We start from the raw sequence: 121,896 nt of genomic DNA, 5'->3' as shown, positions 1-121,896 counted from the left end.
CGACAACGAGGCGAACCAGAAACAACGGAGTTCGCCCACGAGAATGCCGACACCCCCACTCGGACCCCACGGGGTAGCCGCCACCAGCCACCACCATTCCGGGCAACAACGACGCATGTCAGCCTGGGCCGTGCGCCCCTGTGACATTCAACCACCACGCCGCCGCCACCGTAGGCGAAAGACACTACCTTCGCGTGGCGGAATCACCGAGTTAGCTAGGGGTGGAGTCAGAAACTATACTCCAGGCAGCGCCCCTAAGGTAGAGACGATCTATGGTCGCTCTAATAGTGTCAAGGTAGAGACGATCTATGGTCGCTCTAATAGTGTCAAGGTAGAGACGATCTATGGTCGCTCTAATAGTGTCAAGGTAGAGACGATCTATGGTCGCTCTAATAGTGTCAAGGTAGAGACGATCTATGGTCGCTCTAATAGTGTCAAGGTAGAGACGATCTATGGTCGCTCCCATCAAAATCAGGTAGAGACGATCAATGGTCGCTCCCTGAAAGCTCAGGTAGAGACGATCGACGGTCGCTCCCTCAGCACTCCGGTAGAGACGATCAATGGTCGCTCCCATAAAAAAAGATAGAGACGATCTATGGTTGCTCGCATAAAAATCAGGAAGAGACAATCAATGGTCGCTCCCTGAAAGCTCAGGTAGAGACGATCCACGGTCGCTCCCTCAGCACTCCGGTAGAGACGATCGATGGTCGCTCCCAGGTATAGTAAGGAGGAAAGACCTCCCTGTTTCCCCCGGCCTCTGTTCCCTGCACGAGGCCCTTGAGAAACCCACCTGTCGGGCCCCCGTGACAGCCGCTGCCGCAGTCCTCCCCTGTCGGCGCCCCTGCTCATAGGAGACCGCAGTCCGTCGCCTCTTCCGGCCCGCCCTAGGACACCCGGGCGAGACCTCACCACGCCCCCGCGACGCCGGGACCTGACCCAGAGGTTCCTAGCCCTCTTCGGCCCCAGTCCCAAGGGCCTTACACCGGAGCCCAGTCCGGAAACCCCCGGACATGAGAGGACGCCCTAGCAAGTCGCCCTGTGCCCTCCCGGCTCGCCCTACCCTGACGACGCCCTCAGTCTGACCGGATCATCACTGAGGTAACCGTGTTTCTCTCCACGAGAAATACGAGTGATCCTGTAATAATCATGAAGTAGGTTAAGTGTGACTCCTTCCCCCTTAGAATAAGACTAGTGCAGTAATTTCATGTAATTTCCATTGGGGTAAACCAGGACATAATACTCCGTTAAAGGGCGAGAATGTGGGTAGAGACCTCAAGTGAAAATACGTGCGAGTGTCATCCCAAAGTTTTCTAAGGACTTCTCCCTAACACATTATTGGAGTGCTATTGGCTAAGCTCTGAGTAATATAGTGGAATAGAATTTACGAGGGTTCCGACTTTGTTACGCGTTGGGAAGTACGAGTCTACATAACATACCGGGGAGATGTGTAATATAAAAGTTGTGCCGACAGAAACCTAGTGTCACCAAAACAACGAGGACAGCGAGTAATAACTATATTCCCCTGCTCCACACGCTATCCCTAAAAACTCTCTCCATTCCTCACCCCCGCTCTTAAAGTCCAAATAAGAACCAGAGTTAATTGTCAAAGAATTCTTGCCAACAGAAAACACCTAAACTCCCTTGCTAATATCGGGCCTCATTAAATATTACCATAACTTCCCCCTCGCCGTTCTAAGTCACTCTCCGTGTCTCCCTACTTTCCCCCCCCCTCCTGGTAGATCACAACCCCCCCCCCTTCTCCCCTCACGCGCTCCGCGCGCACGGGTATTTACTGTACTCCTAGTACTAAGATTTGTTGTATTGTCATTAATATCTAGGAAGCTAGTATCCTGCAAGATACACAATATTTTAGATAAGGTTTTGTATTGCTCTATATTGTGATGTAATGTCTACTGAAATGTCTTGTGTCTGACTGAAATAATACACGTGTATGGTGTTGCCGAAGGTTTTTATGTCCTGCCTCTCTTCATTGCACTAGCTCCGGTCTCGAAAGAGGACCCCGCTCCGTGTTGAGTTGATTTGGGACGAGAAGTCGAGCCAAATTCTACTCAGCATTACAATAAGTTTACTGTTCTTTCATTTATTATAATACACACGTTAACATTGTGTTCATATGTTCATTCATTCATTGCCAGACGCCATGTATCCCAAACGGGGTGGCCAATGGCTTAGAGTTAATTGTTTTACAGGGAGGGGCACTAATCCTCCACCAACCCCACTTCATACGCCAACAGCATCTGGTGTTCCCAGGCGGTCATCCATCCAAGTACTAACCAGACCCAACGTTGCTTAACTTCGCTGATCGAACGGGAAGCGGTGTACTCAACGTGGTCATTCCCGGTCCAGCAGCGGTTGCAGCAAGATCTCCTGTCCAGCCATGCCTACCTCTGTTACCTCGGCCTACAACCCGTCGAGGGGACAGTCGAGTTCCACCTCCACCAGACGCCGAAGCGTCCTGTTGCCAGGGACGTCACCGGGCCCGGGGGTGCAGCTGTGCAAGGCTCTGCCTATGCACAGCGGCGCCCCACGTCCCGGAGGCGCCGGAAACTGGATCCTTCTCGTTCTGGTGACATGGAAACGATTGTAAATATGTGCATCGCGACGGCGAAGGCTTTCTGTGGCGGTGACAAGGAAGCGCTGCTTGTTCTTCTCCCCCTTATCTTCGAGAAGAACGGGCTGCCGCACCTTGTCATCCCACAGAGTTTCGCTCGTGGTGCACATTCCGCCCTTCGTCAGGAGCGTCGCGCCCATACGCTGCAGCCTCTTCATCCCTGCCGAACACCGCGAAAAAGGCTGCAGCTTAGTGCTCCTCTAAACAGAACTGCCTCCTCTGCCACCGCGCCTACTCCACTCACGGATCAAGTAAATGAGCAAACAACCACCAATACTCACCACCTACCATCGGCAGCTGAGAAGGAGAGGGCCCCCTCTCCCGTCCCTTCCATTCAGGACGTGGAAGTCCCTCCCTCTCAGCCTCCTATGCCTCCTGCTGATGTTTTATCGACCGCCGAAGATGACATCCCATCAGAGTCCAAACAAAAGAAGAAGAGGAAGGGGAAGAAACGACGATCTTCACCTGTCGCCATGGAGACTGAACACCCCACGTCTCCACCCCCCGCCTCTTCCTCCTCCACGATCCCTCAGAGTGTCTTCGACCAGCTTCCTCCTCTGTCTGGCAGCGTTCGTGCTTACCTTGAGTCGCTGTCGCATGACGAGTTGCTCCAACAACAGGACCGCTACATGGAGGACAACTTCGCGGATGTTGTCGACTCAGTCTTCCGGATTCACGCTGGGATATTCCGAGACGAACATCGAGATTGTCTCCTCCAAACCAGCCAGACACACCCTGACGACGTAGCTGCTATAGCCTTCATTGTGACGGCGTTAATGAAGGGTACTGCCTCGCGCTAGTTCCCCTTACACCCCTTTATTCAGCAGCTGCCCTACGATCTTTTTCCTGCCCTCACCGCTCTCCTCGTCCGCCATTGTCGCCCGTGTTTTTCTCTCATTAGGGAGCTTAGTTTTCCTGCCTATTTCTCTGATGGGCTCTCATGTTTGCCCGTGACCCCACCTCCGTTGTGGGGCAAATATTTACAAACAAACAAAATCAACGTGGTATGTGTTTATCGTATTTGAAATGCCTTTTACATATATGACAGCCGTTTCACATCGCGGGTTTGGGAAACAGCACCACTGTACAGAGGGTCGTGCCCCACCCTAGCCGCAAGTTTAGATTTGTCCTACCATAATCCTTCTGATTACACTGTTAACCTTTCCTCTCCGTTGGGCTCTTCCGACCACAACCTTATCACCTTAACCTGTCCTATTGCTCTGGTAGGCCTGTGGACCCTCCAAAGAAACGTCGGTTGTGGCACTTCGGAGCTGCTGATTGGGAGGCTTTCAGGCAGTACTTCTCTGATTTATCCCTGCTTCCATGGCAGGGGGCCATCTGAGTGTGCCATGCTGCCATGCGCATTACGGAGGTTATTCTCTCGGGCATGGAAGCATACATGCATTTCTCATATCCTCTGACAAATGCAAGAAGCCTTGGTTTAATCACTGTTGTTCTAATGCTGTCCACAATAAGGAGGCCTACAAAAGGTATCGGAGCCTACCTACCCCCGAATCTCATCTTTTTTTATGTTTCTGCCCGGAATCGCGCTAAAATCTCTTCTTCGCTGAGCTAAAAACAAGTTCATCCGTATTGAATACTCTGAACTCTCCAACTCGAATTCTTCCCGCTCCTTCTGGCACCTTGCCAAAAACTCTGTCTGACAATTTTCCCTTTTCAGCCTTCCCTCCTCTTTTCCAGTCTGATAGCTCTGTAGCTATTTCTTCTACTGATAAAGCAAATCTCTTCATTCAAACTTTCTCCTCCAGTTCCACCTTAGATGCTTCCGGTGCTGTTCGTCCATCATTTCCCCCTCCGACTTCCTCATGGCTGACATTAAAATTTCTTCAACCGATGTAGTTTCTGCCATCATTGGCCTCAATACCAACAAGGCATATGCCCCTGATCAAGTGCTGCCTATTGGTCTGTTGGGGTCCTTTCTGTTGTTCTCAAGAGCTGTGCTTCTGTGATACACCCTGCCCAGGTAAACTCATTCCTCTTTGTCTATCAACTTGTACCTTCCTTCTAGCTGGAAGTTCGCTCTCTTACAGCCTGTCCTAAAGATGGGTGACCATTCCCAACCCTCCAACTATCTCCCAGTTGCCTTAAATAACGTCCTGTGTCTCAAAAGTTTTCGAGTCTATTCTTAACAAAAGAAATTTAAAACATCTTTCCTATCACAACCTTCTTTCTGATCGTCAGTATGGGTTCCGTAATGAACGCTCCACTGGCGATATTCTAACCTGTCTTTCAGACTCATGGTCATCCTCCTTCCGGGACTCTGGCAAGAACTTTGCCAGTGCACTTAACATTTCAATGGCTTTCGATTGAATTTGGCATAAAACTTTAATTTCCAAACTGCCCTCTTACGGTTTCTATCCTTCTACCTGTGCCTCCATCTCTAGCTCCCTTTCCAGTCATTCTATAGCTGCTGTTGTCGATGGCCACCGTTCTCCTATATCAATCAATAATGATGTTCCTTGGGGCTCTGTCCTATCACTAACTCTCTTTCTTTTATTCATCAGTGACCTTCTAAGCTGTACATCTAACCCTATCCCTTTCATACGTTAATGATTCCCTTCACGTTTCCATTTGCTTCCCGCAGCGTCCATCTCCGGAGTTACTTCAATAAACAAAGGATAAGGTCATGGCACACCTAAAGTTTGACTTGGCTTGTATCTCTGAATAGGGTAAAAGCAATCTTGTTTTTAATGCGCCAGAAACTCTGTTCTTACACCTATCAACCCGTCAATATCTTCCACTGGAGTACCCATTAGTATTTAATAATATCCAGCTCAATCCTGCATCATTTGTAAACATACTTGGGGTTTCATTCTCTCGGGATTTATCTTGGAAATATAATATTACATTTCTTATAAAATTTGCTTCCAAGAGATTGGGTGTGATGAGCAGGCTCCGTATCTTTACCCCTGCACAATTGTTGAATTTGTACACGGGTTTTATTCGCCCCTGTGTAGTACAGCTCTTATGTGTAGGGAGGCTCCCCATATGCAGCTTTTCTCAAGAAGGTGGAGTCAAAGGCTTTTTGTCTTATTAGCTCTCCTCCTCTTGCTGGCTTCCTTCAACGTCTGTCTCTTCGTCGCATTGTTGCATCTTTATCTTCTCTATCGCTAATTCAATGGTCACTGCTCCACTGAATTATCTGCTTGCGCCCCTCCACCCCTACAGCAGGCGCGTAGCACCCGTCTATCAACAAACCCTCATCCCTTTTCTGTCCAACTCAGTACAAACCTTTTCTGTCCAACTCTCTATACAAACCGTTACTCCCAGTCCTTCATTTATGCAACAGGTCAACTCTGGAACTGTGTCCCTCTGTCTGTATATACTTCTTATGATCTCCAGTCTTTCAAATGCAGTGTGTTCAGGCATCTCGAAATGCATGGATCTTGAATTTGGTTCTCTATTGTATTGATTTTTTCTTGGAAGGAACGGTTTGCGGGCTCCTGGCCTTTGGTTCCTTCTTCCTTACATTAAAAACAAAAAAAAAAAAAGCCACACCACCCACCCACACACAACGCCTACCCACGTACACCACCTACCCACCTACACTGCCTGTCCACTTTCACTGCCTATCCACCTACACTCTTACCTCCTATACCACCTACCCTGCTTCACCACCCACTCCATTATCTCTTCTCGAGTTAGTGATCTTCATATTTCGGAGAGAGGAGATGGACACAGGTGCATCCTCCCCTGACCAAAACGGTTGGGGTTGAGGTCTACTGCAGTGCAAAATTTCTTTTCCCTATATGAAGAAAGTAGTAGATAGAGCACACACACACACACACACACGTGCAGTGGTAACGCTCTCGCTTGCCAACGGATGGACGGGAGTTCGCGCCTCGCTCAGGTTGAGAAAAGTTTCACTGACGAAGTGGGTGGTTACTGTCCTCCTGGAGCAAGGGGACGGGTGTGTGCGTGTGTGAAGGTCATAGCCTTGCCCTTAGATCGGACTATATGAGCTCTCAGCTCCCTTCCGGGAGGGTAAAAGCTGACGATCACGACCATCAAGTGATCCTGACCGACCCGGTGAATTACACACACACACACGTCACTTTATGTATTAGATTTACCAATTTGATAATTCAGTTACTGTATTTGTCAGTCCTGCGAAGCAGAATGATATTTTCGGATACTCATCCTGTTCGTTGTGCGAGATTCATCCTGTCTGTCTCGTGTGTGTTCTTACCTAATTGTTCTTACCTAATTTTATCTTTACAGGAATGAGTCAAGCTCGTACTGTCCCGTGTCTTAAACCATATTTATCGTACATATCCTTAAATTTGTGAATTGTTTTGGCACACACTATTTCATTCGGTAGTGCATTCCATTGGTCAATTGCTTTGTTTGGGAAACTGAATTTCCTTACATCTTTATCACCTCTCTTCTTATGCAGTTTTTTGCAGTGTCCTCTTGCTGATGCTTCTCCATATGTTAAGTAATCATTTATGTCTATTTCCTCCTTTCCTGATATGCACTTATATAGCATTATCATGTCACCTCTTTTCCTTCTCTCCTGTAGTGTTGGTAGATTCAGTTTATTTAGTCTTTCTTCGTAGCTTAGGTCCCTTAAGCTTGGTATCCATCTTGTAGCGGACCTTTGAACTTTTTCAGTCTTGTCTATATGCTTTTTGAGATGAGGACTCCAGACTACTGATGCATATTCCAGGGTTGGTCTAATGAATGATGTTATTATCCTTCTTAGCATGTCTTCATTTATGTATGTGAATGCTATTCTCATATTTGCAAGCAGTGTATACATGTTCCGTACCTTCTCGCTGATGTGGTCAGCCGGAGATAGTCTGTTGATAATCACACGTAGGTCTTTCTCTCTTTCTGATGTGTATAGGGTTTTATTTCCTAACTTATAATCCCAATCAGGTCTTTTTCCACTTTTACCAAACTTGATTACATGACACTTGTCCACATTGAATTCCATTTGCCATGTACTACTCCATTCATGAAGTTTATTTAATTCTTCTTGTAGCTCCCTACAAGAGTCTGTGCTAGTAATTCTCCTTTGTATTTTTGCATCATCTGCAAACATATTCAGATAGCTCTCATTTCCAGTGTTACTATTTATATCATTTATGTACACTAAAAACATGATTGGTGCCAGCACCGAACCCTGTGGTACTCCACTAGTCACTTCTTTCCATGATGAGTAGTTTCTTCTTAGTACTGTCCTCATTTCTCTTTTTATGAGAAAGTCTTGCATCCAACAAAACAGTTTGCCTCGAAGTCCTCCTTGATGGTACAGTTTCCATAAAAGTCTTTGGTGTGGTACTGTGTCAGAACCTTTTTGAAATCTAAATAGATACTGTCCACCCATCCTTCCCTTTCCTGTATTGTGTTTGTTACTCTGTCATAGTAGCTCAACAGATTAGTAAACATGATTTTCCTTTTCTGAAACCAAACTGTCTTTCTGTAATCATACTGTGTTCTTCTAGATGATTTACCCAAGCTTTTCTTATAAGTTTTTCTAATACCTTGCTTACAACACTGGTCAGTGATACTGGTCGGTAGTTGAGAGGATTTTGTCTATTTCCTTTCTTGAAAAAGGGGACTATATTTGCTTTTTTCCAAATATCAGGTAGTTTCCCTTGACTCAAGGATTTCTTGAAAATTAAAAATAATGATTTACTTAACTCCTTTGCACATTCTCGTAATACCCAACATGAAATTTCATCAGGACCACTTGCTTTTCCTCTGTCTAATCTACTTAACTCCTCCTGTATTACTTTTTCTGCTATTTGTATATCTGGTAGTATGTGTGGACATGCGTGTTCCACATAGTCCCTCTCAAAATTTTTTTCTTCTGTAAAAACTAATTGGAAATTCTTATTTAGTGCTTCGCAAATATCTTTCTCTTGTGTATAAGTGATTCCCTCGTCCGTAATGGATTGTATTATATCTTTTACTTTGGTTTTGCTTCTGATATAGCTGTAAAACAGCTTTGGTTGATCACTACTTTTATTTATTACATCCTCCTCAAACTGTTTTTGGGCTTCCCTCCTTATTCTTGTATAGTCGTTTCTTGCCTGTTTGTAATTATTATACGCCCTTTCACTAGTGTGTGTGTGTGTGTGTGTTGATCTTAACCTTTGGAGAGCAGTGGTATCTCTCAGTTGAAGAAAATCTTGTAGCGGTAGCAAGAACAAATTTAAAAACCTAAGTCAAGCCTTACTCTTCAAATACTTAGATATCATACATGAAGTAACATCCAATAGATTATTCGTGTCTAATGTAATTCACATAGGCCTATGTAGATGTAATATTTAGATACATAAGACACAATAATATGATGGTGTAATATCCGAAAGTAACAAAAAAAAATCGTCCTCATAGCCCAATTCGCACTAAATAATTGGGTGAACAGGTTATTAAAAGCTGGGGCATATATAAGCAGTAGAACGGAGTATTCAGTCGTGAACCACACTATCATTTTCACCGTTAATTCTTTCAAGTTTTGACTCTACGTGTCTATTTTATATATATATATATATATATATATATATATATATATATATATATATATATATATATATATATTGTTACATCCCCGTCCCAAATTGTCACAGACTTCAACAGCAGTAGTTCAGTCCCTTGTTCTTGCGCCAAAATTAATCAAGGGAGTTTAACTATATGTTTGTCCATATACAGCCGTAGTCATAAGCCTGTAAGATAACCAGTCATAAATACCCAAAGGTTAATCAGTATAATGAATAACTTTGCTGTGTCGGATTACTCACTTTCGTATTCACTCGTTTCGTTATGAAATGTTTGGTAATTGTGTGAGAGAACGTAAAACCATAAACCGACCACCACCGCATATACAACTTCTGCTCAAGAAATTTTATGAATACGGCCCTTGGGTGAACAAGGAGAGTGTACAAGCTTCCCATGTCTGTTATTCTTTCTACAAAACAAATCATCTAGTTACGGAGCAAAATTATCACGAACTATTTTTTTTTTTTCCCTGCAGGAAGGAAAGGAAAACTGCAGAAACTACTCATGCCATTAAACTACTTTCTGTAACTCTGAATTTGTCTTGAAAGAACAAATTTTGTTCTTTCAAGTCAAAATCAGAGTTACAGAAAGTAGATTTTTTTTTCTCGTTTTAAAATCGCCTATTATGACTATTACATACTCCCTCCCGCAGCCTTGGTTCGGCTGTGCATATGTTTCCGGCGGTGAGAGTTGCCGTAACCGAACTGGTATATGGTTGGCGAGTGCGGTTAAGTGGCCATATTGGAAGGTTCTGTGCGGTTGGCTCTCTCCCTCTCTGTAGATAGATACCAGTAGATAGATCTATAGAAGAAGGTTTACTAAATAAACAAATATATATATATATATATATATATATATATATATATATATATATATATATATATATATATATATATATATATTCCCTTCCACCCACCTCTCTCTCTCTCTCTCTCTCTCTCTCTCTCTCTCTCTCTCACTATACCTGTCTGTCTATATTTTTCACTTTGCTTTCCTATATCCCTCTCTCTCTCTCTCTCTCCCTGTCTGTCTATATTTTTCACTTTGCTTTCATATATCCCCCCCTCTCTCTCTCTCTCTCTCTCTCTCTCTCTCTCTCTCTCTCTCTCTCTCTCTCTCTCTCTATATATATATATATATATATATATATATATATATATAATATATATATATATATATATATATATATATATATATATATATATATATATATGTTTACCTATCTGTCTAGCCATCTATCGGTCTCTGTAACCCTCAGAGCCTCTAATCACTGCAATTATATTCACCAGACCTGGGTAATTAAAATCAACTACCGTCTCAAAATAGCGTAACTGATTCTTCTCTAATGTGTGCTAAGAAAAATAATAAATCATTCGACAAATTCATTTGCTTACTAAAATATCCATGATGCATAATTATAGCCTACTTATATACGAAAATAATGGTAATTCTCTCTCTCTCTCTCTCTCTCTCTCTCTCTCTCTCTCTCTCTCTCGACCTAATCTTACTCCATCGTTAGGTAGGAAAAGAGGTCTGGCTGATGGTTATAATGACCATCAGACATTTTTATGAAGGATTTCATTAAACTCTGCACTGGAAGGCGTTCATTAAATCTGTCTAGCCCTTCTAGTTCGAAGAGTCTTCCCTCACTTCAGTAATATCGTCCGGAGTTAACAATATAATATTGGGGAAAGACGACTTCATTCTGCAGTTCACCGGGTTCATATTCATATAGCCTGGAGCCACAACAACAGTAACTACTACTATTACTACTACTGGGGGCAAGGTGGCTTAGTGGTAGAGAGCCTGACTCGAGACCAAAGAGTCGAAAGTTCGTGCTCCGCCCGGGTAGTTGCCCTGCTAGGAGAGGTAGCGCTTTCCTGTCACTTAGCGGGCCTATAATGATCTATCAACGTCTAGCTCGGGGAATTCATTTCCCCATATAAAAAATTCCCCCCCAAATTCTACTACTATGGTACTAAATACAATCCGATAACATTACCTTCGACAACGAAGTCGGAGGAGAATATGTATTCACTTGTGTCAGCTTGTATGTTTGTGCACGTTACCTATAAAAAGAAAGTTATTGAATTTCAAGAAACTCGGGTGGATAGGTGGGCACTTGATCAAGGAAGAATTTACTAGATTTTCGGGTGGATCCGGATCCAGATGCAGGAATAAATGATAAATTTTACTGGCGCCGCCGGACGTTATGCCTTCTCTGAATTTGTGCACCAGAGCAGACTAACACGGTAGAATGAATGAATTCTGCCAACGACGCTGCACGGAGATTGGTTTACAAATTAATCATAAATCATATTGACGTTGGCGGAGGTATGCACCCTCTGGTTGCTTTCTAGTTTTTTGGTTTATTCTTGTTATCTCGTGACAATATTATGCAACTTAGAGGGGGATTTTTGGAAGTGGAAGGGCAAGATAAAACCTTTATTAGTTCCGCCTGTACTCAGGTTGAAGAAAACTGCAAAACAACATTGTCTAGTGGTAGCATGAATAAAATTAACGGTGCGTGATCGCAGTGAAGTGGCTGAGTGCTAGGAATTCCGCCAACTGACCATACTCTATTCACTTTATTCTGGAGTAAAACTGTCATCTCTTCAATGTTGAGATACAACAAGGAGATAAACGCTATAATATGATGCTAGACACCAAGAATAACTAGAGAGGATGTAGGTACAGAATAATGTCATCCTCCACAACTAACGAATGAAATAGACTGCAAATGAAGGAAAATCGCAAAAATGAAATGAATAAACTACAAACTGCTTGGGCCTTAACAAACTACTTTGGTGCAGTCATAGGCAGGAGATAGTCAATGGATATTACGCTGAACCTTCTAAATATTGGGGTTTATACTCCCCATCTCTCTCTCTCTCTCTTTCCTTTTCCCCTCTCTGTTCTTTCCATTCCCCCTATCTATTCCTTCCTATTCCTCTCACCGTCACCCCATCACATCCTTTATCTCTACCTATTCCCTCCACATTAACACCATCCCCCCCTCCTCTTTCCATCCTTTTCTCCCCACTTCTCTATCCCTTCCGTTCCCCCCTCTATCCCTCCTCCTTCCCCTCTCTTCATCCCATTCCATCTCCCTCTCTTCATTCCACTCCATCCCCCTCTCTTCATCCCTTCTTCCTCCCCTCACCCTCTCTCCACTCCTTCCTGTACCTCTTCTCTCTGTCTCCTACCCTTCCCCTTCCCTTCTTTCCACCTCTTTCCCTCCCCTTCTACGCAGCCCTTCCCCGCCAAGGTCCTGTGTGGAGATATAAAAAGGGAGGAGTTCCCTCACCCCACACAGTCTGCCCGCCTAAACCTTCCAGAGATGAAGTGCCTGGTAAGTGGCTGCTAAGTGGTATGATCTGTCTTTTCACAACTTCATTAGGTCACTATTTGAAACTCTTTTCATAGCCTCATATTTTTTGGTTAACTGTTCATAACTTCTTATATTTCAGTGGCCATCTAGAAACGGTGGAAAAATAGGGACTAATTTGGAGAGCATACCTGATTGAGATGAAAGGGGGAGACCGAGGATAATGGTGGGATTTGGTGGAGACGGTATATGTGGCAGGAAGATATGAGTTGGAGAGAGGGCTGAGCCATGGCTGAGGGCAGCCTCTTGGTAGTGGACAGTGTGACAGGGACGCATTTCGTTTGTGGTCATCACTTACGGAATAAAGGCATGTGGCGATAGACAGGCATAGATAGAAACACTCTTTTCATTCTCATGTATTTCCTAGTTGTCTTTTCATTACTTCAGTTGTTGAAGTTTTAATCATAACTTCAGGTGCTGAACGTGGAAAAAATATTAGAACCATTTCCCTCCCTGCCTCTCCCCCCCCCCCAGAAAAAAAAAACGGTGTTACTACACAACCATATGTAATTTTGTGTATTTTGACCATTAACCCCTTAAGACCAATTATTTCAGGCGGGTACCCCCCCCAGCAGTAATTAGGGGGGGTTTTGGCGACTTTCACCAAGGGCAAATTGATTGTTCTGGCTAAAGAGGAAGAATTTACACACCTGACAACACAATCCGCACCCCCGAAGGCCTAATGGTTACCGCAGAATCACGCGTCAAAGTTCAAAAAGTTTATAATAGTTACCCCTCGAAAACAATCTAAAACGTGAAATTTTTGAAAACTATTCTTTCTTCTTATTGAAACAGGCCATTTCAAAGTGTTTTTTCACACCAACCATGAAAACAGGTGCATATAGGTGTGGGGAGATTACTAGGGTGTGGGGAGATAAAGTAGACTGTGGGGAGCAGGCCTATACGTACAAGGGATGGAAAAATAACCAACTTTTCGCATGAAAATAAAACACTTCAGTGTGTTCTGTAACATCTTGGCAGCCTGACACCTCTCGGGGGTCTGTAGGGGATGGGAGATTAGTGAGGGACAAGGAGGGAGGGATGGGGTGGGGTTGGGGGGGGACACAAGGCTAGCAAGGTGGGAAAAGGGGCGAGTCAGTGGTGGTGGTAGGAGAGATGCCGGTGCGTGGAGGGGTGGGGGGGAGGTAATGGGGGACAAGGAGGGAGTGAGGGAGTTTGGTAGAGGGTGACACGGAGGGGGGCCAGAGGGGGGCTGCCCCCCCACCGCCCGGGTTGGTCCGATCCCCCCCTCACACCACTTCAGAGGTGAGTTCTCATTGTCCTGAAGCCATCGCGGGAGGAAGCGCTCCACAGTTTTTTACAGACCCTTCTCAATTGATGGGATTAGGCAATATGGCATAAAACTCGCATTGCATCAATTGATGTGATTAGTTACGAATCCGTTGCTGAAAGACCGTTGTGACAGACTTGTTGAAGCATGTCCACTGCCGACATCTTACAGGTGTATAAAACGGTGTGTAGGGAAGCGTATGGGCGTCATGACAGCGTGAAATTATGAGTTTCCTTCGTGATGTTCTTCATAAAGAATATTTATGCCAATGTATGTATACAAAGACGCGGTACTGAAAATAGTTTTTTTTTTTTTTTTTTTTTTTAATAAATGCCGTCACATACCTCAGCTTTAAATCACCTCAGTTGAGTAACTATAATACTGATCGTCTTTTGTTGTCAAATTACCCATTACCTTCTAAAACCCCTCTGTGAATACAGGGACCAGTCACAAGACGTGATTCAACAAATGTCGGCCAATATGTCACGTACTCTTGGGAGTCATCTATACAAAGAATATCAGTACATTAGCAAGAAAGAAAAAATTGTGTCTCGAACTTTCGGGGCAAGATACTTTTTAGTTCTTTTCATAACTTCATATTTTTTTATATATAATTTCAAGACCACAATTTTAGGTATTTTTCCATCATTTTAAAGCTCGAAGAAAACATTTTTTTTTTTTTTTTCCAATGTGGGCTATTTATTTATTTATTCATTCAATATTAGTACTGCAGTCACTGCCACTGGGACTGGGACAAGGATAAACTTTCACTTAATAGACGGTAATCGGTCAGGCCAACTCACCCTGGATCTAAACCCGAGCCAGGTATTGGCCAGAATATAACGATAAGTGGAGAGAGAGAGAGAGAAAGAGAGAGAGAGAGAATGTCCCCACTTTTACATATCAGACGGAAAGGCCGACACTGTCAAATGCACTGTAACTTTATGCCATCCCTAATGTGTTTTATCCCCTCAGCTGGTGGTTGCGCTCGCCTGCTACGTCTGCGCGTCTCAGTTGGAGAAGCGAGAGGCGAACCCGAGCTACGCATACCCCAGATACCACTATCCATCTCACCCTAAATACTATCCTAACCACTATCCACATTACCCAGCCCACTATCCGCACTACCCTATCCATCATCCTCACAAGCGATCAGCCAGTCCCGAGCCAGAACCTTCGAAGTACCATCCATCTGCCTATCATCCCTACTACTACCACTACCCTAGCCACTATCCACACTATCCTAGCCACTACTCTATCCACCACCCTCACAAGCGATCAGCAAGTCCCGAACCAGGGCCAGCCAAGTACCATCACTACCTTTACCACCCTGTCGCCTACCACACCTACTACAAGCGATCCGCTGAGCCTGAACCGGAACCGGCGCCTGCACACAGCTATGCCTACCACCACAGATCCTACCACCATCCCTTCCACTATCCCTACCACCACTATGGCTACGGCTACCACATCTATCACTGAACTTCACATGCACACCAGGCCTAGCACCACTAAAGCACACACACACACACACACACACACACACACACACACACACACACACACCTCGTCTCCTGTTGGCCTAGATAATTTAATGTTACTACACATGATGAAGTGTCATCGTTCGAAGGATAAAAGTTCATAGTTTGTAACTCCCACACTACATACCTTCCTTTTGCTAAATGCAGCTGTACTGGCAGCAAGAATAATATAAAGGCCATCATGGCGAAGCGGTTAAAATGTCTGTTTACTGTCTGGTAGTCTAGTGTTAAAAAACGCCAGTTCAGACAAATATCAGATGTTCATCATTCCGATCCCAAAGATCTCTCTCACTCTCTCTCAACCCAATTCCCTACCTTATGTGTTCTAGACTACCGGAGCCTGGTCTCGGGCTCCCATACCTCGGAGATGATAATGTGATTGGCTGTTGCTGTTTGTATTATTTAAAGCTTTTGAGAATAAAGATAAGATTTAAAAATTTCTCTTATTCCACGACAGAACTAATGACCGACCTAAGAAACCTACTGTACTTTTTAGTATCTCCCAGGGAGAATGATTACGTTACTTCAGCCATGAGTTTTGCGGCCATCTGTTGGCCTCCGCCACCCTGGGCTGGCCCTTTCGGATATCCTGTGAGCATTATCAACCTCAGAGAAACGTGCCATGTACCTATGTAAATGGGGCTGGCATTACAGACAATTCAAGCTTTTATAAAATTACATGAAAAATCAAGAAATAATTATAAAAGTGATAAAAAATAAAGTAAAATTAAGTACCGTATTGTTAAAATCCGCAATAAATACATGACCTGCATCTTTCCTCATGCCTTTGGACCCCAGTACGAGTAAAATGGCAAGCCAGAATTTCCAGGTCTTCGCCATGGATATCCACTGTACAATCACTCTTCAATAAGTTTTGCATAATTATTTTCTAAATACAATCCAGTCTTAAAGTATGGGATATATATATCTAACTGATGAATTCAAGGAACTCTATCCTTTTGTATACTCTAGCCTGTGTAAGGGTAGTTAGGTGCTTTAGAAAAAACTGCAATTGGAAGCAGTAATATGGCTACTTGCATAGATAAGGACCCCACAAATTCTTTTTAAAACATTATTATGTGCTATATTTTATTATGTGCTATATTTAAAGCCTTAAAAAAAGGTCTGAAAGTTGCTTCAGTGTTCCATAGATATAACCCACAATCAGGAGAACAAAATGAATTAAATACTTCTAATTAAAAATTTAAAAAATCTAAAAGCTGCGTTAAAAGAAGCATAAAAATGTTTAAGTCTAGTAGTAGTAGCAACCCAAGTCTGTCTGGATGAGCAGACTCATCAGCTGCAGGCTAGAAACTGCCCCTGCAGAGTCATCCCATGAAATGAACAGATGTTTCCTCGCAGCTGACAGCACCTTGCTGCAGGAACGAGCAAGGAAGAGCATACAAGATGTTTCCTGGACAGATGTCGCATTTGAATCTCTCCACCCAGTTAACAGGGGCACCATAGACTCCACCTCATTATATGATTACCATTCAGCACTGTAAACGGTTTCTTGGGTTACAGGAGACCATTAGGCTTGTCACTGCCTGTAAAAAGAATAATACAGTAAAGAGAAAAATACAGACAGCAAACAAAACAAGCCCCATTAGGGGGAAGGCACTACATACACCATTCTTGTTATTGTTTCACTGTAATAAAAAATATATATCTTTCTCAGTTCAGTATTGGATCCTCCCCAGAAATTGGGTATTACTGTATTAGCTTAAAGGCTGGGTTATCTTAGTTGCAAATTGTTGTGCCCATGCAACACATGTGGAAAGTCTCACACACTGATCCATCTGGGTACACATACCCTATCTACATGAGACACACATGAATAGGTTTGCACACAGGATTCCCTGAGCTTACAGTCATGCACAGATGAGTCCACATTCCAGAATTTTCAGGTGCAAATTGCATGGCTGCCACCACATAATGTTGTCAATACCCTAGGCTTCCCAGTCTGTCCCTGACAGAATCTGGCCTCTCTCCATCATGTGGAGTCTCTCACATCCCCTTCTAATCCTAGCAGTTTCTTGCCTCCCTCCTCCTCTCCTTTCCACAGCCCAGCCTTGGCAGCCCTACCCTATCACATTCTACCTTTCCTGTTCCCACTAACCTTTCTAGTTCCTTCACCAAGCTCACTTCCTCTGGTCAAATTCCCCACTCACTTCCAGCCAGAACCAATGCAGATGGAGAACACACCGAGGACCACAACAGCCATTGCAGGGCCTGTGGCAGTTCCTACCAGTGAAAACCAGATCATATTACCACTCACTTTAGCTTACTCCAAGGACTGTGAAAACAAAACCGTATGAATAACTGGTTGACCATGTGCAGGTATAGGGCTTCTCTTTCCCCCCAGTAACCTGAGGATGGCCATTAAAATAACAGAGGCTATGTCATAGCAGGCAAATGGCATAAGAATGATACCTACTGATAGGAGATACTGGGGCCATAGAGTTCTGTTTACTAGTACAGTATTAGATTTAATAAAATACCCTGCATCACCAATGCCACTTTCATGTCTGTATCTACCCATCAGATATGAACTTTACGTGGAGACTCTAAGCATGACAGAAAAGAGAGTTGAACTGAGCAGCGAGAATAACACCGCTTCAGGTTCTGAGAAAAGTTCAGTAGACCCTCCATTGGTGTGGGACTAATACCTCATTATAACTTAAGGTGATGTGTTGAGTGTATTTGCTGTGGTAAGTACAGTACAATGTTCGATGAGAATTTAAAAAAAAAAAAAAATGATCGTGATATAACTTCCTTCTTGGCATTATTGGGAAGAATAAAAAAGAAAATTTGTACTTTAGTATTTAATTTTTATATATTTTTGTATTTTTTTCTAGTTTGTGGATCTACATACGTGTTCTAGTGTTTAGCCTCCCTCCCCATGCACTTTGTTGGTTAGATTTTACGGCAATATTTTAACAAGCTTGGTGTTCATAGATGGATGGTAGTGTTGAGTGGTATGAGAGGCTGTAATAATGCTTTGCAGAGTAATGTTTACATGGATCATCTGCTGCTTGGAACCACTCATGGAAAACATGCCAAAAGGACATGTTGCTGTGTCCCTAATGGTGCTCGGGTGGCGTGTAGCAGAGGAAATGTGTTATTTTACATCACTGTGCTTATGAAGTACTTGTTGGGGATTTTTTTTTATTTTATATACGGTATATATATATATATATATATATAGTGGTAGGTGGTGGTGACCATCATCCACTCACTTGATGTGCTACCTACTTCATCCTTAGCCTTTATCATTCTTTTTCTATCCCTGCCCTCCTCTCATGCTATTTCTCCCATCTTTCCTGTCGCTTCTTATTGCTTTTCTTTCCTTTACAGGTGGCTTTACATTGGGTGACAAGCCAAATGGTTTCCTGTAAGCCGAGAAACCATTTACAACACTGGGTGGTAACCATATAACCAAACCATACGTGCTCCCTATGTGTCAGCAAGTGGGTTGGTGGAGGGTTAGTGCCCCTTCCCGTAAAACAAATAACTCAAAGTCAAATGGCCACCCCTTACGAGATTTTGGCGTCTGGCAACAGATAGATAGATAGATGATTTAAGTTTCCACTGAGGTAAACCTATAAAAGTACACAGCTAGGGTGCTGTATGACTATGAGGGTGCTAAGGCTGCATTGCGTGTGGATGGTGAACTGAGTGAATTTTTCTATTTGAAGGAGAGATTGAAACAAGGATGTCTCATGTCTCCGTGGTTGTGCAATCTGTATATGGATGGGGTTATAAAAGAGATACAAAGTAGGGCAGTGGATGCTGGAGCGGCCCTAGTGAGAGAAGGCAGTGTTTGGAAACTTCCTGTACTGTTGTTAGCAGATGATACTGTGTTGTTGAGTGAAGACGAAGGGGAGTTACAAGGCTTGGTGGATGTGTTTGGGAGAGTAAGAAACGGAATCTAAAGGTGAATGTACAGTAGGGAAGAGTAAAGTTATGGTCTTCGAGAGAAGTGAAGTATATGACTGAACAGTGATGCTGGACAAAGAGGAAATTGAAAATGTGAGTGCGTTTAAGTGTACTTGGGTATAGTGTGATGAGTAAGGATGGAAGTCTAGAGGGTGAAGTGCTTGAAAGGGTACAACAAGGAGGAAAGGTTGCTAGTTTCTTAAAAGCAGTGATAACAAAAAGGGAAGTGAACATGGAAGTGCAAAAGTTACTACATGACAGTATTGTGATACCAGCTCTAACGTATGGAAGTGAAGCTTGAACCTTGTTGGAGGGACAGAAATAAAGAGTGAGAGCAGCAGAAATGAGCCATTTGAGAGGAGCATGTGGAGTTACATGGAGAGACAGACTGACAAGTGAGGAAGTGAAGGAGCGTTGTGGAGTGGATGTGGATGTGATAGGAAGCGTTAGAAGAAACACACTGAGCTTTGGCCATGTGGAGAGGATGGAGAGTGAGAGACTGTCGAGGAGGGTGTATGTGAGTGAGGTGAAGGGGGGAGAGGGAGGGGGAGGCCAAGGATGAGATGGAGGGATGGAGTGGAGAGGTATATGAGAGAGGGGGGTGTGAGCTGGGAGCAGGGCAATGAAATGGCGGGAGACAGGGCGATATGGAAGCGATTTTTTGGCGGTCACCCCTTACGGGATTAAGGCGTCTGACAATAGATAGATAGATAGTTTCCCTTATGCAGTCAGGAGCACCATTCACATGGCACCAGAGACAAAAAAAATAAATTTCGACATTCAAAACGACTTCACAGTGACATGGCACCGAATGTAGGACGTTTCGGCCACGGATGTTTGGGCTTTGGGTAACCAACCTAGGACGATTTGAAGTGTGAAATGTTGTGAACCTAACCTAACCTATGCCCAAAACGTCCTAGGTGGTCGAAACATCCGAGCACGCATGGCACCTGTTTCATACGTGGTAGCTAGATAGGAACAGTTTGCCATACAAACATATTCTTCCGAGCCCAAGTGAACCATAATTATCCTCAATATTGGTTGTTCATTAGAATTTGCAAAGATTTTTTATATTTTTTGAGGATTATAAAATCAACGAGTGTTCCCATTAGCTGACAGCTGGGCAGAAGACCACCACAGGAGAGTATTACTCCAAGTCAAAATGTACCATAATTATCATGAAAATCTCGGTACAAATCAAATCAATAACAAATACTGCACTTTCTGAGCTCTTTAGTGGAAAAATTTAGTGATATGTGTGAATATGTGTAAACAGTCATTTAGTCAATGAGTGCTCCCAACAGCTGATCTCTGCTTTAATGATTACTCATAGCCCACCATTTGTCCTCCTGTGCCACTTAATACCACTTGATTTTGACTATTTATGATCAGTATGTATCCATGCAGCTTATTACCAGCAGATTATGCCTTTTGTTGATCAGAGGAGAGTATGTAGAGGCTCTCAGGTGTGACAGGATTGATCTTGCTGGCGAGTCTCGAGTGTGTGGAAGTTTTGTTACATGTGAGACACTTTATGTGCTGGAGGTGGCTCTTTGGCTACAGTGAGTAGTGATTGGAAGTTCAGGGAACTGTTGCCTCTCCTGACAATGAGAGGACCTTCCTTCCGTGCTAAGAGATCTTTGTATGCACCATGTGTTGGGAGTGTAATGCTGTATGGTAGTGAAGGAAGTAGACATTCATAGGCTCAATCGTTCAGAAATGGCAATGTTTAGGGGGATGTGCAATGCGTCCTTGAATGCATGTCCTGGGGGGACTAGGTTTACAATGGAAGACTTAAAAATATGGACAGGACTGTGAGAGGAGAGGTAGATTGAGATGGTTTGGGCATGTGGAGAGGATGGGGATAACAAATGAGTGCAGAAAGTGAGAAGTGTGAACGTTGGGGATAGGGCTGCAAAAGCCAGTCTCCTAAAAAAAAAAAAAAAAATCATAGAGTGTGACCTCAATGACAAGGGACTGAATAAAGAGGCTGCCAGAGAAGTTGGAACGAGCAGCTTGGAGAGCTGCCATTAAGCAGTTGGAGCCTTTATAAACAAAACAGTCCTGTATTGTACTTCTGATTATCATATATGTAGCTGCTGTACTGGAGGGGGGATTATTGAGAGCTGCACTGGAACTTTAAGAAAATTGTAGAGTATTCTTTTCTCTTCCCCTGTAAGTAAATAACAGTGGTTCTTATGGAAGAGTCTGGTAATTCTCTTTGCATGGTACTACTTTTTATACATTAGCTGTGCAAATGGAGGGCCTACTTACACATATCACTTTGCCTGATTCTAGATGCAGTAAAACAGGACATTTTTTTTACTTCCAAAGAACGGCTTAGAAGGTCTTGGAAATTACTGAGTTTTAGGTATATGGATAATGTAAGTTAATGATAAACTTGAATGATACAGGACAGTATTTTTCCTGACCTTGGTATCCTGTACAGCCTAAGTAGCTCTCAACAACAATTTTCTTCACAGTCTTCAGTTGAATTAGTTTGTCATATGATGAGTTAATAACTACTGTTTCAGTATAGTGATTTCACAACCAATATCATATGTACTTTAATGCTGTTAACTTAAAAGTACAAAGAGGATAATAATAACCAAGATTAGTATGTTACATTCCCTTTACTGTGCTGTGACTTGTGCACAAAATATCCACACAGTAATCACTGTAATACCAGCATAAAAATTGTTTAATATAATGCCCATACAACATACTACTTTATTACTTCTGCCATACAGTTCTGTATGATAAACAGCAAGATGAATAATTATGTAATCAAGAAGAAAATATATGGTAATATATGGGAGTATTTCTGTCTTTTCAATTTGCATTCACCCTTACAGATGGTAGTACGAACTATGTCAGGGTGTGATGATATGATAAACAATGAAATCAAGCACTGCTCTGAAGTAATGTGTCTGGTGGGAGATTATGTCAATTATCAGTAATGCTAAATGGTGGCCAAAAATTAGATAATTTGCAAAAGGTTTGCTTTTCTCTCATTACATTATTTAATACTCATGTTCACAACTGTACTTTCTAAAGACTATAAACAATGAACTTATTCTTGTTCACTGTTTATATTCAGGCTCATCCAGATGGACCGTAAACACCTCACCACTTCAGCAAGTACTGTATTAGTGATTTTCTGTTGATGCCATGTTGTGAGAGGGCACAGAAAAAGGAAAGTGTGGTGTGATGTGAAGGGAGCATTCCAGTAATGGCACAGTAGACTGTAAGTTGTAAACTGTGTTAGTACTGAGGCACTGGATACAGAAATGGAAAACAATAACATACCACCAACAAAGGCATGATACATATCTGCTCATAATCAGTGTTGAATGATATTACCAAAAGTTATTTAATAAAGTAAAGCAAGTACAAGCCTAAATAAAGTGCAAATGGTACTGTATTTTTCCACCATTCTTCTGACTTGCCTTCTGCATCAGAAATACATAACCCTTTTACCATGATTTTATTTTAAAATTATTTTATTTTTTTTTTTTTTGCAATCACCTCTCAGTGAGGAGACAAACATGATCCTAAAGTAAATTTGTAGAGTACATTCATTTAAAAGTAAAATATTCCACAACCACTTTCAATTTGTAAGAAAAAAATGACTATAAAACATGAACTATTCATTAAAAATGTTACATACTTACATCTGGATATCCTTTCAAGTCTTACTAATTCTGTAATGGACTAAGAAAATTGTCAAAAAATTTCTCTTAATTTTTTGTCAGGCTATGGAATATCTGTACTGTACATCTAAATATGGCACTGTGCAGGTACATACACCTACCTATTCATATACAGTACCAATTTATTTCACTTTATTTGTCCTGTGTATCCCTGAACCTATTCAGCTCTCCATCTACCTTTTCAGCTTTGCATAATATCTTTCTACCAGTCTACCACAACTTTCACCTGGGATAATATTAGCAAAAATGACAGCAAAAATTCCCATCACCATAATCATCTAGTAATCCCTATTTTTCACTAATATATGGGTATGATCCAAGAACAAAAGTAAGAATGCAAGAAAGTCTTTCCATACATACATACTGCCTAAGTGGAGGGACAGAGAGACAAGCTTTATCATTAAATTGTAACAAAGGCTAATGATTTACATTCAAACAACTAACACTGCTGAGAAAATCTGAAAGCCACTAGTGTATTTGTACACTAAATATTACAACCTGACACTTTTTCTTTTCAAAGTTTATTTTTAAAAACTTGTCCTGCAAGAAAAGGCTTACAGTCTGAGTTTGAGAAGGCTTGAAGATACAACTCAAACTGGCAGTGCTGGGCAATTGCACACCAAGTGGGAGGTCTGCACCCGCACTTCCGCACACCTCTTAAGTTTTTGCACTTCCGCACAACCGCACCCTATATAATATGTGTGTGTGTGTGTATGTATATATATATATATATATATATATATATATATATATATATATATATATATATATAAGTTTTATTGCAGGGAAATATAAAAGTTTTTATTATATTAATCATCAACATCATCATCATCATCATATGATACTAATACTGTACTTTTATAAAATTCTAAAGCACTGTGAGCTACCGCGGTAACCAAACCAGACATTACCTTTCTTCCACCAATCAGTACATCTTACCCTAACCTTTCTTCCACCAATCAGTACATCTTACCCTAACCAGACGGGGGCTCCGTGCCCGATCCCCTGTTTCACCTATCAGGTAACATATGCTAATATAATATATTGCCAGGTGGGTCACCAAACTTTGTCTATTCGGCTGTCTTAGCTGATACAGTGATCTGGGCCCAAAGGAAAGTACGTGGCTGGGACTCCTCATGCCTGCGAAATCACTGATTCCAGTGACTAGTACTGTATTTAATATTTAATACTACAGTATTTATCATCTATGATCAATTTGTCATGCAAATACTGCATGATCAGTATCTCTTTACATTTATTTTATTTATTTATTTTTTTTCGTGTGCAGACCAATCAACACTTCTACACCTTTTTACCGAGGTGACCACACACTGCACCTCCACACACCATTTCGCACTTCTGCACAGTGGGAATGTGCGGAAGGTGCGCGGAACTTGCCCAGCACTGCAAACTGGAATACAGTGCAGTATGTAACTTACACATGGGTAGCTCGCTTCTAAATAAAGCAATAGATACAAATTCTGATCAAAAGATGCAAATCCAATTTGCATAAAAATTTTGTATAACGGTTCAATCCCTACTGGTACTAATCCTTAATTCCAATATACCACAGAGAATCCTCAAGTGACTTGTTACATTCCAAGTATGGTAATACCGCAGCAGCTCACTCAATAATATAAATGTTGCAGGGCTAGTGAACACTGAAACAAACTACAGACTTACAGTTTAGATCCATTTATACTGTAAATGAGAAAAAGAATATGTATTTCATATAGTACTGTTAACCTTGAGAAATTCATCACTGTGATAAAATCAGCTCCATCCAAAGTCAAATACTGTACACTTACTGTACTTCAAGTTATTATGTATTATTTATTCATATATACAGTATATATATATATATATATATATATATATATATATATATATTTTAATCAACACCAGTCAATCTGGGCATGCAGACCCACCAAACGTAAGCAAGCAACTGCCTCTGTAGGGCCATCCAGTGCAGCAAACCAACGTTCCCATGCAGCTGACAGCGCATCTCGACAATGAGGCACAGCATGAAGGGTGGAGGTTTGGTTCCTGGATGGACACTTTGTCATTCTATCCTGTTAAAGTAGGCTCCACATCACCCCATTATCTGGTTATATGGTTAACAGTCAGTGCTGTACATATTTTCCTGCGTTACAAGAAATCATTAGGGTTTTCACTCTGTGAAGAACTGCCTGAAATGGAAAGAGGAGTAAGGAAAAGTGCTAAGAATGAAAGACAGAAAGAGGAAGAGGGGAGGAGAGAGAGAAATAGGCTAGAATGATAAAGGTGAAGGAAGAAGCTCACAGGACTACATCAGAGGAGTGAATGATGGTTGTCACCATTTACCAGCACTTATTTCAAATAAGATGAACAAAAATTTTATAGGGATGCTGTATAACAAAATTATGTAATTTTTCTCTTTGCAACTTTATCTGACAGCAAAGGTATACTATAAGTTCACTTTTACAAATACAGGCAAAAACTCAACTGATTTTCTGGAAACATAATATACTAAAATAAACAAAACATATCAAAAAGGCTGCTGAATGTCCTACAAACTCCCCCAAAAAGAAAGAAAAAAATTAAATGCTATGCTTTTCCTTTTTCCACAAAACCACACTCCCCTGAGAGATGTTTATATTTTTTTTGGACAAAAGCTTACTCTAACTACAAATACATTTAATGGTGGTAGGTATGGATGCCAATCATCCACTCACCTGGTGTAGTGTTGCCTACTTATTCATTCATGTCCATCACACTTTCTATGTTTGTTCTCCTCTCTTTCTATCTCTTCCATCCTTCCTGTCACCATATATTAGTATTATTTCCATTTCAGGTGACTCAAAGCTCAGTGATAAGCTAATTTCCCGTAACTCAGGAATCCATCAACAATGCTGAATGTTAACCATATAGCCAAGTAACGGGATGACGATAAATCTACTATGGTGCCCCTGTTTACTGGGTGGAGATACAAATGTCATGTCACCCAAGAACCAAGCCTCCATACTAATCCCCGTGCCTTGCTGTGGTGAAGTGCTGTGAGCTGCATGGAAACATTAGTTTACTGTATGAGAGCACGGGATGGCATTGCAGGGGGTGTTTACTTGCTGCGTTTGATGGGTCTGCTTGATCACACAGACTGGGGCAGCACAACAACAACAAATACACGGTATACAATAAGCAAACGTAATCTTACTTTATTAGATGAAAACAACATGGTAATGCAGTTGTTAGGGTTTCCTGCAGATGCACCAAACAAAACAACCTGAATTAACAGAGATCAACAACTTCAACATTGGGGGAAGTATTCTTGTGGACTTAGTAAAATGTACAGTACCTATTCCTTACTATTACATTTTTTCTCACAGCAAGTTAATATCCTTTTGCATACCAATATATTTCAACATGTAATTAACATAATATGATATATACTGTATTCACACAAAGCAGTGTCCAGTGACACCACAACATAATGAACGCTGAATATAACAGACCCCTCCTTTAACTTATATTTTTTGCATTTCAAAAAGATGTCTCATATTTTACACTATACGCTGTTTAGCACTGAATTGCCTCTATTTATAAGCAGCCTTCACTCAAGGCTGGACTAATGCATGCCTGGCCTGCCCATTCTATCCTGAATCCCTGACTTGTAAGCAGTTACCATTTTGTAATTTTTCTGACTTCTGTGTTATTTATTTTTCCAAATATTACATTTTTAAATACCATCTATGGGTTCTACTTCCACAACATTCAGGAAAAATAAGAATTAAGAATTCATCTTCAAAAGTATGTGGCAGAAATGCTGTATATGAACCACATAGAACAAAGTATGGTTATAACTGACTTTCAATTACAGTAAAACCTCTACAATTCGTCATCCTTCAAGTCGGAAACCTCTACAACTCGGGACGGCTCCAAAATACTCATTTAAAAAGTCAAAATTCAAAAATTCCCAAAAATGCACACGTGAGAGGAAGAGTCAGCAAAAATTCCCCCAACTCGGTAAGATGCTGAGTTGTACAGTAATGTTTATGTGTTTAGTGTTTAGTTCCCCAGTACTGTATAGTACAAGTGATAAATTCATTACAGTAATGGCCTTTATAGTGTTAACTGTGCTTTACATAGTGTACAGTGTCAAGTACAGTACAGTAAAGGTGTGCCCAAAAGTGATCTTGAGCCCCCCTAACACCTCCAAAAACTACCAAAAGTCCTCCTCCATGTCTGGAATACACCCTACAACTGCATGGGATCATGGTAAGGCAGCTTTTACTGTCTGTTGTAAAAACTTTTATTTTTTTTCCATTTTTTCCTTTTTTGTGTGTGTGTGCTGGGGGGGAACTTAAAGTTCATCCCTACAACTCTGCAAATAGGCTAACTTGGCAAGGCTTGCACATGTATTATGCCGAGTTGTAGAGGTTTTACTGTACAATGAATTTGACTTCCATCTAATTACTCCATTACAAATGGGGTTCACTGTATGTTAATATTAAAAAGAATAAAAAAATGATGTAATTTGCAAAATAATATCACTAACATGAGACATAAGGGCCCACACTAATCCAATGAGGATACTGTCCTAAAACATAAAGAGGTTATTTCCCAGAGGCAAAAATATCATTAGCCTATTTCCCACTAAAATATGGGTTGGTCAGTATCCACAAATTAGTAAGGAAAACCATAAAAGTAGGAGCAAAGAATTATTTAGGAGTTACTTCCCAGAGATTTATGTGCTCTTGAAGGAAAATCTACTGTAACCTCTCTCTCTCTCTTACACACACACACACACACACACAAATGAAAACACAAGAACACACATAAATACCCCTGGGGAAGAGGCGAAAGAATACTTCCCCCACATCCCTGCTTGTCATAAGAGGTATGTGTAACATAAGGGACTTTTTTTTGTCTCCCAACTTTCTTTCCTTATTGACCTCTTCTCTTCTGTCCTACCTCTCTTCTTTATACTTCCACTTCTTCCAGCTTTTATTTTCCTTCTACTCCTATGAGGTTAGACATTTGGCTTCAAAGCAGGAATAGTTTAAGGACCTTCTGATGTTGACCCTTCCTCCCTTTCAACCAGCTGAACAATCAAGCCACTTCAATGCCAAGCCAATTCAGCACTAACCTACTTTGCTGTCAGGTTACTTCAATGCCAAAACCATTTCACACTAAGAATCCATTATTTAGTTCAGTTCAACACACACACACGAACGCAGGCACACATGCACGCACGCAGGCACACACACTCACACACGTGCACACACACATACATACACACACACACACACACACACACACACACACACACACACACACACACACACACACATGCACAAATGTATGCACATGCACTCTCCGTTGACTAATCCTCCATGTTAATCATCCACTCTGACCCTGGCCTCATGACCTTTAAGGTAAGAGCTTCACAGGAGCATGGAAAACCAGTCAACACACCTATTACTATTTACTGCCCTATTACAGCATACCATATTAAACCAATGAATGCAATGAGGTCTTTCTTTCCTGCTACTGCCAGATAACTTTTACTGTTTAGGGATGGTTACAGATCACCCATCCAGTTTCATAATCTCTCAAACTTAATGAAATATTCTAGCAGTGGCTATATTATAATATAAAGATCACACTCAATGGAAGAGGTAAAAGTGTTTTTATATACAGTATCAAGAAGTTCAAAATTCTACAAAGTATTTTTTAATATCTTATTGAAGTTTCTACAATTTCAAAATCCACAGCATACTAAAATCATTTCAAAACTGTCTTATATAAAACACTTGAATTTTGTTATAAAGTCCAGTAGTAGAGAGAATATAATAAAAAGATCGCGCTGTGGAATGGATAAGTGTTTTTACATCTCAAGACATCCAAAGTTCTACAAAGTATTTTCTAATACATTGTAGAAGCTTCTACAGTTTCAAAACCCAGAGTTTAATAAATAACTTCAAAATTATTAGACATAAAACACTAAAATGTTGTTATACTAAATAAACAATTCAAACCAAAATGGTCATCATAATATGCACAACATGAGCTCTTCCTGCTACTGCAATAACAAAGAATTTGTTAAACTATATTACAGGACTATGAGTTAGAACATACATCAGTATGGACTCCCGGTATTATTATTTCCAAACTTACTGTAGAGTAAAATACTGTTTTAAGTTTTTGCAGTATGCTATAACAGGAAACATTTAGCCATCCAATATTTGTAAAAACAGCAACAAAACTGTCAGCACCCAGGAGATGCACTCTTGGCCACACCTGCAGCCCAAGTCACCTGGTAGGTGGTGCTGACTCTCTCTCTAGCCTCATCCACTCCCATCTTTGGCCAGCATATCTGACATGCGCTTGAAGCCACCCTGCCCCGTCAGAGGTCGTGCCTGGGCATGCTGGGATCTCCGCATCTCCTGGTCATGCCGATGCTCTGCACGGATCCTCTCTGCTATAGCTTTACGCTCAGCCTGGCAGAGAAGATTTTAATTCCTTCAATACAATGACATAATTATCCTCACCCCTTTTCACACATAAGGATGATGCAGTGAAGAATCTAGAAAAAATTTTTATGAGGCATCAAGCAAATATATCACATTTCATTATATGGCATGCTGTTTTGATTTCCACGAATGATGGAGAAACTACTACTCATACCCATAATATTCTATGGTATCAATTTTATATATCGTTCTCTTCTGTCTTTCCTTCATTCTTTCCTCATCCCTCTACCTACGGGTGACTTTACACTCCCTTTTCTGTCTTTCTTTCATTCATTCTTTCCTCTTCCTTCTGCCTGTGGGTGACTCTATACTGATTGACAAACCAAATGGTTTCCTGTACACCAGGAAACCATTTACTATGCTGGGTGGTAACCATGTAACCAAATTTTGGCGCCTGGTGGTTTAGTGGGTAATTACGGTGCTCCAGTTGGATTGAGTCGGTGCAGGTTTATATCCAAGGAGTGGTTGGGGTGTAATGCTCACGTAATGCCACTCAGGGATGAATGAGGCCTGTCACTTTTATCTTAAATGTCAGGACCAACTTGCCTAGCCCCGGGCTCCTATGCTCCTTATGGGGCAATGTAGGATTGGATGATGAATGAATGAATGAATATATAAAACAGTTATTATCAATATTTTTGCCTTAGATGTCTGCTGCAGTGTGATTACACAGGATCTCGATGACTCCATACATCAGTGCACCCTAACCTGACATAACCAAGATGTTTTACCCCCAAAGACCCAACATGATATTAAACAACTACGACTGCCACAACCTTGAACACCCCCAATGCCAAACAGGCAAAAATTTCTAATAATCAGCATGTGAAAAATCATCTCCCAGTATCATGAATATTTCGCCATGAAATACTGTACTTCCAGTGCTGTTTTGCTGAAAATTACTTTTGCCACATTTGGTCATAACTGTATCTATCTGTCTATCTATCTATATACTGTACTGTATATATATATATATATATATATATATATATATATATATATATATATATATATATATACAGTATATGCATGGAGTGAAACTATTTCTGAAAGTATCATTAGTAATCAACAATAAAGAAAAAACAATACTATGAAACCATCACCAGGAGTGACTGTACAACTTCTATGGTAAACATGAATGCAGTAATCCTGAATGATAAACAAGCCAGCCAAGCAGTATAATTTGTATGACAGTATAATTCACACGAACTGAACTCACATAATTAACTTATCTAACTTATTAAGTCAACACAGAGACTCTTCGCATACTATAAATGCCAAATATTCTAACCCCAAGTCCGTCAATTCATGACAAAATCGGTCACAAAACTCTTTCCACACTCTTTGAACTAATCATGAAAACATGAATTTAGCTGTTCCCTCATCATTAACCTCTTTAGTTTTTTATCACTCTCCAGCAAAGAGCCTGTCCACATTGTAAACACACCCAACTAATTTTATCTAATTGTCTGAATGTTACTCTCGTTCACATTAAGCTCCCACACCATACGCCACTTTATTCAATACTTTTACTCTTTCCTTGAGAGTAGCTGAGTTTCTTGCGTTCTTAGCATTTTCAATGTGCTTATGGTTTGTAACTAAGGTTGGAACCATGTGCTCTGAGTTCTTGGATAAAATGAGTGTGAAAGAAAAAAAAGACTGCTTGGTGCAACAATCAACAACACAACAATAAGGCTGATGAAGGCAGGTATCAGAATGAGTGAAAGCAAAGAATATGCTTCTAGACACAATGACAGTCAACACAACAATGAAGCTGATGCAGCCAGGTATCAGACATGGGTTGGCTTGGGTGATGGAACCCCAGCAGCGATCCAACAAAAGTGCAATGCACGAGTTGTAAACAAATGTAGCCATCTGGAAATTTAATGTCTTAATGCACCCATTTTGTTTCTCCTGCACAACTGAGTGATATCATCATGTTATTGAATAATAAAGGGTGAAATTCGGTGCTCGTGTTACTGTACAATCATTACATCCCTTTGTTTTAAACTGCAACTCTATTGTACTCATTTATTTTCTATCATGTGTTTGAAATCCCAACTCGGGGGGGATCATAAGATATAACAGACTAATGGCTTAATTGGATCAAGCTTCCCCCCAAATTAGTCCGCAATAGCGAGGGCCTACTGTACAGCAAAAATTTGGGGAGCATGTGCCCAAGTGCCCCCTCCTCCCCATATCTGCCACTGATATTAGGTGAGGCAGGATCCAAACAACCATGGTGGGAGAAAGTATGAGAGTACAAAAATTATCAAGTGCATGGCCCATCAAATTAGCCAGACACTCATTCACACATCATTTAAGCCCACAGAATCCTGGTTCTGCCTCATGTTTAATTATTTCTTCAGTATAACACTTTTTTTTAAATTCCAGCTATTACCAGATATCCTTGTTCAGCATATGAAAGATTTCAAACTAATGGGGTGAGCTACAGTTTGAGGCAAATAAAACTGGCAGTAAAAAAGGCAGAGTATAAGAGAGACGTGGAGGAACGATTGGGCAAATATGAATTGGAGCAGATGGGAGACGTGGAAGGTGTGTGTAGAATATTTACAGAAGAAATATGTGCAGCATGTGATGTGGTGTGTGGAAGGAAGAGAAGACGGAGGGGGGTGCAAGGAACAGCGTGGTGGACTGAAGAGGTGAAACAGGCTGTGGCACAAAAGAAAAAAGCATACAATGAATGGATGAGAAATAGGGGCGTGGAAGAGGTTGAGAGGCAGAAGAGAGAGTCATATGTAGAAAGAAAGAAAGAGGTGAAAAGATTAGTAAGAGAGCATAAGAAGAGAGTGGATGAGGAATTTGGAAGGAATTTGAGTGTAAAGTGGAGGGACTGTAAGAAAATGTTCTGGAAAGAGGTGAAAAGAGTAAGACAGGGTGGAAGTGAAGTTAGCAGGGGAGTGAAAGATAAAAATGGTAGATTACTAGTGGAGAAGGGAGAAAAAGTGAGCAGATGGAGAGAACACTTTAAGGAATTGTTGAACGTAGAGGATGGAAGTAATGCGAGTATAAGTGGCTGGGGAATGGCTGGGAGAAGGAGGGAGGTGAGAAGACAGGAAGAAATCAGTAGGATAGAAGTTGTGGAAGCAATGAAGAAAGTTAAATCAGGGAAAGCCCCAGGAATTGATGGAGTGTGTGGTGAAATGCTGAAGCATGGGGGAGAGATAGTAGTAGAATGGATGTGGAAGATGTGCAGATTGGCCTGGGAGGAAGGTAGAGTCCCAGAGGATTGGAAGTCAGGTATAATTATTCCCTTGTACTGTACAAAGGAAAAGGGGAAAAAGAAGTGTGTGGTAATCATAGGGTCATTTGTCTTCTTAGTATAATAGGAAAAGTGTATGGTAGGATACTTATTGACAGAGTTAGAGAAAGAACAGAGAAATTAGTTGGAGAAGAACAGGGAGGCTTTAGGAAGGGAAGAGGTTGTGTAGATCAGATATTCATTCTCAGATCTTTAGTGGAAAAGTTTCTAGAGAAGGGAAAGAAGTTGTATGCAGCTTTCATGGACTTGGAGAAAGCATATGACAGGGTGGATAGACAAAGATTGTGGAAAGTGTTAAGAATATATGGAGTAGATGGGAAGTTGTTGAATGCTGTGAAGAGTATGTACGATGGTGCGAAGGCTGCAGTGCGTGTGGATGGTGAACTAAGTGAATTTTTCTCTTTGAAAGTTGGGTTGAAACAGGGATGTGTCATGTCTCCATGGTTGTTCAATCTGTACATGGATGGGGTAATAAAAGAGGTACAAGGTAGGGTAGTGGATATTGGAGTGGCCCTGGTGAGAGAGGATAGTGTTTGGAAACTCCCTGTACTGTTGTTTGCAGTTGATACTGTGTTGTTGAGTGAAGATGAAGGGGAGCTGCAAGGCTTGGTGGATGAGTTTGAGAGAGTGTGTAAGAAACGGAATCTAAAGGTGAATGTAGGGAAGAGTAAAGTGATGGTCTTTGAGAGAGGTGAAGTCAGTGAATGTACAGCGAGGTTGGATGGTGAGGAATTGGAAAATGTGAGTACGTTTAAGTACTTGGGTAGCGTGATGAGTAGGGATGGAGGTTTGGAGGGTGAAGTGCTTGAAAGGGTACAGCAGGGAAGAAAGGTTGCTGGTTCTTTGAAAGCAGTGATAAGAAACAGGGAAGTAAGCATGGAAGTGAAAAAGTTACTACATGACAGTATTGTGATACCAACTCTAACGTACGGAAGTGAAGCTTGGACGTTGTTGGAAGGACACAAGTCAAGAGTGAGAGCAGTGGAAATGAGTTATTTAAGAGGAGCCTGTGGAGTCACATGGAGAGACAGGCTGACGAATGAGGATATAAAGGAGCGTTGTGGTGTGGATGTGGATGTGATAGGAAGCGTTATGAGGAACACACTGAGGTGGTTTGGCCATGTGGAGAGGATGGAGGGTGAAAGACTGACGAAGAGAGTGTATGTGAGTGAGGTGGAGGGGGAAAGAGGGAGGGGGAGGCCGAGGATGAGATGGAGGGATGGGGTGGATAAGTATATGAGAGAGGGGGGTGTGAGTTGGGAGCAGGGGAGTGAAATGGCGGGGGACAGGGCGACTTGGAGGCGATTTGTTTGTGGCCATCCCAAACGGGATTGAGGCATCTGGCAATAGATAGATAGAATAGAAAAAGAAATGAACATGGTATCAATTATGTTACATTGTGGCAGGTGGTGGCAACCACCCGCATGACAAACCTGATGGTTTCCTGTACCCCAAGAAACCATTTACAATGCTTGGTGGTAACCATATAACCAAATAACAGGGTGATGTGGAGCCTATTATGATGCCCCTGTCAACTAGGTGGAGACACAAATCCAGTGTTCATCCAGAAATCAACCTCTAAACTCTTCTCTGTGCTGTCCGCTGCAAGGGAACACCAGTTCACTGCAGGGGATGGTCCAACAGGGGCAACTGCTTGCTTGCAGTTGATGGGTCTGCTCAGCCAGACTGACTAGGATTGATCAACAACATCATGATACATAAACAGCTGGTAGCTGCTTTTGTATTCTCTGTCTGACTCTGGACACAGACATGATAACCTGTTCCCTGAGTCCCAGCAGTCCTCATATGTGCCACACATCTTCATGTGCAACCACTTTGGTAATAATACCCATCAACCATACTGGATACATACTTGGTCTGAAGTGGAATATGGTGGTGACCATATCCACTCACCTGATGTACTGCAACCTACTTCTTCCTTCACCTTTATCATTTTATTTCTGTTTCTACCCTCCTCTCTTCCTCCTCCACCGTTTCCTTCCTGTATCTTTTTATTACTTTTCTTTCCACTTCAAGTAGCCCTATGCTAAGCAACAAGCCTAAAGGATTCCTGTAACGTAACCCAGGAAACCATTTATAACACTGGGTGGTAATCTTATAACCAGAAAATGGGGTGATGTGGACTGTATTATGGTGCCCCTGTTACTTGGGTGGAGATGCAAATGCTACATCAACCCAGGAACCATACCCCCCAGCATTTCCCCATAACTTGCTGTGCCAAGGTGCTGTGAATCACGAGGAAATATCAGTTCACTGCACTGGACAGCCCTGTTGGAGCAGGTGCTTCTATGTACAGTAGTTGATTAGTCTTCTCAGCCAGACAGACAGGTTGATCAACAATAACAACTTGGATTGCCTTACTCAAGACTGGTGAGATGATGTTAGCAGGGTCGGTTTTTATGACATGTCGATGGGTTCTGCGGTAATCACTAAAGTCTATTTAGACAACTATCCAAATTATGCAATCATTGCATCATTTCAAACAGGAAAAAAAAAACAATCTAACCACTTGATCCCAACTAGGGTGAAAGCTGGGTACTATAAACACACTAAATTCTTAAGCCCTTCAACCTGATGGCATTACTCCACCTTTTTGATGCTACTTACAGATGATTCTATTTAATGTTAGGAGAGATTTTAAAATGGAAGGTATTGCCTCCACTGTTGTTTTCACAACAGGATCACTGCCATACTAAATAAAATTGCCTGGAGGTAGCAAAAATAAAATTAACCCCTAACAGGTGGGTGATCTTACGTAACGTCCATGCGTGAGGAGGCGGGCGTCGTTACGTAACGTCTGGCTATTTTCTGTCCTAATTTATTGGTGAAATTTGGAGATATGGCTTCCTTGTCACCTACTGTCCTGCCTTTTACCCAACCAAGCCTTGAAACAAAATAAAATATACGTACATAAGTTGTAGTGTTATAAGTGTTCAAGGAAAATAGAATATACTGTACTTACATAAATTGTAGCGTTATAAGTGTTCAAGTAAAATAGAATATATGTACATAAGTTTTATTATTATAAGTGTTCAAGTAAAACAGAAAACACATACATATGATTTTGAAGACATTGAACAGTGTAAGGAATGCATAAATGATAAATTTAGTGTTCAGTGGTGAAGAAAAAGAAAATGAGTGAAGAGTTCACTAGCCTCGCCCCAGACGTGCCTGGTGATGAGCTGCCTGCCTACACTCCTCCCTTGCTCCTTCCCTCCTCCTCCTACAGCCAGCAGGGACGTATTACCACATAAGTAACACCTCTTACCTTCGTTTTTCATCCATTTTCATCGATTTATGCATGTTTAGGCTTATTCCTTGATGCTTCATTTTTCCGAAAATATGCCATCCCACATGGTCGTATAACTGATGTCACCCACCCACGAGGGGTTAATAATGGAAAACATCAGGGTTACGAGGAGAGGTAGATTGAGATGGTTCGGGCGTGCTGTGAGGATGGAGGATGACAAATGGATGCAGGAGGCAAGGGGTATGAAGGTGAAGGGAAGGGTTACGTGATTCAGACCAAAAACGACCTGGGAAAAGGTCATATAATGTGACCTCAGGGATAAGGCACTGAAATGGTAGGCTGCCAGAGACAGTGTGGAGAGTAATCATTAGGTGACTAAGGCTGACTCAGGCAAGCATGAAACAAAACAAACAGACCCAACTCCACAAGTATCAGATTTCACCTGTAATGAAGCACCATATGCACATCATATACATGTATATACCTTACTTTTAAGTTACGTTACACTGCACTGAAGACGAGTAAAGAACAATACAAAATTTTGATTACAATGCATATGGTATCTCAAATGTTCATACAGCTCTCACACCACGTGGGACTGCCCTCCAGGGCCATTTGCTTGCCCACAGTTGATGGGTCAGCTTGACCAGACAAACTGGAGATACTTGACAACACCACCACCACCACCACCAACTTCAACCAAAGTCAGTGATCTTACCACTACTAACTGGTATGACAGCTGTGGAAAGTCAGTACAGCAGTTCCCATCAGCATCCATACTGATAATGAGATTCACACTGTTAACATCAATTAGCTTTGTCCACCATTAACAATACTGGAAAGAACACAGTGTTTAAAATATGGTTTCACATTAATGGATGAGAATAGGCCAATTCTGATATAATAGTGACTAATAGTGAATCTTACTACTCCAATTACGATACCAATATTAACTGGCCTTTTCTTACTGAATTACAGCACAAGCCTAAATGATAAAATAGGCGATATATCACTCTAGCGATTTGGGTTGGACAAAGCACTGACTGCATTCCATTTTATATACATAAAGCAAATAAGCAACAAAATATAACTGTTAAACTTCTTTTACGGTTTGTCATGTTTTTCAATAATGTCATCAAGACATGAGTGCTTACATTTAGCTTTATCCCTTCAGCCAAGGGATGTCATATTAATTGAGCCAGGTAGACAAAGTCGATGGTCATTATTTTTGTACAAAATGTATCTATGTCTGTCTGTCGAAAACTCAAATCTCAGAAAGTATTGATTGTAGAGGGAAAAATTTTTGATGACAGTTGTTCACAGTCACAACTTAAGTTCACATGTCACTCAACCAGCACTGGGAGTTATCCAGGATGGATGCATAATAGTAAAGGCTTCATCTAACAGTATTATTACAGTCTACCTGGCTAACAGATGATAGGTAATCTTGTTTTATTGTTCATCATTCATTCATCATCCAATCCTACATTGCCCCATGAGGAGCACAGGAGCCCTGGGCAAGGCAAGTTGGTCCTGACATGTGAGATGAGAGTGACCATCCTCACTCATCCCTGAGTGGAATTATCCATCCATCCATCATCCAATCCAACGTTGCCCCATGAAGAGCGTAGGAGCCCGGGGCTAGACTAGTTGGTCCTGGTATTTAAGATGAGATTGACCAGCCTCACTCATTCCTGAGTGGCATTACGTGAGCAATAAACCCCAACCACCCCTTGGATATAAACATTCATCGGCTCAATCCGATTGGAGCACCGTTATTACCCACTAAACCACCTGGCGCCAAAATTTGGTTACATGGTTACCACCCGGCATAGTAAATGGTTCCCTGGTGTACAAGAAACCATTTGGCTTGTCACAGTGTAGAGTCACCCACATGCAGAAGGAAGAGGAAAGAATGAAGGAAAGAAAGACAGAAGAGTGAGTGTAAAGTCACCCGTACGCAGAAGGACAAGGAAAGGATGAAGGAAAGAAAAAGAGAAGAGAATGGAAGGAAAGAAGGATGGAGGACAGGAAAGGGCAGACATCCGGAAGCAGCACTACATCGAGTAATTGGATGGTGAGTGCCCCACTACTACCAAATTAGTTTATTCAATTTAGAAGAGCACCAAGGTAGTGAATGGGTTTATGGAGCCTGTGTTTAACCCTTCCATTTCAAGAACTTTCTCCACAGATAAACAAAATCTTCTGGAGACAGCAAGCATTAAATGAAAAGTATGTCATCAGATTTAACGAGTAAATAATACACTGATAAAATATACCATTTCCTTCTTCAGTGCAGCCATCTGCTTCTCCTTGTCCTCAAGAGCCTTGCGCCTCAGCTCCTCCTCCTTAGCCTGGCTAGAGTTGGCCACCACAATCTTTGTTTCTTCCACCCATGCTGCCTCATCTGGTTTCACCTCTCTGGGGGAGGAGACAGCTTAGATTTCATGCCTATCAAGAGACATGGGTCAATGAGGCAAACAGTCAATTTTTCCTAGATGATAGTTTCATATCATATCACTTCATTCTGTTTATCGTTTTGTTTATAAAGACCCCAACATGCTCGCATGCATCGGCCTTAGTCACCTAATGGTTGCTCTCCACATTGATCAATCACTGGCAGCCTCCCTATTCAGTTCCTTATCTGTGAGTTCACACTCTATGACCTCGTCCCAGGTCTTTTCTTTGGTCTACCTCTCGCAACCCTACCTCTGATGTTCATGCCTCACCATCTACCCCTAACTGCCATCCTCCATCCTCTCAACATGCCCAAACCATCTCAATCTATCCCTCCTCATCACAACACTACACACATTCACGGCCCATCCTTCCTCTCAACCCTTCAATCACAATCCTTGCCCTACAGGGTTTTGCATTCAAGGATGCACAACACATCCATCTTGTCATTTCTGTATGTCTGAGCCTACAAATATACTCTTCCTTTACTGCCCAGGACTTGCTATCATAAAGCATTACACTTATAATACATGCTGCATACAAAGACTCCAAAGCAATGAGGGATAGCCCTCCCAATGTTGCGAGAGGAAACAGCTCCCCAAACTTCTTCCAACCACTCCTTAACCTAGCCACAGAACTAGCTCCAACTCAACCTCCAGCAAACAACATGTTCCCCAAATAACAAAGCTCTTCCTCACCCTCAAGAGACCCCCCCCTCCACAGGACAAATACTTTCACACCTGACAATCTCTACGTGCTTTCCCCAACACACTGTACACACAAAATGAGCATTACATTGAAGCCTACCTCTAATATCACAACACCTCTTATGCACCTAATTTTCTCAAACACTGCAAAAGATTGAGATACTTCCCACACCCATGTGGCAAGCTGCACATAGCCAAACTCCCTCAGTTGTGACAGTACTGCCACCAGCCCTAGATAGCATCACTTTTGTTTTAACTGCATTTACTCTCAACCCCTGGCGTGCTGTGCTATCTCTCCATTTCCTACCTCCTTCCTTAGCCTCCCTTACATTCTCTGCAATCAACACTAAGTCGTCAACATACAACATCTCCCATGAGAGTCCATTTCTGAAGTCACATGAAAGACCTTCAAGCACAATGACAAACAATAAGGGGCTCAAGACTGACTCCTGATGCACAACAACATTCATGGAAAACTCATCTCTCATATTTCCATTCACTCTCACCTGAACATGAGCACACACATACACAGCCATACCACACTAGCCAGCCACTCTTCAACCCCAAGCTTTATCACTGCCCACTTCACCACCTCCCTAGGAACTCTGTCAAAGGCCTTCTCCAAATCAACAAAAACAAAGTACAGCTCCTCTTTCTTTCCTATATACTTTGAAGCTGTCAGACAACGAATATGGCATCAGTGGTCCATTAGCCTGGCATATACCCATACTGCTACTCATCAATATTCACTCCATCCCTTTTCATACCTTCTAGAACTCTCTCCATTACCTTCATTATCCGGTCCAAAAGTTTTAAGCCTCTATAATTTCCTCTTTTCAAGGGATCACCCCCTCTTATACACATTTACAATGGCACTCTTCAGCCAGCCATCTGATGCAACACACTCACTTATAATCAAGTTCATCAAATCTGGAACTAAACTCACTCTTATATCCTACAGTCTTCAACATTTCATCAATCAACCCAGACACACCCACTGCCTTCCCTTACTGCATCCTGCTTATTGCCTAGCTCATAATGGCACCATCAATCAGGGGCAAACACTAGATCCAATGACTCCAAACCCTCCCTGTTCCAGTCAAACTCCTCATTCAGCAGCTGGTTATAATGATCCCTCCAAGTGTCTTTAAAATCCTCGCTGTCCACCATTACCTTTCTTTCATCATTCTTCACACACTGCTCACCTATGATATCTCCATTTCTCCTCTTCACCTTAAATGTCAGATTCTTCTTTTCATCACTATTTAAGTTATGTGCCAAAAGCCTCGGAGATTCATTTTGCCCTGTATACCTCCTTTCTAGCCCTATGCTTGGCATCCATGTATTCCTCTCTGTTACCACCCCTTTTCCATACCCAGAAGTTTTCTTTTCACCTTAACTGCAGCTTCTACACTCTCATCCCACCATCATGTTATGTCTTGGAGGGCCCCTTGTCCATCAACACACTAAATCAGTAACTCTCTAAGAGATTGTTTTTGAGAGCTCTGTACTGCTCATTAACACCTATGTCAACATCTCCCTGTTTAGCCACCATTCTACTCATCTCACTATAGATGGCATCCCATACTGTTTGGTTTTTAAACTTCCATATTTTCCTCCTGGGTGTATAAGTTCTCCAAATCACCACCTGCTCCTTCAGCACCATGTCACATGTCAGTAATCTGTGTTGCTGCACACCCTCTTCACTCCCTATAGCATCCTTCACCAAGCTCCTATCAGCCCTTCTGACCAGGAAACAATCTGGCTACTATACTATTATCCCCAGATTCATATGTAAGGTAATCAGCCTACTCTTGTTTATCCTAAAACGTGTGTTGCACACAATCATGTTCACTGCTTCCTCAAATTCAAGTATCCTTCCCCCTTCCACAATCCTTGTACTATATGTGCATTCCCCATGTACCCCTTCGTATCACTGAGCTGCGTCATCCATATGATCACTTAAATTCTCAAATCAATAAAAGAAATGATAATGAATATCATTATTTTAACCCTCCTATGATGTTGGGAAGAAAAAAAAAAAAGAGGGCCTGACTGCAGAAAATTTTTACAAGAAAAATTGTTTTGGTAATGAAAAGAAGGTGCCATGTTTTGTTCTAGTTGTATATAACTGCTCTTCAATGGTACTGTACTTGCTTATTAATTCTGCAGATACTATCAAGCATCAAATTTATACATGGCACAATGATATGGAAGAAGTGATAGTTGTACAAGAGGATACAGTAGAAAAATTCTAAACTGAATAACAAAGGTTTCTATGCACCCTATTATTAATTAAAACACTAAATATCCCAAAGAAGATTCACAGATTCCTTGCTTTGACTCATGTTATTATGTCATTTTCTTAAATTGTATATAAATTTTCAGATGACTGATGGCCTAGTGAGCTAAAGTGCTGCAACCATCAATAACCCATACAGAGGGGTGATTAAGGGTTTACTGCTTACAAGATGATGCTAAGGGGAAAGTAACTGGTCATTCTCACCTTAAATGTCTGGACTGAACAGCTTGGCTCCAAGCTTCTATACTCCTGATGGAGCAATATATTACTGGATTGGATGATGGATAGATGGACATAATTAGTTTTGCAATATTACTGCACTGGTATAGTGGTAGGTGGTGGCAACCATCATCCACTCACTTGATGTAGTGCTACCTACTTCCTCCTTCACCTTCATCATTATTTTTCTGTGTCTGCCCTCCTCTCTTCCTATTTCTCCCATCTTCCCTGTCAATTTTATTATTATTCTTTCATTTGCAAGAGGCTTTACATTGAGTGACAAGCCTAATGGTTTCCTGTAAGCCAGGAAACCATTTACAACACTGGGTGGTAACTACATAACCAACCTATACGTGTTTCCCACATGTCTACAAGTGGGCTGGTGGAGGGTTAGTGCCCCTCCCCATAAACTACTAACTCAAAGACAAACAGCCACCCCTTAGGGGATTATGGCATCTGGCTACAGATAGATAAACAGAGAGATCGCACTGACTGGACAATGAACACAATTTCTTTCTGTAGTTTGTTTTTCCCACATATGCATACAATGAATGAACACAGTCCACCTAAAAACACCAAAAGGCTTATGACTGGATGTGGTTACCACGTCCAAATTCTCATCCCAGCTGAAGATATAAGCTCCATATTACTTAATCTCTGATACAGTCTACTGACATGAGTACTATTTAACCCAAAGGTATAATCCTGGATTGAGTAATCCTCAATTCTAGGTCTGAACTAGCCTCTAATCCCAGGTTTAAACCATTATTCTGAATCTAGACCTAAATATCAGAACTGGATGGCCTTATTCCACACCCTTACTCTCCCCACCTTTGACAAAAGGTATAAAGGCCTACAGTAAATGATGCCCATCCTGACATCTCAAGTGTTCTCAATGTCTGCAAAATGGACAAAAGTCTGGTACTGTACTAGTGTTAGGAGTCAGGGACGGATCCTGGAATAATTTAAGGGTGTTGCCCTACAACATGTCAAAATAATTCATGGGTGTTGCCCTACATCATGTCAAAATAATTCATGGCTGTTGCCCTACATCATGTCAAAATAATTCATGGCTGTTGCCCTACATCATGTCATGATAAAAGATATACATATGGACAAAGAAAAGCTAAATACGCAGCGTATTGTACATCTACCTGTCTATCTATTGCCAGATGCCTTAATCCCATAAGGGGTGGCCACAAACAAATCGCCTCCATGTCGCCCTGTCCCCCACTACAATATTTCACTGCCCTGGTCCCAGCTCACACTACTCTCTCTCATATACCTCTCCACTCCATTCCTCTATCTCATCCTTGGCCTCCCCCTTGCTTTCCCACCCTCCACCTTACTCACATACACACTCCTCATCAGTCTCTCATTCTCCATCCTCTCCATATGGCCCAACTACCTCAATGTATTTCTCCTAACACTTTCTATCACATCCACATCCACACCACAATGCTCTTTCACTTCCCCATTTGTCAGTCAGTCTCTCCATGTGATCCCACATGCTCCTCTCAAATAACTCATTTCCACTGTTCTCACTCTTGACTTCTGTCCCTCCAACCATACTAGGGCATACAGTATTTGTGTCCAGCTTGCGCATGTCGTCACAGTGTGGATACACCTGAGAGGAGGCTGCCAGGCAGTGATGAACAATGATAAACTGTTTCATTTTATGTTCTGTAATAGCATTATTGTGCATTGCTGTGCATGTATATATTAGTGGGGTATAACATTTAAATATAATGAATAATCACTCAGCCATACATTCATTTAGCAAAATTTGACATAAAAGAATAACTGGTCAAGTGAGTTTCTAATGTTCATATTTTTCCACAGTAATAATTGTTTCATCTCTCACCTATGTCAAGGCAATTTTAAATGATAAGCTTAGCTATCACCTTTACTCTTCAACCTGATGTGCATTCTAGCAGGTATTTGCATACAGTAGGATTAAATTGATTTGGAGTGTTCTGTATTCTGGAAGTGTTTGGCAACTATTGCCCTCACTTTTCCTTCCTCTATCCCCTTTCTCTCCCATCTCTCCCCTTTTCTCTCAGGTCTCTGTTTAATGAGGCAAATTATATACCCTAACTTAAGCTTCCATGCTCCAGTTAATTATATTAAACATGGAATACATGATTGTTCAAGGAACTGAATGAGATGAAAGTATGGTGGGAGCATTATAAAGAGCTACATTAACTCATCATCACCATTACATCATTCTCATTATATAATTAGCTAACTCCAGTTCCCATTTCACTCAGTTTCTTTCTAATCTGGGTAAATTCATCTGATGATAACTAGAACAAAATAATAAGAGCCGACACGGTACTGAACAAAAAAAAAAAAAAAAAAAAAAACTTGGAGTCATGGTATGTCTGCCTCTACCTCTCACTCCCATAGCTGTCACAAGAGCAGCTCCCCTCACTCACCCCCCAGCAGAGGCTGGGGAGTGGAGGGAAAAATGGGAGGAGACAGTCCTCCACACCGTGACATCACCACACACACGAACAGCCGGAGAGAGAGGTCGTCCCAGGCATCGCTCCTAACCTTGAGTAGTTTCAGGAATTTTGTCTGTCCTGTCTCCTAGGGTCTTTCTTTAAATTTAAAATAATGAAAGTTGGTAGACTACCAAAAATGTAAAGATTTGTTGGCAATAGTATACATGAATGTTTGTGGCTTATTCGGTAACAGCTGTTTAGGTACTTTACCGGTACGTTAAAGATGGCCGAAAATGTAAACAATGAGGGAATGGAATTTCAAGGATTTGATGCTAATACTAATGTCATGGACCTGGTGAAAACATTAATTATGAGGATTAGTGAACTCGAAAAAAAAGTAGAGAATCTAGTGATAAAGGATGTGTCAGGAAATACGGAAACCACCATACAGAGTCTAATCCAGTCCAACGAAACAGCCAATGAAGAGATTAAGAATTTGAAGAGGGAAAATGTTGAACTGAGGAGGAAACTTGAAGAGAGTACTAATAAAACGGAGAAGGTGAGTAATGTACTAGAAGAACACAAGGCAAAGTGGGCACACGTAGAAGAAGAACAGAAAGAAGTGGTCAGCTTAAGAGAGATCATCCAGGAAGAAAGGGAAATGAACAAGAAAGAAATGGAAGAAAATGTAGTGAAAATGCTGAAGAAAAAAGAGAAAATAGTGAGAGAAACTGTAGAAAGGAACAGATGCGTGGTAGTATTTGGAAACAGGGAAGAGGAAGAAAAGGTTAGGTTCGCAAGACTCGAGAGAGACACGAACATGGTGAGAGGAATATTAGGCAAGACTGACCCCGAAGGAGACAAGTGGGTAAAAGAAATTGAGGAAGTAAGGAGGATAGGGCCTTATAAGAAAGGGGAAACAAAACCAATGAGAGTCAAGTTTACATCAGAAAGTGTAATAAATGAGATACTTAAAGTGACCTGGAAATTAAGCAAAGAGGCGGGGATGGAAAATATTATAATAAGAAAAGATCTGAATGAAGAAGAAAGAGAAGTTTTAAAATCATTAAAGGAAGAAGTAAAGGAAAAAAATGATAAGAGGACAGAGGAAGAACGTAATACTTTTTTTTGGAGAGTATTGGATATGAAAGTAAGGAAATGGTATTTAAGGAAATAGAAGTGAAGGAAACTAGGGGGGATGGTTGTGAAAGATCAGAAGTTGAGGAAGTGGTACTGACAGAGAGTAGGAGAGAAGAGGGTATTAATAATGTCAAAAATAATTTGAAGGTGATATATACTAATGTTGATGGTTTCATATCGACAAGGATCGAAATTAATGATTTCTTGAGAGAACATGAACCTGATGTCATGTGCTTTGTAGAGACCAAATTAAGAGAAGATATTGATGTTCATTTGGGAGATGGTAAATACAAACTGTGGAGAAAAGACAGAAAAGAAAAAAAGGGAGGAGGAGTGATGATAGCAGTGAAGAACAACATAAATGTAGATACTGTGGAAATGGGAGAAGGCAGGGCTGAAGTGATATATATGAAATTAGAAACTGGAGAGAATGTTAAGAGAGATATGGCGGTAGTGTATGTTCCCCCAAAGACGAGAGCATGGAAAGATGACGAATACCATGAGATGTTGTCAGATATGGCTAGCTACTTGCAAAAAATAATTGAGAAAAGCAATAATACAATTTTGGTGGGTGACTTTAATTGTAAAGAGGTGAACTGGGAGGAATGGTACTCGGGAGGCGGCGAGGATTCGTGGGGTACTATGTTATTAAATATAATAATGAATAATGTGATGACACAGTGGGTCAAAGAAGAGACACGGTTTCGAGGTGAGGACACACCAGCAAGGTTAGACATACTGTTCACCAAAGAACCCGATGTAATAGAATCATTGGAATATCTCTGTCCTTTGGGAAAAAGTGATCACGTGGTCATTGAGTTCCAGATGTTAATAGGAAACGTCGAGCCAAGAGACGAGCTTCATAGACAGGGAAGATACAACTTTGGGAAAGCAAATTTTACAGGATTGAGAAACTTTTTTGAAAATGCGGATTGGAGAAAATTCAGAGAAACAAGAGAGATACAGAGGAAGTGGGATATCTTTCTAGACCTCTATAATTTGGGAGTGGAAAAATTTGTACGAAGAGTAAGAGGGAAAGAAAACAGGAAAAAGGAGTGGTTTAATAGAAGGTGTATGATAGCCAAAAAAAAGAGAGATAAGGCATGGAACAATTGGAGAAAGAGAGGTAACGACAGAACAAAGGAAGAATATAAAAGAACAAGAAATGAATACACAAGAATACGTAGGGAAGAAGAAAGGAATTTTGAAAAAGGTATAATTGACAAATGCAAGGATGAACCCAAACTGTTTTATAGATTTGTTAATGGCAAACTGAAACAAAAGGAAGGAATCACCAAGCTGAAAGTAGATGGAGAGGTCTTTAAGGATGCGGCAATGCAAGCAGAAATAATGAACAAACGTTTCCAGTCAGTTTTCACTAAAGAAAAGGAGCTTGTGGAAGGGGAGGGAGTGATTAGAAATGTTCCGGTGATGAAAGATATAAAAGTGGAGGTGCAGGAAGTGTATAAATTACTGGAAACTCAAGATGTAAGGAAAGCCCCAGGACCTGATGGAATTTCTAATTGGGTACTGAAGGAATGCAGAGCACAACTGGCGGATAAAATTCACAGCTTAATTGTATGCTCACTGGAAGAGGGGAAAGTGCCAAAAGAATGGAAGAGGGCAAATGTGGTACCAATTTACAAAGGAGGAAACAGGGAAGAACCCCTGAATTATAGACCAGTGTCTCTAACCAGCATGGTCGCAAAATTGTGTGAGAGAATCCTGAAAGACAGATGGATAAAATATCTGGAAGAGATGAATATTTTGGCTGAATGTCAGTTTGGATTCAGAAGTGGAAGGTCATGTGTTTCAAACTTGTTGAGCTTTTACTCAAGAGCGATTGATGTGGTACAGGAGAGAGATGGTTGGGTGGATTGTGTGTACTTAGACTTAGAGAAGGCCTTTGACAAGGTACCTCATAAGAGACTAATGTGGAAACTAGAATATATAGGAGGACTAAAGGGGAAACTTCTGGAATGGATGAGAGACTTTTTGAGAGACAGACAAATGAGGACAGTAATAAAGGAAAAGATGTCTGGATGGAGGGAAGTAACAAGTGGAGTCCCTCAAGGCTCAGTGTTGGCGCCAGTAATGTTCCTGATTTACGTAAATGATATGGTAGATGGAGTGAACAGTTATGCGAGTCTGTTTGCTGATGATGTAAAGATCTTGAGGAAGATAGAGGTTGAGGAGGATTGTAAAATACTGCAGGAGGATTTGGATAGGATACACAATTGGAGCCGGACGTGGGAAATGAAATTTAATGTAAAGAAATGTAAAATATTGGAAATGGGTAAAAGTACCAGGAGACCATCACTGAATTATTTTTTGGGTAATGAATTAATCACAAAAAGGAGAGAAGAGAAAGATTTGGGAGTGCTGGTCCAAGATAGTTTGTCACCAGAAAAGCACATTAACAAGATAGTTGGAGAGACTTATAAGCTCTTGACTAACATAAGAGTAGCATTTCATTATATGGATGAGGAAATGATGAAAAAATTGATAGTGGCCATGATCCGCCCCAGGTTAGAATATGCAGCGGTAGTGTGGTCCCCACACAAAAAGAAAGATATAAACAAGATTGAGAGAATACAAAGAACAGCAACCAAGATGGTCCCCAGTCTGACAGACCTGTCATACAGAGAGAGGCTGGAAAAACTGGATTTGCCTTCGTTAGAGGAAAGGAGAAAGAGGGGAGACATGATTGTGGTGTTCAGGACCATGGTGGGAGTAGATAAAATTGACAAAGAAGATCTGTTTGTATGGGATAAGAGAGCAACAAGAGGACATGGAATGAAATTGAAAAAGTCAAGCTGCTTGAAGGATATCAAGAAATATAGCTTTCCTTACAGAAGTATAGACTTATGGAATAGCCTGGACAAAGAGATCGTCCAGTCTAAAAACTTAAACGAGTTTAAAGTTAAATTCGACTTATTGAGAAACAGCGACGGAAACCCACGAGCATAGTACATTCCGTGTATATCACAATTAGGTATATTCTTAAATATTTGGAACGACTTAGACAAAGAGGTGGTGCATGAGAAAAACATTCATGTGTGTAAAGGTAGACTTGATAAATGTGGATATGGAGACAGGACAACACGAGCATTGCTCAATTCCTGTATACTACAAATAGGTAAATACAAATAGGTAAATACATCTGCATAGTACCACTGGGTGAAGAGACCTGGTAGTCTTATTGGCCCTACCTCCAACAAGGTCCAAGCTACACTTCCATACATTAGAGTTGGTATCACAATACTGTCATGCAGCGACTTTTTTACTTTCATGCTCACCTCCCTGTTTCTTACCAATGCTTTCAAGAACTAGCAACCTTTCTTCCCTGTTGTATCCTTTCAAGCACTTCACCCTCTAAATTTCCATCCTTACTGATCACACTACCCAAGTACTTAAACGTACAGTGAGTTTCCACACACTGCCCTCTCTCATTACAGCCATTCCAACATCCACTGTCCTACCTTGTATCTCTTTTAAAACCCCATCCAGATACAGATTGAACAACCATGGGGACATGACACATCCCTGTTTCAATCCAACATTCAGACAGAAAAATTCACTCAGTTCACTTTCCACACGCACTGCAATTTTAGCATCCTCATACAAACTATTCACAGCTTTCAGCAACTCCCCATTTACTCCATAAATTCTTAAAACTTTCCACATTCCTTGTCTATCCACTCTGTCATATGCTTTCTCCAAATCCATGAAGGCCACATACAACTTCTTTCCCTTCTCTAGAAACTTTTCCATTAAAGACCTAAGAATGAATATCTGATCTACACACCATCTTCCCTTCCCGAAACCTCCCTATTCTTCTCCAACTAATTCCTCTGTTATTTCCCTACCTCTGTCAATAAGTATCCTACCATATACCATTCTTATTACACTAAGCGAACAAAAACAAAATAGCAGAGTACAGTTAAAGCATTTTTAACTCCTATTTCACCACTGCACCTACAGATAACTGTAAGGAAGAATGCAGTGTTACCAGCTATCTTTGATCACTGAAGGGAATTTTGATATAGAGGTATTTAACTTTTGTTTTGAAACAAGAGGCACCCTACTGCACTGTGATAATGGAAGTAAATTGAGTTTTTAAAAAAAAATTCTGTTCCAGAGACTTAAACAAAGAGTGACAATGCATAATAATCATTCTGCTAAATGTGTTTTGACCAACTTTAGTTCTCAGAGAATATTCATTCTCTCTCTCTCCCAGAAACTACCCCTGAGCCTATGACATTTGTTTTTCCATTCATGCGGGTGTTGCCCTGGCAACTATGTCAGCATCCCTGGATTCATCCATGAGTATCATACTGTATGACAGTGAAACATGCAGGGTAAAAAAGGAAGATACAGTACAAAAAAAAAAAATCTGATGGATATGCAGAGGACATAATGCTGGGTGACAGGATATCCAAAGAAGATATGAGATGACAGCTGAGAGTAGTAAGTATCAAGAAGGATGCAGAAAGGAAGATACTGAGGTGCTCTGATGGATATGTAGAAGACATAAAGCTGGCTGACAGGATATCCACAGAAGAACCAAGATGACAGCTGGCAGTAGAAAGTATCAAGAAGGATGCACAAAGGAAGAGACTGAGGTGATCTGGACATATTAAGAGGACAGACCTGGGGAGCTGGGTGAGTATGTGTAGAAATACCTGTACAGGAATACTCAAGTCAACAAAGAGGTATACTGAGAAAGCCATCATATGAAGTGGTGTGTGATGACCTTATATTTTAGGGTATTACTACAGAGAAGGTGAGGGAGCACTATCAGGCAAACCCATCTGACCCATGCTAAAAGGAAAACATGCACAAAACTGAAACTGGAGATGACTGGAACAGATGGATGGAGTCTGATGATGAGAGAAGACATGACAGGAGATGAATGGATATGGTACTATAAATGAAGCAGGGAAGTTAATGACTCTTGGCATGGGTCTGGAAATCCCCTTTTTAATCTGGCTGTTGATGGACTGAGTGTATCTGACACCTGTATGTGAAGTGCATAAAAAAAAAAAAAAAAGTGTAGATACTTCAGCTGCTGAGATAAAGCCACGGCTTTGGGGCTTGAAAACAAAGGCCTGGATGATGATGATAATGATGATGAACTTCTTCCTACATTTCTCAATTAAAACAGAAAGCCATGTCATGGAGGTTCTGTTGTACACAGTGCAATCTTCTATATGGTACATGAAATTATTATCACTGCCATAATCTAACATTACATGTGCTATACCAGAGTAACTTTGCCCCAGGCCACAGTACCTCTGGGAGATTGGATACTACTGTCTTTAAAAACTGTTATTCTGATCACCCTTACCTCTTATTCCAAATACAGTACTTGCAACACACCACATTGGAGCTACAGTTTTTAGTGTACCAGAAATTATAGTATGCTTCTTGGGCAACGTGGAATTTCTCGTTACATTAAAGATGAATATAACATAAAACTACTGACATATAAAACAATTAAAACTGCATCAATAGCATTTTACTTATGGTATGGGTACAATGGACAGACAGACAAACAGACAGACAGATACAGACAGACAGACAGACAGAGAGGGGGGGGATGGCTATGCCAAAGTATTCATGCAGGTAACTTACCTATTAGCCAGAAGTAACTGAAGTGGTGTGTCTAGGTTGATGTGTGGTGGAAGGTGTACTGCATCATCCCTCACCTGCCAACCAGCAGCCTCCATTACAGCACGGCCCCCAACATGCCTCCACACACCTGCTTGGAAGGTTTTGTTGCTTGTCTTCAATGTCCTGCAACAAAAGTGCATCTGCATTATACTGTATAGTCTTGTTGAAGCCATTGTGGCCCCATGCTCATCTGTATGCGATCCTGGTGAACTGCATGAAACCTGGAGCTCCTAGAGATTTTCTGCTGTTATTATGAAGGACTCTCACTGCTGCATGAGTGAAAAGCATGATATAATATCACAACAGTCTTACTGGGAAGCAGGTCTGCATTTACCAATGATCTTAGAAGTATTCTGGATAATCAGTAATCCATATCAGGTTACTGTTATCTGAAACAGTTTTGAGGGTTTGCAATTTCTCACTTTAATATCAACCGTGGTTTGGCTGTGAAGTGCATGGCAGCAGTGTAAATAAAGACAAAAGTAAAAACACGTACTGGGTACAGTATTCTTAAATGGTAGACAACTTTAAGCTCAAGAAAGTTCATATACATGGAAACCAGGATTATTATGGAAAAAGAGATGGTGGTCTGGATGTGCTGTAGCTGAGGATATAAGACAACACTGAAGGAACTAGTGATGAAATGACTGGTAATTTTTCCCATTTTGGAACTATAGAAGAGACCAGGGTTGTTATGATTTAACTCGCCTCATCCCGAAGTTTTCTGGGCAGTGGTACGCCCCAGTCCCGACATTTTTGGACCTTTTTTTTTTTGGCTCAAACATCCGCTTTCGGTGAGAAACATCGAAAATTCATAGAGAAATCGCTCGATCTAGGTACGAGTACCTCCTTACCTGACTGGGTTTTCTAACAGGCTGGCACCAAAGAAAACGAGTTCTATGGGAGGGTAACTATTTTATCCACTCATAAACAGTATTTATTTATTTACTTGGTATGAATTTATATGTAGTACAAGAGTATATTGGTTTTCAAACAGTAATATAGGCATTATAAGCATTGTTTCACTCACTAACTCATCACCATTCATGACCTTTTTTTCCAACATTACGTGATCATCATTTCTGACTTTCTTCCTCTAATGCTATGTAAACTTTGTCTTCCACACTGTCATCGATTGGGGAATCACTCTGGCCCTGAATGTCTTTATTGGCCAGGTCACTGGTAACAGGTGAATTGCCGAGACAATGGCGTGCAGGGGGGGGGGGAGAGGTTATGCGGTGTAAGGCATTGTCCCTGCTTGGCATCTTGTAGAGGAATAGAGGAGGGTGTCCCGTATATACGTGCCAAAAATCACTCACGAAATCACTCGCGAAAATTGAAAATTGTGCAAATTACGGACCTTGCAATGTTGCCGTGTTAATTCATGTCTCTGGGATATGAGTGCACATCATGTGAGGACGTGAATTCACGTCTCCGGGACGCGGCGGGTTAAATAAAATGATTTAAATCATGTTTGGAAACTCCCTGTACTGTTGTTTGCAGATGATACTGTGTTGTTAAGTGAAGATGAAGGGGAGCTCCAAGGCTTGGTGGATAAGTCTGGGAGAGTGTGTAAGAAATGGAATCTAAAGGTGATTGTAGGGAAGAGTAAAGTTATGGTCTTCGAGAGAGGTGAAGTCAGTGAATGTACAGCGAGGTTGGATGAAGAGGAAATAGAACATGTGAGTACATTTAAGTGCTTGGGTAGTGTGATGAGTAAGCATGGAAGTTTGGAGGGTGAAGTGCTTGAAAGGGTACAGCAAGGAAGAAAGGTTGCTGGTTCCTTGAAGGAAGTGATAAGAAACAGGGAAGTGAGCATGGGAGTGAAAAATTTATTACATGACAGTATTGTGATACCAACTCTAACGTATGGAAGTGAAGCTTGGACGTTGTTGGAGGGACACAAGTCAAGAGTGAGAGGAGTGGAAATGAGTTATTTGAGAGGAGCCTGTGGAGTCACATGGAGAGACAGGCTGACAAATGAGGATGTGAAGGAGCGTTGTGGTGTGATAGGAGGCATTAGGAGAAACACTCTGAGGTGGTTTAGCCATGTGGAGAGGACAGAGAGTGAGAGACTGACAAAGAGAGTGTACGTGAGTGAGGTGGTAGGGGAGAGAGTGAGGGGAAGGGCAAGGATGAGATGGAGGGATGCAGTGGAGAGGTATATGAGAGAGGGGGGTGTGAATTGGGAGCAAGGGAGTGAAATGGCAGGGGACAGGGTGACGTGGAGGTGATTTGTTTGTGGCCACCCTGTATGGGATAGATAGATAGACAGATTGAAATAGATTTAAAACAGTGAAAAAATCATGATTTAAATAAAAATGGATTTTTTAAAAATATAAATACAGTAAAACTTAAGAAGACAGAGAATGTGATGGATGTGTATTGTACAGATGCATCAACTCTGCTTGGTCTGTACTCTTCCTGTACTAATCTTGATCAAGTCAGACACCAATGATTGCCTTTTGTTACAAGGTAAATATTAAAAAACAGAGGAAAGAAGGCTTTTTGATAATAACAATAAATGTGATTATACTCAGTGTTAACATATGCACTAAACTCTTCTTTAAATACACAGTAATATAATTCAATCTAATTATTATGATCCTAACTTGACAAAATATAAAAGACATGTTGGCAACTTTCTTCAGTATCTGACAGTATGAGTAACCTCCCCCATGCCAAGAAGCGCAAGCCTGTGATGCACTGCCTTACTCCCACTTCCCATTCACATTATTATTTTCAATTTTGTAAGTCCTTTTATTTGAACAGTGATATATAATCATGCCTAATGAATGCATTGCAGCAAGTGGAAGGAAAAAAGACTCAGTATGGTACTCTTTTGACAAATTCCCAAAGGCACAAACAGAGTTGGAAAAAAAAAAAATCATTTTTAAAAGTTTTTTAAATTAAAAAATCCAATTTAAATCCAAAAAAATCCATTTTTTTTAAATTAAAAAGAAGAATCTGTGATTTTTTTTCCAACCCTGGGAGAGACAGAGAAAATACAGCACAGATTTACTAAACCCTGACGAATTGGATATTCAACATGTCCAGTACATTAGAATCTTATTAATTTGGTATGGCAAGTGCTCAAGCTTTCCTAACAAACTGGTTCTTCCTTCATCTTTATCAATCTTTTTTTGTTCCCCTCCTTTATTCCTATGTCTCTCATCCTTCCTGTAACTATTTAATTCTATTCTTTCCACTTCAGGTGGCCCTACACTGAGTGACAAGCCTAACAGAGCACTGGGTGGTAACCATATAACCAAATAATGAGATGATATGGAGCCTACTAAGATGCCCCTGTTAACTGGGTGGAAAAACAAATACAGCATACATCTGGGAACCAATCCTCCACACTCTTCCCCACATCTCACTGTGGTGGGGTGCTGTTTACTGCATGGGAACACTGGCTCACTGCACAACATAGCCCTAAAGAAACATTCCTCACCTGCAGTTGATAAGTCTACTCAGCCAGACAGACCAGGGTAATTCAACAACAATAACAACATACTGTATTTGGTTTGCCAAATTATCTGATATGCATCATCCCATATGCTAACTTCTTTACCAAATAGGCAAGGTATATATGCAAAAATCACTAACACACTTACCTTGTCCTGCATTTCAGCAACAATGGCTCCTGTGGTATTACAATGCAATATATGATGATTTACTACCAATCAGCTTTGTACAAGTACTTAGCATGCTATTCTCTTTTACTTCTGCAATATCACTAAATCTCTCTCTCTCGGAAAAACATTCACCACTGCACTCTCTCTCTCTCTCTCTTTCTTGGAAAAACATTCAGCACTGCACTTTCTTTCTCTCTCTCTCTTTTTCTAACTGATTTTCCTTTTTTTGACACTGTCAATTTTGGCATCAGGTTTTGGTAATCTATCTATCTGTCTATTGCCAGATGCCTCAATCCCATACAGGGTGGCCACAAACAAATCGCCTCCATGTCGCCCTGTCCTCCCCCATTTCACTGCCCTGCTCCCAACTCACACTCCCCTCTCTCATATGCCTCTCCACCCAATCCCTCCATCTCATCCTCAGCCTCCCCCTCCCTCTCCCCCCCTCCACCTCACTCACATACACTCTCCTCATCAGTCTCTCATCCTCCATCCTCTCCACATGGCCAAACCACCTCCATGTGTTCCCCCTAATGCTTCCTATCACATCCACATCCACACCACAATGCTCCTTTATATCCTCATTTGTCAGCCTGTCTCTCCATGTGACTCCACAGGCTCCTCTTAAATAACTCATTTCCACTGCTGATGCAAAAACTCTTCATTATATACTGCATTTTGTTTATGAAAAAAAAAAAAAAAAAAAAAAAAAAAAAAAAAGGCAGACTCAGAAGACAATCCAAAATACTGGATGCTGATTAATGAGCCTGAGCTGCAGTTATTACAGTCAGTCTGTGTTTACCTCAGGGAACTGGGACACTTCTACAATTCAAATACAGTACTAAGTCTGGTGGCGTGAAATTCAGTAAGCCATATTTATGAGGTAGAAAATGAATCTCCTTGTTCCAGGTTAAATCAACCCTCCAATATCACAACACTTGGCCATCAATTTAACTTAAAGGGGTTAGGGATCTTTCTCAGGTTAGAACAAATGCATTTATTGAAATACATATGTCCAAATCACAGAACTGACCTGTATTTGGGGTCATCAGGGTGCTTGATGACATTACCAAAAATTTTGATTAGGAGTTCCAGGCATGCCCTCTTATCCTTGGAACTCAGGTCATCCAGAAGTGTCAGAGCAACTTTAACCTCACCCATGACTCTGAAATATATGAGGTAGGATAAGGATGAGAAAGGAGGAAGGAATAAGGCTTAACATTAGTCCTCATTTAAAGCTGTTTTAATACAAACTTCCAGATGAATTAAGACCTTTCCTTCACTTAAAGATGATTCTGATTCATAATAAAACTGCGTTTAAGTCAGGAATAAATGCTTTTTGTACTTTAATCCTTCATTCATGATGCAGAAACATGATTCACTTAAGGTACAATTATGCCTGCACACATCATAGACTTTAAGCGAGGACTGCCTATTCATGAGGAATATGGGTAAGGCATCCTGAGGTGTTTATGTTGGAAAGTCAGTCTGATATTTGACAGAATGTAGGATGTAGTTAACTGGATGAGGGAAGCAGACAATAAACATGAAACAACGAGAGAATATGTGTGTGTGTGTGTGTGTGTGTGTGTGTGTATTTACCTATTTGTATTTACCTATTTGTAGTATACAGGAATTGAGCAATGCTCGTGTTGTCCTGTCTCCATATCCACATTTATCAAGTCTACCTTTACACACATGAATGTTTTTCTCATGCACCACCTCTTTGTCTACAGGTAAGTCGTTTCAAATATTTAAGAATATACCTAATTGTGATATACACGGAATGTACTATGCTCGTGGGTTTCCGTCGCTATTTCTCAATAAGTCGAATTTAACTTTAAACTCGTTTAAGTTTTTAGACTGGACGATCTCTTTGTCCAGGCTATTCCATAAGTCTATACTTCTGTAAGGAAAGCTATATTTCTTGATATCCTTCAAGCAGCTTGACTTTTTCAATTTCATTCCATGTCCTCTTGTTGCTCTCTTATCCCATACAAACAGATCTTCTTTGTCAATTTTATCTACTCCCACCATGGTCCTGAACACCGCAATCATGTCTCCCCTCTTTCTCCTTTCCTCTAACGAAGGCAAATCCAGTTTTTCCAGCCTCTCTCTGTATGACAGGTCTGTCAGACTGGGGACCATCTTGGTTGCTGTTCTTTGTATTCTCTCAATCTTGTTTATATCTTTCTTTTTGTGTGGGGACCACACTACCGCTGCATATTCTAACCTGGGGCGGATCATGGCCACTATCAATTTTTTCATCATTTCCTCATCCATATAATGAAATGCTACTCTTATGTTAGTCAAGAGCTTATAAGTCTCTCCAACTATCTTGTTAATGTGCTTTTCTGGTGACAAACTATCTTGGACCAGCACTCCCAAATCTTTCTCTTCTCTCCTTTTTGTGATTAATTCATTACCCAAAAAATAATTCAGTGATGGTCTCCTGGTACTTTTACCCATTTCCAATATTTTACATTTCTTTACATTAAATTTCATTTCCCACGTCCGGCTCCAATTGTGTATCCTATCCAAATCCTCCTGCAGTATTTTACAATCCTCCTCAACCTCTATCTTCCTCAAGATCTTTACATCATCAGCAAACAGACTCGCATAACTGTTCACTCCATCTACCATATCATTTACGTAAATCAGGAACATTACTGGCGCCAACACTGAGCCTTGAGGGACTCCACTTGTTACTTCCCTCCATCCAGACATCTTTTCCTTTATTACTGTCCTCATTTGTCTGTCTCTCAAAAAGTCTCTCATCCATTCCAGAAGTTTCCCCTTTAGTCCTCCTATATATTCTAGTTTCCACATTAGTCTCTTATGAGGTACCTTGTCAAAGGCCTTCTCTAAGTCTAAGTACACACAATCCACCCAACCATCTCTCTCCTGTACCACATCAATCGCTCTTGAGTAAAAGCTCAACAAGTTTGAAACACATGACCTTCCACTTCTGAATCCAAACTGACATTCAGCCAAAATATTCATCTCTTCCAGATATTTTATCCATCTGTCTTTCAGGATTCTCTCACACAATTTTGCGACCATGCTGGTTAGAGACACTGGTCTATAATTCAGGGGTTCTTCCCTGTTTCCTCCTTTGTAAATTGGTACCACATTTGCCCTCTTCCATTCTTTTGGCACTTTCCCCTCTTCCAGTGAGCATACAATTAAGCTGTGAATTTTATCCGCCAGTTGTGCTCTGCATTCCTTCAGTACCCAATTAAAAATTCCATCAGGTCCTGGGGCTTTCCTTACATCTTGAGTTTCCAGTAATTTATACACTTCCTGCACCTCCACTTTTATATCTTTCATCACCGGAACATTTCTAATCACTCCCTCCCCTTCCACAAGCTCCTTTTCTTTAGTGAAAACTGACTGGAAACGTTTGTTCATTATTTCTGCTTGCATTGCCGCATCCTTAAAGACCTCTCCATCTACTTTCAGCTTGGTGATTCCTTCCTTTTGTTTCAGTGTGTGTGTGTGTGTGTGTGTGTGTGTGTGTGTGTGTGTGTGTGTGTGTGTGTGTGTGTGTGTGTGTGTGTGTGTGTGTGTGTGTGTGTGTGTGTGTGTGTGTGTGTGTGTGTGTGTGTGTGTTAAGGAAGGAACAATGCAATCCCCTTCAATCAGACTACTTTTTTCATAACACTCTTACAGTTCAGTTTACAAGAAATCTTTTGAAATGGAGATGCTCAATACAGTTGTCATTAACACTAGGCAACTCTCCTAATCTAAATGCAAAAATCTTGTGCTTGTAAGAATAAAATATACAAAATACACTGGGCTGCAAAGGTTAACCAGTATGTTTAGGAAAGTGAGTTGGAATGGAAATTGGAACTAAGGATGTGGTGGAATGGATAAGATGATAAACTAATCATGAACAAGATAGGGTAAAGAATTCTCACACAGGCAGGAAAGTGGGAGATGGAGTTGACATGTATATATGGGAATGTGATCTGGAATGAATGAAGGATTCAGTGAAGAATGAGAAGAAAGGTTGATTAGGAACAAGACTGGGGAGGAAGTTAAGGACTAGCAGAGTCCAAAATCTATGATAATTTCTGAAACATAAGACCAGCCTTTCCATACTGTTGCTGACTGCACTCTATTATAAGGAATACAAGCTGACAGAAGCTGATAATGATTGGTGATCCATATACAGTATGAGTAAAAATAGGAGTTTGTCTTGCCTCTTGCAATTTATAAGCACACATCCTTATAGGCCTATGTGTGAAAGTGGAAGGGAGAGAGCTGCTGACAGTATTGCATACGTGGGAAGGTGAATGGATATGATATTCTGAGCAATGATGGATGCTTTGGAATGGAAAGCATGAGTAAGAAAGTACAGTCATACAGTTGCAATACAGTATGTAGATGGGAGGACGACCTGAAAATACATGAGAAGCTACAGTCAATAAATGTTTGTGAGAGGGTGGACTGGGATGAAATGAAGGAAGCTGTACAGTGGATAATTCATTCATACTGTTACCAGGGAGTCCTCCCTCTTGGAAACACTTAAGATGAAAGATGAGACATAATATCAGGGAACCAGATGTTCACCAGTGACGGTAGTGGAAAAAATAATGTAAAATGGTGTCTTTAAACAGACAAACAACTGATCCAAGGGATGCCTTTCATTTCAATCTTTCTATCTCCTGACAATTTTATTCAAATACATTTGCTGAACCAGAGGGGACAGAGCTGAAACTTCTGTGAAGTGGAGGCAGTTATGTAATACGAACTACATCCGTCTTCTAGTTGAATGCCACTGAACTATTACTATTCCAATCTTTTACACTCTTTTGGCCAGCTCCATGCTGCCATTATGTTAGCTGCATTCTTGCTTTCTCGTTTAATTGTGGCAGGCACTTCTGCCCTTCATTAACTGATTCCAACCAAACTTAGATATAAAGACCAGCCTGTGACCTAGTTGTGTTTGTAAGGCTTTGGTTGCTAGGCAACTACTCTCTGCCTAGCAACAGCCAAAAAGAAATGCCTTTTTTCTACTTTTCATGTTTTGAGCTGTAGAAGAATTACTACTGGGTGCAGAAAGCTCTGACTTCTTTAGGCATAATCTTGAGGCCATTCCCTATTTGAAGTGTGCCACCATTTTCCTCTTTCTCCTCTAGTTTTCAAGTGGCAACCCTGTGAAAACTGGCCTCAACATCCCTAACAACCAATACTGGTTTTCAAAAATGCCCCCATAGTTCCCCAGCGGCTCGATGGAATTGAATGAAACTTAGCATGCTTATTGACATTGACTAGTACTACAACTTTCCACTGTACACCTATGTGCAACACTGGCCAGGTCAGGGGTCAAAGGTCATCAAATGCAAAGTGAAAATAGCTAAAATCACAACTATGCTCGCACAAAATGCTAAGGGTCAGAATATTATATCCCAGGGCCACAATTCTCAGGTGGAATGTTGCACTGGAGCACCTCCATACAAAAATGGCATTTAGTGTCAAAACTCACTTCCAATCACTGGCAGTGCCACCTAGAAGTTGTACCTTTGGTGGGCTATTCTGTGAATTTCAAGCTCCCTAGCTCCACAGTGGGCGCATGGAATGAATGACACTTTGCCTGCTTATAGGCGTTAATGAGTACTACAAGTGTTTTGTACATGCATGACCTAAATCCACCAGGTATGGGGTCAAGGATCATCTAGTGCAGAAAATATGAAGAGGGCTAAAATTACAACCTTGCTCATGTGAAATGCTAAGGCTCCAAAGATTATTAAGCCAGGGCCATGATTCTTGGGCAGGATGTTGTCCTTCGACACTGCCATACAGGAGGTACTTTTCATATCAAAACTCAGTTCCAATCGCCAACAAAGCTTGGTCCACTTAGAGCTGGCCATTGTCACCTACCGGCTTGTTCTGATTAATATTAGCCAACTTTCATTTTAACAATACTTAATATGCAAAAATATGATAATTATTACTTGCTTGAGATGCAAAGTGAAAATGAATGAGTCACTGCTGGGAGTAAAAGTGAGTGCAGCTTGGCCTAGTAAATCTTTAGCATCACATGTTCCACAGTGTAGCAGTAAGTGGTATTAAGGGTGGCTATGAGCTTATTTTCATTGTCATTTGACTTACCATCAAGTAACACAGTGATTCTTGTTGGCAAGTAAAAAACCAACCTATATAAAGCTCATAACCACCTATAACAGCACATAGTGCTCTACTGCAGGTGAATGTCATAAAACACCGCTAATGAAAAAAAAGACTTGCCAGGCTCAGCTGCACAGATGGTAGGTGGGGGACACTCATCATCCACTCAGTCAGTGTAGTGCAACCTACTAAGTATAACACGTCAAATGGTTTCTTGTGATCCAGGAAGTCATTTACTATACTGAGTGATAACCATATAACTGAATGATGTCTTATAGTCAAGTGAGTTAAGATGCTCCAACCAAATAGACCCCATGAAGGTTTGCATCCAAGGGATGGCTGGGGTTCACTATTCACATAATGCCACTCAGAGAAGGTGGAGCTGGTCACCCTTTCCTTAAATGTTAGGACTGAATAACCTAGCCACAAACCCCTATACTCCTGATGGGGCAAAAAGGAAATTGATGGAGGGATATTTTTACAAGAGTTATATAAAAAATATTTCCCATAAAGCCTACCTTGGAAACCTCAGCAGCATACCCCACAGAACCCATGCCATAATATATTTGCCTAACAATACAATGTAAATAAACTAACCATAAAGTCTTCAGCAATGTAACTCTATCATTAAGCTGGCAACTGTATACTGCACTGTACTTGTACCAGATGATATAATTTAGCTTAGAATACCTATGTAGTAAAGGGATCAATAAAAGTTGTATCTAATCCCTCCAGACTGAGAAGAGTCTCCTGACCACAACCAAATCATCAAGATATAGAAAGATTATGAAAAAGAAAAAAAAAATGCATACTCAAACTAAAGGAGAAGAGATATCATCATTATGGTTGTGGTGGCTTAAAACATGCATGGCAATATAGATGACCAAGCTAATTACTGTACTATGTCCTGGAAAAGTATTTATTAAGGATCATAATCAAATTACAAGATAAATACTGAGCCCTTAATGGCTGACTAAAGTATTACCAAAAAGTGTGTTATCTGTCTTTTTCCACAATAATATGCAATCTGATCTGACTGCCATGCCAAGTGGCTGTATAAGCTAAGGCAAATGATTAAATAAAAAATATTCTGCACAACTTCAGCTTAAAAGGTAAAGATGGGGGCAGATGCCACTTTTTTTTTTTTTTTTTTTTTTTTTTTTTTTTTTTAATGCTAGGAAGAAGAAACCAAAGGCCATGAGCCCGCAATAACTGTTCCTTCCAAGAGAAAAACAAACTACATGAGAGAGCCAAATTCAAGATCCGATCATTTTGAGATGCCTGGACACACTGCGTTTGAAAGACTGGAGATCATAACTAGCAGGTAATACGGACAAAGGCAGTTCCAGAGATGACCTGTTGCATAAATGAAGGACTGGGAGTAATGGTTAACTCTTGCATTAGAGAGCTGGACAGAAAAGACATGAAAGTTTGCTGCTAGAAGGGTGAAACGCACCCATCGTTGAGGTGGAGGGATGAATGCAGACAGTTCAGAGGAGCAGTGACCATTGAAGTAGCGATAGAAGAGATAAAGATGCAACAGTGCGGCGAAGAGACAGAGGTTGAAGGAAGCCAGTAAGAGGAGGAGAGTTAATGAGACGAAAAGCCTTTGACTCCACCCTATTGAGAAGGGCTGTATGTGGGGAGCCTCCCCACACATGAGAGTTGTACTCTTCAAAGGGGCGGATAAAACCTGTGTATAGAGTCAACAATTGTGCAAGGGTAAAGAAGGAACGGAGTCAGCTTAGCACACCTAATCTCTTGGAAGCAGATTTTACAAGAGATATACTATGATCTTTCCAAGATAAGTCCCGAGTGACTGAAACCCCAAGCATGTTCAAGGATGATGCAGGATTAAGCTGAATATTATTAAACATTAGTGGGTACACCTGTGGAAGACTTTGTAGGGTTGATAGGTGTAAGAACTGAGTCTTTGATGCACTAAAAATAACTAGATTATTTTTACCCCAGTCAGAGATACGAGCCAAGTCAGACATTAGGTGTGCCGAAGCCTCCCTTGTTTGTTGAATTAACTGCTGAGATGTACGTTGAGTTGCATAGTTCGTCTCCATAACTTGAGCCACTGAGCATGTGATAGGTTATTCACCAACTATCCTGAAAGTCAAGGCCATTGCATCATCAAGGTTACCAGTTATGAGGGAGTAGGCTGTACCACATGCCGAGCAAGGCGGTACCCTGAGGAGGATAGGAATGCTCGTGATAGGGAAACTTAGAGCTCATGTTTCACTAGCCATCAAAATACCCTGACCATCCCCCTTTGCTGACCTTTTTCAGTGTGACACTACCATGGAGGGTAGGCCAGTATACTCTCCCAACCAATTTTCTCTAATTCTATTATACACTTCTCTACATGCACTTCACATACTACATGATGTACCCCACTATGTTACAGGGGTTGGCACCAGCAAGGGCACTAATCACAAAACTTTGCCCCTGCTAACTAGTGGTAGACCTGATGGGAGGCAAGGCACAGGCTCAGCTAATGCAATCTTGGGACTGGAATGGGATGGGGCTCAAATCTATACCAGAGTACAGGGCACTGGTGTTCCCAGGCTGTCACTTCTGCCCAACTGAGAGGGGCCTAAACCTGGGAGCAGCACCACAGGAGGCTGCCCATCAGTGGGTGGGACAGTTACAATGCCATGGCAGCCCTGGAAGAGGTCCCTGTAGCTGTCCAGGCAGGATGCCCCGAGACCAATGCCACAGCCACTGGCCATGGCTGGTGGGATATGGGTCCCTAGTCCCATGCCTGGACTTGGGACTGTGTGGGTGGGTGGGACCTGTGGTCCACCTCCTCCTTTATTTGCCTTACTTATGACATACATGAAAAGTAAAACCATTAAAAGCAAGCCTGTGAAAATTAAATACCATAAGGGGTTCAGAGTGGCATTGTGGAATGTGGGTAGTTTGAAGGGTAGTGGATTTAAGTGGCTGGAACTCTGTGTAGAAGGCAGATGGATGTCTGTTGCCTACAGGAAGTCAGGCTCAGGGAAGTCGGCTAGGATGATTGCTGGGAAAGACTGTAGGTATGAACTGTTTGGCAGGCAGTTTAGACGGATATGGTGGTATAGGTGTACTCATACTGGAGGAAAAGAAACGGGTGGAATGTGTTATGAATGTAATGAGTAAATGAAATTATTATAGTAGTGAAAATATTATGCCGTAAACTCATGATTTCAGTTATATAGTACTGGCATATTCTCCACAGGTTGGCTTGAAAAAAAAAAAAAAAAAGAGAGAGAGAGATTCTGGGATATTGATGCGTGTGGTTGGTAGTATGGAGGATGATCAAAATGTAGTTCTGGGTGGGGATTTAAATGGTCATGTGCATTAAGCAGATCAGGGATTTGAAGGTTTACATGGCAGATGCACATATGATAAGAATGTGGAAGGGGAAAGGATACTCGAATTTGGGGAGACAATGCACATTATTGTGCGCAACACGCATTTTAGGAAAAGATACAGAAGGCTGACTATATATAAGTCTGGGGGTCACAGTAGCCATACTGACTATTTCACAGTTAGGAGGGCTGATAGCAGGTCGGTGAATGATGTTAAAATTATAAGGAGCAAAAAACGTGAGCAGCAACACAAATTACTAATTTGCGAAGTGGTGCTGAAGGAGTGGGTGATGAAGAGAAGGACTTACAGTATGCACCCAGGCAGAAAATATGGAAATTGAAAACCAAGCAGTATGGGATGTCTTCTACAGCGAGATGAGTAGAGTGGTGGCTGAATGGTGAGTGGTTGACAGATGTGTTAATGAGCAGTGCAGAGCTCTCAAGAGCAATCTCTTGAGTTACTGATTCACTCTGTGAATGAACAAGGGGCCCTCCAAGACATAAGGTACAATGGTGGTGTGATGAGGTGTAGATGCTGCAGTTAAAGAGAAAAGAAGACTTTTCCAAGAATGGGAATGAGGTGGCAAGAGAGAAGAATACTTGGATGCCAAGAGAAGAGCTAAGAAAGGAGGCATACAAGGCAAAATCTGGGTATCACTGGCTTTTACTGGATGACCTACATAAAGTTGAAAAGAAGAATGTGGTATTTCAGGTGGCAAATCAGATGAAGATGGAAAACAGGGACATCATAGGTGAGCACTGTGTAAACACAGAATGATGAAGGAAAGGCAGTGGCAGACAGTGAGGATATTCAAGATGCCTGGAGAAACCACAATGACCAGCTGTTGAATGCGAAGTCTGACTGAAACTGGAAAGGTTTGGAGTCAGTGGATCCAGCATTTGGCCCTTGGCCTTTGATTGCTGCTGGTACTGTGGGCAGGGGCAGGCAGGAAGCTGTTGAGGAAAGCAGTGGGTGCGTCTGGATTGCTGCTGAAATGATGAAAGCCTCGGGAGATATGGTAGTGGGTTTAGGTACTGACTAGATAAATCTGATTATATGAATGTGCTGTTCTAAACAACTGGTTGAAGAGTGCCATTGTAAATGTGTACAATTGGGGGAAAGGCGATGCCCTGGAAAAAGGAAATTATAGAGGCATAAAAGTTTTGGACCCGATAATGAAGGTAATGGAGACAGTAACAAAAGGTATGATACGGGGGATGCCCTGAAAAGAGGAAATTAAAGAGGCATAAAGCTTTTGGACCAGATCATCCACTCACTCCGTGTATGGAGGATGAAGGTAATGGAGACAGTAATAGAAGGTATGATAAGGGAAAGAGTGAATACTGATGAGATGAAGTTTGGGCTTATGCCAGGCAAAGGGATCACTGATCCCATATTCATTTTCTGACAGCTTCAGGAAAAATACATAGGAAAGAAAAGGGAACTGTACTTTGTTTTTGATGATTAGGACAAGGCCTTTGATAGAGTTCCTATGTAGGTAGTGAAGCGGGCAATGTGAAAGCTGGAAAGAGAGGCTATGGTTATGTATGTGCGTACTCACACCCAGGTGAGAGTGAATGGAGATTTGAGTGATAAGTATTCCATTAATGTTGGTATGCATCAGGGGTCAGTCTTGAGCCCATTATTGTTTATCAGGGTGCCTGAAGCTTCTCGTGACATCAGAAGAGGACTCGTGTGGGAGAAGTTGTATGCCAATCATTTGGTGCTAACTGCATAGAATGAAAGGGAGGCAGAGGAAAGATTTAGGAAATAGAAAGACGGTACAGGGGACAAGGGTTTGAGAGGAAATGAAGATAAAGCAAAATGCATTCAGTATTGCCATCCAATACAAAGTCACCTACCGGATGATAACCATACCTATGTAAATGACCTTGGAGGTAGATGGCTGGTTGTTCAGCATGACACCATCATGGTATGGGGAACAATTGTATGACGTTGTATCAAAATCTGTCCATGCATGTGGAAGTAACAGTGCAGACACGAATGTAGGTATTACTGGTATGACATCGCCCAACCTTCTTTGGGCCCCAAGTGTGCCCTTGGCCTTGGGAGTAGATGGCTGGCTGTTGTGCACAACACACTGTCATGGTATGGGGAACAACTGTGTGAAGTTATATCAAAATCTGTCCATGGATGGGGAAGTTACTGTGCAGACACGAAACTGCAGACGGACCTCACCCAACCCTGTTTGAGCTCCAAGTGTGACCTTGACCTTGAGAGTAGATAGCTGGTTGTTGCACACAACACACCATCATGATATGAGGAAATATTTTGTGAAGTTATATCAACATCTATCCATCCATAGGGAAGTTACAGAGCGGACACAAAGTTGCAGATGGACTGACATATTGACGGAACTGCGCAAACTTATAGTCCCCAACCAGTTTCACCGGTAAGGGACAAATAAAGATGACGGTATCTACGGTTGGTGGTGGTACTGTCAAAGAAGAGGGAGGGTGGCCATGTGTGGTTTGCCCCATGGGAATGGGAAGTAATTCCATCTTGTGCAATGTCTGTGATAAGTGGGTGCATAAGAGATGTAGTGGTATTAGAGGCAGACTGGGAGATAATGCTGATTTCACATGTGAGGTGTGCCGGAGAGAGCAGGTGGAGATTGTCAGGCATGAAAGGACTGATCTTCCTGGTGAGTCTCTCAAGTGTGTGGAAGAGTTTTGATATTTGGGAGACATTATGTGCTGGAGGTGGGGCTGGAGACAGCTCTGTGGCTAGAGTGAGGAGTGGTTGGAAGAAGTTCAGGGAGCTGTTGCCTCTCCTGACACTGAGAGGGCTCTCCCTCCGTGTTAAGGGATCTTTGTATGCAGCATGTGTTAGGAGTGTAATGCTGTATGGTAGTAGGACCTGGGCAGAAAAGGAAGAGGATATGCACAGGCTCAAACGTACAGAAATGACAATGATTAGGTGGATGTATAGTGTGTCCCTGAGTGTGAGGCCTGGGGGAGCTAGGTTTATGATGGAGTTGAGGAGTAGGATGGGACTGGAGTGTATTGGTGCTGTGATGGGGAGAGGCAGACTGAGATGGTTTGGACATGTGGAGAGGATGGGGGATGACAATTGGGTGAAGAAAGTGAGAACTGTTAATGTTACGGGTAGGGTTGCAAGAGGCAGACTGAAAAAGACCTGGAATGAGGTCACTGAATGTGACCTCAGGGATAAAGGACTGAATATGGAAGCTGCCAGAGATCGTGCAGCATGGAGAACCACCATTAGGTGACCAAGGCTGACGCATGCAAGCATGTTGGAGCCTTCAAAAATGAAACAAAACAAAAAATAAAAATATACTGTACCGTATATACTTAAATAAAGCCCACTTTTATATTAAGATCATTAGGTCGTATGTTGAGGAGATACTCAGAAATTATTTAACCAAAAGAATATACAAGTGGTGGCAACCATCATCCACTCACTTGATGTAGTGCTGCCTACTTCTTCCTTAGCCTTTATCATTCTATTTCTGTGCCTGCCCTCCTCTCTTCCTATTTCTCCCATCTTTCCTGTCACTTCTTATTGCTTTTCTTTCCTTTACAGGTGACTTTACATTGAGTGACAAGCCAAATGGTTTCCTGTAAGCCAAGAAACCATTTACAACGCTGGGAGGTAACCATATAACCAACCCACACATGCTCCGTACGTGTCAAGTGGGTTGGTGGAGGGTTAGGGCCCCTCCCCGTAAAACAAATAACTCAAAGTCAAATGGCCACCCCTATGGGATTATGGCATCTGGTACTAGTTAGATAGACAGATGTTCAAAAAATCACAAGAAATACAGTACTTACTATAAACATGGCATACTGCTGTTGATGTTGTAAACTGTTGTATGGCAATTGCACTGGCAGCCATTAAACATCAGAAAAAAAAAAATCAACTGCTTTTAATCAGTATGGTATGGTAATCAGTGTCCCTTAGATTCTAAATTTCAGTCAAGAAATAATTTGCTGAACATGGTGTGCAGCCTTGGACAGTCTGTGTAAAGAAAGCTGGAAGGAATTCTATCCTTCATACAACTTATAATGGAATGGACTCACACGAGATGCAATGGAGGCAGATGGCAAGATGCGAAAAATTTTCATTTTGTCTTATGTAGGCATGTCTAGGCTACTGATACTTGATCCCAGTCTGCTTGGTTGAGCAGACCCATTAACTACAGGTATGCAACTGCTTCTGTGGGGCCATTATACAAGTACAGTCCAATACATCATGCAGGGAACTGGTGCCCCCTTGTGGTAGATAGCACCTCACCAGAGTCCTTCCTCATGACCAGATGGAGAGATATATGAATAGGTATAGCTCCCAAATGGACAGCACTGCTGCTCCACCCAGAGTGAACAGCACCACCTGGTGCAGGCTCCTTGTCAGTTCTTGAAAAATGCTGTATGGGGTTTAGAGTATCAGATGCTTCAAACACTTGAGATCTGCAACCTGGGAGACAGGCTGTGTGCAGGAGGGGAACAAGAACTGGCTCCACTGCTAGAATAAGCAGATACAAGTATTAAGGAAACTCCTGCCCTCCTGACTAAGAAGTGACTATCCTTTTGTGCAAAGGGTCTATCTATCTAAAGTCAGATGCCAAAATCCCATAAGGGGTGGCTGTTTGAGTTAGTTGCTTTATGAGGAGGGGCACAAACCCTCTGCCAACCCTCCTGTTGACACATATTACGTATGGAATGGTTATATGGTTACCACCCAGTCCTGTATATAGTTTCCTGGCTTACAGGGAACCATTTGGCTTTTCACTCACTGTAAAGTCACCTGAAACGAAGAGAAGAGTACTAAAACGTAAGGAAAGATGGGGAAAATAGGAAGAGAGGAGGGCAGACACATAAAAAGAATGACAAAGGCAAATGAAACAGTAGGCAGGTGCAAAGGGTACGGTAATCTTTACAAATATGTAAGATGTGATACGCTGTATGGCAGTAAGACTTAGCCAGAGAAAAGAAGAGAATACAAGTAGATTAGAAAGCAGTGCAATGTGAATGATGAGATGGATGAACAAGTCATCATTCAATGACAGAAAGGAAAACAGTGTGCTAAGAGAGAGATTTGGTAAAACTGATACTGGATTACAGTACCAGTAACCACGCAAAATATAAAGTTAAGATGGTCTGAACATACTCAGAGGAAGAGGTAGGGTGACTGACAGAGGAGGGTCACATTTCTAATGTGAAAGGAAGAATACTCACCCAGAGGTTGCTCAAGGAGGGTTGGGATGAGGTCCTATGTGAAGACCTTTGGGACAGGGGTATAAGAAGGGACTGTTACTCAAAACTGTAACACATGGAGCACTCCCACTATGTGAAAAGACCTAGTACACATACTAGCATAATCCACGGTCATTATACCTAAGAGTGCATCAGAAAATAGGCATGAAAATAAAACTAAACACACACACACACATTTCACTTTAAAAGCTCCAACATGCTTGCATGCTTTGACCTTGGTCACCTAATGGTGGCTCTCCATGCTGCTTGATCTCTGGCAGCCTCCCTCTTCAATCCCTTATCCCTGATCATAGTCTATGACCTGTCCCAAGTCTTTTTTAGTCAGCCTGTTAACCAAACCCTCAATATTCACACCTCTCACCCTCCACACCCAGTTGTCACCTTTCATCCTCTCCACATGCCCAAACCACATCAATCTACCCCTCCTCAGCACAACACTAATACACTCAAGTCCCATCCCTCCTCTCAACTCTTCATTTGAAATCCCAACCCCTCCCAGACCTCTCAGTCATAGATACACTACACATCCACCTAATTTTTATCATCTCTGAATGTTTGAGCCGAAGAATATCCTCTTCCTTTACTGCACAGGTCTCAATACCACACAGCTTTACCCTCCCAACACATGGTGCATAAGAGGGTCCCTTAGCATAGAGGGAGAGCCTACTCATTGTAAGAAGTGGCAACAGCTCCCTGAACTTTTTTTAGCCACTTCTTACCTTGGCCACAGGGCCCATCTCCAACAAAAAAAAAAAATGTCCCCCAGACAACAAAACTCATCCACACACTCAAAGAGACTCTCCAGCAAGATCAACTCTTTCCTACCTTTCAATCTCTGCATGCTCTCTCCTACACACCACACATATGAGAGCAACCTTATCTGCAGCCTACCTGTAATAGCACCACATCTCTTACGTACCCATTTATTGCAATCACTACATAAGACGGAGTTACCAAAACGTCCCACACCCTTGTAGCAAACTGCACATGCCCACACTCCCTCTGCTTTTAAGATATCGCCACCAGCCCTATTTTCCCTCTCTCTCTCTCTCTCTCTCTCTCTCTCTGGGATCCTTGAACCTCACTCCATCTCTCCACTTCCTAAGTCTTTCCTTTGCTTCTTCAACCTCATTGATCAACACCAAGTCATCAGCATACAACATCTCTCACGGGGGTTCAATTCTAAAGTCACGTGAGAAAGCTTCAAGCACTGTGAAAGACAATAAAACACTTAAGACTGATTCCTGATGCACACCAACATTCATGGAAAACTCATCACTTAAATCACAGTTCATTTTCACCTGGGTGGATGCACCCTCATACATTGCCATAACCTCTCTAACCAGCCTTTCCTCAATCCCAAGCCTTCTTATTGCCCACTTTGCCATCTCCCTAAGAACTGTCAAAGGCTTTCTCTAAATCAACAAAAACTAAGAAAAGTTTCCTCTTTTATCCTATGTATTTTTCCTAAAGCTTTTGTACAGTAAATACTGCAACAATGGTCTCTTTGCCCGGCACAAACTCAAACTGCATCTCGTTAGTATTCACTCTTTCCCTTATCATACCATCCAGGATTCTCTCCATTACCTTAATTTTCTTATGTCTAAGCTACATAATTTCCTCTTTCTACGGTGTCACCATTCCCCTTAAACACATTACAATCACACTCTTCAGCCAATCATCTGGAACAACACATTCATATTTAACTGAATTCTACTCAGTAATTAGACCCACTCCTATCCTTCCTGAGGTCTGCATCATCTAAGCATTTAACCTGCACATACCCATCACCCTCCCTAACTGCAACCTGTTAACTGCCCTGCTCACAATAGCATTTGGGGGAGGCGGGGGCTCAATCGGTAGAGAGGTGGCCTGCAGTCCTTACGGACCCAGGTTCGAATCCCGGCTGGGGCAGGGAACAGTTTAAGGATTTGAATTTCATTAAATCAGGCTTTACTGATCTACCAGAAGACCCACCGACATGTCGTAAAAATACCCCCGCTAATACCAATACACCAGTCCTGTATGAGACAGCCCTAGCATGTATTCAATATGGACGGTGGGTGTTAGCGCCGAAGTGGTAACATGTAGAGGTGTATGGTATGTAGGAGGACTGCTGGGCCTTGATAGCAGGCTGTGAAGCCTATGCCCAGAGTCGGACACATAAAAAAAAAAAAAAAAAAAAATATATATCATTTCAAACATCAAGGGCAAAACACTGAATCCACTGACTCCAAACCTTACCTGTTCCAGTCAAACTCCTCATTCAACAACCATTTTCAGTGCTGTCTCCAAGCATCTTTAATATCCCTACTGTCCACCAATACTTTTCATCATTCTTTACAGACTGTTCACCTGCGATATCCTTGTTTTCTTTCTTCACCTGTTTTACTACCTTAAATAAAACATTTTTCCTTTTGGCACTACTAAGGCTTCCAGTTAGTCTCTCAGACTCATTTTTCCTTGTATAGCTCCTTTCTGGCCATTCACTTGACAGGCAAGTATTCCTCTTTGTTGGCACCCCTTTTGCATTTCCAGAAAAGCCTTCTTTTCTCCTTAACAGCAGCTTTTACATCCCCATCCCACCACCATGTTACCTTATGTCTCAGTGCGTCCTGTCTACCCATGAACTGAATAACTCTCAAGAGACTGCTCTTGAGCACTCTGTACTACTCATTTCACATGTCTACAGTTCTCTGTTCAGCCACCACTCATCTTGCTACATAAGACAGCTCACGCTGCTTGGTTTTTCAACTTCCAGTGTGATGCGTAAGGATGGAGGTTTGGAGGGTGAAGTGCTTGAAAGTGTACAGCAGGGAAGAAAGGTTGCTGGTTCCTTGAAAACAGTGATAAGAAACAGGGACGTGAGCATGGAAGTGAAAAAGTTACTACATGACAGTATTGTGATACCAACTCTAACGTATGGAAGTGAAGCTTGGACATTGTTGGAAGGACACAAGTCAAGAGTGAGAGCAGTGGAAATGAGTTATTTAAGAGGAGCCTGTGGAGTCACACGGAGAGACAGGCTGACGAATTGGGATATAAAGGAGCGTTGTGGTGTGGATGTGGATGTGATAGGAAGTGTTATGAGGAACACACTGAGGTGGATAGGCCATGTGGAGAGGATGGAGGGTGAAAGACTGACGAAGAGAGTGTATGTGAGTGAGGTGGAGGGGGGAAGAGGGTGGGGGAGGCCGAAGATGAGATGGAGGGATGGGGTGGAGAGGTATATGAGAGAGGAGGGTGTGAGTTGGAAGCAGGGCAGTGAAATGGCGGGGGACAGGACGACTTGGAGGCGATATGTTTGTGACCACCCCAAACGGGACTGAGGCACCTGGCAATAGATAGATAGATAGATATTTCTCTCCTACATAGATGGGTCTTTCCCCTCAGTGCCTGCCTCTTTTGTACTGTGCCATGTTACATATCAGTAATCTGTGTTGCTGCACACACTCATCACTCCCTGAAATTTCACATCCTTTACTAACCTCCTACCTGTTGCAACCATGAAATAGTCAACCTAGCGACTATTGCCCAAGGACTCATATGTAATCTGCCAACTCTCTCTTTTCCAAAAAAAAAAAAACTGTATTGCACACAATCATGTTCATTACCTTTCAGAACTCTTTATAAATGCCAAAACAACATTGTCAGTGCTATAATTCTTTCATTTACCATCACTACACACACACACACACACACACACACACTTAACTTATATTTCTGGAAACCTAGAAGTGTAGCTACCTATAAAAGTTGCTGCTTGACACTCTGTAACACGAAAATACAAAGTTACTGTGATTATAGCTAAGCTCTCCGTTTCCATTTACTGTTAATTTATATTAAAAAACTGTGAAATACATCTTCCATATGTATAACAATAGCTAACTGCATTGAGCAGTCACATTAACCAGAAGGATTGCTAGCAAAAAGCTTCGGCTCAATGTTATATTATACACCCAGATTTAGTCTGTTTATTAGTGTCAAGTTCCTGATGCAGTATCTACAGAATTGCTGGATGTTTCTGCAATGTGCCCTTCAGCACCAAATCAACAGGCAACTAGTATTTTTCAGTAGCTATTAATATAAAAGCAAGGGCAACACCCAAGCAAAAATTTGACTTTTATATTACTGATTTTTGCTCTACACTGAATCAAACCCAAAACTCATGGGCTTGAAATGCATAATGTCCAAAACCTCATTTTTTCTATGTGTGATTTTGGTTAATTTGCCCCTGCTTTTCTCAGCACCTCATACACAGTAATGTGTTGCTTAAAGTTCACATTAATATATATATATATATCATTCATCATTCATTGCCAGACGCCATGTATCCCAAACGGGGTGGCCAACGGCTTAGAGTTAATTGTTTTACAGGGATGGGCACTAATCCTCCACCAACCCCACTTGACACGTAGGGATGGATGGATATATATATATATATATATATATATATATATATATATATATATATATACTGTATATATATATATATATACATATATATATATATACATACAGTATATGTATATATATATATATATCCGGTATATATATACTGTATGTGTACAGTCTTGGCCATAAACAATCATCTATCCTCCTGTACCCCGTGCCTCAGACTGGTTCCTTTATGCGTGGCAAGTCACACTGGAATAAGAGAAGCTGAGAGGGAGGGGCCAGAGAGAGAGAGGGGAAAGTGGGTGGGGGGACGAGAGATAGTGCTAGGGTGGAGTGAGGCAGGAGAGGGAGGGTAGGTAAGGGAGGGAGAATGAAATGCGAAGTTGTGGCCCCATAATTTGTCTATTTTCTTTCATTCAAGGAACCATATAAAGGAATTAGCTTACTATTCAGTAGATAAATCTGCATTACACATTGTATAGCAGAATCAGATAACAAGCTTTAGACAGGTGGTGATATCAAGGACTGGCTCGTGAGAGAAATATACTGACGTGACAGATCAAACATTAGTGCGGAGCCAGATACTTGTGTTTATCCGTGTATTTTGACTTCAGATGGAAAATGGAATCTGGATGGCTTTGACTTTCGTAATGTTTGTGTAAGAAACATCCTCTATCGTTACATGTATTTAATTTTTGGAACTAAATATTATATGCAACCTCTGCTGTGTCCACAGCAAATATGCTCACCCTTGCGGTATACATTCCATCTATATAGTCACCACCAAGTCAGTTCAATAATTATTTAATGACATCTCTATATGAAAAGGCTATTTAAAATAACTGTGCAGAAAAGTTAAATAAATCTGATGTGGATATGATAAGGGTATCTCTCATTATCTATTAGAAGGAAAGTGAAACAAAATCTTACCCAAACTCCCAAAATATATTTATGTCAATATTTACCGACATTGGTCAAGCCAAAGCAACCAGAAATGCCTTAGCAAGTAGTCCAGTGGCCTCATGCCTTAAAAACCTCATGCAGGCTTCGTGGCGCCAGGGAAACAAAGTTGTTGATGGTTTGCTGGTTTCGTCTAAACAGTTCCCACTCGTTCTTGGTGTGCTGGAGGAGGCAGGCCTGTGTCCTCTCGTTCTCTGGCTTCCATGCATTGACAGTCTGGGCTCGCACAATCTCAATGGCTCTGCACTAATATTTGATCTGTCATGTCAATATACTTCTCTCACGAACCAGTCCTTGACATCACTACCTATCTAAAGCTAGTTATGTGACGCCTCTACACAAGGTGTAATGCAGCTTTATCTACCGAATAGTAACTCCTTTATATGATGCCTTGAATGAAAGAAAATAGACAAATTATGTGGCCACAATTTTGCATTTCATTCTCCCTCCCCACCTACCTTCCCTCACTCCACCCAAGCACCATCGCTCGTCCCCCCAACCAACTTCCTCCTCTCTCTCTGGCCCCTCCCTCTCAGCCCCTCTTACTCACATGTGACTTGCTGTGCATAAAGGAGCCAGCCTGAGGCACGGGGTACAGGGGGACACCGGTAGGTGATTATTTATGACTACGACTGTGTATATATATATATATATATATATATATATATATATATATATATATGTATACCTGTGGTAGGTGGGAGCACTCATTATCCACTCATTTGATGTAGTGTTGCTCTCGGGTGTCTGTCCTTTCCTCTCCTACATCCTTCTTTCATTCCATCCTCTTCTGTCTTTCTTTCCTTTATTCTTTCCTCGTCCTTCTGCCTACAGGTGACTTTACACTCTCTCTTCTATCTTTCTTTCTTTCATTCTTTCCTCTTCATTCTGCCTGTGGATGACTACACTGAGTGACAAGCCAGATAGTTTCCTGTAAACCAGGAAACCATTTACTATGCTGGGTGGTAACCAAATAACCAAATTTTGGCGCCTGGTGATTTAGTGGGCAATTACGGCGTTCCAATCGGATTGAGCCGGTGTAGGTTTATATCCAAGGGGTGGTTGGGGTTTACTGCTCATGTAATGCCATTCAGGGATGAGTAAGGCTTGTAACTCTCATCTTAAATGTCGAGACCAACTTCCCTAGCCCTGGGCTCCTACGTTCCTCATGGGGAAACATAGGATTGGATGATGAATGAATGATGATACACACACACACACATATATATATATATATATATATATATATATATATATATATTATATGCTGTAAAACCTCAATATAACGGACTTCAATAAACCGCAAATCATTTTTATCTGACTCGAGGAGCTACCGGACTAAATTCCTATATTGTATATCGGAAAAAGTCCGATAAAGCAAGAAGCAGTCCGGACTGCCTCACCACTTCATCTATGTTCACCACAATAAGGTAAATAAAAGACAAGTTTATCAGTGTACAGTACAGTATTATTATATATACTACACCATTTCATTAATGTAGTGAAGTTATAACACAGTACATTACTGCAGTGGTAGTCAAAACAGTTTAAAAACTGTTCACGAGACCCGGACTAATGTCTGATATATCTGAAAAATTCCAGGTTAGCAGGGGGAAGTCCGGATGTTGCCTTTATCAGAATTTCGCATTTTTCAGAATGGCTTGGGCTCCAATTTGTCCGTTATAGTGAAGTCTTACTGTATATATATATATATATATCATCATCATCAGCCGTTTTGAGTTTCCACTGCAGGACCGGCCTATCCCGACCAAAGTCAGGACGATACAGCCAATGTATCTCTACCAAGTGGCTTAGGCTGTCTAGTAGAGATTGTATGTAGGGTGAGAAGTGCTTGTAAGTGTAACTGTAGTGTTGGAGTGGCTTTGGATGTGTGTGTAGTCTGTGAACCAAGTGTAATCGGCCCACGCAAGCCAACTGGGTGCAAGCATACTTTACAGTGAGCAACACTGGTTCAACCACAACACCCCTTGTGTCCGCCAATGCAGTACGTGGCAGGGTGAACCCTCCCAAAGTTTATTACCCTGGCGGGCCGCGAACCCTGGTCCACCCGTGTACGAAATGCACACTCTACCACTGTACCAGAGGCTCCGTATATATATATATATATATATATATATATATATATATATATATATATATATATATGTACACAGGTATATATATACAGTGGATACTCGAATTTTGATGGGCACGGGTACCTAAAAATCACCGCGAAATGCAAATCATCGAAATTTAAACTAAACTACTTATGGGAAAAATTAGTTTGGGTCCGGGGCTTCGAACCTAACTACGTAAAATCATGATTTTTTGCCCACACCCCCTGTAAACTTTATGAACTATAACTGCGGTTAAGTAACTGTAGTTCTGCATTGTACTGCCATACTGTCAGCTAGTGTATACTTGCTTTATTTCTGCCCTTTCCTATATTGCCATTTCCCCTTTGGCTGCAAAGACTTAGAGGTGCCAGGCTGCTCTTGTCCATTACCACTGCTATCCGCAGAACCATTCTTACTTGCCATATTGAAACAGGTAAGTTGCGGCAAAAATACAAAGTAAATACCTACAACTAAACTGCAGTGAAATGCGTGTCCACATGTGGCAGGTACAGGCTGAAAGTGCGGCACTTGGCTGTAGAGGGCTGGCTGCTAGCAGGACAGTTGCAAGATGGCCGTCGACAACAGAACATCACCTTGCATATGAGTTGTTGTTGTTGGTGCCTACTCCCATCCAGGAGCTCTTGTCCTTAAACAATGACTTTTTTTTTTTTTCTCAGTCTCTGTTGTTCAATTCTACATTGCTCCTTATATTCATGATTACTGTACTTCTCTTCGTTTCAGTATTCTGCCTACTGTGTTTGCTACCACCTGTAATTCATTTTGTTTTAGTATTTCTATTATTGATTCTCTTCCTTTAATTTCTCATTATATCTTCGAGTTATTATTGATTAATTAATAATACTGTAGGTATATTCATAGAATGACGGGGAATAGTCAAGGGTGCGAATTGTCCTGACGGGAGACTATTCATGTTTTGACAGGGAATTATCTGATGGTGAATTGACTTGACGGTGAATTGTCTCGGAACCTTATCATCGTGTGCTCCACATATGAATAAATGATGTTGATTTTCATTCTCTTCTTGACACGTCACATACGACATTAGGTTAGGCTCATACTTTTTCTTATAATTTTCTTTAGCATTTTGGTTGGCATCAAAAATATTATCTTTGCTTGTTTTGGTTGGAGTCTGGCCCTGAGAGCACATGTCACATACAATATTAGGTTAGGCTCATATTTTTTCTTATAATTTTCCTTTACTTCCAGCATTGTGGTTCGCATCAAAAGTATTATCTTTGCTTGTTTTGGTTGGAGTCTGGCCCTGAGAGCATCGAAATACACGACTTTGCATTGAAATGTGAGGTAGTAAGACCACTCCAAAATGCATAGAAATTCAAGAATCCACTGTGTATAGCATATATATATATATATATATACAGTATATACACCTGGTACATATATATATATATATATATATATATACAGTATGTATACCTGGTAGATATGTATATATATATATCTCGTCCCTGCTTCGGTTGGGATAGGCCGGTCCTGCAGTGGACCTCAACGGCTGATGATGATGACATATATATATATATGTGTATATATATATATATATATATATACATATATATATATATATATATATATCATCATCATCAGCCGTTGAGGTCCACAGCAGAACTGGCCTATTCCTACTGAAGCTGGGATGATACAATGTATCTCTTCCCAGTGGCTTAGGCTGTCTGGTAGAGACGGTATGTAGGGTGACAAGTGCTTGTGAGTGTCACTGTAGCATTGTAGGGGCTCTGGATGTGTATATAGTCTGTGAACCAAGTGTAATCGGCCCGCCTCAAGCCGACTGGGTGCAAGCATACTAGTATGTGACACTGGTTCAACCACAGCACCCTTTATGTCCGCCAAAGCGGTCAGTGGCTTGGTGAACGCTTCCCAAAGTTTTTACAACTCTGGCTGGAGGTGAACCCACATCCACCAGCATGCGAAATGCACACTCTACCACAGAGGCTTCGTAAATATATATATATATATATATATATATATATATATATATATATATATATATATATATATATAGTGGAATTTTGAATTTCGGCAGTTTAGAATTTGATGAATCAAATTCCGATGCATTTGAAGTGGTCCACCTACCTCACTTTTTGGTGCAAAATCGTGTTTTTTGATGCTCTCAGGGCCAGACTCCAACCAAAACAAGCAAAGATAATATTTTTGATGTGAACCAAAATGTTAGAAGTGAAGGAAAGTTATAAGAAAAAGTCGGAGCCTAACCTAAGATGTGACATGTGTCAAGAAGAGAATCAAAATCAACATCATTTATTGATATGTGAAGTATAGGAAGATTTGGTTCTGAGACAATTCACTGTCAAGTCAATTCACCGTCAGATAATTCACTGTCAAAACATGGATGCAGCCAAAGGAGAAATAGCACTACAGGAAAGGGCAGAAATACACCAAGTATACAGTACACTTGCTGACAAGGCAATTTACACTCGGTGACAGTATGGCAATACACTGCAGAACTACAGTTACTTAACCACAATTATAGTTCATAAAGTTTAAAGGGGGTGTGGGCAAAAAATCATGATTTTACGTTGTTAGGTTTGGAGGCCCTGGGCCCAAACTAATTTTTCCCATACGAAGTTCAGTTTAAATTTCGAAGATTTGAATTTCGCGGTGATTTTTAGGCTCCTATGCCCATCGAAATCGAAATTCCACTGTATATATATATATATATATATATATGAGATGGTGAGATGGAGTGGAGAGGTATATATATGAAGGAGGGTGTGTGTGAGCTGGGAGAAGGGCAATGAAATGGCAGGGGACAGGGCAACATGGAGGCGATTTGTTTGTGGCCACCCCTTACAGGATTAAGGCGTCTGGCAACAGACATATATATATATATACAGTATATATATATCAGCTAAACTGCCATTAAAATTTAGCTGGGCATTTTGGTCAATTCAGACATAACATGAAGGAAATAAAAACTACTGCATGAAATCAAGTTCTTACACTGAAATTACATTCTGATAAAAACTGCCACTGAAGCATTAACAAGTTGGGACATATGCACAATATCACTGACAAACACTTGTAGGCAATAGTACTTTCATGTCCTATGTCATAATTTCTTGTCTTTAGTTATAATATAGAATTTACTATCAGAAATGTGCAGATACTATGGTATGGTGCATATTAACCACTATGACCCCAGTGCACTCAAGGAAACTTTTGCATTATGCACTAGCCCACTAATTCAAACTTCTAATGTGAGACATGTGCTAGCAAAGCAGTATTATAACCACTAACTCACCTGTTTGGTAATAATCTGTACAAGAGTTATGGGAGCAGCTTCTAGCACATACTATTACCATGCAGGCATTTGTCTGATTATTACTTCATTAGCACCTACTGGTATGTTATACAGAGAAATTTCCTAAATCGTGTGATCCAAAATTGAGTGATTCATTATACGTGGCAACATCATGCAACATCAATAACTTGCAGAAATTAGATGAAATTCACGGATGCAGCCTCAAAAGTGACACTTTTCTGATGCGCCACCATTACCTCAAGTCACCTGGTGTAAACCAATCGTAGTCAAGCATGGCAATTACTACTGTACACCAATCATATTCAAGCACAGAACATACTATAAGCCAATCACAGCACCTCCCTCCCATGCCAAGCACGAAGGATGCCCGTGAGAAGAAAGCCAAAGTTGTTCACCATTATGGACTCAACATGGTAATTCATTACCAAAGAGGCACGGTGATTCCACCTATATTATAATAAACTCATGATGTCAAGTAATTTTCGTACATATGCAACAATGTTAACTGTTGAACTGCGACTGCAAGAAGTGAGTAGAAAAAAAACAAATATACCTATTTGGGGGTATTTAAGGAAGTGGGCAGGCTGCCCGCAGCAATGTTTACCAACGATCCCTCCAACTGGTGCACTGTTTACCAACCATGACTCCAACTGGATGTGTCAGTGTATCACACATTATAAATCCTCATTTATAGGCTTCAGAGGTAAGTTTGTAAAAATGCCCAGTAGCTGTGGTAATCCAGGAATAATAACAAAAAGCCTGTGAAAGACTCATTTCAACAGAAAATATGGAAAGGCCATGCCCATTTGAAAAGAATTAATTTAAACAAATCAACCATTCTTACGACGACACGGAGGCAGCTGAAGGCGACAAGAACACTGCTTCTGTTGTCTCCACGCTGAACTTTGAGGGGTTCCTGAGGGAGGTTGATGGGGAGGAAGTGGCACAGAGGAGGCAGCAAATTCGCCCTGTGCTGAGAGCCCGTAGTCCACATCAAGCCTCAGAATCCCCCCTCCCCATCCATTCAAGCAATGTCATCAAAGTCAGATATGAATCTTCCAACACTATTCATTCCCATTAAATAAGCTTTAGCTACTAATTTCTTTTCCAGGTTGTTAGTGTTCACTGGTGACCATTTTGATGTAGGTTTGGAGGTAAGGGGGGAAACTCTTCCCGAGATGACAGACCCATAAGTAATTTGCCCCATGAGATTAGTTATTTCTAACTCATGAAATTCTCAAATCGCAGCGTGTGTTCAGTATCATAAGGCAGTGATTTATGATATTCCAATGTATTACATTCAATGGTTCAATATGGTGAATGTAACAATGCACATATTAATTTACCGTATGTAACTGTTGGTTGCTAAGACAGGATTTTGTTAAGCTTGGTAGGATGTTCCTAAGCTGTAGCCAAGGGTCTGAAACACTCTCAAGGGCTAACCCATCAACAAAGGTACGGTACATCTCATACAGTACCGGTATTTTTTTGTCAAATGCCACATGACACTTGGTAAAGACATTGCAAGGGTTAATAACTACCCATTTATCTGCAGTCTTCAAATATCCAGAATTAATATGGCATCACATATGTCATTTACTGGAAATCTGAATACAAAATATAAATTACTACCAGTATATACATACAGTACAATGATCAATAACAAGCATTACAGCACATGCACAGATACTGTCCAAGAACTTCCAGTAGCTACCGGTATCTACTGCCATTCAGCCATCATTGCATCCCATTCACGGTTGCTGATAAACGGTGTATCAATGTTTGCAACAATGTTTTCCCCACAGTACAGACATTCCCCAGCTACAATACTGTCAACTTCAGCCTTAATTTGCTCCCTGTCCCCCCACTGACCCACACTTCCTGGTGCACTATCATCATTTGAAATTGCAATAAGTTTTCCCATGAGTTCTGACACCTTCTTTTGCTTAGCATCACTCAAGTAACCTAACACTGCATCTGAGAGACAGTCCTGATGAAACTTGTGTGAGCAAGGAAAGAGATAGAATGGTCTAGTAAGGAGCGGATACTTGCACTCGCAGCATTTATCTTGTGCATGTACATATGAATACTTCTGCTTGAACTTCTGGATATCTTTTCGGATGGTCTCAGCTGCCTTCGATGCATCATCCATCTCCTGCTTGAGGTCCTCGATATGTTGATTGTACTCTTGAAGTGAGGAGCATATGGCATCCTTAAACTGATCGATGGTCACAAAATCCGGAAAGAAAGGAAGGATATCTTCAATTTTGATGAGATCACATTCTTTCAACACCTCCATTGCCTTGGCCACATCCTGTTGTTCCTGGACCACATGTGCAGCAATCATCAACCACAGTTTCTTTCGCAGATCCTGGTCGTACTTTGGTCGATTTGCTGTTGCTTTGGCCAGAGAGGTGTCAAATTTCAGTGCCATCTCTACAGCCTGCTGGTAGAGCCCCATTGTGGTTAGGATGTGGACACAGGCTCGGTCTTCTCCAATGGACATACATTCCCTCAATGCAAACTTGACGTCGTAATGGACACTCTGGCTATCGTCCCCCTGTAGCTTGAAGTAGGGCAGCAGCTTGTCTGGGGCTTCAACAGCATACAGTGTTATCAGGAAATTATGCAACACTTCATCTGTGGCTTCCAGTTTGTCCACACAATACTCCAGATACTTCATGATGTCTCGTCCCTTTCCATGAGATGTGTGACAGTGAATGAGACTTGGGAGGAGCTTGATGGGGTTGATTCTTTTACCCTGTGCCATCAGTGTCTCCACAGCTATACTTGGGGCTGCCTGAAGAAGGGCAGGAAAGTGCTGGTAAAATAGCTGCTCAGATCCCTTCTTGGCCATAATCTCAAGAGCCTCAATATGTCGTCCGTGGCGCATAAGATGACGTATCACTCGGTCATAATCCTTCAGGGTCAGCGACACGCTCACATAGTTGTCCTGATCATCATGGGAAGACAGCAGCTCATAAACGGCATTTGAGTTGTTTGTCACGCATGATCGCACTTTGGGGTCCCGCAGGAAAGCTCTAAGTTGACAGTCATAATCCTTGTACTCTGCCGTGTTTTGCTTCCCAGAGTCACGCAGGTTGCCCAGATGCCTCAGGTACAGTTCCAGTAACCACATCACAACCAGGGTCACTTGAGTTTGTTCACTTACTTTCAGGGAGTCTAACTTTTCATGCAAATAGATCTTCAGGGCTTCTTCTTGATCCACCTCAACAAACTTTAAACTTACTTCCTCAAAAGATGTCAAGGTTTTAGCATAGAGCCTCGCACTTGCTACATACTCCTTCTTTTGAAACAAATCCTGGGCTTCCTTTAACAGTACAACTGACAGACATGTGGGATCTGAGTTACAGTGCTTCTTGGCCAGCTCATAGTTCCCCTGGTCCAGATAAATCCGCCAAACATTCCTACCTTCTCTGTCCACACGATACTTAAACACTCCTCTTTCAGCAAACACCCAAATTGTTCCTTTCATAGGATCCTTTGAAACACCAATAAGCTTTCCACATTCATCTGGGATCGTGCCTTCAAACACAAGCTGATTGTTCAAAATACAAAGTCCTCGGATCTTATCAGGCCACACAATGAGAATGTGAAACTCGCACAGGATCATTCCACATGGCACACCACTCTCCTCCAATCCTTCTGGGCTTGGGTGAAGCTTTCGGTTAATGGTCATGTCATCTGATGTTCCTGTCCATACAAAGTCGCCAGTGTACACTCCCTGCTCAGACAGCCAGGCAAAATGTTCTGGAGCTATGGCGTTCACAGGCTGATACAAATGCAGCCATGAGACCTTCCACTTGCTTGGAAGCTCCACAAACCTTGGTGGCAGACCTAAATAATTGCCGAAGACAGAGAGGAACATGGGTCGCTCTTCCAGCGATTTGACACGACCAGAGAACTGATACAGCTTGTCAGCAGTGGCGCACAACACAAAAAATTTCAGCTCATCGGAAGGGCTGCTTCGGACCTCCACACCTTTGATCTGGACTGGCCCGTCCTTCCCTATATCAAACACCTGCTTGCAATACTCCTCGTGGCCGGACTGGAAGAGCCGCTCATCAGATTTGAACTCCATCTCCAGTATCAGTCCCCTGGCTGTTCCCATGAGTACTGGCCCTGTTACACTGTCCAACTGGTTCCTCATATTCCATCCAACTGCTGTCACCAGGTGACCCTTCAACTTGGATGTTGACTTTGGCTTGCTGGAGCGCTGAGGGAGATACAAGGTGTCCACTGGTGTCACTCCATCACGACTGACAATGCTGACTAGGAGGTGCTGCCCAGTTGGGTCCAAAAAGATGTTATGAATCCTTGCCTGAATTGCATACTTACTCAAATCAACCTCCTGGTCTTCCAGGTTGGTGGCCCCAGGATTCTGAAGGTTGATACGGATTAGCTTCTTATTTGCCATGGCCAAAACGAGATTATTATTGGATACAACCAAGTGGGTGATTGGGTGGGTTGGGGAGAAGTTCACCTGACGATCTTTGAGAAATATGGCAGCTTCCTCCTCCAACTTCTGGTTTCTGAATGCCGTGGTGCCCAGTGCTGATTGCCTGGGTCCACCTCCCAACCCCTGCTGCATTGACTCGTACTGGTCAAATAACGTAGACATGATGCTGGGTGTTGTGACGCCCGATGACTGGCAAGCTACAGCTTAGGAGTTGGGACAAGCACAGAATCTTCACAACTGTCTTACTGCTTACTGATACTGCTCCTCATAAATGGCCATCTTTAGCACAGCCTCCCACCAGATACAGGAGACATGGAACACTGCACAGGTTGTTCGGTTCAAGCAGCTCCTCCCACCGTATAATCAATGTTGTGATGACCAGGACAATCAACACCAGCGGTTTCTTCGGTTACGCTATTAATACTGCCTCTTTGCACGAAATGATAATCTTCAACACAACTTTCATTATTCGAAATATGAAAATAATGATAACAGTTTACACACTCCCTAAAATGCTTAAATAATAACCAACAAACCTCTGACACCCTGAGTCTGAGAATCGCCAACTGCGGGATCAAGCTCTAACCTGACGTGATGTAAGCACTAATGCAATGTTTACGTTCTGTTAAGATTATATTCAGACTGTTATTGCAAAACTAATTGTAATCATTCATGTAAAAAGGAAACTTAGAGAAATGCTCAACATTAACTAGAAAAAAAAGAATTTTTTAAAGTCGCACTTTCGTAAATGTTAGCGTTTATTAAAATCTACCAACTACTCACCACAGCTGTGAAGTGGGCAGACCACACTAATATCACGCTATCCAGACAATGTGCTGTTCCTGTTGGATGTCCATACGTACGCACCTCAATCTGCACTGGAGCGGTAGCCAAAAACTGACACGTACAAGACGACTTGGTAGAACTCAGTCATGCTGTTTAGAGAAATCGAGCCCATGATAAGGGATAACTTATAAATTTGTGAGTATTCATTAATCATGAAGTTCTACTTTTTTTTTTCTTCGTGTTTTCTTACCTACCATGGATTTAGGAGGAACCGGGCATAAAAACTCAAGGCAACACCTTACACGTATATTCACTAAGCATACACAGGGGCAATAGGATGTCTCACAATATTTCTGATTCATCATTTCTTGGGCTACTGAAAAGGGGTGAGCGTATCTCGCAGGATACGTGACACAGTTCACAATTCAGGGTGGTACAGTTCACAATATGGGGTGGTACAGTTAACAGTATGATTCTAGGTGGCTCAAGGTTATTATTCATATTCTGTCTCTAGGATCACTGGCTCCGGGTCACATGAGAGTTATGTCCGACCCAGTTATGATCACTGGGGGGGGGGAGGCGCACTGACGATCTTGTTGCTGGGAACACAGGGGGGGGGGAGAGTCTAGGTTGGCACAGGTGTAAGGGAGAGGGGGGGGTGCTGAGTAATAATATCACTACTTCGGGTACAGGAGCCTTACTTCTATCACACTGCACTAAGTCACTGTCTGGTCACGGTCACTCAATGAATCCACTTTTGGCACTCTACTATATGTCCACGTACTGATCCACACCTGAGTCACTTATAGTCCGCCCCCGGTTGATGTCCCCCGTGGGCGTGATGAAAGGCCCCGGGTGCCGGGGCCTGGGGGCAGAGGTCTGACTGGCGGGGTAGGGGCCAAACAACTCCTCCAGATGCCTTCTGAGCCGCTGAGTGGAGGATCCATGTCACCTCGGCTGGGAGTGGAGTTGGTCTCGCCCCGGGGAGCTGGGGGCGCCATTGGAGACCCAGGGGCTGCAGTCCACTCCGGGGTACTTTGCCATCAGGAGGGGACTGCGGTGTCGTTCCGGGTAGGGGTCCGTCAGGGGCAAGTCCTCCTCAGGGGCTGGCTGCAGGGAGGCTAGCCCCGGGGACAATACAGGGCCCTTTGACCAGGCTGTCAGTGGTGGACTCCCTGGCTGGGGACTGGTGGATCCGGGAGGACGACGTGCGGGCATAGAGCGGCCGGAGGCCGTTGCCGGTGTCTTGTCCTCAGGACGACTACCAACCCTGCGGGTAGCCCTGGTGGAGCGGCTTAAGGCCGTCTCAGAAGGTGAGCAACTTGAGGCCGTCTCTATTGAGGAGCACCTTGAGGCCGTCTCTTTTGAGGAGCGGCTTGAGGCTGTCTCTTACGTGGAGCGGCTGGAGGCCGTCTCTGATGTGGAGCAGCTGGAGGCCGTCTCTGATGTGGAGTGGCTGGAGGCCGTCTCTGATGTGGAGCAGCTGGAGGCCATCTCTAAACCAGAGCGGCTTGAGGCCATCTCCAAGGGCCTGTAAGGAGTGTAAGGTTTATCTCCACCCCGATCCTGACGCAGGCCGGGCTGGCAAGAAGGTAGTGCACATGGGCTGAGGTTTATGGGTCGAGTTGATTCCAGGGAGTAGGGGCACGCGGCTACCCGGGACTTGTGCCCATATGGTACAGACACCCCATATGCTGCACCTAATCCTCTGTTGTCACCTCCTGGGGGTGTCGTGTCATTGTTTGCTGTTATCATTTCAGTCATATTACATCTCTTGTAAAATTTGCTTCCAAGAGATTAGGTGTGCTAAGCCGACTCCGTTCACCCCTGCACAGCTGTTGACTTCATACACAGGTTTTATTAGCCCCTGTGTAGAGTACAACTCTCTTGTGTGGGGAGGCTCCCCACATACAGCTCTTCTCAAGACGGAGTCAAAGGCTTTCGCGTCATGAACCCTCCTCCTCTTACTGGCTCCCTTCAACCTTTGTCTCTTCACCACACTGTTGAATTTTATATCTTCTTCAATCGTTACTTCAGTGGTCATTGCTCCTCTGAAACTATCTGCTTGCACCCTTTCACCAATACGACGGGCGCATAGCAACAAATTCTGACCCCTTTTCTGTCCAACTTTCTAATGCAAGAGTTAACCGTTACTCCCAATCCTTCATTTATGCAACAGGTCAATTCTGGATCTGTCTCCCTCTGTCTATATTTCCTACTTCCTATGATCTCCAGTCTTTTAAATGCAGTGTGTCCAGGCATCTCGAAATGAACGGATCTTGAATTTGGCTCTCTCTTGTATTGTTTTTGTTTTTTCTTGAAAGGAACGGTTCGTGGTCTCCTGGTCTTTGGTTCTTTCTTCCTTGCATAAAAAAAAAAAAAAATGAAAATTTCAACATTGGCTGCCCCAAATCCTTTTAACTGTGTGCAGAGCTGTAGTTTGACATGCAGGGATGCCCCGAGGAGCTTGTGACTGGAAGGGGGGGATAACCTAAGTTGTGACCAACTCGCCGCTAGTGCTCCTCTGTGCGCCTTAATAATGTAGAAGATGCTGAATCTGCTGCGCATCTTTTGTTGTGGCTCCTGTGGTGGAGGACTGTGAGTGAGAGACCTCGTTCTACTCTGTCACTGACAACAATAAGAGAGGAAACCTGCAGTTGTGGCTTGACGAATTCAGCTTTCAGTCAGTAGGTAAACATTCAGAAATAATGTAGGGAGCTCAAAGAATCTTGAAAAATAAAGCTTTCGGATGGGGGGGGAGGGATTAGCCTGTGTGTTCAGGGACCCAGATACGTTGTGCAGGTGCTAATTCTGATCCTTTAACATTTTTAATGTTCTCAACAATGTACCGGTTCTCAGCTGATGGATCGATGAATGACAATGCATTGTTCAAAGTCTACTATTACCAAGTTGGATCACTTGCTTCTAAAACTGATCCTAGCTCGCGCAGGGGGAGGAGCATCGGAGTGACGTCGACTGGCTCTGACACGAAACTCTAGTTCAGTTGACTCCTGACCATGATGGTGGGTGGATCCACACATCAGACCATGACATTTTCAGTCCAAAGTGAGGGAAGGGACTGAAATGTGAGGGAAGGTGTGGGGGTATGATGGAGGATATGAAGGTGTGAGGGTGTCATGGAGGATATGAAGGTGTGGGGGTATCATGGAGGATATGAAGGTATGGGGGTGTCATGGAGGATATGAAGGTGTGGGGATGTGAGGGAGGATGTGATGGTGTGATGGAAGGTGTGGGGATGTGAGGGAGGATATGGGGGTGTGATGGAGGATATAAAGGTGTGGGGATGTGAGGGAGGATATAGGGGTGTGAGGGAGGATATGAAGGTATGGGGATGTGATGGAGGATATGAAGGTGTGGGGGTGTGATGGAGAATATGAAGGTATGGGGGTGTGATGGAGGATATGAAGGTGTGCAGGAAGGTGTGGGGGTGTGAGGGAGGATATGAAGGTGTGAAAGGTGTGGGGGCGTGATGTAAGGTGTGGGGTGAGAGGAAAGGTGTGGCGGTGTGATGGAAGGTGTAGGGGTGTGAGGGAACCTACTGCCATATTATAGGGTTAAACGAGTTCACACTTCCTCTTCTTCGTTTTCCCTTATTTTATGTTTAATTTGAGTCCGCCCTTTTATACATTTTCTGTTACTTAAGCCAACTGACGTCACACACAAGCCACGCCTCCCTGCGCCCTGATGGAAAGTGATTCTCCTTGGTATTAGTAGACTTAGGCATTGTTCACCTCTGAAAGATACCACATGGCGCCCGAAGCACTTGAATTCAAAGCCGTAATTTGGCGAGATTTGAATCTTAATTTCCCACGGTTTACCAGTTTCGCCGCTTGGTGTTCAGATGCTCGCTGGAACAGTATAATCAGCGAAAACACACACACACACACACACACACACACATTGTTCTCCACTTGAAGAAAGAAAAGAGACAATCTACATTATCGCTGACCAGTGTCATAAGTGAGATTCTGGAAAAGCTTATAAGGAAAATTTGGGTAAATCATTTGGAAAAACTCAGCATGATAACAGAACGACAGTTCAGTTTTAGAAAGGGAAAATCATGTGCTACTAATCAACTAAGCAACTATGACAGAGCTGCAGAAACGCTACAGAAAAGAGAACGATGGATAGACAGCATCTGTTTGGATTTTAAGAAGGTATTCGACAGAGTACCACACCAGGGACTTTTATGGGAACTGTACCATCAAGGAGGAATCCAAGGTAATCTGTACTGTTGGATGCAAGATTTTCTCGGAAAAAGGGAAGTGAGAACAGTACCAAGGGTAAATTACTTATGGAGAGAAGTGGAGTCCCACAGGGCTCAGTGCTGGCGCCAATTGTGCTTTTAGTATATACAGTATGAATGACATAGACAACAACATTGGAAATGGAAGCTATCTAACATGTTTGCTGATGATGCAAAAATACAAAGCAAAATTACAAACACAGACTCCTGCAGAGAGCTACAATAAGCCTCATGAATGGAGCAGTGGATGGCAAATGGAATCCAGTGTGAACAAATGTCATATAATCAAGTTTGGTAAAAGGGAAAAAAGACCAGAATGGGATTATATGCTAGGAAGTTCAACCCTACACATATCCGAAAAGGGCTTAGGAGTGATTATCAACAACAGACTATCACCGGCTGACCACATGAGAGAAAGTACGGTGTACTGTATGTACAGTACATACTGCTTGCTAATTATGGGAGTAGCATTCACATATATAAATGAAGACATGCTGAGAAAGATAATCACATCATTCATTAGACCAACTCTGGAGTATGCATCAGTAGTCTGGAGTCCACATCTCAAAAAAGCGTATACGCTGTATATAAGATTGAAAAGGTACAAAGGGCCCCTACTAGACGGGCAGCTTAAGGGATCTAAGCTACGAAGAAAGACCAGAAAAATTAAACCTACCAACATTATAAGTGAGAAGGAAATGAGGAGCCATGATTATCCTAAATAAATGCATCACAGGAAAAGAAAAAATATATACAGGCATAAATAAGTATATAACCTATGGGGAAGCAACATCAATATGACACTGAAAAAAAAAAAAACTACAAAAAGAATGGTGGTAAAGACTAAGAAAAATCAGTTTCCCCAATTGAGCCATATGAAAGTGTGCCAAAACAATTCATAAATTCAAAGATATGTACGATAAGAATTTTCAAAATACGGGACAGTACGAGCTTGACTAACCTCAGTAAAGATTCAGTTAGGTAAGAACAATTAGGTAAGATAAGAACACACACACACACACACACACACACACAGATGAATGCATTTCATATGCATGAAATCAGCCGATGAATTCAGAAAATATAGTGCCATGGTCCACTGTGCAGCTAAAATATAGTGCCATGGCCCAGTACTCAGCTCATGTAAGCAACAGCGAAACAGAAACAGCAAGCTAAGAAAATTACCATGGTTTTCATTTTTTATTATGTATTTATATATTTGTATTTTTACTTAATTACATGATGGGGCAAGTGCGCAAACTCTTTCCATGTCTCTTGTTCTTCCTGCGAATGAAAATATGAAATATGGGTGGGTACAAATCGTAAATAATTTTGTGAATCTCGGTTCTTATTTTCGTCGAGTACTGCTTGGACCTGCCGTGTACTTGCAAATGTTCTCACCATGTCGGTTCAGTCTAAAACGTATACAGACCCTGACACACGCAAATAACTGATACAACACTCTGATTTTTGCACGCATCACTCTTCCTAAGTAACAGAAAAGAAGGTCTGGGTCTGCGGTGGAACTCATTCTAGTATGGGGTGGTACAGATACAGACCACAGATAATATGCATTCAGGGGTTCTATCGAAGACATGATGTAATGCTGTGCCGCATGTATAAGCACAATCATATTCACAATCAATTTCCTCATAGATACCCTAACTTGCCAAGGAACACAATAACTTCAGTGTGAAATTTTTCCCATCATTTTACGGACAAGGCAATGTCAGATATACTGTAGGTTACATGCATGTTTGTGGCAGACAGAAAAAGGTTAAAAATATGTTTTTGCTTATGCTGACACGTTCCACTAACTTCGGAAACTTCATTAACTTGATAATAACGTAGTAGGCGTACGTGTCAAGTGATATTACTGAACTGCAATATTCTCACAAGAAATGGATTGTTTCATTGTCTTGATTTTGCGTCATTAAATTAAACACGTCGGAAGTTAAACTTTCTAGCGCTGCAGAGGAACTATTTGAGATTTTCAGATTTATGGCCGTCCCTCACTCCTACGCCTGCAAGTTTGCCAAAGCGTTGAGAACATTGGTTAAGGAAGGTCTTCTTTCAAATTAACGTATCAGAACTGCTTAGATGCAACGTACATTATCGATGTGTTTAAATTTTAAACATAAATCAGCGTCTAGGAATATTAAACACATTTAAGCATTATTGTATGAAACAGAGATAGCAAACTGCACAGAAAGATAGGAGATACACTAATCAACTCAGGAGTTTCTCTACCCGTAAGATTTGTTTTTATTCGTACAGGAAGAACTATTAAAGGCATGGGAAGATTATAAGCCCTTCTTCCTTATTCTTCCTGGAAAATTTAACATTAGTTACAACACCGAATTAACTGTAAATATGCTTGTGAATCTACGTCCTCAAATTTGTCTTGTTTCACATTTTTATTTCATCTCGCTCTGGCGGTGGAGGGTGGAGGCGGCTCAGTTGGTGACGTGACACATCGTCTTTAGTTTGGTAACCTTTGGGAGCCTCGCTTCTCCATCACAGAGCCAAAAATAAATGTTAAGCGGGGAGGAGGCTCTTTTCAGCAGGACTGCATTTTATCCCTCCTTTGCGTGTGCCCCTCCCCACCCTATGCCAGCCCACTGTCCCTTGTTATCCATAATTTATAACCATTAGTTTTTGCTATACGCTAACCTATTAATAAAACTATAGGCCTATTCTTATTTTTTCTAAGCCTTCTAACAAACTTTCGAGGAGTGAGAAGAATAACTACTGACCAAAGGAAAATTTGCGACTGCAAGAGAATCTCGCGGAACTGACAGCGCGGGAAAGAAAAAAATAAAAGCTAATCTGGAAATAGCAAGGGCATCTCTGGACAATACGGACTAAATATGGACTGACGCGACCGGTACGTAACAGTGGGAGTATAATATTTCCACTAGCAATTATTACAGATATTATTATTATTATTATTATTATTATTATTATTATTATTATCATCACTACTACTACTACTACTACTACTACTAACAGTCGTGCCAAGCAGAATGGTATCACTTTCAGCAATTCCCCCTATACTATTCTGAAAGATTCAGCTTGTGTGTGTGTGTGTGTGTGTGTGTAACTCCTCCTGCGCTATTTGATGGGTTTGAATGAAACTTCCCAGGTGAGTTTGTCCGATTACTCTGAAGGTCTTTCACCGTGTACAACGTTCCAACCATGATTTTTATTGGGGCCACCTCCAATACCAAATTTTAAAATTCTCAGAAATAATGAAAGGAGACCAGAGATGGCTCTGATATCTTAGTACATATTATACAATGGAGGGGGTCAGTCCACTGGGAAAAATAATAACGATCAGAAATAAAGGAAAGTGGGCACATGGATTACAATGAAATTTCTCAGGTCAGTTGGCCTGGTTCTTTGATACCCTTTCACTGTAAAAAAAATTCCATCATTATTTTCAGGAGGGGGGTCGACCCCCTCCCAAACTTATAAGGGATACAAAATAGGGGAAGGAGGGCAGATACACTTTATCTTAGTACGTGCTGTAGAATGGGCTCTCAGCCGCTATTACTACTACGTTTACTACTACTGCTGCTGTTACTACTACTACTGCTACTACTACTACTGCTACTGCTACTACTACTACTACTACTACCACTACTACTACTACTACTGCTGCTGCTGCTGCATATAATAGTAATAATAAGAAGAGGAGGAAGAAGAATACGACGACGACTTACTGAATGTATCCTGGGATATCACCCCTTCGCATATACCACCAATGTAATCATGTGGCTTGTACATCGGAATACCAATAGCTTCTTTTGTGACAGTAATTGTAGATTTCATTTCTGTCAAATCGTCATGCATATCACCGGACTGTGTATGCAGTTTCCATATTTTCTCTGAATGCATATGAAGAAACTGCACATCTACTTTATCATTACTGTTATTACCTCCGCCAGGGAGGTTAACCCCTGTTCGTTTGTTTGTTTGTTGGTTGGTTGGTTTGTGAGCAAGACTACACAAAAACTACTGGACGGATTTCCATGAAACGTTAGAAGAATGGGCCTTGGCCCAGAAAAGGCTCCATTAAATTTCGGTGCGGATCCGGATGAAGGTACGGATCCAGGATTCCCCCCCCCCACTTTCTTTAACAATGCGAGATAGGGCGTTTTTCAACATTTTCGTAAATTCTTCAGTGAATATTGCAAGGATGTTGGTGGCGGACGTATGCGCTCTACTGAGTGCCATTCTAATTATAGTAGTAGCAGTAGTAGTAGTAGTAGTAGTGACCTTGACGATGGTGATATAATTAGTAGAAAAAGAATGACAGAAGAAGAAGCTTATGATTAATGGCTATGGACTATACAAGGGTAATTGGGACAGTCAATTTCTGTTGTTTCATTTTCCCCCACAGTACGTCACGCAACCATAAAACTTGCGTATAGGTCTCCTTAAGTACAAATACCACTCTGGCTTTAACTCCGTCGTTGCTGTTCTCTGTCCACTTTAATCAGTCGTAAAATAGCCATCTCTCCAACCTGAATGTTGAGCTGTGGCAACTGATTAACACAAGGATATAGTGTTAGTCACGAAAAGTGCTGTGGAAAGGATGTTGTAGTAGTAATTTTAATAAAGCAAACAGTAGACGATTTCATTCAACGATTTTATTAACGTATAGTAATGAAGGGGATTAACTATATCAGCTCCAGTCCGAAAAGTCTCTCGTAAGCTCAGTAAAATAGTCGGATCGGCAGAAAGAAATCACGGGTTTAAAATGATTGAACCATAGATGTCGCCCAACATACTGAGGTCGTCTGTCGGCGGCGAGAATATAATTAAACAGGTGTACTCATAGTGGAAGGTTCAGGTGGCTTGTTCTGACCTTTTTACTTCAACAGGTCGTTCAAAAACCGAATCTGACTACCTGCAGATCATTCGTTTTAACTTGGCCAAGAATTCTTCTTTTTGCAGCCTATTCCCTGTATCTCATTTGCAAAATAAGACAACACTACGGCCCTGGATCCTTTCCACAGCATTCCTTGATTAGCACCATATTCTACCGTTGATACTTCGATATAGTTCTGCATTCAAGATGGAAAGATGGCAAATTTACACCTGGTTAAAGTGGACAGGGAATACAAATGGTTTTACACTAACCTATATGTACTGAGGGGGTTCAAACTGGTTCTCCCTACAGGATACTTCTTTTAATGAAGGTTATAAACTTGCTCCGAAATTCAACAACTTACTCTTCAGCTAAAGAGAGAGAGAGAGAGAGAGAGAGAGAGAGAGAGAGAGAGAGAGAGAGAGAGAGGTATCAAGAATATATAAAAAAATCCCTGGTAGCGAACTGAGCATTAGTCTCCCCTGAGCTGAATAACATCGATGGACACTAGCAACAACAATTTAAAAAATTCACCATCTGACAGAATATGTTAATCTTTTCAGGCTCCTGTGATTCACACTCAAGTGAATAAAATTGCTTGTCGTCAGCCCATCTAAAATACTGGAGTTGGCGCGACCTTGAGAGGGTGAATGGTGACAATAGGGCGTATGAAACACCCTCCCCTAGATAAAATAATTGTGTTAGCCCAAATAAAGTGCTAGAGCTGACTCGACTGTGAGAGGCTTAAAGATAACAATATTAATACACTCAGGCTCCTGTGACTCACCCCCAGCTGGTGTTCGCATAAATAAAACACTAGAACTGCCTCCACCATGAGACAGGTAATCGTGTTTCCCTTGTATATTCTGAAGCCTAAATGGATTCAGCAAACTTAGAGAGAGAGAGAGAGAGAGAGAGAGAGAGAGAGAGAGGAGTTTTACATCAGCTTATCAGTGGAAGCATAGATAGGTGCCAGTGTTGGGTTCCATGTGGTACAATAGCCCTCTCATGGTCGGGACAACTCTGGTACTTTATTCCAGTCAATGCCAGACGATTTTCATTCAGTTGAAAGCGAATTACAGCAGTCTGAGACTGTAAATACTGTCACCATTAACCCTCTCGTGGTCGGAACAACTCTAGTTCAGGTTTTCTATTCCAGCCAGCACCAACCGACTTTATTCAACTGTGAGTGAGTCACAGGAGCAGAGTGTTAATATTCCCTAAGAGACTGACATAACATAATCTTTAGACAGAAAATAAATTAGCTATTGACTCCTAGAGTCAGCTAACGTACTTTTATTAATTTATTCTTGCTATAATTTTTTCATCTTAATTTGGCTGAGATTTTCGTCCTTTCTGCAACGTATTTCACGTAGCTTAGTCGCAGAAAAATGCAATACTACGGCTCTACGTTTTCATCATGCCACTTCTTCGTGACTAGCATCAAAGCCTTGTGATATACCGGTATGTGTTTGATACATATACACACACACACACACACACACACACACACACACACATATATATATATATATATATATATATATATATATATATATATATATATATATATATATATATATGTATGTGTGTGTGTGTGTGTGTGTGTGTGTGTGTGTATACTGTACCTCCAGATGATTTGATCTGTGTTTGGTGAAAACCTTTAAAGCAAATGGGTCGGTCAAAGCTCTATCTAACGTTCCTAGTTCGAAAGGCCTATCCTAAACTGAATAAAAATCGTCTGGGGGTTGCAAGATTTAAGTTGAAAATGTATGTCATCGGACTGATGAGGTTATTGTGGCGACGGTGATTCCTAATATCGACACTGGATAAATAAGAACAAGAACAACAACAATAACAACAACAACAACAACAACAATAATAACAATAATAATAATAATAATATCATCATCATTATCATCATCATCATCATCATCATCACCATCCCAACCCCATATCCCACTAATACGTAGGGTGACGTGGATCCTGAAACAGAAAAAGTAAAAAAACACATAAGCTGAAGAATCAGTAACAGAATGTCAAGTGAAATGAACCATACAGCCATTTGCCCATCATTCATGTTCTTGGCTTTACCTCACAGGCCGAGAGAGAGAGAGAGAGAGAGAGAGAGAGAGGAGATGGAGACAAAGCAACACAATCTTACCTCAGATCCTGTAGGCTACAACTACACACACACACACACACACACACACACACAAAGAGAAGCTCTGTAATGTGTGTAGGACAGAGAGCATTCCGTTGACCAAGTAAAAAAAAAAAAGAGGGGGGGAGGGGTGCGTGCCTTGTAATAAACTGCGCATCTCACTTCATTTCTGTACTTCATCATTCCACTCAAATCTTCGTAGTTTCTTTTGCTTCCTCAACATCCTCTCATTTATTTTCTTCCTCAACATCCATACCTCATTCATTCACTTTTGTTTTTTTTCCTAAACACATTCTGCTCCTCAATATCCATACCTCGTTATTCACATACTCTATTTTTCAACGTACATACCTTGTCATTCACACATTTTCATCCTCAGTATTCGCACCACATTATTCAAAGACTCTTATCCTTAACATCCATACCTAGTTATTAACACATTATTTTCGCCAACATCCATACCTCGTTATTAACAAATTCTCTTCTACATCCATACTTCGCTATTCAAATATTCACATCTTCAACATCCATGCCTCATTCAAACATTCCCATACTTTATCAGTCTACCTCCTTGGTCTTCGACTCTGTCTTCTATCCTCAAGCTCAGTCATATATTCTTCCATCACCAGCCTCTTCATTTTCTTAACGCTTTCGGGCTCCTATGACTCCCTCTGACGTGAATAATATCGTCTGACGTTAGCGGGAATAGAATACTAGAGTTGTCCTGACCATGAGGGGATGATGGTGACGGTAACAAAAGCCTTAAGTTTCTGTGATGCACTTTCTAATGATTAAAATAATTGGCTATAGTTACAATAATATAAATGAGAAATCGTGACTATTAGAGGCTTCATATGACTGTTCCATCTCAGCACACTCTCTCCTACCTATTCAGTAACAGACTTCCTTACTCCACCTTTTCCACAGCTTTACGTACAAGGGAATACTATTTTATCATATGCATTAATTAGCTAATAAGGAAAAAGAGCAGAGGAGACTTCTAAGGTCACAGAAACAATTGCTATAAAAATAACATTCAGTAGTAGTAGTAGTAGTAGTTGCAGAAGTAGTAGTAGTAGTAGTGTTCAGGTTCATCTGTAATGTGAACCCACTGGACTGCAGATTGAAGTTGCCATCCACCTGCAATTCATCCTCCTCCTGTTGTGGGATAGGGAGGAAGGGGAGGCACCTTTGTTTGTCAGGCTGTGGGGTCGCCTGATTATATCAATGCCACCACATGATGGCGTCCCACTCCAGTACACACACACACACACACACACACACACAATCTCACTAACCTCTTCAGGCATTTTATGTTTTTGTTACCTAAAGATGGCTGTATTTAGTTAAAGGGAGCATCAGGCAAGGGCAGAACTCTGGTAGTGGTAGGGACTGAGACAAGCTTCTTCTTTTTTTTTTTTTTTTCATTCCCGGTGCAATGGCTTTGTTATTCTGCTGCGGAGACTCGGAGGCGTCTCGCAGTGAAGGGGCTAACAAAAGGCGTGTGAGTGAACAGTCTGAGGATCATACTCCTGGAGAGATCTGATGCCCTTTTTACTCTAACTTGGCCTAAAACTGCCACATCTCCATCTTGATTGCTGAGCTGTAACAATAGATTTATACTAGATTATGATGCCAATCTCAGGGAGGTGCTATGGAATGGATGTAGATTGTAGAGCCATAGCATTATATATTTCTGGCACTGAGTTACGTGAAATAAGTTGCAAAACGACTAGAATCTGGGCCAAGCCACCGTGAAAAGGGCATAATATCTCTTCTTCAGTGATTTAATTAGCATATTACACCTTCTGATCTCCTTGTACGTTACTGTGGCAAACTGTGTCAGTAGGAAAAATGTAAGAGTAACATACAAGAGAATATCACGACGCAATAGGCATAATAACAAAGCCTACGATGTCAGGTGGGATACGGCTTTTGATTTCTTAACGATATTTCTTTCCTCAGAGGCCGTATTTTGATTGCTTTGGAGAGTTCGTAACCAGTTTCCTCTGCGATTTAATTTTGAACAGTGCACCTTAACATTATTTTACTCCTGTTATTCCCTCTCAGCTGGGTAAAACCACTTGATATTAGCAGGAATAAAAAGTATCGGAGTTGTCCCGACCACGAAAGGGATTATGGTGTGGTAACATTATTATCTTAAGGCTCCTATGACTCACTTTCTGCTGAGCGAAAAATTTGGCGTTAGTAAGATGAGCATAAGAGTTGTCCTTACCATGAGAAGGTTAATGGTGACAGTATGAAATCTCAGACGCCTATGATTCACTTTCGGTTGAATAAACTATGACGCTAACATGAATACAATGCTAGAGATATCCCGACCATGAGAGGGTTAACATCCTTTAGTATGCTACGGATGCAAACTTGGTCAATATTGAAGAGGTGCGTATGGAGGAGATTAAGATGCAATACGCCAAATAAATCCCCAAAGTGGAGGTGCCACGTAGTCTCCTACGCCAAGAAGAATGCGAATCGCTAAATAGGGTCAGCGGGTATGACACTGGTAACTGAGCTACAGCAGTATGGATTACTGTTGGGTAGGAATTTTCTCAGCTAAAGAAAATCGAGTTATGTTTGTCTGAATCGAATGCCTAGGCAGATATATAGTACCGAAAATATTAAATGCTGTAATAATATTGAAACCTGAGTTCCAGAAGAGACCAATCTCTCTCTCTCTCTCTCTCTCTCTCTCTCTCTCTCTCTCTTGTATAGTTAAAAAAAAAAAATGACCTATCGACCTCGTTGCTGCTTGCATAACGAGCAATGGAATGCAGTCTAACCATTTCCAAAAGACACAGGTGCTTTGAAACTGACCGCCATAAATTAGGGTTTGCCTACACCTGTGGTACTCAGAGGAGAGCAGTCACAGTCTGGACCGCTACGAGCTATGATGTTGACCCCAGTAACATCCCTCAATAAGGCTACAATGACCTGCTAGTATATATATATATATATATATATATATATATATATATATATATATATATATATATATATATATATATATATATATATATATATAATACTGTTATTTAGGATATTGGGTGATTTCACATAATAGCTCGAATCAGCAGCATTACACAAAAATGTCTACTTACTTGATTTCCACCTACTGCAGTTAAGCTTATATACAGTTTTCTTTGCAGAATATATATCAACTTGTTCACTTTGTGTTCACAGATCAGACGAGTGAGACAACTGATTAAGAAAACTCTCAAAATTTTCCACCTACTTCAGGTACTCATCGCTCAAATTAACGTTTTATAACCGAGACATAGCCCCGTTGTATTGGTAACTTGAGAACATTTCCAGCCATGAGAATTCCTTAAGCATATGGAACATGCTGTCCTACAAGTACCCACAAATTTTTGTCACTGGGTTGCTTAAATGGTGGGGTGACAGAGGGCTATTGGCAAGTGTTAGACTGGTTACGGGTGGACAGCGTACAGTAAGTAGGCTGCTGGCGAAGAGTGGAGGTTAACCATGAATGTCATTATTCAGTGAGGATGAAAGTGGCTTGGGCCACTGATTTTTTTTTTTTCTTTCTTTCTTTCGGATAGAATGGAGAGGGTGGTGGTGTAGCGAACGGCTTCGCATGACATGTCTAACCACTCAACATCCTCACTTTATTGATAAGAGAAGGTACGTATATCTACCTTAAAGTAAATACTGAGTTTTACTCGGGAGGTTAATTTTCCGAATCTTTCGTGTCATTTTCACTGTGTTTTAAAAGAATAAGTAAGCAGGCATTTTGAAATAAATCGAAGTGATTTCTCATACATATATTTTATTACATTAACAAAATAAAGTTTTTCACCCGGACCTCTGACACATGAGAAGGCAGTGTGACTGGACCTTCAAAAAAGTAACAGAAGCCCTAAGCCTACACTATCACGCAGTAAGTTTTTACACCATCACCGCGAGTACAAGCACGTGGGTGTTCAACTTCTCTCTTTACCAGCATTTTCTCGGTATATTTATGATGGAATTTTATAGAAATCGTTAACTATCTCTAGCAGTGTCCTCCTATACTTTGCTTATATTTCTTCTTCGTCTGGACTTAAGTTAGCTATCCTCACAGCTGACATGTTTGACTGAAAGAAAAAAAAAATCATAACGAAATTTCTTTAAACTGGTTGTTTCCTAGTTACTTACTTGGTTAAAGGCATACATTTATTATATTCCTGAATGACTTTAACAGATATACGCGTTTTACACCAACCTGACCTAAAATTGTCATCTCTCCATTATGAATGTTGATTTTTATCAATACATTAGTACTATAATTGAGTGTGATGCTTGTCATTAACAAATGCTGTGGAAAGGCTGTAGAGCCGTAGTAGGTTACTGTCTTTTTCTGCCACCGAGCTAAATGAAATAAGCAGCAAAAGGACGAAAATCTGGGTCGTTAGATTAAAAAGAGTACAGTCTCATATTACCTCCTTCAGAATTTTAGAATGCAGGGTCCGAGGCTAGGCTACCAGAGTCTGCAATACGTAACAGTAGGTGACTATAAAAATAGTCTATATTCCGTCGCCCAAGGCAAAAATCCTTCGGCCGCCTCTTAGGGATTCAAACCTACTTCTAGAATATGGCCGTCACACCTGGAGTTTGAAATCTTATTTCCTTTCCTTTTTTTTTTTTTTTTTTGTATATTTATACATGTATACAAAGAGGCCTGGGAGCGAGGAGTAATTGTCCCATATTGTCTCAAGCATTAATAGACTTAGGTCTCAAGGTTGTAGCATATTCTTGGGCGTTTAGGTTATACGAGTATTTCCCAGGCGATTTGTTTTTCATAATATAATTTTATATGTTATTCATGATCTCTCAGGTGTGCATTGCATGCAAAAGTAACACACTATTGAAAATGAACGTGCCTAGTGCAGACTCCTGACCGCATGAGTGTATGCCTGTCGTTGGCCCGTATTTTCGTCGGCTACGGAAGTTTCCATGCACCTCATTACCGCTTTACTTCCATGCACTGTACGTTAATAGCCAATGATATTTAAGTATACTACATCGGTATTAAAATATGTGAATAACGCAAGAAATAATGTGCAAAATCGATTGCTAAGGGAGAGACGGTATGTGGCCTATGAAAAAACAAAGGCCTAGATTAATGCCCATGGACTGCACGAGGGTCAGTAAGGCACCTAATCTATTTTTAAGTTTTGCTCTTTCCCTAGAATACGACCCATAATACATGTTACATAGTCGTCCCCAGCTGTACTGCTGGGCGAATAGAGACAAGGGGAAGCTTGTGTTAATATAACCGGCACGAAAATCGAAGTCGGATTCTCAGGTGTTGCAGGCAAAAATCAGTCGCTAAAGAAGAAGTGCCTGAGCCTCCTAAACCCACGAGGATACATCCCTCGGTAGTATACCATTTTTACTATAGCCTGGTCTAAACTTGCCATTCCTCTGTTTTGAATACTGAGTTGTAGTACGAGATTATCACTAGAATGTGCGGGTAGCTGTGGAATGGATGTAGAACTGTAGTATTGTCGCATTCTACCACTGAGCTCTGGGAAATAAGGTGCATGAGAAAAAAGAAATGGGCCAGGTTAAGGCAAAAAGACAATACTGACAAACTTTTCATCAGCTGTCTCTCGTACTCCTGATTCGTTTTTATAGGAAGAACAAATGGCATTGAAAGATTCTGCTCTTTTCTTTTTGTTGTTGTTGTTGTTGTTGTTCTTTGTAATAATAATTATAATATTAATGATAATAATAATAATAATAATAATAATAAAACTAAAAACAATGATGATGATGATGATAATAATAATAATAATAATAATAATAAAAATACATAGGCGAGCCATGGTAAGTTTCCTTTCGTAACTGACTGATCTAGCTGCATGAAAAACAAAAGGCATGCAAAGATTCTACTCATTCTTTGTCCCTCCTGCAGGCACAAAAATCTGAGTTACGAGAGGGAGCTGAGTGTAGGCTACTGTACGTCTGTGAATTTGGACCCAGAGAGAGAGAGCACAGGGAACTCTCAAGTAAACATTCAGATACGTTCCATGGGTGTGGCTAGTTTTTATTTATTCACCTAGAACCCTAAGTAGTGGCGACCATCTTCCAGTCACTTGACGTAGTGCTGCCTACTTCTATCTCCCCCTCTCTCATTCTATCTCTGTGTCTCCTCTCTTCCTACTTCTTCCTTTCCTTCCTGTCACTTTCCATCGCCCTTCTTTCCATTTCAGGTGGTTCTACATTGAATGACAAGCCCAATGGTTTCCTGCAGCCCAGAAAACAACTCACAACGTTGGGTGGTAACCAACCATATTACGGGATAAAGTGAAGCCTGCTATGGTGTCCCTGTTAACTGGGTAGAGACGAAAATGCGGGGTCCATCCAGGAACTAAACCTTCACACTATTCCACGCACTTCGCTGTGGTGAGGAGCTGTCAGTCGCAAGGGAACATCAGTTCACTGCACGGGACAACCTTGCAGGGGAGGTTCCTAGCTTGCAGTTGATGGGTCTGTTCGGGTAGAGGGAATGTGGTTGATCAACAACAACAACATCCACAACCTGAAATCCTCTTTCATCCCCCTCTTCCTCTTATGTGAACATTATAAGTGTGTGTGTGTGTGTGTGTGTGTGTGTGTGTGTGTGTGTGTGTGTGTGTGCGCGCGCGTGCGTGCGTGCGTGTGTGTGTGCGCGCGCGCGCTTAATACACGACAGAAGATTTATACAATGGAATACGGAATAATGAAGAGATAAACCTCCAGCCGGACTGGGATTTAGGCCGGGCTCTGGAACCTCTTTTTAGCTGTATATAATATTAGTAGACGATTTCACGGTATCGGTAAAACGTTGGAAGGGATCTCTGCAGGATCTTAGCATATTTTTTTCACTTTCCCTATGTTTTACGTCTCCCCATTCACTCTTGTCAACAGTATAGGGTACGTCTAGGATGTTTATCAATTATCTACAGTTGATTTGTTTTCACCTAGCAAAAGTGGGTCATTCCCACATATAAAGTACAAAGTCGTTGCGAGAAATTCGATGAACATTAATTAATGTGATAGGAATGAATATCCTTGGTTACTAGTCAAACTGATTCTCCAATTTGACTACAGTTGGCCATCAACTGCACTTAAGGGAGTTAGGGGTTCTTAGGATAGAATATAAACGCTTTTTAGTGCCCCTCACCCCAACTCCTCCTACAAACCTGGATATCTCTTGGTCTTCTACCAACGCTGTGCTTCCCTTACTAGCCCACTCATTGTAATGATAACAAGCACATCGCTACATTATCCCCTGAGAGGTAGGAGCCCTAGGGTAGGCTACTGCTGTCCAGTACAGTTTAGGGTAGATGACCAGTCTCATTCCTTTGGTGGCGTAATACATGACTGAAAAATTCACTTTTAGTATCTCGAACCCTGACACAGTATGGCAAGGCTGTCGCTCCTATTGGTGCATTCTAACTACTAAGTTACCAGACATCTAGCTCTGTACATACTATTAAGTTCTTTTTATTTCCATGGGTGGTATAAAACATCGATGTCTCTTCGTAATGCCTGATAGTCACTCATATATATCGTTCAAGCTAACAGTGCTTTGCAGAAGCGAATGAAGAGATAGATGGTAGACTAGCAGGTCTCTCTCTCTGTCTGTCTCTAATAAAAACAAAACCATTATTTTGGACAGTTTTGTAGTTGTTCTTTCATCATCTTACTGAATATTTCGGATGAGCTGCAACATTTAAATCTTGATTCTCATTGGTCTAAGGGTATAGTATATACGGTATTGGTACTTTCTCCGCCAAAATTTTATATTAATAATATCTGAAGATACAATGTATAAATCTATTATTGAAGGCTGTGGAGGTTATTTAATGGACATTCAATAGAGAAAAAGAATGATAACTGCCATACTAAAGGTTGAAATCCAGTTTTGGGCGCCAACCCTACCTCTAATTATGGCAGTTGACATTCAAAGGCGTGGTTATTAAAAGCATGAATGTGTATTTCTGTATATACAAGGCGTCCCGGAAATGTGTGAAATCTTCAGAGGCTTATTCTTGGGATAATTTTGTTTGACACTAAAAATGCTACACTGGGATTGGTTCAGTGCTCAAAAGCTAGCTACAGTTATTGATAATCTCATGGGTGAATTATGAGGGAGACCAAGACTGAAATGTTTATTACTGTAAAAGTATACAGCGTACATGTACAGTACAACAAAAGGTGGTGGTGGGTCTTGCATACCGAGTTCTATTTTCACCCACAAGGTCATCAGTGAATAGGATGCGAAAATACTTTTGCAGATTATTGTTTCACAGGTCTTTAAGAGTTTAAACCCTAAGTGATAATCGAATGACCAGGTGTACTATAGACTTTTTTTTTTTTTTTTTCCGTTGCTCAAGACGATATAAATCAATGTAACAATTTTTTGCTACCACTCCCCTGCTTTCGCTCAGGTTACAGGATAGCCTCTAATGCACGGAGAGATCCTGTCATTGTAGCAACGCAAAGGCTGAAAGTATTTGACTCATGTTGATATACTATTTATTATATAAGTTCAACAATAACCCCCTGAACCCTCTCACACATTTCCAGGAATACAGTACTCTCAGTAAATCCCGGTTGAGGACTGAGTTACACGACAGCACAGTTGCACAGTTCTAGTTGAAGATTCTGAAGTAACAAGCCATCATACTAAACGTATTCTTACTACATGGATGATCATGGATAATGCTCACTCAGCCTCTAATGCATGGAGAGATGGTGTTACCTGTAAACTGAGCGAAAGCAGGGGAGCGCTAGCAAAAAATGTTGTTACATTAATTTGTATCGTCTTGAGGAATGGTAAAAAAAAAAAAAAAAGTCATTTACTGTATACCTTGGTCATTCGATTATCGCTTAGGGTTTTAAACTCTTAGAGACCTCCAAAACTGAATAATCTGCAAGGGTATTTTCGCATCCTGTTCCCCAACGATTTGTGGTAACTACGATCACTTGTTCTCAATCAAATTAATATTTTTTCCCTGTTACCTACACCAATCTACACCATCTCAGATTAGACAAATTTAGATGTTGTGTTTCGCTCCAGGGTAATTACACCTGCATTACCAACTGCAGAAATATTATTCGCCTTTCGTACATCTGCCGATTGTCGAACACCTGTTTCTAGCGGGCGCTGACTGGCGCACGACCAAAAATCTTACAAGTTCTGCACCGTTCTAATCAATGAAATTAATGTATTATCTCCCCGGATTTTAGTACGGGGCGTCATTACTTTATTATTTCTCACCTGGCACATATTTGTAAAAGTGATTTATACGGATTTATTTAGAGATCAATCTAGTAGACTGAAATGCTATATTGAAATGTAGACTAATAAAGCACCTAATTTTATGACTCACTTCCTAGCGAATTATCTAATGTGGATTTCACAAGGAATCATAAGAAAGCCTCCCTATACTGAGATCCAGGAAAAAAAAAAAATACTGTCGGTGATCAATGAAGAGTACTGATCCTCCCCAGCAGAGATGTTGCTACTCCCAGGTCCTACGGGAGTCTGAGCAGGTCCCACCCTTCTCGTTGGTGCAACCCTGTTTGCGCAGTTCCAATATGCTTGTCCTGACTTCAAGTACAATCCCTTGATATCAATAATAGCTTTTACAGATAATAAAAAAAGAATACTCATCCCTAAAATTTACAGGTATTATAATTTAATTTACTGATTGTATTAAATTCACTTGTAACGTCCAGGAGCTCCTAGTAAATGCGCTTCGAGAGGACGAAACGTAACGTCATTTCCGGGGGTCTGGGAGCTGCTGCGAGGGCTTTGCGGAGTCTGGCTGAATTCACTGGTGAAGGTTGTGCAGATGATTGGCGATGATGGTGAACGACTGAGTTCGAGTGATATCTGGACCATCGCCCGGCATCCATGGCCCAGGTGGCTGCCACTTCACTCAGTGACATGTAGACTGGATCCCATGACCTAGTGACGCGAGATCAGCCGCAAAAATAGGCAACTGGTGCGGAAACGAGACAGGGCCGCGGGACGTCCGCGCCTGCCTGCGGCTAGGAGCTTTCTTCCAAGAGTGTACTAATGTCATGGGTTGTTTTGGTAGCGCTGGGGCGAAAGGTGACGCCGAGGAAATCAAAAGGCGGAAAGAAGCAAACAAGAAGATAAACAAGCAGATCCAGCAGGACAAACAAGTGTACCGAGCCACACACAGATTGTTATTACTAGGTAAAGACTACTTGCTCTGTTTATCGTCTGCTTAGCGGCCATATTGAATCTTATTCTCCCCCTTTCTCACATCCTTTAGCTAAAGTTAAGCATGGTGTCCTGTCCAGCAGAGCTTTGTATGGGGCCTAGTGAGGTCCCAGGTGGCAGCTGCTTAGGGTGTAATTGTGAGTTAGAGCCTAGGTGGTGGGAGATGAGGGAGGCTGTGTTGAGCTGACAGTCCCGGGGATGTTTTGATTCTGTTCCCTGCCCTGCCCACCTCCCTCCCAGCCTCGCCCTCGCCCACCACACCCAACCCTTCTTCACAGTCGCCCGGCACACCAGCTTATATACTCGTTGGCTTAGATCTGATGTAGTTATGGGAAATTGTTGGGGATATTTTGGGGTGGGTGGGTTACACAGTGACAGGTGCGGCTTGAGGGTGTAACGTAACCACCGTAACGTAACACTGCCTGCCCCAGTGACAGTGGCCAGCCCAGTGTCACACAGGGCCTCTGTGACGAAGATGGGGTTGGAACGGTACTGGTGGATTAATGTTGCCTGAATTTATTTGCAAAAATTGGAAAGTTACATGAGGGAATGTGGTTTGGAAGGGCATGTAAGTGAACTTTTTGCTTGAAGGTATTAGGGATAAAATGGAAGGATATTGTGCATGTGGGGAGGTAGTCTAGACTCTAACCCCTAGAGGATCAGGGTTTTCACAATTTTTTGAGGGTCAAAGGTGGTGCTAATAATTCTGCTTGAAATATGGCACAGTATATTAAAGTGTGGGGTGGCTGGAAGGTGAAGTAGGCCAAGGAGCAGGTGGAAGGACAAGGTTGTGAAATTGATATGAGTGTGGGTGGTCTGCTGCCCTAACCAACCTGGCCAGTTTGGGGGTTTCAGTATTTAAATCCTACATTTTCTTTTGCAGGGTTTAACCCTTGAAGTATGTGGCATCAGGCAACAGAATAAATGTATATGATTAATGGTGAAATATTTTAAAACTAATATTGTGAGAGGACTGCAAACCTCTACATAGTAGCAAGGATTCAAGGAGGGGCACATGCCAGGTGATCTAATCTGTTGAAAGTACCATGACCAGAGAGGGCTAATTTTCATTGAATCTGAAATGTAAATTTTACTAGATTCCCTACAAGGATGCTACTATAGTTTGTGGGCTATCAGGATGTGTACATGTGTATGCACTTTGCATATATGTTTTTACATAGCATGCTGGCACACCCTCCTTTATGGTATGAATAAATTTGATTATGATTAAGTCTGATTAAAAGGGAAGAGAAAGAGGGAGAGAACTGAAAGGTGATGAATTATAATACTGTACAAAGATGACTGGAGGACGATAATCCACCAGTCTGTGATCATTGTGCTCAGCTTTAAAATATATCAAGAAACAAGTCATCATCATACCACCATGTTTCAGAATTCAAATTATCCATTCATATTTGATAACAAGAACCACAATGTTATCATCATGCCGTCATAATAACACTTTCCTGTTCTACCCCCTCTCTAGTTCTTTAGCTGAGTCCTGTTTTTATCTAGCTGTTAGAGCCTTTAATGCAGATTCTTGAGAGTTTTTCTGATTGAGGGTATCCTCAGTAGTTCCAGTAGTACTGATTTTTTTTGGGAGCATAACTTTCATGTCAGGGTCAAATGCACCTTAGGGCAACCAAGGAATGGTTGTTCATTTAAAGCTTTGGTGCCCCAGGGCTTCCAAAGAATGGGAGAGTGTTAAGAAAATAAGATGGTCTATCTATCTATCTATTGCCAGACGCCTCAATCCTGTTTGGGGTGGCCACAAACAAATCGCCTCCAAGTCGCCCTGTCCCCCGCCATTTCTCTGCCCTGCTCCCAACTCACACCACCCTCTCTCATATACCTCTCCACCCCATCCCTCCATCTCATCCTCGGCCTCCCCCTCCCTCTTCCCCCCTCCACCTCACTCACATACACTCTCTTCGTCAGTCTTTCACCCTCCATCCTCTCCACATGGCCAAACCACCTCAGTGTGTTTCTCATAACGCTTCCTATCACATCCACATCCACACCACAACGCTCCTTTATATCTTCATTCGTCAGCCTGTCTCTCCACAGGCTCCTCTTAAATAACTCATTTCCACTGCTCTCACTCTTGACTTGTGTCCTTCCAACAATGTCCAAGCTTCACTTCCGTACGTTAGAGTTGGTATCACAATACTGTCATGCAGTAACTTTTTCACTTTCATGCTCACTTCCCTGTTTCTTATCACTGCTTTCAAAGAACCAGCAACTTTTCTTCCCTGCTGTACCCTTTCAAGCACTTCACCCTCCAAACCTCCATCCTTATTCATCACACTACCCAAGTACTTAAACGTACTCACATTTTCCAATTCCTCACCATCCAACCTCGCTGTACATTCACTAACTTCACCTCTCTCAAAGACCATCACTTTACTCTTCCCTACATTCACCTTTAGATTCTGTTTCTTACACACTCCCAAACTCATCCACCAAGCCTTGCAGCTCCCCTTCGTCTTCACTCAACAACACAGTACCATCTGCAAACAGCAGTACAGGGAGTTTCCAAACACTATCCTCTCTCACCAGGGCCACTCCAACATCCACTACCCTACCTTGTACCTCTTTTATTACCCCATCCATGTACAGATTGAACAACCATGGGGACATGACACATCCCTGTTTCAAACCAACTTTCAAAGAGAAAAATTCACTTAGTTCACCATCCACACGCACTGCAGCCTTCGCACCATCGTACATACTTTTCACAGCATTCAACAACTTCCCATCTACTCCATATATTCTTAACACTTTCCACAATCCTTGTCTATCCACCCTGTCATATGCCTTCTCCAAATCCATGAAAGCCGCATACAACTTCTTTCCCTTCTCTAGAAACTTTTCCACTAAAGATCTAAGAATGAATATCTGATCTACACAACCTCTTCCCTTCCTAAAGCCTCCCTGTTCTTCTCCAACTAATTTCTCTGTTCATTCTCTAACTCTGTCTATAAGTATCCTACCGTACACTTTTCCTATTATACTAAGAAGACAAATGCCCCTATGATTACCACACACTTCTTTTTCCCCTTTTCCTTTGTACAAGGGAATAATTATACCTGACTTCCAATCCTCCGGGACTCTACCTTCCTCCCAGGCCAATCTGCACATCTTCCACATCCATTCTACTACTATCTCTCCACCATGCTTCAGCATTTCACCGCATGGTGCTCATCCAAAATAATAACAAGGACCAAAATTTTATTATCTTGCCATCATAAGCAAAGATTTAAATTTTGACAAATCAGGTATTCGTATACTTGTATATAAGTAAAGAGGGTGAACGGTAGGTTAGATTGAGAAGTCAGTAGACACTGCAATTGTAATTGTGCCCTCATAAGAGAAGAAAAAAGATCAAGCACCAGTATAGTTGTACAGATAAAGTTGGTGAAATGAGATGCTTCATTTAGAAGTAAATATTTTTATTTATTTATTTTTTATACTGTACAATACTTCGTACTGTATACTGGATATTATATATATATATATATATATATATATAGATATATATATAGATATATATATTATATATATATATACTGGATACTATACTTATATACCAGGTATGTGTGTGTGTGTGTGTAAAAGCTGTGACTAAACACCTAAATGTTATTAATTATTTACCAAATGAACACAGCCTTTCCATATTTTCTATTGAAATGAGTCTTTCACAGGGTACCTGTTATTATTCCTGTATTACCACAGCTGCTGGGAATTTTTATAACCATTCCTATGAAAGCTATAAATGAGGATTTAGAATGCATAAAGATTCTTCCGACGTCTGCTAGTAGCGGGCCACATTTGATGTTCCTAACATGCATTATTAGATTTGAAAGCTGATTGTCCAACTTGTGACGTTAGCCCTGGGTTCGATTGGGTTTGGTTTGGTTAGGTTAAATCTTTAAGTTTCCCATTGCTTTGACATGGAATACATTAAGGAGTCCAGTCAGAGCAATGGTTGGTAAACAACGTGGCCAAAGTTGACTGAATGCTGCCAGTCGAGAGATCATTGTTAAACATTGCCTGGCTGCTTCCTTAAATATATACCCCAAAATAGGTATATTTTGTCGTTTTCCAATCACTTCTTGCACTCAGGGGAACAGTTAACCGTGTTCCTTATGTACCATAATTGTTGTACTTTCCTTGAGATTGGGAGTTTGTTATAATATAGGTGTAATCACTGTGCCCGTTAGGTAATTAATTACCGGTACCAGAATGCTAACTTTTCTAGCTGTGTGTCTTTTGAGTGAATGAGTCATTCTTGTGTGTATGGTACTGTATCGTTAAAATATATATTCCGGTATATATATATATACAGTATATAAGATAAAGATAAAAATGGTAGATTACTAGTGGAGAAGGGAGAAAAAGTGAGCAGATGGAGAGAACACTTTAAGGAATTGTTGAACGTAGAGGATGGAAGTAATGCGAGTATAAGTGGCTGGGGAATGGCTGGGAGAACTAGGGAGGTGAGAAGACAGGAAGAAATCAGTAGGATAGAAGTTGTGGAAGCAATGAAGAAAGTTAAATCGGGGAAAGCCCCAGGAATTGATGGAGTGTGTGGTGAAATGCTGAAGCATGGGGGAGAGATATTAGTAGAATGGATGTGGAAGATGTGCAGATTGGCCTGGGAGGAAGGTAGAGTCCCGGAGGATTGGAAGTCAGGTATAATTATTCCCTTGTACTGTACAAAGGAAAAGGGGAAAAAGAAGTGTGTGGTAATCATAGGGGCATTTGTCTTCTTAGTATAATAGGAAAAGTGTATGGTAGGATACTTATAGACAGAGTTAGAGAAAGAACAGAGAAATTAGTTGGAGAAGAACAGGGAGGCTTTAGGAAGGGAAGAGGTTGTGTAGATCAGATATTCATTCTTAGATCTTTAGTGGAAAAGTTTCTAGAGAAGGGAAAGAAGTTGTATGCAGCTTTCATGGATTTGGAGAAAGCATATGACAGGGTGGATAGACAAGGATTGTGGAAAGTGTTAAGAATATATGGAGTAGATGGGAAGTTGTTGAATGCTGTGAAGAGTATGTACAATGGTGCGAAGGCTGCAGTGCGTGTGGATGGTGAACTAAGTGAATTTTTCTCTTTGAAAGTTGGTTTGAAACAGGGATGTGTCATGTCCCCATGGTTGTTCAATCTGTACATGGATGGGGTAATAAAAGAGGTACAAGGTAGGGTAGTGGATGTTGGAGTGGCCCTGGTGAGAGAGGATAGTGTTTGGAAACTCCCTGTACTGTTGTTTGCAGATGATACTGTGTTGTTGAGTGAAGACGAAGGGGAGCTGCAAGGCTTGGTGGATGAGTTTGGGAGAGTGTGTAAGAAACGGAACCTAAAGGTGAATGTAGGGAAGAGTAAAGTGATGGTCTTTGAGAGAGGTGAAGTCAGTGAATGTACAGCGAGGTTGGATGGTGAGGAATTGGAAAATGTGAGTACGTTTAAGTATTTGGGTAGTGTGATGAGTAAGGATGGAGGTTTGGAGGGTGAAGTGCTTGAAAGGGTACAGCAGGGAAGAAAGGTTGCTGGTTCCTTGAAAGCAGTGATAAGAAACAGGGAAGTGAGCATGGAAGTAAAAAAGTTACTACATGACAGTACATGTATTGTGATACCAACTCTAACATACGGAAGTGAAGCTTGGACATTGTTGGAAGGACACAAGTCAAGAGTGAGAGCAGTGGAAATGAGTTATTTAAGAGGAGCCTGTGGAGTCACGTGGAGAGACAGGCTGACGAATGAGGATATAAAGGAGCGTTGTGGTGTGGATGTGGATGTGATAGGAAGCGTTGTGAGGAACACACTGAGGTGGTTTGGCCATGTGGAGAGGATGGAGGGTGAAAGACTGACGAAGAGAGTGTATATGAGTAAGATGGAGGGTGGAAGAGGGAGGGGGAGACCGAGGATGAGATGGAGGGATGGGGTGGAGAGGTATATGAGAGAGGGGGGTGTGAGTTGGGAGCAGGGCAGTGAAATGGCGGGGGACAGGGCGACTTGGAGGCGATTTGTTTGTGGCCACCCCAAATGGGATTGAGGCGTCTGGCAATAGATAGATTCCGAAAAATGCGAAATTCTGATAAAAGCGACATCCAGACTTCCCCCTGCTAATCCGGACTTTTTCTGATTTATCAGACATTAGTCCTGATCGTCTGTCTATCTATCTATTGCCAGACGCCATAATCCCATAAGGGGTGGCCATTTGACTTTGAGTTATTTGTTTACGGGGAGGGGCACTAACCCTCCACCAACCCACTTGCTGACATGTAGGGAGCCCGTATGATGTGGTTATATGGTTACCATCCAGCGTTGTAAATGGTTTCTTGGCTTACAGGAAACCATTTGGCTTGTCACTCAATGTAAAGCCACCTGTAAAGGAAAGAAAAGCAATAAGAAGTAACAGGAAAGATGGGAGAAATAGGAAGAGAGGAGGACAGGCACAGAAAAAGAATGATAAAGGCTAAGGAAGAAGTAGGCAGCACTACATCAAGTGAGTGGATGATGGTCGCCACTATGAACAGTTTTTAAACTGTTTTGACTACCTTTTGCAGTAATGTACTGTGTTATAACTTCACTACATTAATCAAATGGTGTAGTGTATATAATAATACTGTACTGTACACTGATAAACATGTCTTTTATTTACCTTATTGTGGTGAACATAGCTGAAGTGGTCAGGCAGTCCGGACTGCTTCTGGCATTATCAGACTTTTTCCGATATATAGGAATTTAGTCCAGTAGCACCTCGAGTCCGATAAAAGTGAATTCCGGTATACTGAAGTCCATTATATCGAGGTTTTTATATATATATACAATACATATATATATGCTGTATATATATACAGTATATATATATATATATATATATATATATTGTATATTGGTGGCAGGTGGTGGCAACCATCATCCACTCACTTCATGTAGTGCTGCCTACTTCTTCCTTAGCCTTTATCATTCTTTTTCTGTGCCTGCCCTCCTCTCTTCCTATTTCTCCCATCTTTCCTGTCACTTCTTATTGCTTTTCTTTCCTTTACAGGTGGCTCTACATTGAGTGACGAGCCAATTGGTTTCCTGTAAGCCAAGAAACCATTTACAACTCTGGGTGGTAACCATATAACCAAACCATACGTGCTCCCAATATGTCAACAAGTGGGTTGGTGGAGGGTTAGTGCCCCTCCCCATCAAACAAATAACTCAAAGTCAAATGGCCACCCCTAACGGGATTATGGCGTCTGGCAATAGATGGATATATATATAGCTTGTAGGTGGTAAATTGCACCCATTGTTTCTTAATGGTTTAGAAGTAACTTACTGATTGACCATTGGTGAGATAGTATGGTACTGTACTGGTAGCTGTTTCCTGCATTGTTTAGTTTGGTGGGGGCACCTACCATCCATACACTTAATGTGGTGCTCCCCTTAGGTGACTCAGCACAGATTGACAAGCCAAATGGTTTATTACAACCCAGGAAATCATTAGTACATTGAATGGGATTCATATTACCAAGTGGATGCCAGGTTATCTGATAAATCGGGTATTTCAGCTGAATGTGCCCATTAGAGATTACATCTAAGGGATGGTTGGGGTTTGTTGATCATATGGTGGCACTTGGAAGCAGGTTTTCTACTCCTGCCATAAGTGTCAGGATAAATAGCTTAGCCCAAGGCCCCTGTGCTCTAGATGGGATGGTAAGGATTGGATGATAAATGAATACCCGGTATATAGCAACTGAGCTGATATAATATTTCGTACAGTACTAAGAGTGCTATGGCAACACTTGTAGTTTTTTAGATTATCTAAATATTCTCATACCATAGTATGGAGACACATACTTGAATGACTCTTGGCTGATTATCAGAATTGTCCAGGTTTCTATATTTGTAGGAACCAGCTTAAGGGACTTTTTGCCTGGTTTTCAAAATAGTCAGATTAAATCCCAAGTACTGTATACTTATAATTAATATTTTGATTAGTGTCTGCAGGCAAAGAGGCCATCATTAATTTCTTCTAACTTGTCTAGGCCAAAGCTGAGTGTTGCTGACAGTCTAACCAGAGTTGAGTAATTAAGTAAAAATTACTACACAAAAATATCTTCAAAGTCTATAGGTATTCCAGAGAAGGTTTGTGGAAAGTTTTGCGCATGTACGAAGTAGAGGGTAAGCTGCTAGGTGCCGTCAAGAGTTTTGGTGATGGTAGTGAAGCATGTGTGAGGGTTAATGGGCAGCTAAGTGAATGGTTCACGATCAGTGTGGGCGTGCGACAAGGTTGTGTGATGTCCCTGTGGTTGTTCAATATATATATGGATGGGGTGATGAGAGAAGTAAAAACACAAGTAATGGAGAGAGGGATGGCATTGGTAATGAATAGTGACGGATGGAATATCTCAAATGTGTTGTGTGCTGATGATGCAGTACTGCTTGCAAGTACCAGACAAGAAATTGGTAGGCTAGTGCAGAGTTTTGCTGATGTCTGTAAGCATTGTGCCTTGAGAGTAAATGTAGAAAAAAGTAAAGTGATTGTTATTGAGAGAGAAGGTGACTCCCAGTGCAGTGTAACAGTGAGTGGAGAGAGACTGGAATTAGTGAGAGTTCAAATACCTGGGTACAGTGATAGAAAAGAGAGGAAAATGTGCAAAAGAAGTTGAAGTTGAGTGACACAAGGAAGAAAAGTAGCTGGTGCAATGAAGGCCTTGATGAGAAACAGGCTTGAGTGTTGCAGCTGCACGAGGCTTACATGAAGGAGTGTTAGTGCCAACTTTAACATATGGATGTGAGACTATGGTGTGGCATGAAAATGAAAAGTCAAGAGTAAGAGCAATGGAGATGGGACTGCTGAAAAATGTATTGAGAGTACATAGGGTGGATAGGATACGAAATAATGTGATTAAAATGCGGAGTGAGAAAGTCGGTGGACACCAGAATTGAAGAGAGTGTAGTGAAATGGTATGGTCATGTGGAGAGAATGGATAACAATAGAGTGGTGAAAAAGGTATATCTGAATGAATTCGAAGGAGGGAGGAGGCGAGGTAGGCCAAGGAGAAGGTGGAAATATGGTGGATGAATGTGTGAGGAAGAGAGGTTTGGAAGTCAGTGAGGCTAGGGAACTGACTGGAGATCGAGCTGGCTGGATGAATTTTGTGAGAAGTGCATGGTCAGGGATTTTGGGCTCCCATTTTTAACATGGCAGCATCTGGATTGACTGTCAGATATGATTATGTGAAGCCACAGAATGTGGTGAATGTTTTTGGCATATCCAATAGAGCCAGGATTCCGGGGGCTTGAATGATGAGTGAATGGAACTGTGGCCGATTGGATTGGACAGATTTGGGCTGTCTGGACATTGCTACTCCTCATCCTGCCCTAGGGTGGGAAAGGAGGTCCGGATGATGATGATGATGATCCAGCATGTGCACCCAGTTGTCAGGGATAGGCCAGTGCTGGTTGCTGTGTTGCTGCATGAACCTAGCCTGTTCGGTAGCATGAATAACCATGTATGTGTTGGAATCATAGAGTCAGGGGAGGCCTAATCATGGAGAAAGCTAGTTCTTCTGTAGTCTTATAGTAAAATTTCATAATTTGTTTATAATCCTTGAGTTGTATCATCCAGCTGTAAACCATTATACATAATGTACAAATTATAACACTTGCCTCATGTGCTAATTTCAGATGTGTTGTTTCCAAAGTAGCTTAAAGTCCATCCCACATACAGTATATACTTCTCAGCACTCTGTCTTGTTCCCAATAAGTGATTCAAGATCCACATATCTATCACTACAGATGGAATCCAGTAGTGTTCTGTACATAAGTCACTAGAGGTGATTTTATGATGTCCTAGCTTCAGCGGTGGTTGTGATAAGAAATAGTACTAGGAAAACATAATTTTGTCATTGGGCAATGTTTATGTTCACCTTTTTTTTTTTTTTTTTTTACGGTACATCATACGATCAGCTCCATTCTGTTTTTATGCTGTTCATGCAAGAATGTGCAATAGATCATTTAAGTATTTTGTTTTTTTTAATTGCCACCATAAATTTCATTAAAACTCACCCCATCCCTCAGTCTCATCCTTGGTCTCCCCCTCCCCCCCTTCACCTCCCACCACCACACTCATATTGTCAGTCATTGTCTCATTCTCCATTTTCCACAGGGCTAAACCATCTCAACATTTAATGCAAACCTTTCCTTGTATTAAAGTGATTAGGTTAATAGAACATGAAAAATTGTACTGTGTAGCTATTCTAAACATGTGAATCAGTTTTATGCCATGTATAGGCTACATGACAAAATTAGGAATTCACTTTTCTTTTTCATGGAACTGAGATCTTAGATGGTGGCTGAAATTTAATCCCCTCATTGCCAAACCCCATATTTTTTTAACTTACTATCTTTCTAAAATGATATTGATTGTAAATTGTTCTTTGACATATTGGTCCAGAATTTGTGCTTGGGGTCAAACACTCTTGTAATTGACAAATCCGTTGTCCATCTACGTGAGTTATTATAGCTCGTTGGAAGTCTGGCTGACAAGTAGGGGAGACATTCATTTTTTCTTTTGCTTTTTTCATAATTTATGCAATGTTTTATGTGTTGAAAGATTTATAAAATAGAAGGTAAAATAAAAATGAATATGTATATAACAAGTGAACATATACTGTGCTAATTTTCTTATGCTTCAAATATTTTTCTTCTTTTTCTGAATTTTACAAAGTCGTGCAAATTTTCAGCCATTATGATGCCAGAATTGTTCAATACCAAACTGAGAAGAAGTTAACTTTAAATACATTCTGCAGCTAGAAAAGTTGAGACACATACACAGTATTGAAAGATACCAGTACCATACTCGTAACATACCATGTTGATGCAGAGTTGAGAAAAGAATCATACCGTTGCCACATCTAGGGGTGTTCTGTGGTGGTAAGTATTTGGGTGCTTACCAAGGAATCCATATGAGATACCAAATAATAAAATTTCTTTGGGGTTATTTGTCCAATTTTTAGTGGTGCCCATTAAATTGATACCACTGTCAGTTCGAGCCTAGTGACATGCTTGGCTTCAGTCTATCATTTTGTCAGTGAAGGTTAACATTAGGGTTGACTGTTATTTTTGGAACTGCACTGGACACCAAAACTTATGAAATGAGTCATCATGTGTATCACTTGCTAATAGACTACAACCGGTACTGTTGTGTACTATATATTGGTTAGTCAATTCATGTACTGTACCGGTAACACCATTTTTTAAAGAAGTTTTATATACCAGTATGTGTTGGTTGGGTGATAGGAGTATATTCACAATGTACTGTATTCCACAGTGCATTCCTGATAGTGTCTTATATTTTTAGCTAGATTTCTGCACTCCATTGCATTCAAATCCAGATGATTCCTTTTGGGCAGTTGGAAGAGATTTATGGTACCGGTATACAGTACTGTATTTAAGAGAACTATCTATCTATCTATAGCCCGACGCCTTAATCCCGCAAAGGGTGTCCGCAGACAGAACGCCTCCAAGTTGCTCTGTCTCCCACCATTTGACTACCCTCCCCCCAGCTCACTGCCCCCTCCCTCATTTACCTCTCAACTCCATCCCTCCACCTCATGTAAGAGAGCACTCTTGGTAATTTCTCATCTTTGGCTAGATGTCTGCACTACTATGTGTTCACGTACAGATCGCTATTTATTTTGTTTATTATAATTTTTTTCCAGTTCTGGACTGGAGTTATAGGATGGGGTGGAAATGAGGTTGTGAAAAGGAACTTGTGGGTGTAATCATTACTGGCTTGTATTTCTTCATTTAGCAGTTTTATCATCCTACAGACATCCTTTCCCACCCAAGAATGGGGTGATGTAGGGCTTAAGAGAGCAGATGAAAATGTGACAGGAGAACAATGAAAAGAATGCCTAATAAATAGGCCACAGTCATGCACTGACCAGTCAAGCCCCTGAAGTCCTTATTCCATCTTGGATATAACATCTACATGTACCTACATGCTGCACATTAGCTTCCTGTCAGCTAGCGAATCCAGTGAATATCAGATCACCAGGAAAAAAACATTTGCCAAACTCTTGTCAGACATTTCTCCATACAAATTTCTTCCCACCAGCTCGATCTGCTGTCAGTTCCTTAGCCCTATCAATATCAGTACCTTGCTTTCTCACACACTCATATACCATACTATATCTGTCCATTTTCTTGGCATGCCATACCTCCTTCCACCTTCAGACGCATTCAGATATACCCTCTTTGTACCTATTTATTTCACATGCCCGTACCTTGTAAGTACACACTCTTCAGCTCTGATGACCTTAGACTTTCGTCGTTCACAGCTTTTGCAAATCACATTTTTCCTTATCCTGTCCATTCTCTGCATTCCACACACATTTCTCAGTAACCTCATTTCTACTGCTTTTATTCTAGAAACATAATTTTCATGTCATGCCAATGTCTCACATGTATACTATACTACTGTACTCTACTGTAAGCACCATTCCTACATGGTAGGCTCTCGTGGCTGCGACATTTAGACCCCTCTCATATTGAGACCTTCAAAGCATGAGCCACTTTCGTCTCATGTGGTCCTCACTGTTCTACTTCATTTGCACATTTACCTCTCTTGTTTATCGTTGCCGTTTTGACAGTCAGCCTGAATACCTTCCCCAGCAGCCTACACAGCTCTGTACACATGTTTTGGTTTTCACAGTTCCCCGCAACCGGCCCTCTGAGGCTTTCATTTGGAGGTTGCGTTAGGGCTGACCCTTATGGTTATTGGAACATTCTTGGGGGAGGGTTGGGGCTCTCCAACAAATAGACTCTAATCAAATAAGATGAAAGAATCATTATCTAATACATAATTTTATCGGTGCTTTGAAATGAGGTATGTGGTGTGATACTACTGAAATAATTATACGCCGTGCAAAGAAAATGCCTCGTACACTTTTCAGAGACTACAGTATAATTTACCCGAAGACAAGGCAACTTATAGCAGTATATTTTGCAGTCTGTTGGAGGCTCCACAGCAAATGGACCTCCTCAAAATAAAAGAGCTTTTGTCTAATGCATATTTTCATCAAAATTTTAAGATTGGCTGCCTGATGTATTATTGGTATAACTAACACACCTCTTTCGGAAAATACCTCTTGTTCATGCACCGGTGCTGTGTTCATTAATAAACCAGACTGTCATTCCTTAGACATTATTATATATGTCACTTCTCCATTGTTATTTTTACTTATTTTGCTTCTACCTTTCTTACAACACTCAGCATTCATCACATTTCAACTTACTTCTGATGTTTCAAGTACTGTAGGTGCATGGTGAGGATTCCATTAATTGATCATACCGGTACTGTAGGTGCATGGTGAGGATTCCATTAATTGATCATACCGATAATGTTTCTTATTTATTTTTGCTGCCCTCAGATGAATTTCTTTGCTCCTGCGTACATTAGGAAGAGTTTTGTGAAGTGGATTTTCCAGCTAAACCACCACATCTTTCACATTCTAATTTCTTAATATTCTCAGTAAATGGAAGGTAGTGGGCAAGGTCTACTCCTAACAGTTTACTGCATCCATGTTTTGGCCAACCAGAACTAGCAAGCCTACTACATCAACACTGGCAAACGTCCCCATGTTAGTAACCTCCTGAAAGCCATTCAGAGGAAGTGTGAAATCCAAAGTTGCTTTTGGTTTAGGCCTGACCCATGTTCAGGACTGAAAGGTTAGGGACGACAGTGTAAATAACCCATAAACTCCTAGACCAGCTTGATTCCCCTTCTTCATTGACCATCGTATCATATTGTGTCACCTTCTCTTTCTACAGCCATCACTTTGCTGTTTGTGTTTACAATAACTCCCCTGTATAATGAAGAGGCAGATGGTATATACTGTATATCAAAAATTTCATAATGATATAGTGTGTGATTTCCATGTATGTTTTGTTGATTGCTAAGGAAACACTTGGGTGCATCTTATCACGCATAATACAGTATGTGAACAATAATAGCTAAATTAGTATTATTTCTTTATATATCTGTTTCTATATAGCCTGATGCCATAATCCCTGAAGGGGTGGCTGTTTGATTTTTGAGTTGTTTTATAGGGAAGGGCACTAACTCCGCCAACCCACTTGTTGACACGTAGGGAGCACACATGAGTTACTTACATGGTTACCATCCAGCAATATAAATGGTTTCATGGCTTACAGGAAACTATTAGGCCTGTCACTCAATGTAAAGCCACCTGAAAAGGACAGACAAGAGTAATAAATAGCGACAAGAATATGAGGGAAATAGGAAGAGAGGAGGGCAGACATAGAAATAGAAAAATGATAAAGGTGAAGGAAGAAGTAGGCAACACCATATCAAATAAGTGGATGATGGTCATCACCACCTGTCAGAGTATTTTTTATGAGGAGAGATTGGAGAAGGTAGATTTACTAACCTTAAGTGGGAAGGAGGATAGGTGATTTGATTATGATATGAAAGGAGTAAGAGTATGGATTTTTTTTTTTTTTTTTTTTTTTTTTTCCCCCCCCTGGTGGAAGGACAATGGATCCATCCATCCATCGTCCAGTCCTATTTCGCCCCATGAGGAGTGGAGGAACTTGGAGCCAGGCAAGTTGGTCCTGACATTTAAGATGAGAGTGACCAGCCTCACTCATCCCTGGGTGGCATTATGTGAGCAATAAACCCCAACCACCCCTTGGGTATAAAGCTACATAGGCTCAATCCGATTGGAGCACCTTAATTACCCACTAAACCACCAGGTGCCATAATTTGGTTATATGGTTAC

The 121,896-nt window shown here is 41.4% G+C and overlaps 3 protein-coding genes and 1 pseudogene across 6 annotated transcripts in view; 1 reads left to right on the top strand and 3 right to left on the bottom strand.

Moving 5' to 3' along the window:
* Positions 1–2,246: 2,246 nt before the first annotated feature.
* On the bottom strand, positions 2,247–2,363 carry LOC145400335 (5S ribosomal RNA; annotated as a pseudogene).
* A 19,577-nt stretch (positions 2,364–21,940) lies between these two features.
* On the bottom strand, positions 21,941–85,606 carry LOC145400258 (uncharacterized). 3 transcript variants are annotated; one of them, XM_080272777.1, is made up of 5 exons: positions 85,513–85,606; positions 55,721–55,852; positions 51,011–51,172; positions 38,381–38,522; positions 21,941–29,514 (listed from the first exon to the last, which is right to left on the bottom strand). In XM_080272777.1, the coding sequence occupies exons 2-5, from the start codon at positions 55,846–55,848 to the stop codon at positions 29,362–29,364; spliced, it is 585 nt and encodes a 194-aa protein (XP_080128903.1). In that variant the 5' UTR covers positions 55,849–55,852; positions 85,513–85,606; the 3' UTR covers positions 21,941–29,361. The 3 variants fall into 3 exon arrangements, with proteins under 3 accessions (XP_080128903.1, XP_080128904.1, XP_080128905.1); XM_080272778.1 differs by lacking the exon at positions 85,513–85,606 and adding an exon at positions 85,266–85,331; XM_080272779.1 differs by lacking the exon at positions 85,513–85,606 and adding an exon at positions 71,685–71,799.
* On the bottom strand, positions 79,911–85,077 carry dor (vacuolar protein sorting-associated protein 18 dor). Its single transcript, XM_080272775.1, has one exon. The coding sequence runs from the start codon at positions 84,889–84,891 to the stop codon at positions 81,970–81,972; it is 2,922 nt and encodes a 973-aa protein (XP_080128901.1). The 5' UTR covers positions 84,892–85,077; the 3' UTR covers positions 79,911–81,969.
* Positions 85,607–106,693: 21,087 nt separating the features above from the next.
* Positions 106,694–121,896, top strand: part of Galphas (G protein alpha s subunit) — a 140,524-nt gene continuing 125,321 nt past the window's right edge. For both annotated transcript variants that reach the window (XM_080272773.1, XM_080272774.1), the window contains exon 1: positions 106,694–107,062. In XM_080272773.1, the coding sequence (XP_080128899.1) occupies positions 106,924–107,062 (139 nt within the window). In that variant the 5' untranslated portion in view covers positions 106,694–106,923. The remainder of the gene's footprint in view (positions 107,063–121,896) is intronic.

This window comes from Coenobita brevimanus, chromosome 51, assembly GCF_032717465.1.
Source record: "Coenobita brevimanus isolate Jiangsu-jjx chromosome 51, ASM3271746v2, whole genome shotgun sequence".
NCBI lineage: Eukaryota > Metazoa > Arthropoda > Malacostraca > Decapoda > Coenobitidae > Coenobita > Coenobita brevimanus.
Note: the sequence above shows the minus strand (reverse complement) of the source record. Positions and strands in the feature narration are given on the sequence as shown.

Excerpts from the sequence above, each read along its gene's own strand:
- LOC145400258 (XM_080272777.1), bottom strand. The coding sequence starts at position 55,848 with ATGGGTGAGGTTAAAGTTGCTCTGACACTTCTGGATGACCTGAGTTCC. Across the intron at positions 38,523-51,010 it reads CAGTTACTTCTGGCTAATAG|AGAGGTGAAACCAGATGAGG; the intron begins GTAAGTTACCTG and ends CTCCTCCCCCAG. Across the intron at positions 29,515-38,380 it reads CTGCACTGAAGAAGGAAATG|GCTGAGCGTAAAGCTATAGC; the intron begins GTATATTTTATC and ends CTTCTCTGCCAG.
- dor (XM_080272775.1), bottom strand. The coding sequence starts at position 84,891 with ATGTCTACGTTATTTGACCAGTACGAGTCAATGCAGCAGGGGTTGGGA.